At 37.0% G+C, this 121,896-nt stretch overlaps 1 protein-coding gene and 1 pseudogene across 1 annotated transcript; one reads left to right on the top strand and one right to left on the bottom strand.

The window, feature by feature from the left end:
- Window positions 1–1,271: 1,271 nt before the first annotated feature.
- LOC143407311 (small ribosomal subunit protein eS27 pseudogene) lies at window positions 1,272–1,592 on the bottom strand (annotated as a pseudogene).
- Window positions 1,593–41,953: 40,361 nt separating this feature from the next.
- Window positions 41,954–106,975, top strand: Dars1 (aspartyl-tRNA synthetase 1). The gene is made up of 16 exons (XM_076865927.2): window positions 41,954–42,222; window positions 44,124–44,181; window positions 46,674–46,766; window positions 60,812–60,914; window positions 78,796–78,898; window positions 82,501–82,581; window positions 84,286–84,345; window positions 90,106–90,217; window positions 91,318–91,452; window positions 93,932–94,079; window positions 98,347–98,493; window positions 100,186–100,228; window positions 101,456–101,536; window positions 102,102–102,213; window positions 102,368–102,439; window positions 106,313–106,975. The coding sequence occupies exons 1-16, from the start codon at window positions 42,157–42,159 to the stop codon at window positions 106,402–106,404; spliced, it is 1,506 nt and encodes a 501-aa protein (XP_076722042.2). The 5' UTR covers window positions 41,954–42,156; the 3' UTR covers window positions 106,405–106,975.
- Window positions 106,976–121,896: the final 14,921 nt, after the last annotated feature.

Here is a 121,896-nt window from a genome sequence, read left to right on the forward strand (position 1 = left end):
ATCAAAGGGAAACTGATAAAGGAAGGGAACTAGGAGTAGGAGGTGGGAGGGAGGGGGAAATGCTAGGAGTGATACTAAATTAAAAAAAAAAAAAAGATAAAAGCCTACCAAGCACAAAGATTCACACAGTCAAGTTAATTAATATGCCTCACATAGTTACTTGTGTGTGTGTGTGTGTGTGTGTGTGGTGAGAAATTTTAAAATCTATTCTGAGCAAATCTCTAGAATATAATATATCATTATTAACTATAGTTACGATGTTGGACAATAGGTCTACAGACTTATTCATCTTTTAAATGAAAGTTTGTACCTTTTGTCAACATTTCCCCATTTCCCTACTTCTCTCCCCTGTCAACAACTATTCTACTTTCTGTTTCTCTAAATTAAACTTTTTAATATTTCACATATAAGTGATATCATGCAACATTTTCCTTCCTATTCCGAGGCTAGCGTTCAACCACATTGGAGAGACTGGCTTCGTCTGTATGCTGAGCCCCCTGATACTCCAAACTAGAAGCCATCTTTAATTCACCTTTATATCCTCATTCCTGGCCAGGATCTACACAGAGAAAATCCAAGTTCAGTAAAAGTCATTTAAGGGATAAGTCCGGAAACAGTAAGAGAGCAGTAAAAGAAATTAGAAGGCAGGAGTGATGGAAAATCCTTGAAGTCAAATTTCCAGTTGCTTCACAATTTACCAAGAAATTCACAATTTGCTTTCTTCACTTTGGGCATCAGCTCCCTGTACTGAGCTTCCCTCTGCCCACCATTCCTGAGGTTATACCAATTAGCTACTTAGGGGCTTCTCTATCACCTCTATACTGCATACCACACCTTCTAGTGTTGCAGTCAGGAAAAAAAGGTGTGTTTCATGTTAAATATTTCCCTGTACTTTCTCATTGTCCATTCTTTTGTTTTTACTGCTGCTGTTAGTTGTTTTAGCTTTGAGGTGTAATATACAAAAAAAGTATACATACTGCACTTCTTGGTTAGTTTGGACATATGCATATAGCCACCATACCATCACCACAATCATAGTACTAAATATATCCATCTCAAAAAATCTCATCTCCTTCCTTCTTTCCTTCCTTTCTTCCTGAATAATTAACATGTAGCTCAATGGTAATCTGTTTGCCTAGAATATGCAAGAACCTGAGTTCAATGCCCAGTACAACCATCTCACACACACACACACACACACACACAAAAAAAAAAAAAAAAACTTAACATGAGATCCATCCTCAACATATTTTCCTCAATATATATTTTTTTTATATCCAAAATGTGTTTATTGGGATGTTTTCCCACTCATCTTGATTCAGGCTGCTCCTAGTGCTGCTTCCTCCTGAAGGAACATCCTTCTGTAAGCCTTGCTTTTCCTCCCGTAGGCTGGCAGAGGACAGTGGAGCAGGCAACACACAAAACTACTGTTTGTGCATGGCTAAAAACTGTGGTGATTTTATAGCATTCGGGGCATTTCACATCCATGAAATAGGAGTTGGGGCTCTGCACCAGGCGCTTCTTGTGTTTTCGCTTCTCCTCTTCCGGAGAGGAATGAAGGAGATCTTTTGCGAGAGGCATGTTCTCGTGGGGAGGTCGTCACCGCTGGAAAGACTCAACATATTGTAAAGTGCACAATACAGTATTGCTGTTACTATGTTGTATAGTAGATCTCTAGAACTTAATCCTTATCCATTCTTAATAATTAGTAGTGCCCAGCTTGAAATATCCTACTACTTTTACACAAATATAAAGGAAGGTCTGTATTCATACAACTAGTACAATTGGGAAAGGAATACAGATCCTTGTTTTTAAAGCAAAGTCTCAATTATGCTTTCTTTGGTATAGATGTTAGCTGGATTACAAAATAAAGGAGTATGTGTACACACATGTGGGTGTGTGGTTAAATATGAGCTAGCCAAGATTTTTCTAGTTTCCTATTAGAGCAAAATGGGTTTGATTCTTTGTCCTGATCTCTCCCATCCTGGTTCAGTGGGAACTGAGAATATTCTTCCACCCAACCCACAGGTCAAAGAATTCTGTGTTATTGGAAAGCTATTATTTTTCCAGGCTCTGTGATGTTAATGATTTAATTATCAATATAATGATGTAGCAAGTTTGTTTGATTTTGGGAGGTCTTAGTACCATATGTCAACAAATACTAAGAAAAAACATTCCTTCAGATCTCCTACAGACACAGACACACACACACACACCAAACTTGACCTACTTCCCTCCCTACAACAAATCTTTTTCCAAACCATCAGAAAAGATTACCACTTTAAAAAACTTTTTAAAAATAAACTTTCTATTTTGGAATAAGCTTAGATTTTCCAAAGAGTATAGAGAGTTCTCATTATACCTTTCATCATTTTTTCCCAGTGTCTTAATCTTACATAATCTTGGCCCATTTGTCTAAATCAGGGGATGACAAACTGCAGCAGACAGCAGATCAATCCAGTTGTCTGTTTTTGTAAGGCCTGCAAACAAAGTATAGTAGTCCCACATTATCCACAGTTTCAGTTACTTGTGGTCAATCACTGTCCAAAAATATTAAATGGAAAATTCCAGATATAATTTGTAAATATCATATGCAGCTGTTTTGAGTAGCACAATGAAATCTCAGGCTGTCTCATCCCCATCTCAACCAGGATGTGGATCATTCCTTTTTTCCAGGGTATCTATGAAGTATATGCTACCCTCCCATTCATGAGTTTTTAGTTAACATATCAGACTCCGTGTATGGAAGTGCTTGTGTTCAAGTAACCTTTATTTTACTCAATAATGGCTTCAAATGCATAGGTAGTAATGTTGGAAATTTTGCTACTGTATATTGTTAGTATTCTTTTATTTTTATTAGTTATTATTAATCTCTTATTGTGCCTGGTTTATAAATTAAACTTTATCATAAGTATGTATGTATAGAAAAAAATCATATTATACATAGGGTTCGGTTCTGTCCATTGTTTAAGTTTTCGCTGGGTAAGACTAATATGTTCATATTTTAAATAGTGGTGAGGGGGAGGCTGTAATTCAAGACACATGAAAGTTATGTCAAATTCAAAATTCAGTTTCCATAAAGTTTTATTGCAATACAATTATGGCAATTCCTTTACATATTGTCTGGTTACTCAGACACATCAGAGAACATCTGGCCTACAAAACTCAAAATCTTTACCATCAGGTTTGCTGAGTTCTGGTCTGAACTAAGAAACGAACATTATTACATTACTATTAATCAAACTATGAACTTCGAATCACTAGTTTTCCTACTAATGTTTCACAATGCAATCCAGGAACCACGAACCACCACGTTGCATTTAACAATTGCTTTTGTATGGTGAGCAGGTGCATGATCATCCTACTTTGGAAAATATTCCTGCCTAACAAATGAATTTCAGCTGGCCACTTGAACAGGGCTTGTTTTTTGTTGTTTGTTTGGAATTGTTTACGTATTTTACACAATAGGCAGACCGTTGAAAACAACATCTGGGCTAGGCACGCTGTGAACTTGAAGATGGAGGAAGAGCTATATTTGTTCGAGCATTCCACAGCGCCGGGCCAAGGCAAAAGGGACCATTTCAGCCCCTTGAGAAAAGGGGGCTCCCAGTGACCCTCTTGGTTCATACGGTATGAGGCCTTCCTCGGGCCCCACGCAGTCTCTGCCCCAGCGCCCCGGTCCTTTGTTTCCTCTTCCCCCACCCGAGCCTGTGAACGCCGCGGCTCCGGCTTTCACCCTACCGCGGCTGCATTCAGCGGGCTCCGCGGGCGCGGGCGGGCGGCGTCCGGTTGCCAGGCAACGGCCCGAAAGGCAGCTCACGTTGCCGCCAGGGCCGAGACACATCCGCACCAGCCAGTCTGCGCCGGGAGCCTGTGGCCTGATTTCTCCCCCTCCATTGTTGTAGCTAATACAAAAGGCTACACCGCTAGTGTGGTCACCTCGGCTGCGATGAATCACTCGCCAGGGCATTTTTCGGGCCGGAGCCTTTGTGGGCCGAGATGCGCCCCCTCCAGGGCACAGCTCCGGGCCTGTCACTGGCAGGCTTGGCGCCTCGCCACCGTTTGCGAGGGGTCTCCCTCCCTGCCTCCGCCCTACCCACCGCCTACCGCTTTTGTTCCTTTCAGCAGGCAGCCAGGCCCTCGCTTGCCTTTTGGCCGCTCTGAGATCACTCCGGCGGCGGCCCTGGGCAGTCTTCCCTCCCCACCGCGCCTTCGCGCTCAAAGTAAGCGTCGCCTATAAAGTCCCAGGCCTCTTTGGTCATCTTATCTCTTTTTCAGCCATCTTACCCCCGCCCCGCCCCCATCCCTCTCAAAGTTTCTAAGGCTGCGGTTGCCATGGGACTCAAAACAACTTGAGGGCTGAAGGGAAGTTTTCTATGGTAGCTGACAACCCTCCTCCCAAAACTAGAGAATGAAGACAGAGGGATGTCCTTGGGATTCTCCAACGTTCCCCTTATCCAGCAGTCTTTCGAATTACATTTAACCCACCACCCTTTACTCCACGAACCAGTTTTCAACATCGTGTTTGGATTCTGGGAAGTTCAGTGGTGAATTGGGAAAAGAAATTTTTCATGCCTAGGAGCAAGGGTATGTAAAAGCTGGAAGGGTCTCCCTCCAAAGGAAAACTATCCCAAGAATTTTCAACAGTGTAAAATAGACAAAGAGCACCGTTATGTTACCTGTTTGTTATCACATCTTATTTGCTGAGGAAGAAGTGCATGAAGGTAACAGATAATTGGCTTTTTTTTTTTTTTTTTTTGTGAAATGTCTGCTGTTCAGGTTCCAAAGAGTGGGCACTATTCTCCGTGCCTTCAGCAGGCCAGAAGCAAAAGCACAGGCCCTTGCCCCACATCTCAGCACTGGCTCCTGCCAGAGTGGGAATCCAAGTGTACCATGCATCTGACAACATCCTGCCATCTCTCATAATTCCCATTACTGTCCCCATAAGATGCTGTTAAACCCCAGGCACAAAGTAGTAAGTAAGACCATAAGAGGGATTCAAACTGCAGTTGTAACTTAATTTTTATATAGAATTCGTATTATAGGGGTGGCAGGGAGAGACCCAAAAAGTCTGTATGCTTTTCATCTGTTTTACCTCTTTCAGCTGATCTATAGCAAATTGCAGTTACCATAAATCAGTAAATCAGATGATGTGCAAATATTTGTCTACAGATGTGGCACAAACCCTGACCCCACAGAGCAGATGCTTACCATTGAGAAACAACTAAACACTGCTCTCTTGATGACTACTGGGATCATATCCCCATGCTAGGGAATTGGAAGTGGGTTGAAAGGAATCCTCAAAAATAAATTATGGTTTCTTCTCAAGATTATTGTTATTCCACTAAAAAAAAATTCTAAATATAAATTTCATACATGGAATGATCCCAAGTATAACTATTCATAGCTAGAGTTTATCATTAATAATAATACCTAAACTTTCACAACAACCTTATGAAATTTTTTAAATTATTACTATCTCCATTTTATCTATACAAAAACAAAGAATCATTGGAGACTTCTTGCTCCAGCTTTTATACATGTAGGAGAGACAAAAGGAGAAGGAGAAGGCATTTATTAACTGCCTATAGTGTTTCAGGTGTAATTCCAGGCAAGGTAGATCATGCATACAAATGACCATACTTTAGAACTTTAAGCCATGTGTAGGACAAACAGAAGGAAGAAAAGTTGTGCTCAGGAGCACCGATTAGAAGTTTGGACACATCTAGATTAAAGATTAGAGGAAGGAAACTAGGATTATGGTAGTGACTAATTTTAGTTACCTAGGAAGCTCAGGGGAGCAAAAACAAGGTAATTATGTTTTGCAGAAAAAGGAAAAAGAATGTCGGGGTTATGGGGGATTCCTGAGAGATGGGGCCCCAAGTTTCAACCACAGACCTGAGGTAGCAGTTAGGTAATAAGGCCTTCAAGACGCAGATGAAGAAAGAAAAGTGATGTAAGAGGCACTTGGGAAAGAATCTTGGCCACTGATATATGTGGGGGATGTGAAATAGAAGAGTCAAAAGTGGTGGAGTCTTCAAATATGCAGAAGTTTATTATACTAAAAAGCTCTCAAGTAGGTTAAAGGAGTTAACTCAGCATCCCAAAATGCCTAACCCACTCCTGAGTAGTTTCTGACAGAAAATCTGAACCAATAAATAAATATTAAATTACTTTACATTATGTAAAACAGTGCTAGGCTCACAAAAGAAGTTAATTGAGTATTCATTGAACGACTGACTGCTTAAATAAATTGAGGAACAAAGATGTGCAAATCCTAAGCTTTCCTTCAAATCAATATGTTTTCAGTTTCTGCCCTGGTGACTATCTGAATAAAGTGTCCAAGACATGGAGATACATTGGGAAGGAGCAGGAGACTGGGGCTCATGTCCTATTCTGCGTATAACTCGAAGGAAGTTGTTTATACAGGGTGCAATGGCACATACCTATAATCCCAGTGATTCAGGAGGCTGAGGCAGGAGGATCACAAGTTCAAAGTCAATCTCAGCAACTTAGCAAGGCCCTAAGCAAGTTAATGAGACCCTGTCTTAAAAATAAGAAAATGAAAAGGGCAGGGGATGTGGCTCAGTGGTAAAGTGCCCTTGGGTTCAATTCCTGGTACTGGTACAAAAAAAAAAAAAAAAAAAAAATGTTCCCTGTACTTGGACTTTCTTTTCCATTAAGTGTGAAGGGTAGACTGAATCTTAATCATCTAAACTACAAAAAACATTTTACAAAAATATCTCCATCCAAAATACTTGAAGAAAAATCAATGAAGCATTTTTCACTGAGCAGAACTTGGCAATTTTCTCCCACAGTAATAGAAATGTATCATACTAAATGGTGAAGGAGATATGATATTTCTAGGCTCTTTTCCTATAAGAATACTGGCAATGTGCACAATTTTGGTGGGACTTTCCCATCAATTTTGATTCCCATGATTTCACACTCATGGAAATTTCTTCAGAGAAGCAGTTTCTTTGGCAACCCCATGCTTCCGATCATCTTAGTATCAATAGAAGTTATGCAGACATGTCAGCAGGAGAATAGACCTCTTCTGGGCAAAGGGAAAAAGGAGCTGTCTGCTTTTATTTCCAAAATCTAAATACAGAAGACACAAAAGATTTTTACCACACTTGTCACATATGGTAGAATAAGTTGAAGATAAAACTCAAATCTATACCATAAAACAAAAGGCTTTGTGTGTGTTTCAAAGGCATTTTATATTGCATGATATGAAATTAGCTCCAGCTCTTTGAGCATTACATATATATTCTAAAATGAAAGTATATAGAATTCTTTCTTATACTTTCCCTCCCAGGAAAATAGAATATCATTAAAATAAAGAAAAAAAAAAGACTGAAGGGAAACATTGTTTGTGGTGAGCTTATAAATAATGAAGTGTCTTAAATCCCAAACAGTTCCAGCAAACTGTATCAGTGGTAGTGGTCAAATTCACTCTACTTCTCCTTAGTATTGGTTGTATTTCTAAAATCTAAATTTAGCTTTGATTCAGTATTATCTTTACATTGTGAGGTGTGGGTCAGCAGCAACATCACCTGGATGTTGATTGTAAAAATATACAATCTCCAGGCCTATCCAGAATGTGCATTTTAACGAAATCATCAAGTAACTTGAACATTACTATTGGAGAAGGCATGCTCTATTCTACGGCATACATCTAACAGAGATGATGTTTTGAAGCAGCAGTTTTCCTTTCTGGGGAAAATAATTGTAGAAATTATTTGCTATAGTGGTCAAAAGAGGGGCTAATCTTTCCCTAATCACAAAGAACAATAAAATATAACATGCTCTTATTAGTATGAGAAAATGCCATCAGAGGCCTATAATCAAGGATGTTTATATTGGGGGCAGATTTGGAACTCCTCCATCCACATTCTCCTGGGCCAGTCTTCATGTGACCAAGCATTCACTTTTGCAAGATGGCTGAGGTTAAGAGTGCAATCTGGCCACAGAAAGAAGAAAAGCTCGCTGACCCATGCTGACCTCTGACACTGACCTCATTAGCTAACCAAATGAGGTAACCACCCAAGAATATCAGAGCGCATTATATTTTGATTACACCAAAGCATAAGAAGATGCAACAAAAGATCAGTTACATAAATGGTTCTATCTTGATCATCCTTACTTATTAGACATAATATGAAGAACGCACACACAAATTATCTTCCACCTTCCAGTATTTTTTCCCATTATACCAACATATACTGAAGACAACAAAAGGTTCTTTTCTTTTATAACTCACTAGTCTTTCCCTTCAAAGTACTTAAGACAAAGTAGAATTATAAATTTATTTGGGGTTTACTATTTTATGATAACCTCTACCACTAAGTTCCCTAAAGGCAAAGGTCTCCCTCTTATTTGCTGTCTATACCTAGCATTTAGCCAGATGCCTGGCACCTAGTAAGAGTTCAAGAGACAGTTGTTGAGTAATGAACTACATGAATAAATGATTGAATATTGACTCATAGCTCTAAAACCAAACCTATCTAAATTATCTTGTAATATTCAATAAAATTGACTCCTTCGGTTATGCTAGGGATTAGATAGACAAATTCTCCCTGCCTTTTAGAATCTCACATTTGAGTAGAAAAGACAAGATTTAAAATAATATTAATCGGTAACCTCGTAGTCACTACTCCAGGCTCATTAAACATGTTAACTCATTAGGCCAAAAGCAACTCCAGGAGGCAGATATTTTGAGCATCTCCATTCTGCAGATGTGAAAACTGAGACACAGAGAGGTGAAGTAACTTGCCCAAAGCCATATGTTTAGGGTTAGGTGAACCTATATGTGAACCGAGGTCATCTGCTTTCAGAAACCATATTTTTGATAAGGCAGTTTGGTAACTTTTTTTCTAATAAGCCTTCAGGGACCTGATGCCTTGAAGAAGGATGAGAGAAGTACACACAGGATCTAGGGAACAGAAAAGGAATAACTGGTAACAAACCCAGTCTGTGCATTTCAAATGACAAAAGCAAGAGCTTGCTGCTGGTGAATTCCCTGGGAAGATCTTTGTGGGGGATACAGAGAACAACACAGTGTTCCCTGAAGGGTTGCAGTCAGCCGCCTGGAATCAATCTCACCTCCCCTCAGCTTGTTTTTTGTCAGCCTTGGCAACAACAGAGATCCCAGTCCAATAAAAACATATATTAACCTTTACTGTGAGCTTGGTGCAGGAACCAGGCTCCAGCTTCAACAGTTTAATGGATTCAGAGGAAGTTGGAACAGGATATCAATGACATCCAGTTTCAGAATTTAGGACACAACAGGATAATCACTTGCCCAGGCACAATACATATGATTGTTTTCCATCTTGGTCATCCATCTATCTTTATTCTCCCTTTTTAGCCCCTCCAGGGAGGGACCTATGTCCTCCTGCCTTGGTGTACATTAAGGTCTTTCAAGTGGAATTGCTTCCTTTAATTCCTGACAGGTTGAGTGTGGTCACTAGTTCCGCTTCAAGCTTGAGTGTGTGTTTCCAGCTGAGATACCATCACAACTCATATTTCCCTTTCAGGGCTCCACAGATTACTCTAGCATATAGTTATATTTTTTTAAAAAATTACTCTCAGTTCCTCGAAGTAGTTTAACAGAACTTAGATGTTAGGGGAAATTATGCACTCTGGCGCAATTTTTAATTAACTTAATTAGACCAATTAGTTTGAAAGGAGAAGATGCCATCCATGTAATTCATGTCTTCTTGGAGGCAGCAGTCTTTAGATGGCTCTTTGGTCACTGAATCAATAAAGCTGGAATCTTTTTCTAAGGAATAAGTTATAAGAAAAACCTTCCACTAAAAAGTTATTTATGTGGGCTTTACACTTTGCCTCTTTCAACTTTCTGCCTCTTCTTTTGGATAACTGTTCATTCCAATGTTTTCTTATTCCTTTTATACTTAGAAGGTATCTGTGTTTTTTTATTCAAAAGAAAATCACTTGTTTTTTTACTGGACACATTTATTTACATTCATTATCATTTAATAAGACAGATTGAGAATTTTCTGCCCACAGATCTTTAATAAAGAAAATTCTAAAACCAGGGGGAAAAAGTCACCCAAAGAATATATAAAATACCAAACAGAAGATTGGTGTAGATGAGTTTAAAGATTAACACATTAATATGCACTTATTTACTTGTTCACAATTTTTAAAAATTAAGATAATCTAAAGACAAATCATCCAGAGTAGTAAAATGGCATAGTAACAACTTTTGGATACATAATTAACTATACAATTAAAAACAATTATAATTCTTATGCATCTAAGAAAATCACTTCTTATGAGGATTCTATTTATACTTTTGGTTACTCTTCCCTCTTTTTTTCACTGGCCCCGCTCAAATTCTTTGCTTTCCCTTCTCCCTATTTGCTTACTTCCCACCGTGGTTGATCCTGTTTTTCTCCCTCTCATAGTCCTGCATGGTGCAAAATGAATAGTACAAGGGTATTTTTCTATGTGCCATTACATGTATTTGCATTCTTTTCTCTCTGTGGATATGTTATCATAGAACTTGTACACGCCTCAGAAAATAACACTAATGAATTACAACTCAATATTAATAATCTCCTAATCCACATTATTTTCTTGTTCGTTTGTTTTGTTTTGTTTGTACCAGGGAAGAAAACCAGTAGCACTTAACCACCAAGCCACACACCCTGCACTTTTTATATTTTATTTAGAGAGAGGATCTTGCTAAGTTGCTTAAGGCCTCACCAAGTTTCTGAGGCTGGCTTTGAACTTGTGATTCTCCTGCCATTTGCACCTGGCTCCCCATTGTTTTCAACATATACTAATTTGTAACCATATCAAGTAGAAGTAATGGTAAAATGTGACAGCTAGGACGCAGCGCTCTCTCCTTCTTATTCAGCAGCCTTCCCTACTGTGGCTTGGGTGAAGGCATTCACCTAAGTTAAAGCACGCTGAGCAGGAATCAGCTAGGAGTGTTGTGTTTCTCTCTTTTGCTCTGCATGGCCTGTCAACAGAACCTGAGAGCTTTAAACTCGACATGAATTACTAACCACTTATCTGCGATTTCCCAGCCATGCCTACTTTCTGTATAACTGAAATATTTTTCTGTTCCTGATTTCAGACAAGCATTACTTTCAATGTGCCACTGCCTAAGGCACAAAAAAAAATGAATATGCAAACTTAATGAAATTTGGTAGATATACAAATGCAATCATGAAATGTTTCATTATTAACCTCATGCAGTATAGCATGATTCAAATACTTTTAATACTTGGGTAACTGCTTCCTACATTTAACATTTAACTAATCTTTGCTAATGAGAATTATCCTAATCTAACTGAAATTTCCATTACCCTCCTAATTAACAGTGCTGTTATGGTGATTCAACTCTTTAGCCCACCAAAGACATAAACAAGAATATCTGGCAATTTTACTTTCATTGTGAAATATCCATTTCTTTTACATCCAAAGAAAGTATGGATGAAATAAGTGCAATTGAGTGATTGGACTGAAATGGTGTGTAGCACTGCCTAATATATCAAGTTTTCTGGTAATAGTGTTTCTAAATCCATTACCTTATTAATATAAAGTGTAACTGATGATTCGCTTTGCACGCTGTGACAATAGAAATCAAATTAGGAGCTCATTTCTTCCAGAGGATTTCTGCACTGTCACCGTTCAAAACAAAGTCTCTTTCAACAAAATGCCCACATCCGAGGAGAAATGTTGAAATATGAAGTGATTTGTAATTCCTAATAATAACTTTTGTTAAGTCCCTTTCTACCCACTAGCATCTTTCAAATCCTTAATGATCCTTATAATTAAATTACAACTCAGAATGAGAATTTTCTGGAAACATATAATGCTAGAAATATAGATTTTTGTTTAAAATCAAAGCAGTGTAATTTAAAGACAAATAGCTAGACATGATTGAAATTGAGAGTGCCTGGGCCTGAAACAGAAGTTCTTCTGATAAAGAAGCAAGTTGATGTGTGAGAGGGCAGAGAACCACACCCCATGGGACAAGGTCAAGATTAATTCACTTTCTAACTAAGACAGATGAGAATCATTGCACAGGAACCCATGGAGATGAGGTCATGCATCAAGCCCTGATGCCTATGGATCTCAAATGCTACAAATGGCTACTGAACACTCATCAATTCCATTTCATAGGGGCAGTCTTAATGAACAAGGAGCAGGGCTCATGTCATCATATGTTCAGACTTGAGGCAGTTTCTGCCCAAGGAATAAGTAGTGTTGCATTCCTGCTAGAAACAGAGACACAAGGGAAAAGGGAAAAAGTATCCTGGCATTCATATCATAGGAAAACAAGCTGCTGTTTTGTCACCTGAAATGATAACTGTACCGCTGATGGTTTTGAATGAGGTCCTGCTGTCCTCAGAGATAATAGAATGTCTGAGTGCAAAGTTTGGCAATTTCTTCAATCTAGACTCACCACTTCATAATTGGGAAAAAAAAAAAAAAAACGGTTAAGGTATGAAGTGAGTGTGAGCACTTATATGCATTCACATGTGTGCAGTCAGCACACATGCTTAATATATTGTGAGACTTCTTATTGCTAGAATAGCAAATTAGCCATGCTCTTCTAGGTGCTCAAAGGAGAGGAAAGAGCTCATCCTCCTGCTAGCCCAGCCCTCACATAGTCAGTGAGAACTGTTAGAGGGTGATGGACCTGGTCAGGCCCATTCTTGCATAGCATTTTAGTACAGCACATCTGTTAGAATTTCTAGACTAATCCTCAAAGTCTGCTCCCCAGAAACTTAATTTAGCACATCTACCAGAAAGAAATCAGAATCTCTTGATATTACATGTTATCTACAGATCAAAGTAGTTGGTCAGGTAACAACGCTAGATCCATCTAGCAGTTTCCAAAGTAGCTTGCTCTGATCCATTATCTGCAATGTTGAGAATACCATTTTTGAATTGTAAATAAGTAGTTAAAATTCAGATTAGACAGAGACTCCTTTAGGTTTCTCTTCCTGCCCATTAAAGATTTTAACTGCATTTTTCTTACATCTTCTTAATCACACTTATTGAAATGATAACAGTTCGTAGCACTATGGTGCTTTCAAATTATCAGGGACGAGGTTTTCCTGAACACCTTTGATGTATGTGAAGAATCCATATGGAGGGATAAGTACCAGTTCACAAATACCAACTCAATTTTGTTTGGTTTATGCTACCTTTGATTACCTGCATTTAAGTCATAGGAGATCATCTCTGATTCAAAGCCCAGACTAAATTATGTGGGGGTTTTTTATTATTATTTTTATAATGACAGTGCTATTTTCAAACAGTCTTACAGAATGACTTATATATTAAACTTCCTAAGAATTCCTGAAAGCCAGGACACTGATATTTCAGACAAGTCTATTACCCAATTGTTTGGCATCCAAACCTTTTAGTGCCTTTTCCGCATCTCCAGGCTAGTCATCCCTCTCTTCAACAGGGATATTTAAATAGAGTGGGGATGGGGGGGCTGGAAACAACAGGTGGGAAGGACATAAGGAAATCCATACAGATATGCCTAAAAGAGCCTGGAAAGAAAAAATAATAATAATAAGCAGAATGTCCATGAAAATCTTGCCCTGTGTTTGGAATACCAACTGAACAGTGTCCTAAAGAGAAGGGCTTTTTAAATATCATTTTTTGTATATATATAAAACTACCATGTGATACTTGTAGTAGGGAAAGGCAAAATAGAAAGACAAATTTCCATATATTCTACATACTCCAATGAAAGATTCCCACTGTAACTTGTTTGCTCTATATTTTAAACACAGGAATTTAGGACAATATAACTCCTTCCTTTCAAAACAAGCAGTTTTCCCTTCTGGCTAACATAGCATAATACAATTGTAACCCTGGCGTGCCTGATGGGCCCCATTGAGCCCACAGCCTCCCTTCCTCAGCACTCTGGGAGCTTCCTCGACACGCAGTGTGTGCTCTGAGAGTTTGCTTTGACTCTGTCTGTTTATAGCATTGAGGAGGAAGAAACAAAGCAATTGTGAAGCTTGTTAAGTGGCCGTTCATATGATATTAAAGGTGACCTTGCCACTTCCAGTTCTATTTATTCTACTTCCTTCCAAACCGGGGCAAATCCTTCCTTTCAGAGCAAGAGCACCGCTCTGTGGATACAGTCTGTGGGAACAGAGAAAAGTTCAAGCCCTCAGAGGTTATTCATTACCCAAGTCTGGAAATACAGTATTTCCCATCGACTCACATGTCGGGTGTATAAATCACTGCTGCTTGGAAGAAGGGGAGGAACTTCTATGAAAAGCAGTTTTATTTCAGTGAGGTTTAATTTTATCACCACCCTAGGGAATCTTTAAAAAAAAATGTAAAAATTCCCACACCCCCAAAACTCCATGTACATGAAGGGATTTATACCTAAAGCCACAGTAGAATCGATACTATGTAGATTCTCCAAATTTATATAAGAATTTCTCTTGTGAACTTGGCCATAACATACCTGCAAATATTCATCACCCAAATCTCTAACCCTGTCAGAAAGGGACCAAAGATCACAGTTTCATATCAATGGGCTTTCATGGTGTTTTCTGTTGTAGTTTGTTGCATTCTTCAGAAAGTAAAGGCATTTCCTGAAAGACCCCGGAAGCCAGCAGGTGTATAGCTAAGTATAATAGTGGATGTTGGTATGGGTTGTATCTGCTGGAGACAGAAAATGGCTTATCAAGACTTAACCTTGATTATATTGAATAATGGCTCAGCAGTTCAGCTTGGTAATTTTCTCACTGACAGTGTCAAGGCATTTGCACCATCACATACAGAAGTACTGTTTGAATCTGGCAAAGTGTAAATCCACATGCACCATTAAAACTCTTTCAAGGGCTGAGGTTGTAGTTCAGTGGTAGAGTTCTTGCCTAGCATGTGTAGGACACTGAGTTCAATTCTCAGAACTGCATATAAATAAATAAATAAAATAAAGGTCCGTCAATAACTAAAAATGATTTTTTAAAAAACTCTTTCAAATTCTTCTTTTCTCCACCGAAAACATTTTATTTTTATCTTTCCCCTCAGACTAACTGAATAATCCTTACTTCTTCATCTTATGGATAAATATGCTGCCTTTTAGACCTGCTGATTATAACAGATGTTGTTGAGACAGTGAAAGGATTAAAAAGCAATCAGAAGTGCCAACTCCTTTGCAGAGGTCTTCATCAAGTTCCTTCTGAGAAGTTTTGGTGTTCCATAGTACAGTGGGGTGATTATAGCCATGATAATTATTATATGGTTTATGAAGAACTCCAAGAAAGGAACTCAAAAGTCTCTTAAGATAAAAAAAAATGCTAATCACCCTTATTGGTTCATGCTATATACATATGTTGGAATATCACACTGTACCTTATAAATATGTACGATTATTACATTATTTTAAAATTCCAACCTACCCAATTCCACTGAAACTGGGATTGGGGGAGTTGAAGTTGGGGCAGACTGTGGTTTGGCTTACCTTTCAATCCTGGTCTCCCCTTTCAGACCCCTCCCTCTCAGTCCTGGTTTTCCCTGGGTTCATCTCCATGAATGGCTCAGATGTGAAGTTTCAACTGAGTCCTCATGCCACACAAAAATTCAAGAGCAGCTTTAATACTTGTCAAGTTCATTCCATGTCTGCAGAGAACATCTGCATTTGGCTCCAAATTTCTGCATTCACTCGGTTATTCATTTAGTCAGTAACCACATAACCAGCATGCTTTATAACTACAAGGAGATATTAATCTGAACAAGATTGTTCCCTACCTTTATGTTGTTCAAAATCTAATTGGGAAAGTACAATACATATTCACACGATTTTAATATAAGATAAAGGGCAAGAAAAAACATAGAATATAAATTTTTCTGAAGGTACAGAGAAAGGAGTAAACTCATCTGGCTAGGTGATAAAGGAGAACATCATGGTAACATCATATAAAGTGACTTTCTTATAAAACTGGCTCTTGAAGAGCTGAGACCCCAGAGATGAAGGAAAGACATTTCGATTGTGGGAAATGCATGGTAAAAGGCAGAGAAGCAAGAAAGTACATAGGGAGAGATCAGGACACAAATAATAAGTGATCCTATTCAGCAGGGGCACAGATTATCTGAAGAGAAGGAAATGGGTGAAGGATAGGGTTGACCCGGAGTAGAACTGACAAATTTACCTAAAACACCCAGGAAGATTTTTTTTCCAGACCATTGGGAATGGTTTCTAGGTGTAGTGGACAACCAGTGTTCCCTTCCTATTAGAGTATATATTAAATCTTTTCTTGGGCATTTATTTCTTTAATCATTCTTCCAAATAATAAGCACAGCTCTGAGGAACATTTTTGTTCAAGCATTTTTGCACATATCCATACTATTTCCCTGTAAAATATTCCTAGGAGACTTCATGTACTATAGAAGATAGACAGTCCTCCAGCCCTAGCGAACCAAGGAACACTCCCCAGGCAGAGTCCTGTTCCTCCTAACCCCCTGACACTTGGTAGTCATTTTAAATCTTTATTGATTTGATAGTCCAAAAACAATGATTGAATTGTCATTCTTACTTACTTGATTGCTAATAAGTCTAAACATTTTTATCAAATATTGATGGCCATCTAGTCAATATATAAAATTCTCTAAATTGGATTTTATCCGAAGTGAACTAAAAAGAATGCATCAGATTCATTTTCATTTTGTTTCCTGAAATTAAATTGTAAAACTATTGATCCTGAAACTGCATCTCCAGGAAAATAGGGAAGGGTGGCCTGATTTTCCTATTGATTGCCCCTACCTTCATCTTCAGCCTTCGTTTGACTGGGAACAGCTGGCCTTTGAAAATTGGCCATGCAGTAATGCATTGTACCATAACTCCAGCTCTGCACCTTATCTTGGGCTCTTTGAACCTTGACCTACTCTTCTTTCAGCTGTTTGAAGCCTCATTAAAATTTATTCCTCTCTAAAGGCATGTATAATATTTTGCTTCAAATAGATATTTATCTTTCCCTTCAAAGATCTAAGTTTCTTTGAGAGCAACTTTGTTTTATCAAGTTATCTCCTGCAATGACTAACACAATTCCTCCAGTATTTTTTAATGGAAATAAATATAACAGTCTAAAAAGTATTTATTTCCTTTTCTTATTTTCTTTATTTTCCTTTGTTGTCATTGGGATTTTTTACTCTTGGAAAAATTTGAAAAACATGAAAATAAAAATCTCAAAAACAGATATAACCCAATTCCCAATCAAGTAACAATGAATTAAAAAATGACATTAATACATAAACAATCCTCAAAGAAGATATTTCTTCCTTTCTAGAAATGCTCCCTTTCATGGGCCAGGTGTTGCTGAATCATTAAATTACTTTGAATTCTAGTGGAGGTAAATAAGAACATATTTTTAAGTAGATTAAATATGTCTATTTTTTGTTTTGATTCGCAAATAAATTTGGATTTTTTTTACATATACAGAAATGTGTATTTGAAACCTCAGATTAAAGCATTTTCTAAATCATGTTGTATTTCTTCACTGAAAAGGTTCACCTCCACTGAGCACAGGCTCTCTGATACAAAACCTTAATAGCATACTTAGCAAAGGAGTAGTCACCAGCTGACTAGCTATTGATTTAATGTTCCATCATTCCATGGTTCAATCATACCTACCATGGTGAATCAGTTGGAGCATCCTCAATGAACCAATAAATGAGCAATTTCCCCCACCGAAGGAACATGTTTCATGTGTGGCAGAGGCATACATAACTTATCACAAACAATGTGAGGACCAAGTGCTGCATTGATTTACCTTGGATCATCTAGCCTTCTGTTATCAGTAATGGTTTATTCCTCTAATTGGCACTTGCCACAGACCAGCCTTTTATTTAAACATGTGGGCATGTGATCTATCTCTGCCTGAAGTCAGGGACCATTTCTTATATATACACTTAATCATTTTCTAGGACATACATTAGGTGGTGAATATGTATTTGTCAAATGAGAATCCTAAGTTAACACAGAATAGGGCCAGTGTTTGCTATATGCCTATGGTTCGAAATCCTGAATGCCGATTAGCATCATCTGAGGATCTTTGTTAAAAAGGCCCAGGCCCCTGGGACTGGGGTTGTGGCTCAGCGGTAGAGCACTTGCATTGTACATGTGAGGGCCTAGGCTCGATCCTCAGCACCTCATAAAAATAAACAAATAAATAAATAAATATAAAGGTATTATGTCCAACTACAACTAAAAAGAAAAAAAGGCTCAGGATGTGGATGTCTCAGAAAAACTAAGTTCAACTATATTAAACTCAAAACATAAAGCAGATTATTCTTCATGAAGCAACTCTCTAGACCCTAGAGCCCCTAGTTATTCTTAGTGCTAACCTTTTGGGCACCTGACAGTAAATTTCAGCATATGTAAAATATAAAAATAAAAACATTCTGCTAAGGCCATGCCTCAAGATGACTGCAGTTGGCATTTGATGCACACAGATACTTGGCCCAGAAGAAGGACCAGCCACAAGTCATCAGCCCCTTCTCTAAATTTTGTGGTGGCCCTTAATGCTTGGGCAAGAGACCTGTTACTCAACTTCACTTTCCACACATTGTAAAATAAAGGTGGCAGGAACTGCAAACCATGGGCCCAACTTTCTAACTAGTTTTGCAGACCTTCTTAAGCAGCTAGGATCAGAAGTAGGTGTTCCTTTGCTCTGAGACTTGGAATTGTAAATGTAGAACTGGGGGACCCTCTCATCCCATCTTCCTAAATGACTTCTTCCTCAAGTGCTCAACACATGATCTGACTCAGCCTTGGAGAGTGAGGAGAAAGAGGGTAGTGACAGTTGGTGGTGGAGAGGGGAAGTGACAAAGGGAAAACTTAAGGGTTGGTGGCAACAGCAGAAGTGGTGACTGGCAGCACATGATGTGGTGAGAGGGTGATGCTGTGACTGTTACACCTCTGCTACTGGTGCCTTCTTTTCCACACCTTTATCCAAGAGCCATTCAAGAGAAAGACAGACTAGAGTCGTTGGCTTAAAAGTGATCAAACACTTAACGTAACATGAGGTTGTTAATGCTTACCTATGAAATGATTCTCCAGGATCTATCCCCATTGCTATCTGGGTCACCAACACCAGAGGCCATAGTAATGCTACAGCCTCCCGGATCCTTACCTTAAACCTACTGAACCTAAAGGTGGGGTCCAGAAAAAGGGAATCTGATACAGGTAGTCCTTAAGATCTTACTATCAGAAATCTGCATAAGCATAGTTTTGTTGATTCGAAATTTGAAGTTGCTTCACATTCAACATTGGCATTTCACAGAAAACTACAGGGCATACAAAAGTAAGTTTTAAGTTAGAGTCCCTCTCAAAGAGGTATCAGCCATAAGTAAGGGTCATAGTAGCAGTAGTAGTGACAAGTAAACAAATACATGTTTAACTACAACAAATTAGATGAGTTTAGAAAAGCAGCAATGAAGGCTTGTGGGTGTTCACATGAGAATGATTAAAACTCTGAGTTTAGGAAAATTTGGAAGGAGGTAGCATTTCAGAGTTTTCTTTTTCTTGGGATTTTACTTCAGCTTTTGTTCTCAGGCGAGAGTTTATTTCTTCTAGGAATCACCCAGTTCATTTTTTTTTTTTTTTTAGTTGTTGATAGACCTTTATTTTATTTATTTATATGAGGTGCTGAGAATCGAACCCAGAGCCTCACACATGCCAAGCAAGTGCACCACCACTAACCTACAGCCCCCAGCTGTGCATTTCAGATTTTTAAAAACCAGAATACATGTATAATATCTGCTTGTGTTTTGTAGATACCTGAGATCATTCTTGAAATAATGGAGAAGATTTCAACAGGTGGAGTGGGAAAGGAAAAAGCAGGATTCCGGGAGGAATGTACAACATAGCAGTAATGTGTATCAACTAGTATTTCTGCCATCTCTGGAATTTGCTCTTGGTAAAAATCCTCAAGAGCCTGGAGGTAGGACCTCAGGAAACTGGTCTTACCAATTGGCATCAGTTAACACAGAATAGACCCAGACATTTATTGGGCCTAGTCATTTCCTTTGTAATTTTTTTTCTGGTTCTATAATATATGTAAAATTGAGGTACCAAATTAATAGAAAAATTGTTTTTAAATTATGCTGCTACACAGGAAAGAAAACAGATGTCAACAGCTCATTTTGAAAGGCTTCCAAAAAATAAGATAGAACTAAATAGGGATGGGTAGATGAGTTTAGTAAAATGTTCACAGTAAAATTCAGGAAGTGAGTACATAGGTGTTCCCTGTTGATATTCTTTCAAGAGCTGTGGGGTTGAATTTTTTCATAATAAAATGGGGAAGAGGGAATATTCTGCTCCCATAGATCTTGTGACCTTGAACAAGTTTCTACTTAGCTTGCCTGGATGTCATTTTGCTCAGATATTAAGGGGATTGAACTAGTTAATCGCCAAGGTCCCCTCTGGTTCTCAGATTCTCTCATTCACTCTTCCTCTCTGACAGGGAGCACCAGGTTGACCACCACAGAGAACAGTCATCTAACTACCATGACTTAGCTCAGCTAATAAAGGTAGTTAATCTTCCTTATAGTTGGCAGGGATGACCTGACTTGGGCCCAGACAAAGTTACACTGCTGTCTGTAGCTCCCGAGCAGGTGCTGGCAAGTCAGACCTTGAAATTTGTTTTGAAACCGACCACCTGTTACTGTGATTGTGTGGTCGTTTTCCTGGCTTATGGGATTTTACTTCAGCTGTTGTTCTCAGGAGAGAGTTTATTTCCTCTAGGAATCACCCAGTTCATTTACCCTAAACTTAGCATGTGTGTGCAGGGATCTTCCGGAGACTGAGTCAGCTATGCAAATGTGAATAGTCTGTCAAAAATCCTGAAGTTGCCTGCAAACTTGAGTAACAGATTTTAAGGGCAACAGTGACAATCCTCTTTCAAAATTTTTGTCGCAGATAATCATTACTTTGAATTTTTTGCTTCAGAGAGAAGGAACTAAAGGTTCAGATTTAAAGTTGTTCCTGACTCCATTTTTAACCTGCCAACCCAGCCTGGGGATGAGTCAGCTCTCAGCATCGTGCTGAGTCAGCACATCCCTGGCATTCAGCGCTTCCCTTGAAATTCTTGTCCCCGTGAAATTTTATTGCAAGATTAAAATATATCAGACTCAATTTTTCCCTGGTAGTCTGAATAGAATGCTTTGATTTTGGAGCTAGAATGGACCTTAGTGATACACTAGTCCAACCCTTCATTTTAGAATTGAAGCAAGTGATACTCACTGACATTATTATAGAGACTTCTTAAAGGTTTGTAAACAAGGTCATAAACCTTGTTAAAAGCTGAGCTAGAAATCTCCTGATGTTGCAGAGTATGCTTCTATAAAAGGGAAAATAGTAAAAGAAGCTTCATGAATATCAGGTTATTTTCTTTAAAAAAAAATTGTGGCATTCTAGTTTACTATTACTGCCTAATAAAAATGAAGTGGCCTCCAACAAACACTTATTATTACCTGTCATGGTAATAATAGAGAATAATACTAGGGCTTCTTTAGGTGGCTCTCATTTGTGCAGTTGCAGTCAGATGACTTCTTAACCCACATGTCTGGTGCCTGAACTAGAGCAGCTGGGACAGCTGGAAGCTGGCCAGATGTCTCTCCACGTGGATAGCTCCAGTTTCCTCACAACATGGTAACTGCAGGAAGACGAATTTCTTACATGGCAGCTGGTTTCCTCCAGAGCAAATATTCCAGGTGGACATTGCAAGGCTTCTTCTGACCCAACCTTGGAAGTGCAGCAGCAGCATTCCTTCTGCTACCCACATACAGGACTAGCCTAGATACAAAGAACTATGTAAAATAGGCATGAATATCAGGAGGCAGGGCACATTGGAGATCATCTTTGGAAATTACCTACTACTTCATAATACCACTACTCTTTAGAGATAAAATGTTTTAGCAATTTGAAAACAAAGTGTGGGCAATCATTCTAAGAGCTATGATTTGTGCTTAGGGTCAGCATGGTATCAGCAAAGAACATAGAGTTTGGAGTTTAAAAAAAAAAAAAAAGGCTTGAATTTAACTCACTACCATGTACTAACTGTGAGACCTCAAGCAAGTAATTTAATTATTTGGAACCTGAGGTGCAATGGGTAGGTAATTGGATTAATATCTACTAACATCTACTTCGAGGTGTTATGTCATTTAAATTACATAAGTAATGGGCATCATGCTCTTTGCTCATATTAGATACTCAATACGTTTTAGCTCCTCTTACCCTCAGCCATCTCTGGACTCTGGACCCCTCAACAGGTATTCTCTACATGCATTTGAATGTCTCTGATGGGCCAGGAGGTCATGATTCAAGCATTAATAAGATAGTTCCCTTCCTTCAAGGAGCTCATGCTATAACGAGAACAAAATATGAACAAAGTATGCAACCTAATGAGCATACTATTATTATGAAGGCAGACACATGGTAGTTTGGGAGCAAAAAAAAAAAGGAGAGTCTACTCTATACAGGAGGCCTTGGGGAAGGCTTCACATGGAAGAGAATTCCTGAGCAGAATCATAAAAAAAGTAGGGAGGGGGGGGCGGCTGGGGTATAACTTGGTGGTAGAGCATTTGCTTAGCACACACAAGGCCCTGGGTTCAATTCCCAGCATGGCAAAAACAAATAAATAGGAATTTGCCATATATATGAAGTGGGGAGAGGAATATCAACAGAACAGAAGTAGCATATGCAAAGGCAAAGGAGCATGCAGCGTCATTAAGAAGTGAAAGCATCTTAGTCATGATGGATGACTGACAGTGAAGGTATGGTGATATCTTTCTCACAAAGAGTCCAGAATGGGGGAAATTGTTTTAAAAGGGGAAAAGAACGTCACTGAATATTTTAGGGGAAAAAAAATGAAGGAAAATAATGCTTCTAAATGGGTACCATCATTGAATGAAGTTCCCCTTCATTATTTGAGGTGTAACAATCTTGTAAAATTTTGTATGACCCGGAGTTTTACAGGAGAGTTTATGAAATAGTTAACTGAAACACATAAAATACAGAGAAGTAGCGATGTAGGAAAATCATCAAGAAGCTGATTTAAACTCTTCACCAACCTTGGAAATGGACTTTATTGTGTTCCAGTGCCTGGGGAATATTTGTGGGTAAGAGAAGCCTGTGTTAATGCCAACCAAGCTCCATTCAACATCCTACCCTCCCCACTGGCACAAAAGGACCCATCACTCAAATAAAAAGACCAACATGCAGGTGTCAGAGAAGCAGGGATTGTTGGTGGTTTTCAATGTTGTGAGAGCCAAAACATTTAGAAACTAAAGCTCTACTAGACAACAACAGTACTCCTTGAAGCTCTCTTCTTCTTTTGATCTGAATTTTCCACTTCTAGGAGAAAAGAGTCCTATAGGCCTTGTGAAAGTAATGGAAACTTTCACAAACCTACCATTGACAAAGATGCGTAGTGTGTCTCAGAAATTTAAATGGAAATTTTTTTTTTAGAAAGTGAAAGCAGTTGACAGTGCTGAAGCATAGGGTGAGAAGCAAGGAAGACGGAAATGAAGTCATGGGGGCACTTTGGAATCCATCATGGCTAAGCAAAAGATGATGAGGGCTTGGGGTAGAGCCAAGAAAAGATGAAGAGTAGGGGAGGAGTAGAATGAGATGTAAGGAGTAAAATGAAAGGTCTGGTTGGCTTTGCAGAGAGAGGATGGAAAGAACCCAGAGACAATACTTAGATTTCTGGCTAAGATGATGTAGAGGATGGTATAGTCATTAGCTAATAGAGTGTATCCAGGAGGAAGAATGAATGGAGTGGGGAAAGAAGGTAATTAATTGGGTTTTGGAAACACCAAGATTAAGATACCCACAGGATATCTAAAAGAAAATTGTTCTAAGTTGAATTTATGGGTCTGGAATTTGGGAGAGTCAGTTGAGTAGAGAGGGAGGACTTGGGAGTTCCCTGCCAATTTGGAGTAGTCTTTTCAAAAATTAATATTTTCCAGTGACCGAGGTAAATTATTGATGTCTGTGGTTGTAATGATTGCTCAAACAGTCATAGGTTATGGATCTTAAACTCTTTTTCTTTTTCTAAATTTTTCTTTTTAGTTAGAAAAAGGCAAGCAAGAACATTGATTGGGAAAGGACTGTAGGAACAAAGCAAATGGGTCAAATACTTATAATTTTCAGCAGAAAAAAAATACATAAAAACTCCTGTATCACACACTGAGACACAAAACCTGTCAAACCTTAGTTGATGCCTGCTATGGTTTGGATCTTGAATATCCCCCAAAGATTCATGGGCTGTAGTCTTGGTCTCCAGCTTGATGCTACTGGGAAATGGTAGAAACCTTAAGATGTAGAGATTAATGGGGGGGGGGGGTCTTCAGGTCTTTGGTGACTATGCCCTTAAGAGGATTGTGGGACCTTGCCAGTCATGAGATCAGCAGTTTCCTCATCCTTTCTTTCATTTGCCAGTCATAAGGTAGCCATTTTTTCCATCTCGTGCTCCTGATATTATGTACGACCTCATCCCAGATCCAAAGCAACAGGAACTACCAATCATGAACTGAAACCTCCAAAACTATAAGCCCAAATAAAGCTTTGCTCTTTTTAAGTTGATTATCTCCATTATAACTATTTGTTATAGTGACAGAAAGCTGACTACACACATTGGCCATTTAATTAATTCCAAATAATCACAACTAAACTTTACAAAAACCAGCCCATTGTCATGGAATTTGATTCTACCTAGCTTACAAAGGTAGGAAATTGGTTTAGGGCCTAATAAAGCTAACAAAATTACTGAAAGTTTGATTTAAGCATTTTCTTTAAAGATCAATATCATTTGTAGTACACCTCTCAAGGCCTTCTACAAGCACATTAGCAATAATGGATGATGAGTCCTAATCCCCATTGCATAATTTTTTTTGTCACAATTGGTTCAATTGGTTTTCAAACTTTTGGAAACTTTACCATTTCCTACAGAGCTGATCATTTGAAGCCCCAGCCCCAGTGGATCTGGATCTGGGAGAAATCTCAGGGATTTGCAAGTTTAAAAAGCATCTCAGGTGACTCTGATAAAACTGTATGACCTTAGACAGACCAAATTATCCCTTAGGATTCAATTGCTTCATCTATAAAATTTCTCAGCACTTTTTTTGAAGTCCAGAACTACAGTGATAAATGAATAAGGGCTTTGGACACAATAGATACTCCATCCACATAAAATGGTATTGTCTGGGGCAAAGTCTCAGCATTACCCAGAAGACTCATTAAAACACAGGCTGCTAACACCTATTACCAGGTTTTCATTCGAGAGGTTGTTGTGTGGCCTGAGAGTTTTCTTTCTATCCTGTTCCCAGGGGATACTAAGGCTACAGATCTGGGGACTGGGCTTTGAGAACCATCAATCTAGAGATTCAAAAACATTGGTCTTATTTAGGTCAATTAGTTGAAAGCTGTTGGGTTGGTCCGGAGGGTGCCAGATGTTGCCTTAGAATTGTCTGAGCCCAGGTTTTCATGGTTCCTGATCCCAAAACTTGGTTCATTCATCCAATAAATATATGCTGAGTATCTTCAATGTGGCAGGCATTTTTCTGGGTACTGAAAATATTACCTGAATAAAACAGACCCCAAAATGAATTAATAAAATTATTTCAGATAATAATAACTGCCATTAAAAAATTTAAAAACCAAGTAATTGGATAAAGAGGCTGAACTGATGTTGATTCTTCACAGACAGTGGTCATAGAAGCCTTCTCTAAGGTTGTAGCCTTTAAGCTGAAACCACAATGAAGTGAAGGAATCAGCCATGCTGAGAGGGAGCAAGAGCATTCCAGGTAGGAGAAACAGTGAGGGCAAAGGCTTGGAGGCTGGAACAAGCAAGGTGAATGGGCTGGAACTAGTGATTGAGAGGTAGAGTGATGTGGGATGAGGATAAAGAGGTGTGCAGGGCCAGAGAAATGCAGGGTTTTGCAGGCCTTGTGGATTATTATGAGTCAGGTCTGTACATAATGCCTGTATAGATCAGCCCTTCCCAAACTCTGGTGTGAATGCATATCACCAAGGATCCTGTTAAAAATTGATTCTGACTAGGTAGTCATACGGTAAATCCTGGGATTTTTGTTTCTCACAAGCAGGAAACTGGGATTTAGGCCACACTTCGAACGGCAAGAGCCATAGAAGAAAATGTTAGGAAGAAATAGGTCCAATCCTCCTTCCATTAGAGAGAAATGTGGATACAATTTAAAAGAAATATGAGAAGATGGGGATTGAGGAAAAATCATAATGTTGGGGAATTACACCCTAAAAATTATTATTCAGGAAGATCAAGGATATTCCCTTTTAGCTTACAGATCAAAGGATCAAAAAGACTGTCACCAAAATGAGAAAGCTAAATAATAATTCTCTTGGTGGTTTATTTAGAAGAAACTGGTATAGATTTCCAAAGAGAATTTGCTCACAGTTTAGTGCTGTCACCCCCCACCAACCTTGCTTGAGAATGTAATGTCTGTTTCTACACCCTCTCTAACCTTCTGTAGCTCCTTATGGCTATTGCCTGCCTTTGCCCCTTTAAATGTTCTCTCCAGCCCTGATTACCAATGTTGCTGGCCCTTCTTGTGTCTTTAAATAATGGCCCAGAATTTAGATGGAGTGAAAGGGAAACAGAGGGAGGAAGAAGAAAGCATTTCAGAGACCTCCTCTATAGCACTGCTTGAAGTGCAACCATGAAAATGCAGTGGGATCTGCTTCCCCTCCTCCATGCTTTTCTGCAGGTGGGAATGGGAACAGAGTAGTTTTATGTTAGAAACCCACATGTGTTTTCTTTTAAGGAATGATCTTCCTAGAATGCATCCCAGCACAGTCAAAAACAAAACAAAAATATTTAAAATCGGATGCCTCTTTGCGTAAACCTCTATACCACATGATGGATCCCTTGTTTGTTATCATAAGCATGTGTTTCCCCAAAATTTCCTGTTTTTTAGATGATTTTTGAATTGAAAATTTTGTCAGTGGAAGGAAAGTCACATTATTGAAGCTGTAAACAATAGAATGACTATGGCTTTAATCCTTTGAATAAGGCTTTGTTTCCCATTGACTGAAAACTTCCTCAAGGAAGGAAAGCTAGGAACACTCAGGAAGGATTTGTATTTTATTTTACAACAGCTTTGTGAGGGAGAAAATCATTTGGAAGCCATAGACTCCCTTTCCTGGTTGATGGGCATCAGAACACGCAGCCAGCGGCTGCAGACAGTGGCTCCTCGCCCACCTAAGACTTCCCTACCCGACTGCCAACTTTGTTTTCTTATTGTTAGACTGACATCCACAGTCATTCATCCGGTACTGGAGTTTCACATATTCCCAGGACATGACTAGGAACAGGTGCACCTACGAGTTAACGCTATTATTCTCATAGATCAAAAATATTTCCCGGGCTGGGATTGTGGCTCAGTGGCAGAGTGCTTGCCTAGCATGTGTGAGGTACTGGGCTCAATTCTCAGTACCACGTATCAATATATAAAATAAAGGTCCATTGACAACTAAAAACCAAATTTTTTTAAATTTCCCGAATATATTGCATGAGGCTTATATTGTGTTCTCCTTAATGCACGAATCATGTTGATTGATGAGATATAATAATTGCAATTGCAAAATAACCATCATCCATTAAGCTCTTAAATTACTTTAATTACACTTTCTTCTCTTACCCTTACTGAATTTTTATTTGCTTTGCACATTAACAGTAATTTTTCTTAAAAATCAAGTAAATCTGGGCTGGGGTTATAGCTCAATGATGGAGTGCTTGCCTAGCACATGTAAGGCACTGGGTGGAAACCTCAGCACCACATAGAAAAATGAAATGGGGATATTGTGTCCACCTACAACTAAAAAGTAAATATTTTTTAAAAAATCAAGTAAATCAATGAACTGAATTATCCTTACAATTTGGGGAAAGGGTCTATGATAAGAGAAGCTAGCTTTAAATCCTAAAATGCTGATGTGGTCACTCTTGTTTTGTGCAGATTCTGTGCTTCAGACATTAATCATAGAGCTCAGTGCACAGGCTGTCAGGCCCCATTGCAGGAGTCAAAATGGCTTCTTGGACACCTGCCACTTCCAAGACTCTGAGTCATATCATCTTCATTTATTAGTCCCCACTGAATGAAGAATATCATATGCACTTCATTATTGCCATCAGCCCTTAGAGTTTTTCTTCAGGTATGTATCTAGGGACATAATTTAGATATTCATTATCCTGAGAATTATGTTTCAGGTAGCCAATCCTAATTATTAGTCTATCCCATAAGTGACTTCCCAGAGACAGAAGGTGCAGCTGAGGTTAGGCTTTGGTCTTTGTTAGCCATGATTACAGCAGGCACTGCCTCTTCATCCCTGTGGTTTGTCTTTCCAGCACTACCTGTGCCAGCAGTAACAGCCTTCCTTACCACTTTGTTAGGGACACACTTGGGAGAAAGAGACTGGTTCTTGGCTGAGAAAGACAGGATCCATTTCCAGTGCTTTACAAAGCAGTGTCTGCTTTGTCTTAAAGTCAGGGAAGTTCTCCAAATTACTTTCAGTAGAAGAAGATTTAAAAGGTTGTTCTTATATTGGGTTTTGTTTGTTCATTTGGTTGGGTTTATTTATTTATTTATTTATTTTTGTCTTTTGTCCAAGCATAAACCCTTTTGAGAATCTGTTGATAATTATGAATCGTCTCCCCTCAAAAATGTATATTCATGTAGAAACAATATCATTATGCAATTTCAAGGGGTTCATGGATCCCTGGAAACTGTAAACCTCAAATTAAGAACATTTGATTTAGACTTAGGTAGTTTTAAAACTTATAGAAGTTCATTTTATGCCATATATCCCCTAAGCATTTAAAGAATGAAACTAAAATAATAAAGTAAAAAGAAAAGAGTTTAAAAGAAAATACTTTTCTAGAATAGATGATAGTGGTTGTCTTTTTCCTGAGAAAACATGGTATAGTTGAGCAGGAAACACCAGCTTTACTCTTTGCAATTTGCATTTTAAAGCCACACTGTATGTTAATGGTCCTATACATAAACAATATGTACTGTATATGTAAATATGGTTGCTTGGTATATATGAAGTCAAGGGCTAGGACTATAGGATTGACTTACTCTCTGCAATAAGCACAAAGGTAAATATCGCTAAGGACATTGAGGCTCAGAGAAAAAAGCAAATTTCCCAAAGCCACACAGCAGCAGAGATGGGGCCCTGACCCAGGGATGCCTATCTCCAAAGGCCTTGCTTTTAATATACTATGAGAACATAGGCCTACTGAGTTTTATAATTAATTCATTTCTGCCCTGTGGAATCCTTGAGGTAGTTTTCAGGCAGACAGAAAGCAGGCTGAGTGGAAGCAAAATCACACCCCCTTGCAGTGCTAACTCCAGAACGTCTACCCAGGAAAGACCCTGAGGGCCAGAGTACAATTGGAAAGTGGCCAGTGGTGAAGCTCATCTTAAGGCTGCAATTGCATAACAAGTACTGAGGCTTTCTGCCACAAAGTCTGACTGGCACAACTTTGGTGGCCCTGTTATAAAAAGAAGCTGTCCTGTCCTTCAATGGGATGGTGGTGAGGGACTTGGAGCTGAGTTCCCTCATGGCACTGGCCTCAGAGAAGCCACTAAAAGAGCTGGCACTCACACCACAGGGGCTGTTCCACCAGCCCCAACTCGGGTTGCTGGCCTTGTCACTCTGCTGCCCTCTGCGGTGGTCAAACAGGGATGAGATGCTGGAAAAACTGGACGTAGGCTCTAGCTTACCCTGAACTATGAACATGGTAATAGCCAAACATTTAAGCTTTTCTAAATATAGCTGGTAACATGGGACACAGCCCAAAATCTAGAATAAATAAATGAGATAATCAAAGCCTTAAAGATTTACTTTCTTAAATAAAGTGACATAAAGAAGTAGTACTCCACTCACCTAAGTCACTTAGGATTAACATGGCAAGCTTGAGGCATCATTTATGGGAAGCAGGATGTTACAGTGGCTGAGCACATGGCTCTGGGGTCTGATGTTTGAGTTTTGATGGTGATTCCACTACTTACTGTTTGATTTCAAACATGTTAATTCTGACTTTTTGTACCTTCATTTTCCCATCTGCACTATTAGTACCTAGCTGAAAAAGTTATTCTAAAAAATTAAATATATTAATAAATATAATGTACTTGCATAGCGTCTGGCACATTGTAAACATTCAGAAAGTGTTAAATAGTATTGTGATTAATGTTTGGCCATATTCATGATCCCTAAAGGGTGAGCCACTTTGTGCATAGAGCCAAAGGTGATTGTGAAGACCAGAAAAGTAGGACTGAGGGTGGTGAGGTGAGCAGGGAAACTTGGTGCAAGTCCTCAACAACAAGATGAGTGGAGCTCCAGTGTTCCAGTCAGACATGGCTGCATTGTGAACCATTTCAAAATGCCATGGCTTCAAATAAGAAGTTATTATTTCTCATGGTTGTACGGATTGATCAAGCACTTCTAATACATAGAGTGTTGGCTAGGACTCATTCTGGAACATCAAAAATGGCCTCATTTACCCTCCAGTCAGCTACTATTGTTGGCCAGGGACCTTGGTTTTCCTCCATGAAGTCTTTTTAAGTTTCTTCACATCATGGCAGCAGGTTCCAAGTGAGAACATTCCAGAAAATTAAGGTAGAAGCTGAAGATTTCTTAAGGCTCAACCTTGGTGATTATAATTGGTCAAAATAGGCCATAGGACAATCTACAGTCAAAAGCAGTGGAAACAGATTAATTCTTGATGAGGTCATGACACAGTCACATTGTAAAAGAACATATGGGATGGGAGATAGTGTTGCAGCCTTCTTTGGAAACATGATCTGCCACAGCTAAGCAGTTAGTGAGGAACTAGATTTTCTTTCTTTCTTTCTTTCTTTTTTTTTTTTTTTTTTTTTAGTTGTCAATGAACCTTTATTTTTATTTATTTGTATGTGGTGCTGAGACTCGAACCCCATGCCTCACACATGCCAGGCAAGCGCTGTACCACTGAGCCACAACCCCAGCCCTATTTGGGTTGAGTGACTCAGGAAGGCAAGTCTGAGTTTAAATCACAGAGTTACCACTAGAATAAAGAAGTCAGTGGAACTAAACATTTTTAAATCAGCATAGCATACCCATGATTTAAATAGGGTTATTCTTCAGAATATAGAAAATAGTCCCTTACAGTCTAAATCATGTTCAGAATCACTAATAAAAACAGATAAAAGACATTTGTTTAGAGAGAATAATTAGAGTGAAGGGCATTTCTGAAAGTAACTTTTTGTTAAAGCAAAGGTAGATGTTAAATCTACATATTCCCTGAACAGTGACAATGGAGAGCTTATAGAGAAAAAATGAAGGGTACTATGTTAAACTCACAAAGAAGCAAACAATGAAAGGGAACCTGAATTATAATAGGAAGAATCCGACAAGAGGCTGAGTCTTGTAATTGCTTTTACTGAGATTTTTATTCCTCCCCCCCCCTTCATCTGTGTATAATTCTTTAAAAATTGTGACATGCTTCACATTTATTTTGTATTTTATATTTCAATTTATTGGTTGGGGGTTCTATGGCCTTTATTGAATTTCTGGATATGGCTGCTGTTATATATGGAATTACAAAATAAGATTGGCAATAACCTGGCAAAATGAACTATTATATACCTTGAGCTCTCTAGTTCCCCACTTGTAGAAGTCTGGTCTTTGAGATAAGTTAGAGATGGATAACACCAAAAAGAAAAAAGCAGAAAGATTCTGGTAGGTTTTTGAATATTAGGGAGAAAAGAAAACAACAAGAAATAATAGCAGGATTTGGGGCCTAATGATAAATGAATAGTTATGTTTCCAAGAGTGATTGAGAAGGTAAGTGAAAGGGTAAAAGAATCTTATGTTGCAGGGGAGGATTACAAAAACAACGAGTGTGTGACTAAAAGAATATTTTAAGAGGAAGTTGCAGCCATTCAGCCTTTTCAGACACCCTGACAGTCCTGGCTTGCTTCTATTTGGGAAAGGGGCCCCCCTCATTCTCATTTTATGAGACTATAACTTTTTATTATTCATTTTACTGTTTGTCATTTATTGAGTTGTTTCTACCCAGTGTGTTTACAACTCACATAAAATACAAAAGACAATCAAATATACAGAAACAAGGCTGGGAAATGCAACTTGCCCAGTGAAAATGTCATTAGTATCTAGTGGCAGCTGCACACTGTAAAACAATTCGAGTCACTGAAGGTAGATAAAAAACAAGGGAAATGAGTATCTAGATGCCTTGATGGAAAACTTTTTAAAATAGAAGGTGGACTTAAATGGGCTATCAGAGAAGAGGACAAGTTGTCCAAGTGAGAAACTAGACAATCCATCAAGAACAAAATGCACAGGGGGAAAAAGGTGAAGTTCTCATGGGAACAGGATATAAAATTGATGACAATAGGCCTTCGTAGAGGATGAAGAGCAACATAACAATGTGTGCTATGTATTATTTGCATAAACTCCAAAGAATTTGGCACCTTCTACATTTGCCTTATCAGAATCATAAATCAGGAAGTAAAGGGGGGAAAAAGATTTCAAGCAGCCAAAATGGAGATTAACATATTCAACTTTACTCAAGGGAATCCTCAAGTCCTCATTTATAAATAATTCCAATAAGCTTGGCTAACTGTTTTTAAAAACACAAACATTTAGAGATTCAGATTCAACATTTACATGTAGTTGACTATAATAACAAATCACACTTTGGGGACATTAATTATGTACCAAACTCCATTCTAAATTGTATCTAGATGGATTGATTTGTACCATACTAATCTAAGAGGTAGGGACTAGGGTTATCCCTTTTTACAGATGAGGGAATTAAAACACAGAGAGGTTCTTAAAAATACCCAAAATCAACACAGCTAGTAAGTGGTAGAGTTGGTATATGATCCAGGTTCCAACAGCCTTAACAATGAGACCAGCTCCTTGCAAACTTTAGAGTGCATGAGAATCACCTAACGGGCTTTTAAAACATGGCATGCTGGGTTGGAGGTGTTGCTTGCTCAGTTGATAGAGTACTTGCCTAACGTGTGAGGCACTGAGCTCAACCCTCAGTGTTGTGGTGGATGGGAGACACAAATTGCTGGGCTTTACCCTCAGAGTTTCTGACTCAGTAGGTCTCAGATGGAGGTAAAGACTTTCCATTTCTAACAAGTTCTCAAGTTTATTTGTTTACTAGAATACCATTACAAAATACCGTGGTTTGGGTGGCTTAAACAACAGAAATTTACTTTCCACAATTCTGGAAGACAGAAATCCAAGTTCAAGTTGTTGATGGGGTTGATTTTTTCAGAGGCCACTCTCATTGTTTTGTAGATGGCTGCCTTCTTCCTGGGTCTTCATATGATTTTTCCCTCTGTGTCTATATCCTAATCTACTTTTTTTATAAAGATACCAGCCATATCAGATTAAGGTCCCCAGCAGTTACCTCATTTTAACTTCATTACCTCTTTTAAGTCATTATTTCCAAATACAGTCACATTCTGAGGTACCAGAGGGTAGATCTTCAACATATGAATGGGATGAGGTAGGGAAGGGGAGGACACAACTCAGCTCACAATACTAAGTCATCCTTATATTGATTTTGTTGGTCCAGGGACCACAATTTGAGAAAACTGAACTAAGCAATACTATGTGCATGAACTATCTTGGGAGTTTTTATGTATATTTTCAAATTTAAATTAGTACATATAAAACAATATTTTTTAATGGAGCTTATGGTCTGTTTTACAACCACTCAGCCCTGCCATATTGGCACAAAGGTAGCCACAGACAATAGTTAAACAAATGAAGACCATGGCTATGTCTCAATAAAACTTTTCATTTATAAACACTGAAATTTGAATTTCATAGAATTTTCACCTGTTACGAAACTGTTCTTTTTTAAAAAAAAAATTTTCCCAAACATCTGTTTAGAAAAATGTGAAAGCATTCTTAGCTGACGGGTTGTACAAAAGCAGACAACAAGCCAGATTTGGTCAATGGGCTGTAGTTAGCCAGTCCTTTGTAAAGACTTGAATTTTGTTTGACATAATGAAAGCCATTGGACAGATTTGAGCAAGGAGATTTTAATTCTCACATGAGAAAATTATCCTCATTTTCTTAAAAAAAAAAAAAGGATTAGAGATGTCAAATGACTTACCTTAAGTCACCGAGCTAAAGTGGTGGATACTGTTGGCTGTCTATTTAGTATTCATTTCCCCTTCCTAACAGAATCTGTTTTTATTTACATGTCCACCCATCTTCTAATGCATCCATGCACTTCAGTGGAGGTAACACCTCTATCCCATCACAAAAATCCTGGGGTAGGCCTGATTGACCCTATTGGTCCCATTTTGCCTACTAGTGACTGGTTCAAGCACAGTCATATGATCCAGTTCTGGCCAATGAGATGTGAAGGAAAGCTTGCCACAAGGATTTTGAGGAAAAGCCTCTTTGTCTAAAAGAGAGGCACAAGAAGGTAGGTCTCTCTCCTTGTCTGATGTTGTCATGACTGGACGTAATACCTGAATTAGTAGCAGGTATCTTGCTACCAAACAGAGGATGAAGCCTACAGAGCTGAGAGAAGAAAAGAACTGCTCCCCAGTTCTTGATGACATTGCCAAATGGCTAAACCTGGACTCTCTTGCTTTCCATACTTCTTACCTCGTGTTCCTTTACTGTTTGGAACTGAGTCAAGGTCCTTCTCCCTCACAACCAAAGGCACTCCACCTGATTCCATTGGTAAATAGGAGTGCTAAGATTTGAATTATATGCAGGAATGAAAGAAGAAATAGCTAAATTCAGCATGACAGCAATGCTGGAGCCAGAATGAATTGTCAATACCAAGACTCAAAAAGCTTAGCAATTTACAACAGGACAAATGTTCTATAATTCCACTTACATGAGCTGTCTAGAGTGGTTAGAATCATGAAAACAGAAAGTAGAATGGTGGTTGTCAGGGGCTGGTTGGGGTGGTACAGAGAAATGAGAAGTTGTTCCATGGTGTTTTATTTTATTTTATTTTTTTAATAATAAAATAACTGAAGCTGAATACTTTATAAAGAAAGGGCATGGTGGCACAAGCCTGTAATCCCAGCAGCTCTGGAAACTGAGGCAGGAGGATTGAGAGTTCAAAGCCAGCCTCAGCAACTTAACGAGGTCCTAAAGCAACTCAGCAAGACCCTGTCTCTAAATAAAATATAAAAAAGGGCTAGAGATGTGGCTCAATGATTAAGTGCCCCTAGTTCAATCCCTGTACCAAACATCAACAATGAAAAAAAAAAAAAAAAAGCAAGTTTATTTGGCTCATAATTCTGGTGACCACTGGAAAATCCAAACAACTTGGTGTTTGGTGTCTGGGTGCATCACAACAAAGCAAAGAAGAGGAAAGGAAATGAACTGCAGGCAGAAGGTATAATAAGTGGGAAATAAGGAAGAAAGAGATTTAGGAGGGACTCGACTCACTCTTTAATAAAAACCTTCTCTCTCAGGAACTAACCCTGTGAGAACTATTGACATCCTTCCAAGGTGGTGCCCTCCTGATCTAATTACCTTCCATTAGGCTCCACCTCTTAAAGATTCCACCACCTCAACATCAGACTTCTAATACATGAACCTTTGGGGACAAGCCATACCCAAACCACAGCTCCTGAGTATAGAGTTTCAGTATTATAAGATTAAAAAGTTCTAGAGATCTGTTATTCAACAATGTGAATATAGTTAATACCACTGAACTATATACTTTAAAAAGATTAAGAAATATTATATTACATGAGTGTTTTGTCATAATTTTTAAAAGGCTTGCAAACTGGAGTCATTTAGTATAGAGACAAGGAACCCTGAACATTTCAGATACTGTAAACATGTTACACTATATGAACATGGGCCTCCTTATTCTTCCCACTTTAAAGACTTTGCACTGGATGTTCCCCTGTCTGGAATGCTCTTCCCCAAGATGTGTACATGGACACATCTTTACTGTCTTCAAATCTTTAAAAATCACTTTCTCAGTGAGGTCCACCCTGAATACCACATTTAAAATGTATACCCCATTTCTCTTGCCTTGCTCTACTTTTCCTCCATTTTTTATTATCACTTTCTAACACATTATATAATTTACTTGTTATGTTTATTATTATCTGCTTCCATCCTCCAAAACATAAGATCCCAAGAACCAGGATCTTTATCTTCTTTGTTCTTGGACATATTCCAAATGCCTAGACTAATGGTTGGCACATAATTAGCGCTCAGTAAATATTCATTGAAAGAATGAATGAGAATGAAGGGAACGGAGGGGGATGAGAATAGGAAAGACAGCAGAATTATTTGGATATAACTTCCCTATGTTCATATATGAATACACCACCAGTAAAACTCCACATCGTGTATAACCATAAGAATATAATCCTAATTAGAATAAGTTATACTCCATGTATGCATAATGTCAAAATATACTCTACTGTCATGTATATCTAAAAAAAGAACAAATAAAAATAAAGAATGAGTGAGCATTGGTATTTATTTTGATAACCACAAATTATCTGCTAGAAACCTGTATACACTGACATTAGAAAATAAAACAAAAAATAAGACTTCTATACTAAGACAGCAGATCTAACTTTGCTTCCACACCTAATCCAACAAAAATTATGATCAAGAGGATGGAAGAACAGGAAAGGAGACAATAGTACCCAAATGTGGGATGCTAGAAAGCAGACAGATCAGTGGTAACCTACTTAGCAGTTATGAAAAGCTAAATCCTAAGACAGCAGCCAGGAAGACTAAGAAACAACCTAATTTATACAAAAGAAACCTCAAAGACTCAGAACAAGCAACACCAAGTACCTCTGAAAATGAGTGGGAGTGGGAGTTAAAATAAGGAATTTTTTTTTAAAATATTTTTTCAGTTGTTTGCAGACCTTTATTTTATTTATTTATTTATTTATTTATTTATTTATTTATATTTATTTTTTAGTATTTGGCAGACACAACATCTTTGTATGTGGTGCTGAGGATCGAACCTGGGCCGCACGCACGCCAGGCGAGCGCGCTACCGCTTAAACCACATCTCCAGCCCCTAAAATAAGGAATTTGAGGGGAAGTCTACTTAAGAGGAATCCCTGATCCCTTCCTACCCTACTCTTTTGGCAAGAGTTCTCTCCCACCCTGACATAATATATTCTCTGGAGAGGGTTAAAGCATGCATTCTTCGACTTCAGGAACTGGGCACTGTTCCAAAACTAGAGGGATTCAGATACCAAATACATATTAAATGCTGAATATTCCCAGAATGCTGACAATCATATCTTTATTCTTCAGGCAGATCAGAAGGGTTTTATCCTGAACAATTTGACCAGCCAAAGGGAAAGATCTAAAGATACTGACACCTGAGTTTCCTGTCAAATGACTGGGCTAGAACATCATACAGCAAAACTCAAAATTGACAAACCCCACGTAAGTACACACAGAGCTTCTAATCAGCTTTTTTTTTTTTTTTTTTTTTTTGGTATCAAGGATTGAACCAGGGAAACTTAACAACTGAGCCACATCCCCAGTCCTTTTATTTTATATTTTGAGGTAGGGTCTCACTAAGTTGCTGAGGGTGGCCTCAAGTTTGTGATCCTCCTGCCTTAGCCTCCCAAGACACTGGAATTATAGGTCTATACCTCCACACCCAGTTCTAATCAGTTTTTTAGTCCCCACTTTAAACATAAAGCAGACAATCAAGGCTTTATCAACTAGCTGAGGCAGGTCTCTAGCACTGAACCAAAAAGAACCAAACCAAAAAAAAAAAAAAAAACCTTATAAAAAATGCACCATGTAGAGAGAACACTTTTTAAATTACCCCCCAAATTGCCTTATTTTTATACTCAGTAAGATGAGAAAATACTGCATGCATGTTAAAAAACTGGGGTTATAACTGGGCATGCTGGCTTTACTCCCAATGACTCGGGAGGCTGAGGCAGGAGAATCACAAGTTTAAGGCCAGCCTCAGCAATATAGTGAGGCCCTAGGAACTTGGTAAAATCCTATCTCAAAATAAAAAACTGAGGGCTGGGGTTGTGGCTCAGTGGTAGAGCGCTTGCCTAACATGTGTGAGGCCCTGGGTTCAATCTTCAGCATCACATAAAAATAAATAAATAAAATAAAGGTTAAAAAAAAAAACAAACAGAAAAGGGCTAGGGATGTAGCTTGGTGGTAAGTCCCCTTGGATTCAACCCCAGGTACCCCCCAAAAAAGATTGGGGTTCTAGTCTGGCGTTCCATTCATTGAACAAAAAAGTGCTTTAGGAAATTATAAACATAATGGCAGAAATGATAAAATATCAACTGAAAGATTAGAAAATAAAGTTGAAGAAATCTCCCAAAAGCACATCAAAAAGCCAATAAGATGGAAAATGGAGAGAAATAATAGGAAAACTAAAAGACCAGTTCAGAAAGGCCACTCCTTGAATAATAAGAATTCAAGAAAAGAAGAAGAGAGTATAATTAAGAACATTTTTCAAGAAAATGTCCCAGAACTAAATGAGTTTCCAGATTGAAAGGCCCATTGAGGTCCAGCACACTGATGACTTTAAACCCATAGGATGGCACACATTATGAGATTTCAGAGCATTAGGAATAAAGAGAAAGACCAATGATAGCTTACTTAGCAGATATACTGACATATGGTTCTTTTTTTCCAGTGGGAAAAAAATCACACATGAAGAATCAAGAATCACAATGGTGCTTCAGATCTCTCAAAAGCAACATGAAATTCAGGGGGTTGTTTTCCTGGTCTCTAAAACATCTATTTTGGAATGGACATACTGGCAGTTGGAAAAACCACGTTGTTCCTATCAAGACAAAAACAAGCAAGGCCAAGGTCAGGGCCTCACTGATTTATTCAACAAGCCATTTGTAGATTAAGACAGTTTATTGCTTACATAAAGAGTGAAAAGAAGAATGAGCCAAAGGTGATCCTTGTCTCACACATCAAAAATGACAACACTGAAACAAAATGGACCAGATGACTGCAACATGAATTGTAGGGCACCCTGTTGCTGATGAGCCACTTTTAGACTACTACTAAGCATGTTTATATCCTGTTTCTCCACAGGGGAGGGAGACAAGAAGTCCCATACATCAGTAGACTCCCTCCTGGAGGAGGAAAGTGAATGGGAGATAGGAAAGTGAATGGGAGATGGTCTCCTATCCCCTCAAGTCCCAGGAGAATCACAAGGTGATCTGAAGACTCACATTTGCTGTAGTTCAAGTCCTTGCCCACTTGGCTTATCTGGATACCTGCAAGGTACCAGGGGAAACAAGGAAGAGCTATTTCTCTACAGTTCCTTGGCCTTTGGGATAGGACTATTATACTGCAGAAGGATAAAAGGAAACCCCTGAAATCACTTCCCCAGTTCCCAACTAGGAGAGTAAATCACATTGTCAGGTTCTCTGGGGGATGGCAAAAATTAGTGCAACCCTTAAAGGCCTAATGGTTAATATTCTTTATCCTATTCCTATTTTTAAGAATGGTTCCTTCAAAGACCAGACATTGACCACACTGTCAATGTCCAAATCATAGCCTCAGTTGCAGTCGTAGTTATTTGTACTAGAGCAGATTCACAAGACCTCAGGCACATAGAATGTGGCCATTGATCTGGTAAATATTTCTTTTGTATTATTATCAGGAAAGAGGACCAGAAGCCTCATTCCAGGCTATGACCTAAATACAAAATACAAATACTTATCAAGGCAAAGGGGCCAAAGTAAGGACAACCTCAAGGACATGAAGAAACCTCATAGACAGATTGAAAAATAAGATCCCTGCCCTAGTAAAGGGACAACTGATGGAATTTATATTGAGATTTTTGACAATCAGTTCATACATTAATACCACCCTAATTGAGAAAAAAATCTTTAAAAATACCAAAACACAGCAATTTCACGACTCCTATTTGGAATTCTAAAGGTATAATGGAATGTGTTCTTTTTTGTTTTTAAGACTTTTTTTTTTAAAAAAAATACATTTGTTTATTTATTTATTTTATTGTGGTGCTGAGGATCGAACCCAGTGCCTCACACATGTGAAGCACGCATTCTACCAATGAGCTACAGCCCCAGCCCCTGGAATGTGTTCTTTTGTTTTGTTTTTGTTTTACCCAGAGGGGCTTAACTGCTAAGTCACATCCCCAACCTTTTCTATTTTTTTATTTTGAGAAGGATCTCATTAAGCTGCTGAGGGCCTCACTAATTTGCTGAAGCTGGGTTTGAATTTGCCATCCTCCTGCCTCAGCCTCCTGAGTTGCGGGGATTGCAGGCTTGTGTCACAATACCCTGCTTGTGTTTTTTAATGGAATGTATTATTGATCACAAATATTCAATGTCACTCCCTAAAGAATCAATGAATTCTCCTGTCCGGTTGAATCAGGAATAGCCAATGAAAACAGGAGCAGAAGGTGAAATATGTTACCTCTAGGCAAAAACTTTAAGAGCTAGGTTGTCTTCCTGCCTCTGAGATCATGGCAGCATGTATCAAAATAGAGGATCTATCAGCCTAGGTCCCTGTATAGTATTAAAAGAGGAAGCATAAGCTGGCCTGTTAGCCCATACCTGTAATCCCAGTGGCTGGGGAGGCTAAGGCAAGAGGATCTCGAGTTCAATGCCAGCCTCAGCAAAAGCAAGGTACTAAGCAACTCATTGAGACCCCGTCTCTAAATAAAATACAAAATAGGGCTGGGGATTCCCATAGGTGGTTCAGTGCCCCTGAGTTCAATCACCAGTAACCAAAAAAAGAAAAAGAAAAAAGAGCAAGAATCCTGACTAATCATGTGATTACTAGTGCCTGATATGATTAGCATAAAGGAGATACCTACAAATAATCATTTATCAAATAAGTAGGAACAAAATTTTACCCCACATGCAATTAGTTAAGCACAGACCATCTCTCTCAAGACCTGAATGAGGGAACCTCCAGAGGCCTTTCATTTGCCCCTAAACCCCTTCACCAGTATTAACTGTCATTTTGTGCTAGGGTAAAACTACGAAGACAGCTGAAACTTAATGGAATGTAAAAAATATCTACAGGGGAAATAGTATTTAACCAACTCTTCAAATTACTTTCAATAAAGACTTATTAACAAGCTGTGTTTTTTAGAAAAAGCCATCCATTAAGCCAGGCACTGGGGCAGTGGTGCATGCCCATAATCCCAGCAGCTCAAGAGGCTGAGGCAGGAAGATCATGAGTTCAAGCCAGTCTCAGCAATTTAGGCAAGGTCCTAAGCAACTCAGATCCTGTCTCTAAATAAAATACAAAAAGGGGCTGAGGATGTGGTTCACTGGTTAAGTGCCCCTGAGTTCAATCCCTGGTACTAAAAAAAAAAAAAAAAAAAAAAGCCATCCATCGGAAATCAACATTACATACTGTATCCAACAATGCAACTGGTCAAGGCAATCAGTGCAATTGTGTGGGTTTTCTTGTCATTGTGTGCCCCCTTCACTTTTCACTTACGTAGTGGCTCTCCACCTGCCTTAGCAACTTAATTGCCTATAACACAGAACCCCTGTGCCCCAATACCGAGTACAACCATTTTGCCAAAAAGCCTCCTCTTCCCCAGGCAGGCAACCTCGCTGGGGATAATGAAGGCGGGGATGTACAAAAGAGGAAAAAGCTGAGGGCTGAACTTTCGTGCGTGTTTTGGTGACTAGTTTGCGTTTAAAGTCCAGAGGAAAGAAAGGGTTGTGAAGAAAATAGAGGAAAAACCACAGTTGAGACGAGCTTAAGGAGAATAAGGACAGCAAGTACCCTAGGACCCCGCCCCTCAGAGCCAATCCCGCGAGACTGTACCAAATTCCCGGGGATTCCTTCCAACCCCGGGACAACCCCGTAGAGGCGGAGCGAGGGGGGAAGAGTACGCGACGGCGCTCTGCTGCTGGCCTTTCGGTGCTTAGGAATCTCGAGAGAGCTGGAAGTCTCGCGATCTTTCCGAAGCCGCACTTCCACGCGGAGTCCCAGCGCGTGTACCAAGGCAGGAGGGCCGGGAGGGCGGAGACTGTGCGGGAGGGAGAAGCCCCTTGGCTTGCCCTTACAGACGCCTGCGAGGAAGAGTGGTGTCCACTCCCCGTTTCAGTGTCTCGATGCCCAGCGCCAGCGCCAGTCGCAAGACTCAGGAGAAGCCGCGGGAGATCATGGACGCGGCGGAAGTGGGTTTCCTCCTTCTCTGGGTTTGGGAGGGCAGAATCTGGGCCGGAACGCGCTGAGGGAGGGAATAGGGTAAGCGGGGCCCTGCTGTCGGGCTCCTTACTTGAGCACTTTGTCTGGATGCTGAGGGCCTAGCGTCCAGGCCTCTGGAACCTCCATGGGGCCGCCAGGGCCTGAGCATCGTGGCCAGACCGCATTTCTCACAGGATCGCCTGGGAGCCCTGGCCTACAAGGAGGGCTCTCCTGGGGTAGGGTGGACGTGAAGCACCCACTGCCATGGAAGGAGGAGCGGCGGTGTCACATTGAGCTAGTGTCTGGGTTAGGCACGTCCTACACGTCATGCACGCCTCACTCCACCCCCGCCTCGGGAATATTTGATGACCTCTAGTAATCGATACGTTCTCAGCCCTCGTATTCCTAATGTTTTGCCAAATAATAACAGTACTAAGTAAAACCATTTGCTATTATGTTAAATGACCATTTTTCCATGTGACAGCATTAAAGAACACACGTTATTTTAATTTACTTTCTGTCAGTGACCCAATGAGGTAGGTAATGAAGTTTGTGGAAGATGCATTTGAGATAAACACTCGGCAGTCATTCAGGCTTTTCAGTATCAAAGTTTTAAACCATCCCAAACATCCAGTTATGTGTGCTGTAGTAATAATGAGCTTTAATCAATGCCTGTCTCTTAGTTTCTCTCTGTTGAGGAATTTTGAGGTTTTGGTAAGGAACATAATAAGGCATATCAGAATAATAAATTGAAGAACGGTTGTTGAAATATGAATAGAACTAATTAGAAGGGGTGACACCTTTATCTTCACTCTCATGTATTTTATGCTGCCTTTAGGCTTCATTGTGTGACAGCATCCTTCCACTGTGGTCCTAGTGATATTTGTCCTTGATGTGTATTTTTTAATATTAGAAAAAAGCAGTTGTTCAATACCTTAACATATCTGTTTTGGTATAGACAGAGAATTCAGGATTCTCCAAATCTAAGAGGATTCCAACAAATAGCTGTTGAGTTACAAAAACGAATTGTTTCTTACAGATCTTAAGTTACCTTGCAAAAATCTAAGAAAATTATTTTTGTATTCTTGATCTGATTTATTATATAAACAAGTAGTGCCCCATTGCAAATAGCATGGATCTAGATGTAAGGTAAATATTTTGGAAGAGTTACAGCTAGAAGGATCTTTGAGATCATTTTAGAGGTAAAGTAAGATTAAGAGGACACTTATCTATTTAATGTTTAGTTTGTTAATCACCTGGACCCTTGGTCTGCTATTTTCTGTTCCTAACTCTACATCTACAAGAAATTTGATAAATTGTCACTGTCTAACCTTGTAACCTGTTGTCCTGAAGCTGAAACCAGGAAGCTGGTGAATTTTTTAATGATATTTCATTAAAAGGAAAGTTGTAGTTAGCTTATGTCTTACATCTCAGATTTCTGAAAACTGAAGACATCTGTTACTTGGAAAGCTTACCAAAGCATTGGTTGTCTTTGAACATCTCTTCCTGTAATAGGAAGTTAATAAAATTGGTACTTCATCTTACTCCCTTCACAGAGGAAGTTTATATTCTACTTTGAAGTAGTTTGATCTTTTTGAAGAAGGTAGTTAAGATGTGTTGTACATGTGTGTAAATTTTATCTGAAGGCTATTATATATGTTATTTCCATCCAGGATTGGTGGTCTCTGAAATAAACTAACCAGAAGCTAGATGCTTTTTTTTTTTTTTCTGTAGATACATGTATAAATAAATAACAGATTTCTATATCTAAAAACTGCTGTACCTGAGTTAATGAAATGATTATGAAAGTTAAGACAAGTTCATTTTTTAATCTGGTTATTTGTGTTTATGTGTTTAAATGAAAAGTCATGATGCAAAACTTTTTTTGTAGGATTATGCTAAAGAAAGATATGGAATATCTTCAATGATACAATCACAGGAAAAACCAGGTTAGTAGCTATGTCAAGTTTTAAGTAGGGTCAGCATAACACTGAAGAAATAATTTTGAAAAACTTTAATGGCATTCATAAACCAAATAGATGTCATGACTGTATGTAAACATTGTTAGTTTAGTGTTTCAAATCTAGATAAGAAAGAAAATATGTCCAATGAGTATTATAATTAGCTTTTATCCAACATGTTGGATTTCTAGAAATTGTGAATGGTGTATTTTATTTTTTTAAATATTTATTTTTTAGTTTTAGGTGGATACAATATCTTTTATTTTTATGAGGTGCTGAGGATCAAACCCAGTGCCTCAGGTGCAAGCAAGCACGCTACCTCTTGAGCCACAACCCAGCCCTGAATGGTGTATTTTAAATGATTTTATTTGATTTTATCAAATTCCTCAGTAATCCAATAAGATTTAACTCTGGACTAGGGGATAGGAGAAGAGTGGTTAATAACTGCTTTTATCACCTGCAGTTTTTGTATGTTTTCATGAAGCTACCTCTATTACTTTCTTCCTAACTTCTCTGTTTTTGTCTACTATTTATTAAATTCCTATTCTGCTTGAGTCTTTCCAAGAATTTATTTTCTTAATCCTTAAAGACTCTAAGGAACTGAAGTTGAAAGATAAGGAACTTATCTCATGCAGCCATTATCTACCAGACCTGAGATTAAAACTGAGACCATCTGACCCTAGAGCTCATGATTCTTTCCATACCTAGATCCCTTGACAGTGTTGTAGTTTGAGCTTTAACACTTGTATAAAAATCCTAATACTTAGCTCAAAATAATTTCCCATCTGCTTCAGTTTCTCCAAACTTCTTCTCTACTGCCAGTGTCTGTTAAACCATATAGAATAGATGGTAATTTTTGAACTGAAACCTTAATACTGTGGATCACTGCCACAGTTAGCCAGTTTTACTGGTGGAGTATAACTTGTGTCTCAAGTATGTTGCAGTATATTAAAAGTTGAAAACCCTCACGCTAATTAATGGGATGCCATAGGACATAGGGCTATTACCCTTTTTTCTTTTCCAAAATACTATTAAAATTATCCTAATTATCACATTCATGTATAAGTCCACTTTTTAAAAATGTATGCTTTCTGTTTTGTTTAGTTTTGAGTTTTGTTGGCTAATTAGTCATGTGCTTTTTCAGTCTTGGCATTTTCACATCTGCCTTTTCAAATCTTACGCTGCTTTGTCTCTTGATTTTCTTTTACATGTTTTTTTGGTCTGAGTTTACACAGCAGACTTGGAAGTTGGCATATTCATAAAGACAGTGTTTTGCAGAAATCCTCTTATGATACCCAATGGCTTTGAAATTCCTCTTCCATTCTCTTTGCTTTTAGTCATGAGAACAATGTAAATCATGTTATATTTACAGCTGCATCTTTGCTTTAAGAGACAAATTATATTTAGATAAAACATAAGTAAAATACATTTGTGATTGGATTTTATTATAATGTCCTATAAGGTATTATCTTTGCTATTGTAGTGTCATCTATTACTGTGTTCTTACTTAATATCTCAGGTTTTTCCCCCTAATCAATTGATTATATATTTAGAACAACGATTTCTGAATGTTGGTTTATATTGCTACCTCTATGTAATAGTTATTTTGTCACCATTTTTCTATTAGGGGGACTCTAGATGACTGTAGTTTTTTGTTTTTTGTTTAATATCAGGGAGGCATAATAGTTGGGCATAATAGTAGCCAAGAGGTTCACATAACTGTAGGAAACAGTGTGAAATGACCATCAAGCATGATTGTATTTCGGGGTTCAAGGATCTTCTCTCTCCATCTCTTGGCTCTCCTTTTTGTAAAATATTGGCTTCATTCTCTCCTCCTGCAAACTCATGCTAGTGAGAAAGCTACTGACTACAGCCTTGGGCCTACACCATCTCAGCTTAGAGAAGAGGGTTATAAGAGCTTTATTCCCAGCATGTGTATTTAAGTTCCAGAGAAATACTATGATTAGTTTGAATGACATATCCTTCCCTGTATCAGTCATTGTTGTAGGCCTGGTAGAGAATCCTCCCTGATGGCTAGCTGACTAACGTACTATGTATGGTGGGCAGGCAAACTGCCATATTCACTTAGGCATAGGCAGATGAGGACAGGCTGTGTTTGACCTTTGAAGTCATAAGTATTCAGCAGATTTGCATTTTGAAATTATCTCTTTGACTGCAATGTAGAATGAATTAGAAGGGGACCAGTATAGAGGCTGCTACTGTAGTTTAAGCAAGAAATAATAACTTGATTTAGGATGGTGGCAGTAATGATGGTAGAAAATTGGATGGATTTTGGAGATTATTTAGAAAATACAATCACAAAACTTGAAGCAAATTTCATATTGAAGGTGATAAAAAAGGAATTGTTACCAAAGATTGAGAATTGTTTAATATGATACAAAATTTTTAGATTACCTGTCATACAAATAATTAAGATCTCTAAATTCTGAATTAAAAAATTGCTTTACCATTTGTTGCAGATCGAATTTTGGTTTTGGTTAGAGACTTGACAGTACAAAGAGCTGATGACGTTGTTTGGGTACGTGCAAGAGTTCATACAAGTAGAGCTAAAGGTAAGATTGATATAATGAAAAGGACATTGAACTTTTTGTCTTTCAAATTCCTCACAGACCAAAATGAATTTATCAAAATAAAATTGAACAAAACAACATAATTAATCAGTTTTAAGTTCCTGTGAGCCATCCTTAAAATTAATTTGACCCTGAAGACTTCAATGAAATCTTAGGACTTTAAGTTTCTTCTCTAGCATCTTTCAGAAGTTTAATAATTTAAGTGAAAAGTGTATTTGAGAAGCTTCTCATTTGTTAGTACCCTTATATTTGTAATTATTTTGATGAGGAAAGAAGTAGAAGAGAGACAAGGCTAAGACAGCTGTCCCATATAGCAGCCACTGGCCACATGTAAATGTTGAAATTTAAATTCAGTAGCTTAGTCACACTAGCTATGTTTTTTAAGTTATATTCCCTTTTGGACAGAAAGCACAAATAGAGTATTTTTATCATTTTAAAAAATTTATTTATTTTGGTGCCAGAGATTAAACCCAGGGTTGTTTAACCACTGAGCCATATCCCCGGCCCTTTTTATATATTTTTTTAAATTTAGAGACAGGGTCTAAAGTTGCTTAGAGCCTCACCAAGTTACTGAGGTTAAAATTGCAACTTTTTTTTTTTCTTTTTCTTTTTTTTGGTACCAGGGATTGAACCCCAAGGTACTTAACCATTGAGCCACATTCCCAGCTCTTTTAGTTGTACACAATACCTTTATTTTGTTTGTTTATTTTTTAATGTGGTGCCGAGGATCAAACCCAGGGCCTTGCACGTGCTAGGTGAGTGCTCTACTGCTGAGCCACAACCATAGCCCCTCTTTTTATTTTGAGACAAGGTCTTACTGAATTGCTGAGGCTGGTTTTGAACTTGCAATCCTCCTGCCTCAGCTTCCTGATTCATAGGGATTACAGCATATACCACCATGCCTGGTGAATTCTAACCTTTTATACATATATCTCACTCTCTAGGATCACTACTGTAGATTGTTTATTCTTTCACTGTATGGCTCCAAAACATATGAATACTTGTGAATTTTAAATAGGTACTAGGAGAATTTTAAGTTTTTTTAATAAGGTTGATTTGCTTTTCTGAAAGTTTGGGCCATTTATTCTATAAGCAGATAATCACACTGTAATTTTTCATTTACATGTCTTTATCCCATTAGATTGAGATCCTTTTTCCTGTCCATATTGGGCACTCTGTTTCCTAAACATAGTTATTTAGCAGTTGAAAAGAATACAGGACACATAATAAGCCTAAATCATGAATACTTTCTTTCTTACCAATATCTGTAATATTTCTCTTCTCCACGAGTTATATTTTCCAGAGATTATAACAGGGATTTTTGAATAAGACAGATCTGTGATTGAATCCTGGATTGGTACTTGTAATCTGTTACCCTAAGCAATTGCCTAATTCTCTATCTCTCTAAAAAAAAAAAAAAAAAATACATATATATATATATATATATATATATATATATATATAGCCTTACAATAATTTGTGAGGACAATGAGTATGATAGTTACTTATTTGTCTTTCATTGTAAGTTTTTAGGTGTCTTATTTCCTCTTGTAAACTGCTGGAAGTTACTATTGCTTATTTTATTTCTTTGGTGCACAACACCTAATAAAACAGTAGTAAATTGGGCTGGGGTTGTAGATCAGTGGTAGAGCGCTTGCCTTGCACGTGTGAGGCACTGAGTTCAATCCTCAGCACCACATAAAAAAATAAAATATATAAAACAAAAAATAAAGGTATTAAAAAACAGTAGTAAATAATAATTGAATAAATAAGTTCTAAGCTAGGTGTCCTATGCACACATAATACAGTGTTGTCTTCTAGGTCTTGTGCTTACTGTCTAGTAATTTACTCTAGTTGAAAAGATCATGGTAGTGGCAGTGGTAGCGCATTCGTCTGGTGTGTGTGAGGCACTGGATTCCATCCTCAGCACCACATAAAAATAAATAAATAGGGGTATTATGTCCATCTACAACTAAAAAAATATTTTAAAAAAAAAGAAGAAAAGATCAAGCATGTATTTTAAGAAACTAAAAGACAATTACAAAGCATCACATAAGTGAAAAAATAGATCATCTGCTAATTTTTTTTCCATTTGCAACAAACTATTTTGGTTTCCTAATTGATAGTCTCTGCCTAAAATCTAAAACAAATTGCAAGAACTTTGTAGTTGCGCTGTAAGATAATACAGGGAATGTAGTCTTGCCTGTGAATATCAGTGTAGGAACAGACCAAAGGATTTAAAACTCCCTTGAAAAAGAATTTTCTTGTAGGAATTACTTGTGCAGTTTTTATTTGTGTATTGTCTATCTATATTATAATATATATCAGTAAATAAATCATGGGTAGTGGGAATTCTCCTTTTAATCGAAAACCACTGTATTTTAAAACTGAAACTATAGAAGCTCAAGAGTAGAACAAGGTGTAATTCTTATTACTCTAAAGAGAATAAAGACACTATAAAGTTCAAAATGATATTTAGAAATCTTTTTAAAGTAAACCTGACATGTTTGTTTCTTTTACAAAAATGGATTTATACTCTATATCAGTTTTCATGTAGTTCTATATCATTCATATTAATTTTAATTCATAAAATAAAAATACTTGTTATTTTGGGTCAAAAAGTAGTAATTGTTATGAAATACTCCAACTATATGGAATTAAATCAGGACTATAGTAGAAAATCACTGTAAACCTTTCAGAAAAATTTTTTTTTGAGAGAGAGAATTTTTTTAATATTTATTTTTTTAGTTTTTCGGCAGACACAACATCTTTGTATGTGGTGCTGAGGATCGAACCTGGGCCGCATACATGCCAGGCGAGCGCGCTACCACTTGAGCCACATCCCCAGCCCTCAGATTTGTTTTCATGAGGTGGTGTGTATATGTGTTTGAGCCAAGAGTTTTATAATATTCAGTTTTATAACCTGCACTTTGTTTTTCATTTTATCTTGGACATCTTTCCATGTCTGTGTGTATATGGTTTTTCTCTGTGTTTTTCTTTGTGGTAGCGCTACCACTACCACAATCTTTTCAATTAAAGTAAATTATTAGACAGTAAGTATAAAACCTAGAAGACAACACTGTATTATATGTGCATAAACTAAACCACTAAAAAAGTGGTTTCACAGATTGTGTTTATTTATTTATTATCCCATTTGTGTAAGCTTTAGTTTTACTCATTGTTGTTCTAATTTGTATTTCACTTCCTGGTTAAATTAGATTTCTTTTCTTGATGTTAGGTGTTTTAATTTTCTTTTGTTTGTTATTTGTTCTTGCCTTGTTTGTATTTTTATTATATAAGAACAAATATTTTTCTGTAAGTCTGATTTGGTTTTTGTTTTTTATTTTAGGTGAGAAAAGCCTTGATAATGCCTACTTTAGAATTTTATACAAATGAATCATTTATTATTCACTCTTTGGTACAAATTATATGTATTGGTAGATTATTCTTTCTTTTTTGCCCAGTACCAGGGATTGAACCCAGGGGCACTTAAACACCAAGCTGCATCCCCATCCCTCATATTTTATTTTGAGATAGGGTCTGGCCAAATTGCTTAGGATCTCACTAAGTTGCTGAGGCTAGCTTTGAACTGGGATTCTCCTGCCTCAGCCTCCCAAGCTACTGGGATTGTAGGTACGCACCACCATGCCCGGCATGATGCGCACTTTAATTATAGAGTGATATCCATCATATGCCTATACTATACTTTATTTATCCAAACATGTATTAATGGACATTCTAGTTAAACATCTCCAAGTTTGGGCTGTTTTGAGTAAAGTTACTGTTATGTAAAATAATCATTGGGCTGGAACTGTAGCTCAGTGGCAGAGCACTTGCCTAGCATAAGTGAGGCACTGGATTCAATCCTTAGCACCACATAGAAAATAAACAAATAAACATTCTGTCCATCTGCAACTACAAAAAAAAATTTTTTTAATATTTATCTACATATATACTTCGATTTCTGTAGGGTGGAATTGTACTCATAGGATGGATAGATATTTGTTTAACTGTTTAAAAAGGTGTCACTTTTTGAAAGCAGTTGCATCATATTGTGATTTTGAAATGCCATCTTCCCCTAAAGGAAACTCAAACTACTTGGAGAAATAGCAGATTTTAGGTTTGAGGCAGGAATTGTACAAGGTAGGCCTGGAATATTTGTCATAATAGGTAGCACAGAAGCTAGAAAAGGTGATTTAGGTTATGTGAAAAGGAGTGGAGACCAACTTTAAGAGGCTACCATGTGCTAAAACTAGTATAGTTTGAGTATCAATAAGGCTAATTTGGAATTGATACACGTTAGATATTAAATCCATAAGTTTATAATAATATTTGTAAGGGTCCGGCGAAGCGTCGGAGGAAGAGACCACCAAGAGACTGACTATGCAATAAGCAAGAGGGAGTTTATCGAGGATCCGATTTCAGCGCGCTGAGGCTCCAGGCAGGCTCGCTCAAAAAGGGAGAGCAGCCCAGAGCCCAGAGCAGAGGTCAGGCAGTGCTTAAGTACACTTTTTGGGGAGGGTGGGGGCTTTGCATACATCAGAACAAATCATCATGAGGCACGGGAAAATTGAACAACAACTCTGAGACCTGATTAGTACATTCATTGGCGGGAACAGATTGGGCAGGGATGATTGGTCACTTCTAAGCGGGGTACACATTCAAACTGATTGGTTTTAGGGCCTAAATGCCTACGTGACATACTACACAGAGTCCCAAGTTATTAGGCAACCCAGGAGTCAGTGGAAATATTTACTGGGCAATTCGGGTATTGTCTTAACAGCTACAGGGATTACAGTTTTTTGGGGTAGCAGGGGAACTTAATAATACTTGGTCTTTTACTCTTTAACCCAAGCCTCGTAGCTTTACAATGCCCGGTCTTTTACACTTTAACTCAGGCTTTGTGGCTTAGAAACAGCTTAGAAATTTTACCCTTACATATTAAGGCACACAAAAAAGTTTGGCACCAATGGAACAAGTTCATTGTTTTCAAAATTAACTAACCAGATAGTAGAATTAAGGAAGTTAAGGAAGTATCTGCTCAGAGAAATACTCCAGCTGATTAATAAAAAAAAGGAGTGTTAAAACATCATCATTTGACCCTATGATCTAAGTATTGGGTCATTAATGATTGCTAACATCACAAAAGAATACAATCAGGCATATTTCATGTCTATTCATGGAAGAATATACCACCAAGTAAATAATCTTGCCCCCTAAAAATATGCCCAAATCTCATTAAGCTTTTAAGTCTAGTTACCAACTTACACGAAAAACATAGAGAAAAAATATATATATGTTAAATGACAGTGAGATAAAATCAGTGAAACTCAGACTTACCGGAACCAACTGGGCAAAACCAACCTGAATTATTCAATAAATTGAAAGGGAGAACCTATGGATTAAAACACATCTGAGCCAATTATTCATTTAGATCTTGCTTTAAGTAGTACAGTAATAAACAAAATAGGGAAAGACAGTATTGGAAATTTGAACATTGAATATTCGATGTTAAAGAACTTTTTTTGGAGGGCGGATACCGAGGATTGGACTCGAGTGCTGTGACATGCGACTAAATCAGGGTCACTCCAGGTGAATTTGGGTTGGCACAAAATAATTACACAGAAATTACCTTTTTATTGGGGTCCAGTGATGGCTCTTGACTTTAGGGGTTTGTTGGAGAGAGAGAGCTTGCATTTGTATTGTGTATTTTTATAGAGGGAGACACAGAGGGACATTTGGTGGAATGTTCCAAATAAGGCAAAGAGTCAGTTTCAGGGGGTTGAGTCTAGCTTCTTGATGTCTTGTGGTCAGTAGATTGATTTACATCTTGGCAAGTCACACCCATCTCAGATGCTGTGTGGGAATACAGGCAGAGCAAGAAGAAAGTACACAGGTGTATTGCATGGCCCAAAGAGCACTCAACATCAGGCCAGTCCTCCCATATGCACAAATGCTCATGGTTCACACACACAGCCCATGGCTGGCCCATGACACTCAGAGGGTACTCCGCCACTGAGCCACATCCCCAGCCCTATTTTGTATTTTATTTAGACACAGGGTCTCACTGAGTTGCTTAGCACCTAGCTTTTGCTGAGGCTGGCTTTGAACTCGAGCCCCTGGGATTACTGGCGTATGCCACCTCACCCAGCAAGAACTAATTTTTTATTTGAGATAGTACTGTGGTATCATTTTTTTCCCCTAAAGATCTTATCTTTGGGGCTGGGGATATGGCTCAGCAGTAGAGTGCTCGCCTCGCATGTGCAAGGCCCTGGGTTCGATCCTGAGCACCACATAAAAATAAATAAATAAATAAAATAAAGTTGTTATGTCTAACTACAACTACAAAAAATGAATGTTTTGGAAAAATTATCTGATCTTTTAGAGATGAATACTAAAATATGTACAGATGGAACAATATAACTTAGACTCTTTCAGAATAGTATAGGAATTGAAAGATGAGTGGGTTGGAATAAAGTTGAAACAAGAATGGCCATAGGGTGATAATTAGTGAAGTACATGGGATTGTAGGTAGAGAGTGGTATCATTTACAAATATTGATTATTTTGTCCTTTTCTTTCAAATGTTTATATCTCATTTCTTGTTTCCTTTTGTAGTAATCAATAGATTCTTTAGTACTGCAGGGATTTACATAGTGAAACATTTTTCAAATAGAAATTTAACATCCTGGGGATTTCAAGACTTTAGGAATTCTACATAGAAAGTTGTTAGAGCTAAATGTGGTAGCACATGCCTGTAATTCCAGCTACTAAAGAGGCTAAGGCAGGAGAACTGCAAATTTCAAGGCCAGCCTGAGCAATTTAAGGAGACCCTGTTTTGAAATGCAGTAAAAATTGCTGGAGATGTAGCTCAGTGGTAAGGTGCTTACTTGCCTAGCATGCTTTAAGCCTGGGTTCAATCCCCCATGTGGCAAATAAAGAAAAGAAAATGTCATTAGAAAACAATTTCAAATTTAAAATACTTCTAAATTTTCTATTTATTGGGAGCAGATGTTTACTTTATCTGTCAGACCTTTGTCCAGAATTTTTTCTTTTCAAAATATGTGTTGACTGATGTATATATACACTCAACCTTCCATGTCTGTGAGTTCTGCATCTGTAGATTCAACCATAGATCAAAACTACTCAGAAAAAAAAAAAAACAAAAATTGCATCTGTATTGAACATGTACATTTGTTTTCTTGTCATCATTCCCTAAACAATACAGATTTAATAACTGTATGGCATGTACATTGTATTAGGTGTTATATTCTAGAGATGATTTAAAGTATATGGGAGGATGTACAAAAGGTTATATGCAAATACTGTATATGCCATTTTATGTAAGGGACTTATGCCTCTGTAGATACTCACTTTCACAAGGGTCCTGAAACCAATCTTTCACAGATAGGGAACAATGACTATGTAGAGGGATGTTTTACTACTCACTCAGTTTTTGTGTTTGAAATTTCCACAAGGTTATTCTATCTTTTTGTTTCAACTCTTATACTATAAAGTGTCCTTTTCAAAATCTATTTAAATAGATTAATGCCACATTTTTCATGTTCTTGTGCTTTTTAAAAGTTGGTGGTTTTGGGGTGTGGATGTGTATAATCTATATATTTATGATGGCTTTAATGGCAAAAATTTAGAAACACTAAAAACCCAGCAATATAAAAAATTAAATGAATATTGATGTCTCCATATAGTTGTTTGCAGGTTCGTTAGGTAAAATAAAATTTTTCAAGAATATTAAGAACCTGTGCATAATTAAAAGAATTGAACATTGTATATCGTATGAATAACACAATTTTGTGGTATATACATACCATGGATTAAGAGGTAACTAACACTGAATAGAAAAATACAGAATTATTTTTATGTTTTTTAATACTTTTCTGTAATTGTGATGATTTTTCTTTTTATAATGGTCCCCAATTATACTGCTGAAGTATTTTGTGTGTGTGTGTGTGTGTCTTTGAGCACAAGAAGGCTATGCTATACCTTCCAAAGAAAATACCTGTTAGAAAACTTTCTTCAGCCACGAGTTAAAGTGTTCTTGGCCCTGAGTTAAATGTTAGTGAACCAACAATACTGCTTGGAAGTCCTTCCATGAGCCAGACATGGTGACAGATGCCTATAATCCCAGGAATTTGGGAGGCTGAGGCAGTAGGATTCAAAGTTAAAGACCAGTCTCAGCAAATTAGCAAGGTCCTAAGCAACTTGGTGAGACCCTGTCTCGAAATAAAAAATTAAAAAGGCTGAGAATATGGCTAAGGAGTTAAGCACCCTGGGTTTAATCCCCAGTACCAGGAAAAAAAAAAAAAGGAAATCCTTCCATGGTTCTAGTTGTAGATCTCCATGGTTAGCATTTCTCCAAGAAAGTTATCGAAAAGTGAAATTTCAAGGTTAAAGGATATGCATATGCTTGATTTTTTTCCCCCCTAATTGTGTGAAGAGTTCATTGGTATTTTGTTAAGAGATTGCACTGAATCTGTAGATCACTTTTGGGAGTATTTTAACGATATTCTTCCAGGCCATGAATATGGAAGGTCTTTCCACCCTTTAGTGTTTTTCAGTTTCTTCCCTATTTTGTAATTTTCATTGAAAAGATCTTTCACTTGCTTAGTGTATTTCCAGGGTTTTATTTGGTTGGTGGGTGGGGTTTGGTTTTTTTTTTTTTTTTTTTTTTTTTTTTGTAGCTGTGCTTTCATGATTTTTGTATGTAGATTTTATATCCTGATAGTTTACTGAATTTATTTTTCAGTTCCACTAGTCTTTTGGTGAAGTCTTTAGGTTTTTCTTTGTATAGAATTAAGGGGTAATTTGACTTCTTCCTTTCCTATTTATATGCCTTTTGTTTCTTACATTGCCTAATTGCTGTGGTTAAAAATCCTTTTAAATGGACCATTAAACACTAAAGCTCTAGTATTTGCAAGTGCTTTAACATAAAAAGCTTGATGACCCTACCACTTGAATCACATGTAAATGTTTCAGTAATGAAGACTACGTATATATGAAGTGAGTAATAACAGAATTTCCATTCTAGTATATTAATAAAAATGTTACAAAATGTGTTAACTATTCCAACTTGGATCTGAGGTGTCTCCCAGAAGAATTGGGTGGTAACTATAGGCAGATTGAGGGTGTGCCCTGGATAGGTAGGTGTATCTTCTCTAAGACCCCATACTCCCTGCCCTTTTCTCTCTGCTTCCTGGCTGCCCTGAGTGGAGCAGTGCTCTTCGACCTGGCCCTTCTGTTTTGATATCCTGCCTCATCTTGGGCCCAGAGAATGGACTTGGCACCTATGGACTTAAACCCTGAGCCCCAAATAAACTTTTCCTCCTTTAGATTCTTGTCAAGGATGTTGGTCACAACAAAAAATGCTAACTAAATAGTAAGACTTTCCATGTTCAGTTACCTTTGTTGGGAAAAGTATAAATGGCAGCCATACCCCAGAGAAAAAAAAAAAACCCAACATGGCGCCTAAGGACCTCTTCTTCCTACCTTCTTCTTCTCTGTAGTGGCGCGAAAAGTTCCCGCCCATGTGAACTCTCCCGCCGGCGCCAATTTCAAACCTTGCTGGCGCCAATTTCAAACCTCGCTGGCGGGGAACCTTAGCTCCAATGAGAACTAATTCCTGAGCTTCAAAGCTGATATCTGGAAGAACTTGCCAATAAACGGGTTGTCTGGCACTTATCTAAGCCCTATTATCTCCCCCTTAGTTCTATATAAGCACACAGCTTTTTGCAATAAAATTGGAATTCTCCCGGCGAAGTGTCTTTGCGTGGGGAATTCTTTCACCTTAACATATATTTATAAATTTGTTATATTGAGTCAAGAGAGCGTTTTTAAGGCTTTTTGTTTTTATTTATTTATTTATAGTTGTAGATGCCTTTATTTTATTGGTCAATGTTTGTGTGGTAAGGATTGAATCCAGTGGTGAGGATCAAACCCAGTGCCTCACGCGTGCCAGGCAAGCGCTTTGACACTAAGCTACAGCGCAGCCCCATTTTTAAGTCTTTTATGCTCATTGCTCAATTGTTCTCTAGAAGTGTTTTTCAAGTTTACCTTGCAATCAGCAAGTTATGATAGAATGTTTTTACTTAATTCTACCAAGTATTTAATATTATATTTTTAAAGAATCTTTGCTCATTTAAAAGGTAATTAATACAAAATAACTGTTTGCTTCAATTTACATTACTTTTATCACCAGTAACATTTTGTTCCTTTACACATTTACTTGCTATGGTTTTCGTCTTTTTCCATCATATTGCCGATTCTGAACTATTGCCCGTTTATTTATTGGGATCTTAATGTTCTTTTGTCATCTTTAAGATCTTCTTATGTAGCTTATATGTCATTTATCAAATGTGTTTTCCAAGTGTTATTTTTCTTTTAACTGTTTTCTGGCTGGGGCCTGGAGATTGAGCCCAGGGCCTCATATATCTAATAGAAACTATTCTCTGCTCTTTCTTATACTGCATTGACCTGGCTATTTTTTGTGTTTGTACATTTCTACATACTACATAGGCTTTTACTATTGTTACCGCTGTTGACCGGTGACGAGTCCTTGCTTCCCCAATGTTGAAGAATAACACCAAAGAAGCACGCCGAGGCAAGGTCAGAGTAGAAATTAGAAGTTTATTAAAGGACAGCAGAAAAGACTTCTCCCGGAGGAAGAAGGGGACCCAAGAGGTGGAATCTGTGGAAGTGCGGTTGTCTCCCCTTTTTATAGTTTTGGTGATGGAATGTAGGTTGGAAGGCCCGAGGGGTGGGACACAGGTGGGCCAAACAAGTAATCTGGGCAGGAAGGACTTCATTATCACTTCTTGGGATGGGCTATCTCCAAATCTGTTGGGGGCTGTTTCCTGGGTTCCATTAACATTTCTTTGGGGTGGACTTTGGCCTAGGGACTTCATTAACATTCCATGAGTTGTCCTGCATTTCCCAGAATCATTATCAGCATGGCCTCCATTTTAGATTTCACTCAATATGATATTAGACCCGATTTACTTAGCTACACTAACTACCTAATTTTAAATCTGGCTTCACTATCATAGTCTCATGGGACTGATCTCAGCTACTTCACTCCCTTTCTCTCCAATACATTACCTTTTTCAAAAATTAATTTTTAGAATTACATGTAATAGACACATAAACATTTAAAGGGAACAGTGATCAGGCTGCACTTCATTCATAATCATTGATTTTATGATTTCTTTTCCCTATCAGGCATGCTGAATTTGGGGACATTCATTTGTTTCTGCATTAAGCTTCCTAGGACTTCCCAGGTTCTACTTGTGTTGAATCCTGAATGTGGCCAAGATTTCTTGTGAACCCTTACTTTTCTTCTATACCTACTTCTCTGATCGAATAAACTACCAAAAAAAAAATAGAATTTTTGTTTTCTGATTAGGAAACTTTATGTTTATTGTGGAAAGACCTCAAAATACAGAAAAAGACACACACATACACACACACAAAAGAAGTTCCTATAACTTCACCATTAAGTAGATCCATTTTGGTGTTTTTTCCCCTAAATAATCAATCTTAATGTATTTTCTACACAGACAAAATTGGAATTTTACTCTACATATGGTTTTGCTGTTGCTGTTGTTTGTTCGGGTACTTGACCGCTGAGCCACACCCCTAGCCCTATTTTGTATTAGAGACAGGGTCTCACTAAGTTACTTAGTGCCTCGCTAAATTGCTAAGGCTGGCTTTGAACTCCTTCCCCCGCCTCCTAAGCCACTGGAATTACAGGTGTGCACCCCTGCGCCCTACATATGGTTTTTATCACTTTTCATATGGTAGCCAGATATTTATTTTACCAGATATTTATTTACTTTTGTGTTCTCAGCATCCAGCATATTTGTGCATTATCCAACTACAAAATAGTGATACTCAATCCTTAAATAACTAACCAGTAGTAGTGATGCTATTAATAATATAACAAGAATTAATTGTTAACATTAATAGGGCTGTGTCTCAGCTTTAAACATACTATATAATCCTCCAAATGTAAAAAGAGACCCTGTGAGTAGTAGACTATTATTTTCTCCATTTTGGAAATGAGGACATTAAATGGTTTGTTCTGTTTGTTTGTTTATTTATTTATTGTGGTTCTGGGGATTGAACCCAGGGCCTTATGCATGCGAGGCAAGCACCATACCAACTGAGCTATATCCCCAGGCCCAAGTGACTCAATTTTTCCCACAGGCCCTTCATAGGATGTGATAGGATATCCCAAGCCTTTTGATTTCAAAAACTTTATTCTCTACCAGACCATTAAACTAAATGTTACCCCCTTGTGCTAACCCAGAGACATTTTACTGTGCTTATGCCTTGTAAGTCCTATAGAGCTTTCCCCTCCATTCTCCAAAAGGAGGTCTTTTGTGCAGCATTAGAGTTTCTCACTGTATGGCTTTGTAGTGCGGCTAGGCCTGTGGTGATTCAGTCTGAACCTGTAGAGCAGCTAAAATATTCTGATTAAATTCTGGCTTTGCTTAATAATGTTGTATAACCCGTTACCTTCCATTTTCACTAACATTCTATGCTAAGTGGAATAGTATCTGACTTTGGATTCTATTCTATTGGTTTTTAGTAAGTGTCACTCTAACCCACCCATAAGAGTCCCTGTGATAGTTTTTACTGTATAGTATCTTAAAATTCCTTTGAGTTTATTTAAACAACTTTCTTCAAGATTTTGCTTTGTTAATTTTAGTTGCCCAGGAGGCTAAGGCAGGAGGATCATAAATTCAATCCCCAGTAGTGCAAGAGTGGGCGAGGGGGTGGTGTGAAGATCTTACTTTGTGACTGGATCATACTCCAGAGGAAAAGGGAAAAATAATGTCTTTTTAGAGATAAAAACCTGTCAGTCATATATGACTCCAGAGTCAGTAGATTGTATCCATGTCGGCACTTTGTTTGCAACTTGTCATTTTTATTCATGATTGCTATCTGATTTGCATTTCAAAATACTGTGCAGTGAAAATAATAACTGTAAGTCTGCTTGCATTTTTGCTTTTTCTTTTTGCAAGGATAATTCTTAATGTGAAAGATAATTCTAAACTTAAAAATCAAAATCTTTTGATGTTTTGCAAGACAGTCTAATGAGAAAAGTGGTTTTGAAGAGATTTAACTCATTTTTATAAGAAAGGAGTTTTCTAGTATTTGATCAGAGACTTAAAAAGGATGTCACAAGGATACATAATGACTGAAACCTATTGTGAATAATATTTTTTTAGGTTCAAGATAAGGAATGACAGCTCTTTATGAAAGGAGGGAAAATCAAGAGTTACAGGATAAAAAAATAAATAAAACTGGTTATAGAGCTGGGCATGATAGTGCATGTCTCATCTCAGCTACTCAGGAGACTGAGGCAGGAGAATCACAAGTTTGAGGCCAGCCTGGGCAACCTAGCAAGACCCTGTCTCAAAAAAAAAAAAAAAAAAAAAAAAATTGGAAAGATAATAAAGGAAATCAGAATATGAAAAATTAACCTATCAATCTAAATGTTCTTTAAAATGCAGATTGATTGGAAGAACTCTTTTAGACAGACCATCCTCATGGAATGTTTGTATTCTTGTTATTACACACTTTATTAGCATTTTGGTGGTTGTGTCACTGAAGCTTCCATGGTAGTTTGTGCAGTGCCTTTGCTTATAGAATATATTAGCTATTGAATGAATGTTGAAAGTGATCTGAAGTTACTTGAAATTTGTGTAATATAACAAAATAATCTTGGAGATTTGTTTATTTTTTTTAATTAGTGATTTGCCTACGTTCTTATAGAAAACATGTTAAAATCATTTTTTGTTACTCATTGGTGAGAACTTTGGTTTCTCTAAAGCTCATTGATTATTTTGACTGTGACCGGAAAACAGGGTGGATATTTATGTGTGTACATGCCTGATGAGTGTAGTAAATTTTGGCCCAATTTTAAAGTAGAGAAGCATTTTCCTTCTTTGTAAAACCTGAAGTAGTATGTCCTTAATGCACTTGTGTTTTTTCTGTCTTATACAGGGAAGCAATGCTTCTTAGTTCTACGTCAGCAGCAGTTTAATGTCCAGGCTCTTGTGGCTGTGGGAGACCATGCAAGCAAGCAGATGGTTAAATTTGCTGCCAAGTAAGTAAGCAATTATATCCTGTTGTCAGAATAAACAATGGTGGGAACCAAGACTCCCAAGGGTTTGGACCATTTTCATACATTAACATCAATGCTTCGTTTGTTTAAAAATGTAGTTATTTAAATTGTCAGTTCAGTGTTGCTGAATACATTAAACTTACAAAAGAGAAAATATGGAGCACAGGCTTGAAATTCATTTGAAACTGCTGAAGCAGCACTCTTTACAGACAAGTCACATTTACTTTCAAGTAGAGTAACAAAAAGCCTGGCAGCCTTTAGCAGAGCAACTTTATTTTGTTGTGTTTGTTGAGCTTCCTTTCCTCCTCCCTCCCTCCCTCAGTTTGAGATGTGCCTACTGAGCAACAAGTTTCCTAACTGAATAATAAAAGTATATAAAATAAAAGAATGTTGTTTGCAAATGATTCCCTCCTGAAGGAAGTAAGCTAATGTCATAATGTGTTACAGCTTTTAACTTTGATACTCAAAGGATTTAGGGCAAAAAAAGGTCTACAGGTCTGGCCTTCTTGCTCAGAGTTCCTGCAGAAGCACATTGTTTTTGTGCAAGAGACAGGATATAGAAAGAGAAAAGAATGGTGGTTGTGCATGCTGTGGCTCTGAGGTAATGAGAGTAGTTTTATTTGTTATTGGTGACATGGTTAGTTTTGTTTGCATGTTTTTCTCAATTTCATTGGAATTTTATTCCCATGATAATGATCAAAGATGACAGAGGAAAATTGATGGTTTTTACTTTTAAATAGAGTACTTAATAGGTGTAAAAATGTTTTTTTAAAGAAAGAAATTAGGTTTAGAATAAATGCTATATTTTTCCTATTGATTTTTTTTTAAGATGGATGTTCTTTAGATGGATACTTTCAAAGGTGTGTTAATAATATAGATGAATTACAAATTCTAGAATTAGAAAGAAATTTAAAAATGATCTAACTTAGTATTCTAATTTTTGTTTGAGCCTTCCCTGATTCCCTACCGTAGTGTTTTACACATAGTGGATGTGAACAACTGGTTGTGGTTTAAAGATTTATTTATCAGATTCAGTTTTATTGTTTCATAGTAATAGTTGCACTTGGGTTTTAAAATTTCAGTGCCATGAATTACATCAACTCACTGATGAATTTAGTAGTTTTAGTGTTACTAGTATGGCAGCTCTACCTGTCCCTTTCCTAGACCTGCTGCCCAGAGACTGCCTCTTCGTGTCTTCTGGTCTTCTGCCTGTATTTTTTTGTGGTTAGGCTGGCTTGTTTTGATTTCTTTGTGTGTGTCCCTTTATTTTATTTATTTATTTTTTATGTGGTGCTGAGGATTGAACCCAGAGCCTCACAAGTGCTAGGCAAGTGCTCTACCACTGAGCCATAACCCCATCCCATTATTTTCATTTCTTAGATAGTAAGTGTGCTTGTGAAATCATTTGTCATTCTGACTTAAGATCAGTGTATTTCCTATGAAATAGGACATAAATGAGTTTGGTCACTAGAAATAAACTTTTATTTATAAAAAGAAAAAAAAAGATGGTCATGGAATTCACAGACATATATGCCAAATTATATTTAATATACTAGAAATTTTTAGGGAAAAGTTAACTTGGAACATATAATTTATTAATTTCAAACAAATAGTGTATGTTGGGGTGTGTATGCATGATAGGTACTACAGATTGAACCCAGGGCCGATGCCTGCTAGACAAGTACTGGATCACTGAGCTATATCCCTAGTTCTTCTTTTTAGTTTTGAGACAGAGTCTTACTAATTTGCACAGGCTGGCTTCAAATTTGTGATTCTCCTGCTCAGCTTCCCAAGTAGCAAGGATTACAGGAATGTGCTACCAGTCCCAGCCAAGCAAATAATTTTTGGTTTTTGTGTTTTATATGTATATACAAGTTTTGAAATATGTGAAACTGGCATTTTACATAGAAGGTATTTTTTAATTGAATTGAATAATAACCTCAATGTTACATTCATAGCATTCTAATTAAAAGTCTTGCCTCATTTATCATTAATGTTCACTAAGAGACAGTCTACCAACAAGTGGTGAGTCTATATGATATCTTTAGAAGTAGACACATTAAGAGCTGGGGTTATAGCACATTGGTAGGGCACTTGCATGGCACTTGGTTTGATCCTCAGTACCACATAAAAATAAATAAATAAAATAAAGGCATTGTGTCCATCTGCAACTGAAAATATATATATATTTTTTAAAAAGTAGATACATTAAAGTAGTCCACAGAAAAGTTATTCTAATTAGTAACAACAGTTGTTCATATCAAACATCAACTACAACTTACTAGCTGAAGAACTAGTTGTAGATGGTCTCCCAAACAGAATCTAGTTAACTGATGTCTTCACATGTAAGTTAAAAGAAAGGCAGGCTTTCATCGATATGTGATGGTATAAGAATGATCTTACTTTTAAACAAAGGAAGAATTTAGATAATTTCTAAAGTGAAAATCAAAATCTAGTTGTAACTTAGGCTTAACAGTTAAGTTGTAACTTGGGGTTTTTTTTTTTTTTAAACAAAAAGCTATTTTTAGTCCCCTAAAAATTGTACCTTATACAGTTGTATGTAACTTTAGCAGTAATATGCTAAGGTATTAAACTAGAGTAATTAAGAATAGTCCTGTTAATGGCTTTTAATAACTTGGGAAAAGGGAAAAGTCTCATAACTAAAACTGTGATAAATGATGAGTTTTTAGTTTTTGGGGTTCATTTATTGGTAAGATAATTTTCCAGCTCCAGATGCATCAGTCACCTTGTCTTTTTTATATTTGGACTACTAAGGTAGCTCAGAAATCCTTATCCTTGGATTGGCTAGCTTCACTTAGCATAATCTGCTCTAATGCCATCCATTTCCCTGCAAATTCTATGATTTTGTCATTTTTTAGTGCTGTGTAATACTCCATGGTGTATAAATGCCACATTTTTTTTATCCATTCATCTATTGAAGGGCATCTGGGTTCATTCCACAGTCTAGCTATTGTGAATTGTGCTGCTATGAACATCGATGTGGCAGTATCCCTGTAGTACGCTCTTTTAAGGTCTTCAGGGAATAGTCCGAGAAGGGCAATAGCTGGGTCAAATGGTGGTTCCATTCCCAGCTTTCCCAGGAATCTCCATACTGCTTTCCAAATTGGCCGAACCAATTTGCAGTCCCATCAGCAATGAACAAGTGTACCCTTTTCCCCACATCCTTGCCAGCATTTGTTGTTGTTTGACTTCAGAATGGCTGCCAATCTTACTGGAGTGAGATGGTATCTTAGGGTGGTTTTGATTTGCATTTCTCTGACTGCTAGAGATGGTGAGCATTTTTTCATGTACTTGTTGATTGTTTGTATGTCCTCCTCTGAGAAGTGTCTGTTCAGGTCCTTGGCCCATTTGTTGATTGGGTTATTTGTTATCTTATTGTCTAATTTTTTGAGTTCTTTGTATACTCTGGATATTAGGGCTCTATCTGAAGTGTGAGGAGTAAAAATTTGTTCCCATGATGTAGGCTCCCTATTTACCTCTCTTATTGTTTCTCTTGCTGAGAAAAAACTTTTTAAGTTTAAGTAAGTCCCATTTGTTGATTCTTGTTATTAACTCTTGTGCTATGGGTGTCCTATTAAGGAATTTGGAGCCCGACCCCACAATATGTAGCCAACTTTTTCTTCTATCAGACACAGAGTCTCCGATTTGATATCAAGCTCCTTGAACCATTTTGAGTTAACTTTTGTGCATGGCGAGAGGAGGGGATTCAGTTTCATTTTGTTGCATATGGATTTCCAGTTTTCCCAACACCGTTTGTTGAAGATGCTATCCTTCCTCCATTGCATGCTTTTAGCCCCTTTATCAAATATAAGATAGTTGTAACTTTGTGGATTAGTCTCTGTGTCCTCTATTCTGTACCATGGGTCCACCCGCCTGCTTTGGTACCAGTGCCATGCTGTTTTTGTTACTATTGCTCTGTAATATAGTTTGAAATCTGGTATCGCTATACCGCCTGATTCACACTTCCTGCTTAGAGTTGCTTTTGCTATTCTGGGTCTTTTATTTTTCCATATTAATTTCATGATTGCTTTATCTATTTCTACAAGAAGTGCCGTTGGGATTTTGATTGGCATTGCATTAAACCTATAGAGAACTTTTGGTAATATCACCATTTTGATGATGTTAGTTCTGCCTGTCCATGAACAGGGTATATTTTTCCATCTTCTAAGATCTTCTTCTATTTCTCTCTTTAGGGTTCTGTAGTTTTCATTATATAAATCTTTCACCTCTTTTGTTAGGTTGATTCCCAAGTATTTTATTTTTTTTGAGGATATTGTGAATGGAGTGTTTTTCAGTTTTGTCGCTGATATGCAGAAATGCCTTTGATTTATGCGTGTTGATTTTATATGCTGCCACTTTGCTGAATTCATTTATTAGTTCTAGTAGTTTTTTTTGTAGACCCTTTTGGGTCTTCTAGGTATAGAATCATGTCGTCCGCAAATAGTGATAATTTAAGTTCTCTTTTTCTATTTTTATGCCTTTAATTTCTTTCGTCTGTTTAATTGCTCTGGCCAGTGTTTCGAGAACCATATTGAATAGAAGTGGTGATAGAGGGCATCCCTGTCTTGTTCCAGATTTTAGAGGGAATGCCTTCAATTTTTCTCCACTCAGAATGATGCTAGCCTGAGGCTTAGCATAGATAGCTTTTACAATGTTGAGGTAAGTTTCTGTTATCCCTAGTTTTTCTAATGTTTTGAACATAAAGGGGTGCTGTACTTTGTCGAATGCTTTTTCTGCGTCTATCGAGATGATCATATGGTTACTATCTTTAAGTCTATTGATGTGGTGATTAACATTTATTGATTTCCGTATATTGAACCATCCTTGCATCCCAGGGATGAATCCTACTTGATCATGGTGCACAATTTTTTTGATGTGTTTTTGTATCTGATTCGCCAGAATTTTATTGAGGATTTTTGCATCTAGGTTCATTAGAGATATTGGTCTGTAGTTTTCTTTCTTTGAGGTGTCTTTGTCTGGTTTCGGAATCAGGGTGATGTTGGCCTCATAGAATGAATTTGGAAGAGCTCCCTCTTTTTCTATTTCCTGAAATAACTTGAAAAGTATTGGTATTAATTCTTCTTTAAAGGTTTTGTAAAACTCCGCTGTATACCCATCCGGTCCTGGGCTTTTCTTGGTTGGTAGTCTTTTGATTGCTTCTTCTATTTCATCCATTGATATTGGTCTGTTCAAATTGTGTGTATCCTCCTGACTCAGTCTGGGCAAATCATATGACTTAAGAAATTTATCGATGTCTTCACTATCTTCTATTTTATTGGAATATAGGTTTTCAAAATAATTTCTAATTGTCTTCTGTATTTCTGTAGCATCTGTTGTGATATTGCCTTTTTCATCCCGTATGTTAGTAATTTGAGTTCTCTCTCTTCTCTTCGTTAGCATGGCTAAGGGTCTGTCGATCTTATTTATTTTTTCGAAGAACCAACTTTTAGTTTTGTTAATTTTTTCAATAGTTTCTTTGGTTTCAATTTCGTTGATTTCCGCTCTGATTTTAATTATTTCTTGCCTTCTGCTACATTTGCTGTTGGTTTGCTCTTCCTTTTCTAGGGCTTTGAGATGAAGTGTGAGCTCATTTATTTGTTGGTTTTTTCTTTTTTTTTTTTTGAGGAATGACCTCCAGGCGATGAATTTCCCTCTTAAAACTGCTTTCATTGTGTCCCATAGATTCCGATATGTTGTGTCTGTATTTTCATTTATCCCTAAGAATTTTTTTATTTCTTCCTTTATGTCTTCTGTAACCCATTGATCATTCAGTAACATATTGTTCATTTTCCATGTGATGTAGGATTTTTCCTTCCTTCTTTTATCATTGATTTCCAGTTTCATTTCATTATTATCAGATAAAATGCATGGTATTATTTCCACCCCTTTATATTTACTGAGGGTTGCCCTATGGCATAATATATGGTCTGTTTTTGAGAAGGATCCATGTGCTGCTGAGAAAAAAGTATATCCACTTGATGATGATTGATATATTCTATATATGTCAGTTAAGTCTAGGTTATTGATTGTGATATTGAGTTCTATAGTTTCTCTATTCAACTTTTGTTTGGAGGATCTGTTCAATGGTGAGAGACGTGTGTTGAAGTCACCCATAATTATTGTGTTGTGGTCTATTTGATTCTTGAACTTGAGGAGAATTTGTTTTATGAACGTTGCAGCACCATTATTTGGTGCATAAATATTGATAATTGATATGTCTTGTTGGTGAATGGTTCCTCTTAACAGTACATAATGTCCTTCCTTATCCCTTTGGATTAACTTAAGTCTTGAAGTTGATTTTATTCGATATGAGGATGGCCACCCCTGCTTGCTTCCGAGGACCGTGTGCGTGGTATATTTTTCCCACCCTTTCACCTACAGCCTGTGTATGTCTTTTCCAATCAGATGTGTCTCTTGGAGGCAGCATATTATTGGATTTGTTTTTTTAATCCATGTTACCAGCCTATGTCGCTTTATTGGAGAGTTTAAGCCATTAACGCTTAGAGTTACTATTGATATATGGTTTGTACTTCCAGCCATGTTTGATTATTTATCTTTTTTTTTTTTTTAATTTAGTTTGTTTCTCCATGATTAGCTCCCCCCCCCCCCCGCCCTCTGTCTTTACCGAGGCACTTCCCACTGATGGTTTTGGTTATTGTTTTTCATTTCTTCCTCGTGTAGTGTTTTGCTCAAGATGCTTTGCAATGCTGGTTTTCTGGCTGCAAATTCTTTTAACTTTTGTTTATCATGAAAGATTTTTATTTTGTTGTCGTACCTGAAGCTTAATTTTGCTGGATACAGAATTCTTGGTTGGCATCCATTGTCTTTCAGTGTTTGAAATATGTTGTTCCAGGATCTTCTCGCTTTCAGCGTCTGTGATAAAAAATCCATTGTTAACCTTATTGGTTTACCCCTGAATGTAAGCTGCCTCCTTTCTCTTGTAGCTTTTAATATTTTCTCTTTGTTCTGTATATTGGATATCTTCATAACAATGTGTCTTGGCGTTGGTCTACTGTGATTTTGTATGCTAGGTGTCCTGTATGCATCTACAATTTGTATATTCATTTCCTTTTTTATTTCTGGAAAGTTTTCTGTAATTATTTCATTCAGCAGGTTACTCATTCCCTTGGTTTGAACCTCTATATCTTCCTGTATCCCGATGACTCTTAAGTTTTTGTTTTTGTTTTTTTGTTATCCCATATCTCTTGGATGTTTTTCTTGTGATTTTTTTACCAGCCTTTCTGAGTTGGCTAGACTCTTTTCAAGATTATATATTTTGTCTTCATTATCTGACGTTCTGGCTTCTACTTGCTCCACTCTGTTAGTGATACTCTCATTTGAGTTTTTAATTTGGTTTATAGTTTCCTTCATTTCTAGAATTATTTTTTTTGTTTTGTTTTTATAATCTCTATCTCCTGATAAAGATGCTTAACTTCTTCTTTTATCTGTTTATGTAATTCATTTTCAATGAGTTCTTTCACTGTTCGAATTTGCTGTCTCATATCCTCTTTAAGGTTCCATTCCATCTGTCTAAGGTATTCCTTGAGTTGTTTATTTGACCATTTTTCTGATGACTCTAGGTCCTCCTGAATATTTAGGCTGTCCTGCATTGTTTGTACTCCTTTTCTTCCTTGCCTTTTCATGCTGCTCATGTTACTTCTTGTTCTGTTTGACTGCTGAGTTACTGTTTACTCCTATAAATTTATTTGATGCTTGGGAAGGAAAGGTATTAGAAGGGAAGGGAAGAAGTCACGAAAGAGAATGAGAGTAAGCAGGTAGAATTCAAGGAAGGGGGAATAAGAAAATTGAAAAGAAATGAAAAGACAATAGAAAACAAAAAAAGAAAAATAATTAAAAAATTAAAATTAAAAAAATTTTAAAAACAACAAAAAGATGAAAATTAAAAAAACAAATTAAAAAAATTAATAAATGCAGTCTTAGAGTTTGATTAACTTCTCTTCCAGTAGGTGGAGCTGTGCCCACCGGGCCAAGCTTCTCCTCTCAATATGTGGGAACCAATCACTGTGTAGCAGCTCCTCCTCCCAGACTGGGCAGGTCTCCAATCCTGAGTGCCTAGGGCCTTCTCTTGTGTCTAGTCCCTTCCCCACTTTTCCTCAAGCCAGGCCCCGCTCACCGGTGACGCTCACTACAATACTGGCTACATGCCATGTCTGCTGCTCCCGGGAGCCCTGTTTTCATGAACGACTGGGCACACTCTCCCTGTTTGCCATTCCCTCAGACCCTAAGTTTGTAGAGCTTGGGGCTGAGAACCCTCAGCGAATTTTGCTAGCCCTCTGGTAGCCACGCTCCCGGTAGCTGGTGCAAGAGACCTCAGTTGTCAGCACTGGTGGGAGCGGTAGCTGGGAGTTCCGCGCGGCGGTCCTGCGCCATTCCTGATTCCCTCTGTCTGGCTATCGCACTCACGGGAGAGCTGGGATGGGCCCTTAAGGTTTCCCCGCTGTGTGAAGAGGGAGGGCTAGGGGGTTACACACCTGTCGCCGCTGGTTTCAATGAAGTTATCTCCTCCGCCGCATTCTGGTGACGTCAGTTCTCTGCCATGGTGGTATCCCATGCAAATGGCGACAGTTTGTTCCCTTTGCCGGGTGACCAATGCAACGGGTAGGTCCTGACTGTCTCTCCCAAACCCCGTTTCAATCCTGTGGCCACTGCCTATGAAAGCTCAGTTGGCATTAACCTCCGTAGGATCAGAAGGGCCGACCAGATGTTTCAGCGGGTTCGTTTAGTGCTGGGTCACAGCAGTTTGTCTGCGAGAAGCAGGCAAACAGGAGCTTGAATTCAGCCGATCCGGGCTCGGTGTGTGTTCTGAGAGGCCCAGACTGTTCGCCCCAGATCCACGTCAGCTCAGCATTACCTAGTGATTCTGAGCAAACAGCATTTAGATAGTTTACGACTCCCTATGCCCGCGCAGCTGAAGAGGTCAGAGACTTGATCTCTCGACGCTGTAAATTCTTAAGAACTTTTTTAAAATATTTTTTTTTAGTTGTAGATGGATACAATATCTTTATTTTAGTTATTCATTTTTATGTAGTGCTGAAGACCAAACCTAGTGCCTCACACATGTGAGGCAAGTGTTCTACCCCTGAGTTACAACCCCAGCCCAGAAGAACTTTTAGAATTTAAGATGTGTCTTTTTTGCCTGCTGCCTGCTGGTTCCTTCTCTACAATGGCTGGTTCCCTCTCTACAATGTTGTTTTCCAGTACACTCTTCAGATTGGGCAGAATCTCCATGCCTAAAATCTCCATCTCTTGTGATTTTCTTTTGGGGAAGGGAGTATGGGGGGCGGGGGGCATTTAACTCAGGGACTCTGGACCACTGAGCCACATCCCCAGCCCTATTTTTGTATTTTATTTAGAGAGAGACAGGGTCTCACTGAGTTGCTTAGCGCCCTGCCATGGCTGAGGCTGGCTTTGAACTCCTGGTCCACCTGTCTCAGCCTTCTGAGTCACTGGGATTATAGGCCTGTGCCACTGCGCCTGGCCCCTTGTGATGGTTATTGATTCCTTGGGGATCCACACAGGATGGTGGAAATTTTTTATATATACTTTTTATATTTTACTATACACTTCAATAGTAGTCTTAAAATTATGGAAGGGTATTTTTCCATGTTAAATGCAGCCAAGAACTTCAGTGTGAACTTAGTTCATCCAATAGAATTTAATTTCACATTCACAATTCAAGGATATCTGTGTTCAGTACAGGTGAAAATTTCAAAGCAATTTGAATACAGACTTTGAACACCGCTGGGTTACCAGGTGGTACTTGATAGTAAAAAGACATTCTGAACTCAAAAAAACCTGTACCATTTAAGCAGTTGGTATTCAATCATATTTTTTGTCTGATAGGGGCAGCAGATCATTAATAGTATAGTAGCAAGGAAAAATATTCTGTTTTCGGTTTCAGTAGTTTATCAGATTAGATATTTGATAATCCATTTAAAATGATACAAATTTCAATAGTGCTGCATTATGAATTTTCACATGAACAACATAGTTTTATAAAATTATCCACTGATACTTTATTTAAGTTGTCATCGTTAGATTGTTCTTTGAAGAATTTTAGTTAATTATGAGGCAAAATTTTTCTGAACCAACCTCAAAGTTTCATGTAATTATGAACAGGCATTCTTCACATTACTAACGTTGAAATCAAATATAGAAACACATTAAATAGAGAACTGACACTAAGGCTAAGGTTTATATAGTAAACCAATGTCAGCAATTTAGTTTTAGTAAAACTTTAAAGTTTGAATTGTTTTTATCTTCTTTAAAAATTAATTTTAAAGGTAAGAGCTATAATAATAATAAGCATTTACACTAGTTTTATACTTGTAGAGTTTGGGAGTTTTTGTTTGTTTGTTTGTTTGTTTTGGGTTTTGGCACCCTGTTGAACTCAGGTTCTCACTAGGCAAGTGCTATACCATCAGCTACATCCCCCACCCTTTTTTTTTTTTTTTCATTTTCATTTTAGTTTGAAACCATCTCACTAAGTTGCCCAAATTGGCTTTATCAGACTTGTAATTCTTTCTTTAGCTTGGGTTACAGGCCTGGGTCCCCAGCTACTTGTAAGTATTTAAGTAAAGTGATAAAAAATTAATTTAAGTGATCACTGAAGATCCCTTATATCTTTTGTTCTACTAAAGAGACCCCATATAGTATTTTCAGAGTCAGTTCTTGGTCTGTGCCATATTGAATAGGGAATATACTTCTCACCTATCTTATTTTAAACTTACTGTTCTTGAGATTTTGGTAAAGAAAAATGAGTTCATAAAATAATTCATCATAGAACCACTAGGATGATCGAAATCTTTCGTTTTTGCCAAGCACCAATGAGAGCTGGTTTAATAGAGGACCAGAGAACCCAGAGACTTGGCTTACCCACTAAATGGTTACAAAAATTCAGGCTTCTTCTGAACTCTGCTCAACCAAACCTCCACTTCTAGACTTTGATGTTTTTATTATATGTGAAACCCTATTAATATTTAAGAAACTAAATAAATCTACAATTAAAATTTAGTAATGACTGCTGTTGATATATCATGCCAAGCTTTCTGGTGTCTAGCATGAATTTTTATACTTATTTGGGTTTTCTTCCTTGTTAGTACCTGTACCAAGCCATAGTACAGTGATCACCAGCATCTTCCCCATCTAATATACCAAGAAATAAGAGGTTTGCTCATAATAGCAATAATAGCTGACTATTCTTATGTACTAAATATAGACCTGTGAAGTGCCATACTTTCATTTTCTCACCCATTCCTCATAGCAACTCTGTAAGGTGTAGAGAGTGTTTTGTTTGGGTTTTTGGTTTTTGGTTTGGTTGGGATTTTGGTTTTTATTCTTTTCTATTTATTTAAAAAGTATCATTGAAGCTAGGAGCAGTGAGATACGCTTGTAATCCAGTGGCTCAGGAGACTGAATCAGGAAGATTGCAAGTTGAGGCCAGCCTCAGAAACTTAGGGAGGCCCTAAGCAACTTAGTGAGACCCTGTCTCTAAGAAATTGTAAGAAAGGGCTAGGGATATGGTTCAATTGTTAAGTGCTGAGTACCCCCCAAATAAATAAAAATATACAACAGATTTTAAATTAGTATAAAATATTTTATGTTTGAATTATAAGTTGATGCTAAAAATAATTTCAAAAGAGAGATTTAAGTTTTCTAAACATTAAGTTATGAAACTCATACTGAGTTTGTCTCTATTCCTATAAACCAGTAGTTGCTTTCCTAAGGAATCACCCCATTGTTTAAAAGCATGCTATAAAAATAATGGGGAACAAAATTGGAACTGAGTTCCATGTTGCAGTGGCAGTTATTTCAGTAATTTAAAATTTTTGGTGTTTATAAGCATAAAATCTAGACATCACTAGGCATATCTACTAATTGATTACATCTAGTTTTATTTAGCGCCCCCCCTTTCCTTATCAGCACTGCCATCAGATATAGACCATCTTACACATTATAAGGCACAAACTCACTCAGCAAAGCATCTGTGTGGTATATTGAAGACAAGTTTCAACTTTTAAGTTAAAATAATTGATGTGGAAAATACAACCACAGACTAGAAATTTAAAATAGGGAGTTATCATTTGCCAAGGTTCTGGAAGATGATGAAAGAGTTTTTCTGGATAAATTGCAAGTTCTTTGTTAAACAGTTGCACAAACTGAAATCCTCCATATAGTTCCATCTTCAGCAAGGGATAAGAGATCTTGAAACATTTGGGTATGGGTATTCTTTCAGATTACTTTTTTGTAGAATAGTGCTAATACACTGTTGATTCTCTGTTGTATGGCATATACATTCCAATTTGTACTGTGCCAATTTGTACAATAAAAATCACAGGATTTATGGAGAAATTACTTAATGGTATGATACTGAGAAACTTAATCGGTGGCACTTTCTTTAAAGGCAAGAACTCAACATTTTAAACGTAGGTTGAATAGTTTTATACATGGTGGATACTTGAAAAATACATAAATACTATAATAAATATAATATTTTGCCTTTAAAAAAAAAGATCTGCAGTTTGCTTGTGGAAATAGAAAAGAAAAGCAGCCTGTGAGCTATTGTGAAATAATAGAAGACTGACTGAAATTGGAGGGAAAGTAGTAACACCAGATGTAGGTGATTGTGGCTTATAACATAGGCCACAGGTAGATGTTTTGAGATAGATGTGTGTATTTTGAATATTCCTGTGTGACTGAGGGCACCCAAGCACTATTGTCTTCCCTGGCCTATTGTTTCTTACTAATGAAATCTGACTTAGGCAAATACAGAATTCTCTGCTTTTGTTGTTCCTAATTTATCAACTGTGCTCACACTTTCAGAACAAGTTTATACCAAAATTGATTTGTCTCTTGAAAGAGATAATGGTGTTTGCCCAATGATTGGGTTAAAAACATGGGTATTATCTGTTTGGTTACTGCTTGTGTGGGGATGAGGAAAATAACAAAGTAGACGATAACTTCAAAGTTTCTAGTTTGAAGAAACTAAGTAAATATGACAATATTAATCTAAAGTAAATTGCCAAGATGGGCTGTACTAAACATGATCCGCTCTCTGGAACTGGGATGAGCTCACCTTTCCTTAGAGCACTGGCCAAATAAAGGAAAGATAAGAACAGGACTGAGACTCTGCTTGGATGGGCAGTCCACAGGATTTCCAAAGCTTTAATTGTGTTGAGTAAATTGAAGACAAGTTTCAACTTTTAAGTTAAAAAAAAGCCAAGACTGAAACAGGTAGTTTTACTGAAAACCATCATTTTTTTTCTTACTGATAATATTCTGTTCCTCTCATCCTGAGTCTTCCCTCCATTCTAAGTATTTCCTCCATTGTCTTCACCATCACTCCATTTTAACACATCACTCCTACGGCCACAGCGTGGATTTTGTCCCTCGGGACTTCACCATTTTTAACTCCAGTGACCACCATTCCTAATGACAGTTTCTACCAATCTCCCTTTCCCAAGCCTACTAATTTTCTAATGGACTTCATCAAGACTTTTAGTCTTTTTATCTGTCTTCTCATTTTCTCCCAGTATATTCAACCTCCTTCTGACCTCATGCAACCCCATGTATCATTCCTGGAACTGCATGATTATCCACCACTGCATGATTATCCACCACTTTTATCCACCTATTTTGTTGTCTTGTCCTGTAAATACTGTTCAAACTACCCTGTCCTATAGACTCCTCTGACTCCATAATCACACTGAGGTTTGAGTATTGTGTAGGATTTGTGGCATAATGATTGATTTCCACTGATCAGCTGTGCCCAGTAATATATATTCTACTTTATAATAAAAATTGAAGATTATAAGCTGCCTGTGTTTGAACTCTTCAGGATCCTTCCTCTTTATCCCTTAGTTTCTAAGTATACTTACAAATGAAAAATTTGGAAAACTGAGTTTTATTGCTTACTATTTCAGCAGCCTTCTTTTATGATTTAAAAGAAATTCTGGTGGATTCTGTTTTTTTAAGTGAAGTGAAAAATCCTTTTTTACAAGTGTTTTTGGCTTATATTAGAAATTTGAGGACCAATGAAGCATGAAGTGAGTCAAAAAAATTTTTAACACATTCTACTTGGAAAATCAGCTGCTTAGTGAGCTAGCTAACCATTCTATCAGAATCTAGTTTGGAAAATAGTATGCACAGAAAATGTCTATGAGGAAAAAGCCATTTCAGTTTCCCACCTATTTATCATTCTGTTTTGGGTCATTTTTTCCCTCTACTGCTAAGATTGAACCTAGGAATGCTTTACCACTGAGCTACATCCCATCCTTTTTTTTTTTTTTTTTTTTTTTTCTTTTTTAATTTTGAGACAGTGTCTCACTAAGTTTCTGAGGCTGACTTTGAACTTGCAATCCTCCTGCCTGCCTCAGCCTCTTTCGAATCAGTCTTTATATATAAAATGCCTGAGATTATCTTTACTACTAGGGAGTGCCTAAGGACTGTTTATTCTCAAGATGTCTCCATTTTTAATGTTACTACCCAAGGACACTAGACATCAAGACATGTGAACTCATATACAACAAAGTGGGAGAAATAATGGTATTTATATGTTAATTGCTTAGGCCCTACATTGAACTCTATTCCCTCTGGCCGCATACCAGGTGGGCAAAAGCTGGGAGTCTACTATTAAAAATATCAAATCAGATAGTTCCAGATGGGGTTTCCTCATCATTTAAAAGGCAAAATATGAGGTCACTTTTAATATCTTAAGTAGATAACGATCTTAGCATTTACTTTTGACATTAAATTTGAGGTGTTTATCTTTTACCTTATTAGACTACATATACTGCTAGCAGTTTTGAGGTTTTTCCTTAAAAAAAAACATTGGGGGCTGAGGTTGTGGCTCAGTGGTAGAGCACTTGCCTAGCATGTTTGAGGCTCTGGTTTCGATTCTCAGCACCACATACAAATAAATAAAAATAAACGTCCGTTGATACCCCCAAAAAAAGAAAGGTGGCTGGAACTGTGGCTCAGTGGTAATACACTTGCCTTGCATGTGTGAGGCACTGGGTTCGATTCTCAGCACTACGTATAAATAAGTAAAATAAAGATCTATCAACAATTAAGGGAAAAATATTTTTAAAAAGAAAAGAAAGAAAGAAACATTGGAGTTTAATACAGAGTAAACTGTTTTCCCCAAATTATCTCTCCTTCCAATGCTAATCTGAAAAGTTGACTCACTAATTGGATTTAAGTACCATAGGACTCTATCACATTATTTTAATCAATTCTTTGAAAAGATCAATTTTGTTGTAACTAAATGAATATAAAAATGAAGCAACTGAGGGGCTTGGGGTTGTGGCTCAGTGGTAGAGCACTCGCCTAGCACGTGCAAAGACGCTGAGTTTGATCCTCAGCACCACATAAAAATAAATAAAGATATTGTGTCCAGCTGCAACTAAAAAATATATTTTTTAAAAAAAATAAAGCAACTGAATGAGTTACATAAAGTTGTTGGCACATCTTGTTCCTTAGAATTTTAAGAACAAATACTTTATTGTATATCTGAAATGATTCAAAGGCTTTAAATGAAATTTGTCTGGAAACAGGAAGATACAATACCTATCCAAATCTGTATTTCTGGACTTTCCTCTAATGTTGACTTTAATAATCTGATTTAGTAGCTAATGCTGGAGTTGAGGCAAGGAATGATCCCCTTTTTTTTTTCTTTCTATTTATTGTTTTCATTCATTGTATCTCTAGCTAGACCTAGGCAGAATGTCTTTGACCACATTTCAGCTTTTTTCTGGAAGGAAACTAGTATGAAATTCAGTCCATAAGAGTAGATAAATTTAGCTTGAGTCAGCTTAAAGAAGACTGTTTGGTAATGGAAGGTCCAGGAGACCGTCAAGGGTCTTTTGCAAAGCCAAAAGGGATAAAGTAAGAGAATCAAGATGTTTGGAACATAATAAAAAGATAGCCAGGTGGGGCAGGACAGGTGACTTGGTAAAGCAGAACTACACTACCAATGAGGAGGAGAAAACTTTGCTCATATAGACATGTGAAACAGCAACAAAATTCTCACAAGGCCTGAATCATATACTCAGACATCAAGTTTACTTGTGTAAACAGATGAGGCAGCTAGTAAGTGGCAGTCACATTAAGACAGATTCAGTGCTAGTATTGGAAAAGGTTTTAAACAGTAAACTGAAACCTCTTTGTTCTTTCAGGTCTTAGAAGAGCCTTATCTTAGTTCACCAACTACTTTTGCCTTAATAAATTGAGCTGCTTCAAAACTCGAAATTTTAGTTAGCTATTATATCATAACTCTAGAACAGGAGAAAATGTAAGAAATATATTTACTCTTGTTTATTTATTTTTTATTTTTTGGTACCAAGGATTAAACCCAGAAGCACTTAGCCACTGAGCCACATCCTCAGCCCCTTTTACTTATTTTTTATTTTGTGACAGGGTCTCACTAAGTTGCTGAGGCTGGCTTTGAACTTGTGATTCTCCTGCCTTATCCTTCTGAGCTGCTGGAATTATAGGTGTGTGCCATCACACCCAGCTAATTTTTTTTTTTTTTTTTTTTGAGAGTTAATGACAGGCATAGAATCCTAGGCAGTATAGCAAAGTAAAATGAAAATTTTTCTTTCTTATTATTCTGAATCTGTTATCCTCATTTTGATCTCTTCCCTAAGCAAATGTTCATGAACTGGATTGGGGTGGTGGTGTATGTAAAATAAGCACTGTTGGGTTTCTGAAATGTTTGATAGCACCACAACTTTACTAAAGACCCAGTTCTTCATCAGAATGAATAGAACTTTTCCATGAACATTAGATCTTATCGTTTTCAACAACTGTATTGTGGTACATTCTACTGGTATAAGAATATGCACAAATAAGGGCTGGGGTTGTGGCTCAGTAATAGAGTGTTTGCCTAGCATGCTTGAGGCACTGAGTTCGATCCTCAGTACCACATAAATGTAAAATAAACATATTGTGTCCACTTAAAACTAAAAAATAAATATTTTAAATAAATTAATTAATTAAATAAAGGCATTGTGTCCACCTACAACTAAAAAAAAATTTCTTTTAAATATACACAATAGTAAAACTAGTACATTTTGTATGGGAATCACTATTTCCTCCTTGGTTATGTAGTAGAGATTTTTAAAATACATCAAGTGTTTTAATAACTTCATAAAGGTTTTATTTCAAAATTTGAGTGTCTCATTCAAGATTAAAGTTTCTTAAAGAATAAACTACCTAGGAGTACATTTATTTTATGGTCATCATATATTAAGGTTTATTCATAAAGACATTCTTTTAGTAGGAATACACAATCCAGTAGGCTGTCTGTCATAAATCCAGTGGCAAAGTTTACTCAGAAACTATAGGCAATGAAGATTTAATTTCAAAGCATCACCCTAATGTCCTCTTGAAATCTTTTCAGTTGACCTTCTTCTATTATTTAATACCATTACATACCAGTAATTGCATTTATTGAAGCCAGTGTTTCTCATTATAGGAAATGCTGATCATACTGAATCTCAAGTATGGGGAGCAAAATGTTCTTTAATAAATAATTGAAAACCTTTTGCTACTTTTCACAATTTACTTGGCCCTATTGCCTTTTATGCCCAGAGTATCTTATAAATGATAACTAAACTATGGCATCTAAAAAATAATCTCTTAATGTCACAAAGTGTGCAACATAATAGCTTATTTTAAGTAGGTTAAATAGACTGGTTTTATCTCAAGTGGCTACTGTTTTAAAGAGAGCTTAACATGTTCAACTTTATTCCTTAAACACCAAATGAATCCTGACACCTCTAATGAGTTGATTAAAGTTGAGAATTTTATCTCTTGACAGCATCAACAAGGAAAGCATCGTAGATGTAGAAGGCGTTGTGAGAAAAGTGAATCAGAAAGTTGGAAGCTGTACACAGCAGGATGTTGAGTTACATGTTCAGAAGGTAACCCTTTTCAAAATACGAAATTGTGAGGGCTGGGGAGCACTTTCTAGCATGTCTGAGACCCTCGGTTTGATCCCCAGCACCTAAACAAACACACACACACACACACACACACAAAATATGTAAAAATATTTATGTATATAAATGGTATCTAGAAATAAATTACAGCTTTTCATGTCACATCTACATTTTTTTAAAGCTATTTTTTTAAAATTTATGTTTTAGAAGTAGCTGGACATAATACCTTTATTTTGTTTATTTATTTTTTATGTGGTGCTGAGGATCAAACCCAGGACCTCGCACATGCTAGACGAGAGCTCTACCACTGAGCCACTATCCCAGCCCCAACATCTACATTTTTTTTAATAGTTTTTTTAGTTACAGATGGACACAATGTCTTTATCTATTTTTATGTGGTGCTGGGGATCAAACCCAGTGCTTCACACGGCCAAGGCAGGTGCTCTACCACTGAGCTACAGCCTCAACAGTTTGTGTTATATAACAGATTATCTCAGGTTTGTTTGTTTTGTTTTTTAATTACCTCAGGATTTAATGACTTAGAACAACAAACATTTGCTCATGATTCTGTGAGCAAATTAGGATAGGCCGGTCTGGAATGGGTCACCTGCTCCACATGGCATTGACTGGTTCACTGATGTATCTGGAGCATCGCTTCTTATGGCCTCTCCTAATCAAGGATCACCTAGATGTGTTGATATGGTACTAGGGTAGTTCCCAGAGGCAAGTAAGGAGAGCCCCTCGCACAAGCACTTTTTTCAAAATTTCAGCTTGTGTCATGTTTATTAAATATCTTTTGTTCAAAGTCATTAGTCAAAACTCAATTCTAAGCAGTAGTGAAATAGATTTCCAATTTTTGGAGGAGGAGCAGCAAGAACATACATACAGGAACAAGAGGAATTATTGCAGCCATTTTTGTACTTAGTCACATAGGAAAAATATAAAACACATCTTAAAAATTTGTTTACAATTATGAATCGGTCTTACTATGAATTTTCTTCTGATGATGCTTTTAAAGTTTGATTAATTATGCCAATCTTTAATCATTTTGTTTCATTGAATTAATATTTTCACAACATAGAAAAGTCAAAAGAGATGACCCCACATTGGTCTCACGTTACAAATAGTAAATTTTTTTTTTTTTTTTTTTTTTTTTTTTTGTGATGCTAGGGATTGAACCCAGGGCCTTGTGCATGGGAAGCAAGCACTCTACCAACTGAGCTATATCCCCAGCCCATTACCTTTTTCTTTCTTTTTTTTTTTTTTTTTTAACATAACTTTATCCTTCATCTATTTTCTTCTCAAGCATAGAAACTGAGAATGCTCATTTTCATTGACTTGGTAACCAGCTACTTAGGAGGATCACAATTTTGAGGCCAGCCTGGGCAATCTAGCAAGATTCTGACTCAGAATTTTTTAAAAGAGGATTGGGAGTGGGGGTGTAACTCCATGGTGGGGCACTTGCCTAACATGCAAAGCCCTGAGTTCAGCCCCTATTTCTACAAAAAAAAAAAAAGTAAATTCACACACATTTAGTACTATTGAAATAACCTTTCAATTTTGAACCTATATCTCTGCAATTGAGGCCTAGATTATGTCTACAATATGCATCATTAAATATCTCTTTAAGAAGGTATCTTCAGGGTTAGGGTTGTGGCTCAGCGGTAGAGTGCTTGCCTAACACATGCAAGGCCCTGGGTTCAATTATCAACACCACATAAAAATAAATAAATAAACATATTGTGTATTGTGTCCAACTACAACTAAAAAAATAATTTTTTTTTAAAGAAGGTGTCTTCAAAACAAGATGGTTTCTTTCACCCTCACCTTATCTCTGTATGTGTATATTTATATGTTCATGAGTATATATTTAAAAAATGAGGCAGACTGATTCAGAAAGACTAATAACACATACATACTCACTAATTTGAGAGTAAGATTGTACTTAACAGAAATAGATTATCATGGAATTCTCTTGAGACATAGAAAATCTTGTATTTTTACTGACCTAACTTGATAGAATTCTATGTGTCTTATTTTGATTCAATCCCATCAGGCAGTCTGTAACCTAGTAAAGAAGTCCGTTGATGCTGACTTCTAAGAAAGATAGCTCTTGTCTTCTAACTAAATCTTTTTCAATTCTTTACTGAAGCTTTTAGTGACTAGAGCAAACAAATGTATTTTTAAGAAATTCTTAACTGAACTAGGCATATAGGTCATTGATAGAGCTCATGTCATACACAGGGCCCTGGGTTCAATCTGTAGCACCAGGAATAAAAGAAGATATTCTTAAAATGTAGCAGGCAACTTAAATAAGGGTTAATAATAAATATAAAGCCTAAAGAACTTAGACAAGTTTTGCCTTAATAAAAATAGTTATAAAGTATTTCACAAAGCATAGTTTTACAGACTAAGTAGAATTTTATCATAAGCAATAACTTTTCCTAATCATGTATATATTTATTCAACCAGCATTCACTGATAATATATACTTTGTACCAAGTATTATGTGAAGGTCTGTAGCTCAAAATACTCAAAAACCTAATAAAGATGATGATGGATTTCTACTAATTATAAAAGTAAAAGAAGGAGCTCTTTAGGTCTACTTTGTATTGGAAATCAAATTTGTTATCAAAGGAAACCCTAAAACTTGGGTATAGGAAATAGTGACAAATAACTCTGCTTTACTGTGAGGAAGACTGAAGTGTCCTTTTGACACTTTTTTTTCTTGAAGTGTCTGAGCTAAATGCTAAATGTGATCTGCCAACTGGAAGAATATAATTCGCTTTCCTGAATTAACTAAATAAAGGCATTTCCCTTTGTGCTTCAGCAAGTTTTCCAGCCACAGTTGGGAATATAATATAGTAATTTTTAAGAGTATTCGTAAAATCTTAACCCAGTCTTTATGATCTAATTGTTTTTTACCACTGAAATGTGAAATTAGTGAGTGGATATTGAAGAATTCTAACAGTGTAAAGGAACATTCTGTATGGCAGCTTCCAACCAGAAAGCATCAGGAAATTACATGTTAATATTTGATGAGAGGAGGCAATTAAGGGATTCTTGGAAAAAAAGAAAAGAAAGGAGAGGTGTAAGCAGAGCTAGACTGAATCAGATCCTAGTAATATCAATGGTCAAATGCTGTTAATAGTAGTAGCAATTCTTATATTAATGGATTGATTCTTACATAAACCTCATTTTAATTAAAGCTCTGAGATTAAATGATTTCCCTAACAACAGCTTTTGTATGACAAATCTAGGCCTTAGTTATTTATTACATTGGTGTTTACCCTAGGGATAACAAAATATTTGTTACACCTTTTCCTATCTGATTATTTTAACAACCCATTGAAGTATGCAAAAATACCTCCATTTTATAGAGCAAAATATATATATACATACATACATATATATATAAAATCTTCTTTGAGTTTAGCAAGCATTTTCCGTTAAGGATGTATGCAAACATTGCTTCATGTTTAAAGCAAATGCAGATTTTTTTTTTTTTTTTTTTTTTTTCGATTTAAGCAAAAGATACCAGGTTTTGTGTGCCTTTGCTATTTTTGGCCATTTCTCACTTTCAGATTTATGTGATCAGTTTGGCTGAACCCCGCCTGCCCCTGCAGCTGGATGATGCCATTCGGCCTGAGGTGGAAGGAGAAGAGGTATTTTATATTTATGAAATACACTTCCTCTGTATATTTAGTTTGTAAAACATTGAAAACCTGATGTCCTAGTTTTGTACTGAGTACCTGTAAATTGATTTGGGCTCACTTTTCATTTAAATTTACGGGGTCTGGGAATGTGCTTGCTTACTATGCACAAGGACCTGGGTCTAATCCCTAGCACCATAAGAATATATAGGTATATAAATAAATTTTACAGTTCTAACATTTTTATCTCAAAATCCCTTTTACACTTTTTTGTTTGTTTTCTTTGAGGTGCCAGGGATTGAGCCCAAGCCTTACACATGCTAGGGCTAGTCCTTTGGGCTGGGTATATAGCTCAGTGGTAAAGTACTAGCCTAGCATGCACAAGATGTACAAGGCCCTGGCCTCCTGGCCTAATTCCCAGTACCACCAAAGAAAAGAGAAAAAAAATTGAAAATTCCTACCCACTCCCAACTTTTATTTTTTGGGTTTACCTATTAATATTTACAGTAGTAGAAGTTAAGACAAATTTGAAAGAATTAATTTGTTTAAAACAATACGAATGTATTTTAAACTTGTGTATGTTTCATATGAATAATAAAATTAGCAGTAAAAAGCATTTTATAGTTTCCAAAACAAAAAGTAATTTAGTGTCAAGTGACATTGTAAAAAATAATAATAAAAATAATTTTTAAAACAGTGATATTGTGTTATGTATGCATAAATCTTTAATGTCTTTTTTTTCCATTTTAAAATGTTGTCTTTTTATTATTGAGTTTTTTTATTTAGTACAGATACAAGTGTTTTATTAAATACATGTTTCACAGATCTTTTTTCCCATTCAGTGGGTTGTCTTCTCACTTTTCTCACCCTTTGGTACCAGGAATTTAACCCAGGGGCACTTAACCACTGAGCCACATCCCAGCCCTTTTTATATTTTTTATTTTAAGGCAAGGTCTCACTAAGTTGCCTAGGGGCTTGATCTGTTGCTGAGGCTGGTTTTAAACTTGTGTTCCTCCTGCCTCAGCCTCCTGAGCCACTGGGATTACAAACAGGCCACCGTGCTTGGCTTCACTTTCTTGATGGTATTATATGCCGCACAAAAGTTTTTCTTTTTTTATTTTTTTTTTTTAATGTCTGTCTTAATATACAACTAGATTCTCATTGCTTCTGAATTTACTCTGCTTTACCTTCATATAATCTTTGGAAAGCTCTTTGGTACACTCATTATGAGTGAGAGTGAAAAAGTATTATTATGCAAAAAAATGGGTTTGACTTCATGAACTCCCTGAAAGAATCTCAAGAACCTTTAGTAGTTCCCAGACCACACTTTTGAGGACTACTATTTTTAACTTTTATCTGTTCCATCAATGTAGGCCTAACAGCTTAAATCCAGGAATCAATAAAGTTGCAGGTGGTTAATTCTTCTAATGTTCCAATAATGAGACAGAGTTGGGGGGTGGAAAAAGGAAAGAAAGCCTCAGCATCTGTTCATGCACATTTCTTTCTCTTTAACACTAACTTCTCTGATCCTGCCTCTTATTTCTACCATGACTTTAGATCCCTGTTTTTTGTACATAATATTATTAATACACAGCCATTCTTACTTAAAAGTGAGCAGCTTTTGAAAGGTTTTTGTGTTCTTCAAAATTTACAGTCTGTTTTTTGGTGTTGTAGGTTTTTTTGTTTTCTGTTTTTGATTTTGTTTTTGTTTTTTAGGAAGGAAGAGCTACTGTTAACCAAGATACAAGATTAGACAACAGAGTCATTGATCTCCGGGTATGCCTCATTTATTTATTAAGGTGATATGATTATGTCAAAATTGAGATGGGCAGGAATACCATAACTATTTTAAGTTTATAAAGCTAATTGGCATTTGCCTATGTATAATAATTCAGGAAACAGTTACCTTTCAGATTGACCCTTCCTCTAACAGGAACTGCTGGCAACAAGAACAGTCAAGTATTGATTCACAAGATGTTGACTCACTTTGTTTTAAAATGATAGTGTTCATAAATCCAATAAATAGAGTCAGTTCCAGGTGATAACTGTTTTGAAAAGTTTAGTCAACAAGAAAATATAACTGCTAATATTACTACAAAATTGTGAAAGAGGTTATATGCACATTTTTAGAACAAAAAAGTGCAGATGAGTAATTAATGCTTCAATCTTGTGAATTTGATCTGGACACAATGAATAATACAGAAGTATTTGGCCCTAGTGGTTTATACAGCAGTTTCGTGGGTCTTTTGTTTCCCTTTTGGTTTGGTTGCAAGTGAAAGATTTCAGGGGTTTCATCATTATAGTAAAACCAGTGTCATCTTTCTTTTTTAATGTTTCACTACATCTTCCTCCTTAAATATTCTACCTAATGTCAGATTCTTTGTCACCTTAAGAGTTATTTCCAACTCTTCTGCAATCATGCCAATTTAATTTGCACTTATAATACATTCAGTGTTGTTCCTAATTATTTGCTTTTTGTTTGCTTTTACCGTTTCCATTTTGATTTATATAGAAAAATCCAGCAGTAATCAAAAGTCCTCTTTTTATTTATTTATTTATTTTTGTAGGGGCACTCCACCATTGAGCTACATCCTCAGTTTCTTTGCTTTTTTGTTTTGTTGTTGTTGTTATTTTGAGGCAGGGTTTAAGTCCCTGAGGCTGGCCTCCAGCTTGTAATCCTCCTGCCCTAGCCTCCAAAGTCAGTAGAACATGCACAACCCCCACCCAACCCACCCTTTGCTAGACCTCTTGATATTGCCTAGAAATCTCAGGTTTTTGCATATTTGTCCCTGCTATTTGTTCACACAGTTTTGATTACTTTGTGCCTCTGGAATTTGGCCCAAAGATTTTATTATTTTTGTTTTGTTTTGTTTTAATTCATTGCCACCATTGAAGCAAAGGAATTTTGTCAGGTGCAGTGGCACATGCACCTGTAGTCAGTTCAGTCACTTGTGAGGACAAAAACAGGAGACTCACTTGAGCACAGAAGTTTGGAATTACCCAGTACCAAAAAGAAAAGAAAGAATAGAGGAGAGACAGTAGTTTTGTATTAAAATTCAAGTGACTTTTCTTAAAAGGTTGGAGAAGAATCTGGCAATACTGGGTCCACATGAGCTTGCATACTATGGGGCATGCTTTGTCCTGTACCACTAAGGATCTTTCTGTTATTTAATTCATGTTATTTGGTCCTCAGAAGCATTCACATTTATTTTTTTAATATTTTTAAAATTGTAGATAGACACAATACCTTTATTTTATTTTATTTATTTTTATGTGGTGTTAAGGATCAAACCCATTTCTTCACACATGCTAGGCAAGTGCTCTACCACTGAGCCATACCCCTAGCCCCAGCATTCTCATTTTTAACCTGTACTTTGACATTTAGGGAGGCATGTGCATTAATAACTTCAAATCTTTAAGCACCTTAGTTTACAAAAGCAGCTGTTTTATTCTTAACTTAGCAAAGGCAGGGGTCAGAAGGCGGGGGTTGTAGCTCAGAGTATTTGCCTAGCATGTGTGAGTCACTGGATTCAATCCTCAATACAATAAATGAATGAATGAATGAATCAATCAATCAATCAATCAATCAGTTGTGTCTATCTACAACTTAAAAAAAAAAAAAAGTCAAGGGTTGGAGAAGCTGCAAGTCAAAGGCAAAATTAACATTCTCCAATAATATAAAACATTCCAGGATATATCTTCATGTTCATTCTACTGTAGCCTAATGTTTCTGTTAGATAATGAATTGTTTTCTCTAGAAACTTTCTAGGCAGGCAGTCTGAATAAAACATATTTCGTCTCCTGGCCCCATACATCTAAATAAAATACAAAATAGGGCTGGGGATGTGGCTCAGTGGCAGAGTGCCCCTGAGTTCCATCCCAAGTACCCCAAAAATGGGGAGGGGGTTTATTAGGTTGACTTACTTGACCAGAAGCTAGATAGTCCAACAATGGCCGACTACAGGCTGGAAAACTGGGAGAACCAGTACCTGAAGGCTGAAGCCCCAGAGCAAAAGGTATCAATGGTGCTACCCTAGTCAGAACTAAGGCTTCTGAAAATTCCTTGGTGGATCACTGGCAGAGTCCACTTTGGAAGAGTGAAAAAGTGAAAATCCAATATCCTCAGAGATTGTAGCAGCAATAAAGAACCCGTTCAATAAGAATAGAGCTTTCATGTGCTGTTGCTTCCTTGTTCTTCCAACTTTTATTCCATCCACACATAGGGAGGGTCTCCACTTGAGTTGGCTATTCCCACATGCCAGTCATTCCTTGGCAAACCCAGAAGTCTCTTAATCATGGGTATCTCTTAATCCAATCAAGTTGACAGTTCAAATTGACCATTACAAATTAACCATACCTAGCCAATTGAAATAAGGTTTAGTTATACTTTCAAATTACACAGTATACTTTACATTAACTTATGTGCCATAATATTTTAGTTGCATTTTATTTGAAATAGGTTTACATGAATACTTTATTAAATATATATTTCTTTTGTTACTCTAAACTTACTGAAGATCATTTTTAATTTTAACCCTAAACCATAAATTTTTTATATAGATGGAAAAGGCAATTATAGTAATCAACATGTAATAAGGTAACAGTTTTTCTTTTTTAAATTATTTTTCTTTTTTAAATTTTTTCTTCATGCTGTTTAATTATATTCTACCCAGAACAACCTGATTTGGCTGAAAGGGGAGAAATTTCCTTTACCATTTTTTAAATTTTAAATTCTCTGAGTTGTCCTCTTATGATAATGATTTTTGAAGGAGGAACAAATATTGAAAGATGAACCAGTAGTGGATACAAAATGATTTGTATCTACTTTGATTTCATCCACTGTGAACAATTTCTCTAGCAGATTAACTGTACAATCCAGGCTTTTGGACAGTGTTTGCCTCTGGACAAATTGCCTTAGAGTGATCTCCTAATACTAAATTTTATTTTTTAGTTTGGGGGCAGGGAGTTTTGTTCGGTTTGGGATTTGTCTCTTCTTTTGATACTAGGGACTGAACCCAGGGGCACTATACCATGAATCTACATCCACAGCCCTTTTTATTTTTCATTTTGAGACAGGGAATTGCTAAATTGCCCAGGCTGGTCTCAAACTTGTGATCCTCCTGCCTCAATCTCCTGAGTACCTGGGATTGCAGATGTGTACCAACATACCCAGCTTCTTGGTAGTAATTCCTGTTAATATGGTAAATAATTTAAAAAGTTCAGGATTTATTTTGGGATACTTTATTTTTCTTGTTTTTTTTCCCCACCCTCATTCTCAATTTAAACTATTAAAAATAGTAAATATTTTCCAGTATGTAAGGGTTAGTAGAAATTAGAACATAGTAGACAAATTAAAATCAGACACAGTGGCACATGCCTATAATTTAGCAACTCTTGAGACAAAGACAGGAGGATAACAAATTCAAGGACAGCCTGGTCAATTTAGCAAGACCTTGTCTCAAAAAATAAAAAGTGGCTCAGTGGTAGGGCATTCCTGAATTTAGTCCCCAGTACCAAAAAAAATAAATAAAGAAAGAAACAAACAAACAAATTAGGACATTGGAATTATTATCTAAATAACTGTTCACTGTCTATTCTAAGTACCCATCTTTCTGATGGTTAGCAAGTGTCTTGAAGAATCTAATGAGGAAAAACACTATATATATATGAATAAATGAGACATAATTCCAGTTTCCTGGATCTGTGTTCTGCACTAACATTCTTGTTTATGTAATCAGGACGTCAAGAATGGTAGCCCTGGTTTCAATCCCCAGTACCAAAAAAAAAAAAATACATTCAACTACATTACCACTAAGAACAGGATTAAGTTTAAATCCCAAATCACAGAAAATGGCCAGATAAATTCAGATACATAAAGTTAAATAACACTGAAAATATACTATCAAATGTACTTCAAAAAGGTTGAAATAATTAATACTTCAACTAGCATTGTAGTACCCAGTTTCCCTAGTCTTCAGCACTATATATTCATTCTTTTTTTTAAGTTGTAGTTGGACACAGTACCTTTATTTCACTTATTTATTTTTATATGGTGCTGAGGATCGAAACCCAGGATCTCATACGTGCGAGGCAAGCACTCTACTGCTGAGCCACAACCCCAGCCCCTACATTTATTCTTTTTTGAGATATTCTACTCCTGGGAATTCGAAAAGGAAATCAATAATCAGAAACATATGTGAAATTAATAATTAAGGATACCTACTTCAAAGTAGCCTATAATTTTGAAATGTTAAATAAGATTTTAATCTTCACACAGGACATGAAGACTGTAGGTTACTATATTTTTGAAAGCAAAAGATTTTGTAATTTGTTGTGATTGAATGAACCCTGTTTCCCTAAACCACATATTGTAAAAGAAAAGCCACAAGTCTTTCTCTAGTTTAAGTGTAGACATCTTACAAATGAGTAAGTAAATAGTCCAAAAAATTATATGAGTCTTTTATATGTTTTCAGTTGTTTTGTGGGAAATTATTGATTTGTATCTTTGACTTTGAATTATAGAATACTATTACTTAAGTATGTCCTGGTTTACATGAATTTTTTCACTCCACCTACAGAAAGTCGAGGTTATTAAGTAGCATTTTTTGTGGTGAAGGAAATGTAGATTGGCCATCTCATCATTAACAGCGTTTTCAAAGGGTGCTACTGTCTACATTCAGAATGAATGCTGTATGCACTGATTCAAGAGTAAAGTCCTTTGACATGGGGTAAATAATTGAAATTCCTGAATACCATCTCAGCTTTCCACAGCTATCAATGTTTTAAGGTCAGGTGTTTTTTGCTAAATATCTATCTAGTCACAGAATAACTTCTTGATGCCTTTTTCCCCTCCTTCTAATGTATTAGGCAAGACTTTCAGATAAGAAACCTTCTTTTGACCAAATGATCAAAAGTTAGTATAGAACAGAGACAATTACTTCTAGAGCTTTCTGGCAACTATTAGATTTGGTTGAGGCTGAAAGTAAATTGGGGGACCAAAGAAACTGAGAAAGAAAGTAGGGGAAGGGAGAAAAAATACAAAAGGTGCCTGGTGGACAGTGCTTTAGATGCCATTTGAGAAGTAAGTGTCATAGGATATCTACCCCTTTTATTTTTTCTTAATTTCTTAATTTAATTGAAACAAACACATGATTGTCTGCAATTCAAGTATTATTGATAATAATTAAAAGTATATGGTTGCTTTATTCATTTATTATTCAGTGCTAAAATCTTCCCTTAGAGGATTTGTATGCTGCACAAACATCGGTAAGCTCACTTAATGGGTTGCCTTTAGAAAAAAAAAAGAATAGAATTTATAAGTAAGGTATTTCATTAGTTAAGAAATATTTTTCTTTTATGGAATTCTTACAAGTAAAGCATCTGCTCATAGCATTTCTATGATCATATATAGTCATTACATTCCAGCGTCCTTATCACCTTCTGTGTTGTTACATTTGTGTGCTTTTAGGTTTCTAGCAGTGCTGAGCACATATGGTGAATGAAATTGATTTTATTACATTTTTTGTTGTCTTATAGACATCAACTAGTCAGGCAATCTTCCGTCTCCAGTCTGGCATCTGCCATCTTTTCCGAGAAACTTTAATTAACAAAGGTTTTGTGGAAATCCAGACTCCTAAAATTATTTCAGGTAAGCTTCAAAATATTTATATTAATTTTTACTTTAATACTGGAGAATCACAACTGTCCCTTAAGATTTATTATCAAGAAGCTTTTTTTCCCCAAAGCTTATGCTATATATTAGCAGACATTTATCACCACTATCAGTAATTTTACATCCCTCATTCCATTTTTGTGATGATGATTTTAAAATGAGACAGTAACACAAAAAGCACAATTCCTGTTTCTAAAATTAAACCAGGAGCTATTCATTGTTTAAGTATCTTTTGAAATTGGTATAATAATTTTGTTTTGTACAAACTGTATTGTAAAATCTCTGAATATCCATTAATGGGAAAATTACATTAATTCTTATTCTTTTTGTTTAATATTTATTTTTCGGTTTAGGTGGACACGATATCTTTATTTTACATTTATGTGGTGCTGAGGATTGAACCCAGGGCCTTGCACGTTCTAGGCAAGCAATCTACCACAGAGCCACAACCCCAGCCCTAATTCTTATTCTTACATGAAAACCTTGTCTTAATTATTTTGCCTTTTTGAGAATTGCTAAAAAAGAGTGTTATGAATGTTATTTAGTTAAAATTTTAAAATGAAGTTTTGATTTTTATGTTGTGTTTTGGGCTTGCAGGGGGTACTTTACCATTGAGCTACATGCCCAATCATTTTATTTTTCCATTTGAGACAGGGTTTCACTTAGTTGCTGAGGTTAGCTTTGTACTTAGAATCCTCCTGCTTCAGCCACCCAATTTACTGGAATTACCAGTGTATGTCAGTGCCTGGCCTTGCATTCTTGATAATTAGAAAATGGTTATCTTTTTCCTTTCTGTGTTTTGTTTTTACAGTTACAAAGGAGCTTTAATAGATTTGAAATTGGTACAGAAAAGAGGCATTTGTAGCCAAAGAAGTCAATGTGGTTTAAATATAAACTATGTAGAATCACATATATATAAGAATACTATATAGACTGTGATTTATCTGTAGCTCTTGATTTTCCAGTTTTTCTTTTTTGAACTACATTATTCAAATTTAAAGGATAAATTGTTTTTACTAAAGGATTACATTGATAAACTTATAACTGATTATAATATATAAATGTTTACATTTCAGCTGCCAGTGAAGGAGGAGCCAATGTATTTACTGTATCATATTTTAAAAATAATGCATACCTAGCTCAGTCTCCACAGCTGTATAAGCAAATGTGCATTTGTGCTGATTTTGAGAAGGTGTTCTGTATTGGACCAGGTAAGATTTTTGTCAGTTATGATTTTTTTTTCCAAGTTCATTAATGATATAATAATAATAGTGTTAGAAACACATTTTGTGTGTGTGTTTGATGTACAGGCGCTTTTAAAAATTTAAATTTATTTTATCTGCTCACTATTAGACTTTGAGGTAGAAATCAGAATGTGTTTGAGTAGACATTTTAGGGGGGAAACTAGACTATTTAGAATACATATATACTCACTAGTTCATTAAACATTTGAACATCATTCATGTCAATAGGATCATAAGCATTATATATTCTTACTAAAGAATGCTGAAGAAATTTTTATTATCAGAATATTTCATTTTACAGATGCATGCTTTGAAAATATTCAGTCTGAAATATACCTAAGTATATTAATTATTTTACCTACATGCAACTAAAGCAAATCATAATTCACGTTTGAACTATTCTTTCAAGCCCCCCCAGTACTAAAACCCAGCTAGGTGCAATCTGTCAGATATTATAGTTTGTTGTCTTTAATAACCTCTTCTTTTATAAGTTTCCAGTGTTGTTCTTTTTATTCCAGATGGGTATGGTGGTACACGTCTATAATCGCAACAATTTAGCAAGATGTAAGCAATTTAGCAAGACCCTGTCTCAATATTTTTAAAAATAAATAGAAGGGCTGGGCATACAGCTCAGTGGTAAAGTACCCCTAGGTTTGTCCCCAGTGCCCCTAAAAAACAAAAATTATTTTATTCCAGAGCCATTCTGTTTATTATTATTTATATGCTTAATTTTGGTGTTATGCTGAAGTCTGTTAGAAATTACTGAGAAATGTCTATATCTAATATCATTTTTAAAATACTTTTGCTATAAGTACAGGCATGTAATCATATGGCATATTTTTATGAAGCTAATTATAAGAAAAACATCAGCTTTCCTTCATTCTTTTAAAACTTAACAAGTTATATATAATTTTTGATAGCTTAATAAAAATTAGGTGCTTGATAATAGAGAAACTGGCAAGATCATTAAGTGTCTTTAATTTTCTGAATTTATTAACCAGTTATTTGTTTTAACACATGCTGCATATATAGTCTTATGTTAGGTACTGTGTACATAAAAGAAGAATCAACCAGCATTTCTCAAATGTTAATGCATATGAATCACCTGGAGATGTTGTTAAAATGCAGATTCTAGTCAGTTAGATCTGGCATAAGACCTGATATTCTGCAGTTCTTAAAAGCACATAGGTACTAGATGCTTGATGCTGCCGATTTGCAATCATGCTCTGAATGACAAGGGAATAAACATTGTACCTGCTTCCAAGACTTAATAAGATGTGCATACAGGGCTGGGGTTGTGGCTCAGTGGTAGAGCGCTTTCCTAGCACGCATGAGGCACTGGGTTCGATCCTTAGCACCACATACAAATAAAATAAAGGTAGTATGTTCACCCACAACTAAAAAAATATTTAAAAAAAAAAAAAAAAGGATGTGCAGTCACAGGGAATAATCAAATGATTTTTAAAATGAATAATCAGACTCTGCTGTACTGTCAGCAGATTGGTGTTAATTGTGTACCAAGGAAAAACTAAGGGAAAAGGTTGGAATTTGCTAGTCACCATAAAAGAAAATTCACACCGAAATGGGCTTTAAGGACAAACTAGGATATATAAACAACAGAGATGACATTTTAGAGGAAACAGGGTAAGTAAAGAGCATGGAGAAAACAAAAGAATAGTTAATATTAAGAAGAAATGGGGGCTGGGGATGTGGCTCAGTGGTAGAGCACTTGCCTCGCACATGTGAAGCACTGGGCTCGATCCTCAGCACCACATGAAAATAAGTAAATAAAATAAAGGTACTTTAAAAAAGAAGAAGAAATGGAATATACAAGGTAAGATTAAGTTGTGAAAGAATAAAGGTTTTAGACTTTTGTCATTTTATGTCTTATTACATTAGTCCTTTGGGAACCACTGCAAAGTACTGAGCAAGGATGTGTTTATAGGAATATTAATCTGGCAGCGATGTGAAAGAAGAGCTAAGCTAGACTTAGAAAGCCTGGGAAGGAAGAAAATGCAGTGAGGCTAGTGAGCACTGAACTGAAGTAATAACTAGAATATGTATAATGTTACCTCATTTGTACAGGTTTCATTTTGCCTGAGTCATGTTTTAATAAAATTGAGAAGCACTTACTGTATTGGTCATAATTGAATCTGTTTGTTATTATTGAGAAGGCACCTTAGGATCTTGCGTTCCCTTGGGGTTCTCAATGAGCCTGATTTATTAATTCACATTTGGTATAGCTTTTACTATAGGACCGTAGGAGTTTGTAATGAACTTGGTATCCAAGAGAATGCTGAAACAGATGATTTATCAAATTTCATTCCAGCCCTGTATGATATGAAAATAGTATAGCTCGAGCACTACTGAATGAAGTTTTATATTTAAATCCAATTTATCTAAAACTTAAAATACTATTTGCTGTTCATTACTTTTCTTAATTCAGTTTTCAGAGCTGAAGACTCCAATACCCACAGACATCTGACTGAATTTGTTGGTCTGGACATTGAAATGGCTTTTAATTATCATTATCATGAAGTTTTAGAAGAAATTGCTGACACCTTGGTACAAATATTCAAAGGACTTCAAGAAAGGTAAAAAATATTTTATATCCTTAACTGGCCTTAATTTCAAATCAATATGGGTTCTTCTTTAAAAAATAATATCAATTCTTGGGCTAGGGATGTGACTTAGTGGTAGAACACTTGCCTGGCATATATGAGACCCTGGGTTCAATCTCAGCACTATGGAAATGATAACAATGATAATAATAATTCTTGAAAATATGTAGACTAAATTTCCCTTAATCTATTAAATATAGTTATATGCTACATGAAGATGGTTTAATCAACAAAGGACTACATATATCACAGTGGTCCCATAAGATTATATCACCTAATGACATCATAATCATCTTTGTATAAGTACACTTTGAGATGTTCACAGTGACAGAAGCACAGGAAGTGGCCCTGTCCTTAACTAGTGACAGAAATTAGAAGAATGCACACTCAGTATCTATGGATCCAAGTCAGTTGGGACCTCAACTAGTTAACATCTTTTTAGTGGTGAAGTTTACCAGATTGTGAACAATTTGGCTGAATTTTTTTGTTGTTGTTTGATTTTTACTAACATCCTGAATGTCTGAAGAAATTAGAGTGTCTATTACCTTTAGAGCAGTTTATTATTTGAGAAGTTGAATGGAATAACTTGACACTGAGCGTGGTGGTGCATGCCCATACTCCCAGTGACTAAGGGGGCTGAGCAGGAGAATCGCAAGTTCGTGGAATAAAAAATGAAAAGGACTGAGAGTACAGTTCAGTGTTAAAGCATTTCTGGGTTCACTCCCCACTACCACCCAAAAAAATTTGTATTGAGCTACATCTAGGTAGCCCAAGTTCAAATCCCACCTTTGCTACTTTTCTATGTAGGCCTTGTACATCTCTGTGCCTCAGTTTCCTCAGCTATTAGATCAAAATAATATTACATCAGACCTTAAGTTGCAGTTGCATATGCCTGTCTTAATGTAAATTAAGCCTATATCAAGTCACTTTAAATTTTGTGCTCAGTAAAGACTAGAAAAGGGCTGAGGTTGTGGCTTGATGGTACAGTGCTTGCCTAGCATGTGTGAGGCATGGGGTTCAATTCTCAGCACTGCATATAAATAAATAAAATGAAGGTCCATCAAAACCTAAAAACTAAAAAAGAAAAAAATAATAAAATTTTTTTTAAAAAAATTAGAAACTAGTAGACTGAAGGAAGTTTTTACCCGATTAGGTCTGGGTGAATTGGCATTTATAGAAAAATAGGTGTGTTCTAGATGTTCTCAAAATTTAATTTTATAAAATGTCCACTTTAGGTATACATGCTAAACTGACAAATAAGATCATTGAAAGACCATTGAAATTTGTTTACTTGTGATGATGTTTAACATGGAGAAAACAGGAAAAGAAAATCAGAAACAAGTTGATCAAGAGAATCTCTTTTGGGGATTGGGAATATGATGATGTTTAAAATGGAGAAAACAGGAAAAAAAAATCAGAACAAGTTGGTCAAGAGAATTTCTTTTGGGGGTTTGGGAATATCTATCACTTGCCAGACCCTGCCCCAAAGAGAAAAGAAACCAAGAAAGTCTCTTTTTCCTTTCTCCATCCTGGTGACTATACTTCAATTATTAGGTGGGTAATAACAGACTTAATCTAGCATTTTAAAGCTGATGAAGGACCATATTTGAGATTTTTTTTTTAGGAGAGTTCAAAAATATTAATTTTACTTAAACATTGCAGGGATAATGAATAAATTCAAGAATGCAGAAATTAATCTCTTATATTAAAATACTGTAGCATATGCACTAGTGTTTTCTAGGCAGTCTCTGCATTGCTTTGTGAAGTTAGTATGTTTAACTTTTGTCCTCTGAAATATTTTGATACTGTTTATTTTAAGCAACTTCAATTCAGATAGCCATGGAACAACTAATAATATTGTCTTATAAAATAATAGCCTTTGAAACCCTGATGCAGGAATGCAGTTTTTCTCATTTTCTTTTCACATATATAATTCAAGAAAGTTTCTGAAATCAATTTTAGATAGTTATAGCATCTCCATTTAATATTAGTGAAATTTTTACTTTAATTCTAAATAACAGAGCAAGCATGAATCAGGCCCTTTGGATTAATCCAATCTCCACTTATTACACACTGAGACGCCATTATTACTGAACTTATTCAGTACTCTTAAGGTGGCAATTTGAAAATAAGTCTTCTTTATATATTATATGACTCATGTAGAAATTTTAAGATTCTGTGTCACTTGTAAATTGGGTTATTGGGGAATATCTTGTTCCTTTCAGATTAGTTTTTACCTAATAGAAGAATAATATACAAATGAATTTTTAAGCATTGATAGTCATATTTTTGTACTACCATTGTTAGACATGAGTGAGGATTACTATTCAAAGCAAGCTGGTCTTGGTGGCTCATGCCTGTAATCCCAGCAGCTCTGGAGGCTGAGGCAGAGGAGGATCCTGAGTTCAAAGCAAGTCTCAGCAACAGCAAGGCACTAAGCAACTAATTGAGACCCTATCTCTAAATAAAATACAAAATAGGGCTGAGGACATGGCTTGGTGGTTAAGTGCCCCTGCGTTAATCCTGGTACCAAAAAGAAATTATTAGGGTCTTCCTAATCCTTCTTCTTCGTTAGAGTCTGTGGACTGCGGCACTTCTTCTATTAAGATTTGAATAAATCTGTGACCAAATTTTTTTGTTCCTATGAAAGTCTCTAAGACAATAAAAAGAAAGTGTTTTAAACCGAGCGCAGTCGGGCATGCCTATAATCCCAATAGCTCCAGAAGCTGAGACAGGAGGATCAAGAGTTCAAAGCCAGCCTCAGCAAAAATGAAGCACTAAACAACTCAGTGAGACCCTGACTCTAAATAAAATACAAAATAGGGCTGGGGATGTGGCTTAGTGGGTGAGTGCCCCTGAGTTCAATCCCTGGTACCCGCCAAGAAAGGAAGTATTTTTTAAGGTACAAATGCTATATAAAGAATACTAGAATGTAATATGCTAAGCAAAGTAAGCCAATCCCAAAAAACCAAGGCCAAATATTCTCTCTGATAAGTGGATGCTGATCCATAATGGAAGGGGGCATAGGGAGAATGGAGGAACTTTGGGCAAAGGGGAGGGGAGGGTTCAAGTCTATTAATTAAGAAAGTTTTCAAAATAAATACTGACGTATGGCTATTAGCCTAATGAACAACCCTGTACGCATCACCTGATTTCAACTGTTGTCAACCCATGACCAATTTTATTTTACCTATTTCCTTTATCCCATATTTTATTTTGAAGCAAAACAAATTCCCACTTATCATTTCATCCATAAATACTTTAGCAAAAGTTTGTTTATTTGTTTGTTTGTATTTTGGTATTGAAGGTTAAACCCTGGGGCACATTACCACTGAGCTATATCCCCAACTGTTTTAATTGTTTAATTTGAGACAGGTCTTGCTAAATTGCTGAGACTGATCTCCAACTGCAATCTTCCTGCCTCAGCCTCCTGAGTTGCTGGGATTACAGGCAAGCACCATCACACCTGGCTTGCTTTTTTAATCTTTTTTTGAACCAGGAATTGAACTCAGGGTACTCTACCACTGAACATCACATCCCCATCCCTGTTTTGTATTTTATTTAGAGAGAGTCTCACTGAGTTAGTTGGTTAGCACCTCACTGTTGCTGAGGTTGGCTTTGAACTCATGATCCTCCCGATCCTCCTGCCTCAGCCTCCTGAGCTGCTAGGATTACAGGTGTGTGCTATTGTGCCTGGCGCTTTTTAAATCTTAATGAAATATCATCTTGCACATCAGAAATTCAGTTTAGTTAACATTTGTCTTGGGCCTATGGTATATAGGGTAGGCATATACTATGGGAATTATCAAAATAGAAAAGAAATTAGCACTGTCCTAAATGAATTTGCAATATTATAATGGGAATTGTGGCAGGGTATAGGAAGGACAAGTATGCATTAATTTGGTCTTCCTTGAAGATAAAGGTCTTGTTAAAGGGTTTTAAAAGTCAGTTTTTTAAATGGTTCATAAAAATAGATATTTTATGTTCTAACAATACTTAATATTATTGAGTCACAGAAGAAAATTTGAATCCTTTAATGCTTCTCTGCTTACAAAAATATGAGACCAAGAAGTGTTACTAAGTATTTTAAGTATTAATTTATTATTTAATAATTTGATAATGATTTTCCTGGTGTGTATACTGATACAAATAATGATTTTTTTTTATATTGCCACAGTGACCTCTTGTGGGGAAAACATTTATCTCACAAGCTTTATTAACTAAATCATTGTACATACAGGTTTCAGACTGAAATTCAAACCGTGAATAAACAGTTCCCTTGTGAACCCTTCAAATTTTTGGAACCAACTTTAAGACTAGAGTATTGTGAAGCTTTGGCTATGCTTAGAGAAGCTGGAGTTGAAATGGGAGGTGAAGAAGATCTGAGGTTTGTTTTTATGAATTTTCAAAACCTTTAATAATTAGTTTTAATATATAAGAGAATGAACATATTAACAAATTATTTTTCTCACCTGATAAATTTTATTAACTTTGGTATTATAGTATGATACTATTTTATGAATGTATGATCTGAAATAAAATATTATGTTTAAACTATAATATAGAAAGCATAAGCTTCTAAAATTTTGTTCATAAACATCATTTCCCCCCACTCATATTTATATCCCTTTCAAGAGATAGGGAGTTTTGCTTTTGATCTTATCACCTAATATGTTAGTTTTCTTTCCCAATCTACCCTCATACAAAATCAGGGCATAAAAATGTTAACATCTCCCAAAGTTATAGAAATTATTATTTTTATCTGGGCTTGGTGGTGCACATCTGTAATCCCAGCTGCTCAAGAGAATGAGACAGGAGAATTGCAATTTGAAGCCAGCCTGGGCAATTTAGTAATCCCCTGTCTCAAAGTCAAAAATAAAATAGGCAGAGATGTAGTTCATCTCTGTGGTAGAGAACTCCTGGATCAATACCTAGTATTGGAATGGGGGAGGGAGATACTGTTTTTTATTTGATTGCATGATATTATGTAATCTAAATCCAGATCATACAACTTGTAATTTAGAAACAAATTATGTAGTTTAGTAAAAATTAAAAATTACTATCAGCTTATCACAACCAATATCACATGTGGGAGGGAAAGGATACTATTGGCATTTTTTTTTTTTTTAAAGTAAATTGTACTTAAAACCCATTATTTATTTTTGTTCCTTTACAAGAAATATGCATTTAATTATAGACAATGTATTTGTATATTATGTGTGTATCTATAATTATTATATGTATTGTGTGTGTGTGTGTGTGTGTTTGGGCATCCCCTATACTGCTTGATGACATTTAAAGGCAAACCATATGTTTTATAATTATTCTAAATTGGCAATATTAAGGATTTTGGAAATTGCCCTTAAATTAGACACGAAAGAAACTGCTTCTTGACTTTAGAAATTTAATGTATCTGTGTAGATACTATTACATTTTAAATACTTTTAAATATTGAGTTTTATTTTACAGACCTTTGATAAAGAATACCAAAAAGTGGAGACACGGGTCCTCAACATGTCTGAGGTCCTGGGTTCAATTTCCCACCACCAGGGGGGGAAAAGGCAGAGGGGACCATTTAAGGGCAAGATTAGTTTACGTTGGTCTAGTGAAGTTTTATTATATGTAATTGTAGAAAATTATTCCATGATGCTTCTTAATTAATTAATTTCTAAAATCTCTTTGGTTCTAATTATTGGAGCAGCACCTATAAATGCTAAGTTTCATTCATAAATGGTTTTCTGTAGTACTTGTCTTTTGAAAAGCAACATGATAAACAACTGTTTGGGCCATATTTTTTGTCCTTTAAGGACTTACAGGAAGGAGTGCCATATTAATTTTAAATTGAACCAAAGGATGCTGAACCTCTGAGCCACATCCCCAGCCTATTTTATTTTTAATTTTGAGAGAGGCTTTTGCTGAGTTGCTTAGGGCCTCTCTGGCATTGAACTTGATCTCCTCCTACCTCTGCCTCTGGAGCCACTGCGTTTAAAGACATGTGCACTCCTATGCCTGGCTAGTTTAAAATCTTTTTAAGTTGCTGTTTAATCTTCAAATACCTGACTTCATCTTTCATTTTCAGTACACCAAATGAAAAACTATTGGGTCGTTTGGTAAAGGAAAAGGTAAGACTCTCTTATGCATGCTGCACTTTTTTTCTATGTCTGAAATATCTTTGTACAAGAGGATAGTTGCAGAAGGTTCTAAAACTCTTCTACAGTGGTAACCTTCCAGAATAAATAAAAGGGGAATGGTACTTTTTAAAAAAATTCTTCTAAGTCATTGTTAGATTAGTTAGAAAGGACTTCAAAATTATTTGCATTTGTTTTTTTAAAGCCTTCCTGAGTATCCCTACTCTCTTATGAGATTTGAAGATAAATGAGCTTTCTTCTGCTACTTTACTATCTCATCTTCTAAAACTAAAAGCACCAAATGGAATAAAAGTTAAAACTTACTATGGTCTTTCTAAAAGAATTAAGACAATGATTTAATGAAATGAAACAGTCCTTGAGCTCCTCTTGATAATAGCACTTAACATGGTTAACCTGACTAAAGAACTCAGATATTTCTGAAACCATACAATATTGAATTTATACCTTTAAAATGCTTTTTCAGCAGGGCAAATTCTTCTAGCTTGTTAACTCTGTTGACATTTTCTCTATTCTTCAGTTTTAGCAAAAATGTTTAAAGTCAAAAATAATTGATTTTTAATGGGTTCCTTTAAAATTAAATCTAAGTCACATAGTAAATATTCTAACAAAAATGTCATCATTTTATGTTAATAATTATTTATTCCTTTCTATTGTAGTTTTCATGTGAAGAAAACTACTAAACTTTACTTAAATATCTTTTAAAAATTGAGAAGGTAACCAAAGTTTATAAAAAAAGATTAATACTGTAAGAGATGTCAGTTTTTTTCCCAAAATAATCCATAGATTTAACTTGTTTTCTGTAAAACCTAACAATTTATATAATGTATCTGAAATGTTGAGATAAGCTAGAATAACAAAGGGAAAGTACTGAAAATCAAAGATGTTTATTCAAATATATTTTATGATGGGGGAGCAATTAGAGATTACATGTTCAAAAAAGCAATAAATTGGACTTTGATTCAAATTTTGAACCATGGCTCAAATTTTGGCTGGTAAATAGCTTCCAAAGATTAGGTACTGCAGTTATTTATAACACATGACAAAATGCTGTAGGATGTAAATGTTACTTCAAAAAAGCAGGATATTTATAATGTAAATATAGTAATTTTGAAGAGCAAAAATATACATGTTTAAAAATATTAATTTAACAAAAAAGTTTATTTTAAAAACGTATTTTAATTGCCTTTATTCTTTTTATAGTATGATACAGATTTTTATATTCTTGATAAATATCCATTGGCTGTAAGACCTTTCTATACCATGCCTGACCCAAGAAATCCTGTAAGTAATTTAGTTTTAAATGGCCTGTTTGGGGGAAGAAAATAACTTTATTATCACCATGTCAAATTGCTGGTCACAGTGGCACACGCCTGTTCTTCCAGCAGCTCAGGAGGCTGAGGCAGGAGGATTGTGAGTTGAAAGCCAGCCTCAGCAACTTATCAAAGCCCTAAGCAACTCAGTAAGACCCTGTCTCTAAATAAAATACAAAAAAATGGTTGGGAATGTGGCTCGGTAGTTGAGTGCCCCTGAGTTCAAATCCCAGTACCCACCCTACCCCACCCCCAAAAAAATATCTGTACCATTTCTTAATTTTAGATGTGGAACTCCGATTTGTTGCTGGGGGATGTGGAAGGAGAGGGCTAAGTCTGATACAAGTAAGAAAGAAATTACTTAGCCTTCAGCACCTCTACGTTAAAAGAAGCTCATTATATTTTATTTATTAAAGAAAGTTGCATCATTAATTGTAGAAAATGATGGACTTTTCATGCAGTGTAGTTTTTTTTCTACATACTTATAATGGAAAAAGGATGATAATATTTTTAAGAGTGGTTTGCTTTTCCTACAGAAACAGTCCAACTCTTATGATATGTTCATGAGAGGAGAAGAAATATTGTCAGGAGCTCAAAGAATACATGATCCTCAGCTGCTAACAGAGAGAGCCTTACATCATGGAATTGGTAAATAATTTAAAATGTATTTAGCAGAATATTTATTCTGAAACAAATCCTTGTAAAAGACTTTTCAAAGTTTTTTTTTAAGTCTTCCTTGAACAGCATTTTTAATTTTTCAAGATAAATAAGATGATAAATTTTGTTTTATTTATTTTTATAGATTTGGAGAAAATCAAGGCTTACATTGATTCCTTCCGTTTTGGAGCCCCTCCTCATGCTGGTGGAGGCATTGGTAATACTGTTATTGCTTACAAATAAGTCTATAAATACTAAGTGTAATATAAATTTGAACCATAAGAATATTTTAAAGTGAGTTATGACTGAGTAAAAATTTGATTTCCAAAGTAGGAAATGAACAGCTAACGTTTATATTTCTAAAACATTATAGGGATGGGGATAGAGTAAAAAGGTACAACTCACATAATAGGTACACATATTTGCAGATTCTTTGCTAAGAGATGACCATCCTGAAGAAATATAAAATTACTAAAACTCAATATTTTTAAAAAAACTCAATCAGAAAATTTTGGGGTGCTGCAGGATTCTCAAAGTCTCAGAATTTTGAGAATTTTGGACTTTCAGAATAGGGATGCTCTGTGTGTGTGTGTGTATGTGTGTATGAGAGAGAGGTATTTTTTTTTAGCTTTAATCATTTCCCAATGTTTTCATATCTCAAAATATTACATTGTATTCTAAAAATACAGAAAATTTTTGGTCATTTATAACCCAGTAAAGCTAGAAAAAATTTTTAAAATAAAAATAATTAAATAGCATTAATAAAGATCATAAGAATTTTTTTAAAAAAGAGAAAATCCTGGAGCAGTGGCACTCACCTTTAATCCCAGTGACTTGGGAAACAGGCAGGAAAATCAAGAGTTCAAAGCTAAGCTCCACAACTTGGTGAGACCTTCTCTCAAAATAAAAGGACTAATGATATAGTTCAGTGGTAGAGCACACTTGGATTCAATCCCCAGTACCACCAAAAAAAAAAAAAAAAATTGTTATAGAGATGATGGTGGTTATACAATGTGATAAATGTATTTATTTAACCCATTAAATCTCAGATTTTCAGTTCTGTGAATATTTGAATGAAATTAACAGATAAATTCAGACATGTTCAAAATCATAAGCTAGAGATTATATATATTATTAATAAATATTATAATTATACTATAATTGTATATTATTGTTATGTGATTATATTGTATAATTAGGTTACACATTACACACTAAATATTTAAGTTTTTATGTTGTTTCACATCTAGGTGATGGAACAACAGCGTTAATACCACTGAACTGTATACTTAAAAATTATTAAGATGGTAAATTTCAAAGTGAAGGCCGGGCTCAGTGGCACAAGCCTATGATCCCAGCAGCTTGGGAGGCTGAGGCAGGAGGATCACAAGTTCAAAGCCAGCCTCAGCATAAGTGAGATGCTAAGCAAATCAGTGAGACCCTGTCTCTGAATAAAATACAAAGTAGGGGTGGGGATGGGTTTCAGTAGTCAAGTGCCTCTGAGTTCAATCTCCACTACCCCCAACCCCAAAAAAATTTTTTTGGAAGGAAGAAAGACACAAAATAGTGTACATTCACCTCCCTACGGGAAACCATTGTTTCTAGTTTTCAGCTGACCTTTGCAAAGATATTCTTTGCATATGCAAACAAACACATACACTTTTTTCATAACATACTGCATACACCATTCAGTAATTTGCATCTTTTACATAATAATATTTTATAGCTGTTCCTTATCAATTAAGAGATTTTCATTGTTTTAAAATCTCTATATAGAATGTATTGAAAGGTTATACCACAATCTTGTTAACCAGCTTTGTATTGACAAACTTGTAGGTTTGTTACCAGACTTTTCTTATTATAAACAATGCTACGTTGAATATATAGTCTAAATTTTAATGGGAAAATTATGGCTATTTTCTCTCATTCAGTAATGTGCATTTTGAATGAATTTTTTCAGACTTCTACAATGATAAGCAATGTAAATTTTAACCTAAATTATGTAAAAGGATGCTTGATGGGGCTGGGGTTGTAGCTCAGTGGTAGAGCGCTTGCCTAGTATGTGTGAAGCACTTGAGTTCGAATCTCAGCACCCCATATAAATAAACAAAATAAAGATCCATTGACAACTAAAAGTATTTTTTAAAAAGAAGATGCTTGATGATTATCAAAATATCACCTGTTTTTTAGCCAGGCATGTGGCACACATGCCTGTAATCCCAAAGTCTCAGACGGCTGAGACAGGAGGTTTACAAGTTCAAGAGCACCCTCAGCAACTTTAGTGTGACCCTAATGATGTTAGAGAGACCCTGTCTCAGCTTAAAACGTAGGTCTGGGGATATAGCTCAGTGGTAGAACACCCCTAAGTTCTATCTCCAGTACCCTCCTCCTGCCAAAAAAAAAAAAAAAAAAAAAATTTGAGAAAGAAAAGGAATATGTTGTTTTATGTTTGAGGTTATTCTGTATCACTATAATAGAAGGCTCAAATTTTTGTCTACAGGTGTTTTTTGGTAAAGAATATGACTAGAAACATTAGTTCTCTCATTTATGTTTATAATTTTTGGGGTGTACCTAGTCCTGGGAATTGAACCCGGGGGTGCCCTGTCACCTTTTTTGTTGTTGTTGTTCTTTTTTTTTGTAGTTGTAAACAGAATGCCTTTATTTGTTGATTGAACCCAGTTCCTTGCACATGCTAGGCAATGCTCTGCCACTGAGCTACAGTCCCAACCCCCTTTGTTATTTTTTATTTTGAGACAGAGTCTTCCTGCTGACCTGGAACTTGATCCTCCTGCCTCAGCTTCCCAGGTTGTTGGGATTACATACATGTGCATCACATCCAGCTATATTTATGATATTTATTTAAAATCTTTGAAAAGTCATTGCCACATAAAAATAATTTTTGACTTTTGCTTTGTGTGTGTGCTATGTTAATCTTCTATAGTAATAGTTAAATAATGAATCAAAATGCACTCAAGAAGTTGTTTTTGTTTTTTTAAAGAGAGAGAGAGAATTTTAATATTTATTTTTAGTTTTCGACGGACACAACATCTTCATTTGTATGTGGTGCTGAGGATCAAACCCAGGCCGCCCGCATGCCAGGCGAGCACGCTACCACTTGAGCCACATCCCCAGCCCTCAGAAGTTTTATGTGCTGGTTTTTCTCTGCTTCAGAGTTTGTACTTGATCTTAACTTGTGTCAGTAATATTTAAGCCAATGTCTGTTAACTACAGTAGCACATGCCCATAATTACAACTAGACAACTTAAGCAAGACCCTGTCTCAAAATAAATTAAAAATGGCTCAGGAAATAAAGCATACCTGGATTCAATCCCCAGTATCAAATTTTAAAAATTAAGTCATAGACCAAAAATCAGTATCTTTTCTACACTCAGTTGTGTACTCTGTTCCCTTCTATGCTAAGTACCACCATGTTAAATGACTATAAAATCACAATAAATATTTTAGTACTTCCGTTGATATGCTTCTTTGAACAGGTTTATGACTCTTATACTCATTGCCTAAACTGCAGAATCAGAATCTGATATCATTGAAACATATTGGCTTATTAAGTGGTTTGCTTTAGTGTTTATATTATTAAATCATAGATTCTGTTCATTTATGTATGAACTTGTTAAACTTCATGCCACTTAAGGATATCTCATTTAGTCTTTCACCCATATTACAGCATCTTTATTTCTTTTTTTTCTTTCCCATGTTTTTTCTTGGTACATTGTATTCAACATAATAGTGGAATTCACTACATAGTCACACATAGAGATTATATAACAATATAATTTGGTCCATATTGTTCCCCAGTTATTTCCCCTTTCCTCTCTCTCCCCCTGGTCTCTTTCCTCTCCTCTATTGGTCTCCTTTTCATTTCCATGAGACTATCACCCCAAGCAACATTTCTGTTCCTGAATTAATACCCAAAACATTCAGTTTTGGATAAACTCAAATTAACATATTATTTTCTTTCCTTATAAGAAAAAGCACTTAGTTGAACAGTGATATTATATTTATAGTTAAGTAAGTAAGACCCTGAGAGGTCTTTCAGGAAAGAAATTAACCATAATTTTGTTTTTCTCAGGATTGGAACGCGTGACTATGCTGTTTTTGGGACTGCATAATGTGCGTCAGACCTCAATGTTCCCTCGTGACCCTAAACGACTCACTCCTTAAAGCCACCATGCTCCTTACTCTTTTCAGGAAGTTACTATTGATCAGGTTGTACCTTAGGTACTTAAAATATGCAATAGAATAATTGTCTTATCTAAAGTGCCACAGTTGTTTTTTAATTAATTCAGTATAGGTTACTTTAGAACAGAAGATTTTTATAACTTCAGACATACTTCAGTAGGAAATGCTTGAATGTTTTAAAAAGAAATTCATATAGTTTATTAAAAATCATATTCCATTACTACAATAAATGTTAACAAGAGTTTTAAACAGTTATGATTGTGAACATTTTTTTCTGTTCTATATTACGGTGGCCCCAGTATTAACATCTTAAATTTTCAGTATTTGAACTTACTTTTTTAACTTTTGACATTAAGAACAATTGGAAAAATACCCAAGATTTTAACAAGTATATAATTGGCATCTCATGAAAAATTAGTATCAATTCTTAAAAGGTATATCCAGAAATCATGTAAAGTGGGTAAAAATACTAGCTAGAAAATAATTAAAATAATGCTATATTAAATTGTTAAATGCTAAGCCTGAATTTCAATAAATTTTAAAGCTAATTAAAGTTTGTATTTGTGTAACTTTGTGGCATTCTGATTTATAACTTGTTCCTGGCATTTTTACTTCGGTGAAAGAAAAAAATACTCCATAAGTTTAAGTGAATGCTTAGAAACCAATGAGAACTGATTTTTTTGTTTGCAATATATAAAATGCACTTCCATCTTGCCCACCAAAAAGAAATCGCTGTGTAAATATTACAATTAGGAACAGTTTTCTTCTAGGTTATTATATGTATCAGTGCTAATGTTAATTTTACCATAAACAAAAGTAAAACAATGTAATACAAGTATTTCTTATAAAGAAAAAAAATAATATGCAAGTAAAAAAGAAGGCCAAAAAGATGGGAAGTTGCCACTAGCCCATAAACAACTGCCCATTATTTTCAGAAATTAAAAGAAACATTGTTTTTCACCATCTAGATCAAGAACTCTTTGAAAATTAAAAGAAACATTGTTTTTCACCATCTAGATCAAGAACTCTTTGAAAAATAGAAACTCAATTTTTTTTTTTTTGAGAGAGAGAATTTTAATATTTATTTTTTTTTTAGTTTTTGGTGGACACAACATCTTTGTTTGTATGTGGTGCTGAGGATCGAACCTGGGCTGCACGCATGCCAGGCGTGCTACTGCTTGAACCACATCCCCAGCCCAAAACTCAATTTTTATATCTTTTTTTCATATCATATCAGGGTGTCCTGAGTATAGTAAACACCTCACAGTGTTTCATAAATTAATTGGCACCAAAAATAAAATGTACTGCTACCCGCCAATTTTTATATTTTTCAGACCCTAAAATAATACAATAATAATAGCCCTAACGCCAGTGTTTTCAATTTCATATAATTACAGCTTCTTTCAAAATAAATTATTTGTGAAGTATTAAAATAATAACTTTTTATCTATTTATATTATGAAGTATTTCAAACTTGCCAGCCAGGTTATACCATGATAAAATACCCTATTCTCAACATCCAGCCTCGTTGAATATTAACACTGTCTTATTTGCCTCAAATATTTTCAGTTTTTTAAAAAAGGAAAAGAAATTATGTATACAGTTAAGGCTTCTTATGTTTCCTCCTACCATATAGGTTACTAAAAGAATTCAATGGCTTCACCAAGTTTTTAGATTTTTAACAAAATGTGTTTCTGTAAGCGTCTAGTATTGTTTTGCAGGTTTGTTTTATATGTTGATTCTGGGATTTTTATTCGAATTATCAAGAGGAAAGATTATTGTAAGTATGGTGAAATCAGGTAATTATAAGAAAGGTGACAAGACTTGAAATTTTCTTCTTTTTAGTCTCCCAGAATGTGGTATATACCTCTTCATTTTTTGGTTTTCTTTCCTTTTCTTAATTGTAGTCCCAGTTGTGTCCAAATTGAAGAATCTTTATTTAGCCGGCTAGCTGGCAACTGCTCCCCACAGGATTCATAACTGTCTCTGCAAGGAACAGCCCAAGCTTGAGCATTTTAGGATATTTAAAGACAAAAACCACATCAGGGTTGACATAGCTGCAAGCAAGCAGGTAGGGAAGCTGAATTGGTTGTAGCGGGACAATGCAATGGTTACATTGGTATTTCCCACGGAACTTTCCAGATTGGCATAGCAGCAAGCAAGCAGAAGGGAAGTGGGTCAAAATGACCCTAGTTCAGCACAAGTTAGAGAATGGTTACTAACCTCTAGACAGTCAATCTCTGACAAGGTACATTGCCCAAGAAAAATGGAAACCAAAAAGAACAATTTAACATTGTATAAAAGAATTGCTATTTTGTGTTGCCAAGTATGCTATGCTAAGTAACTATTAATGGGTACAGAGGCAGGACTTTCCCATGGGAAAAGCATTTCTTACATGATATGGAGTCTCAGAGTAAAATGGAGTCTGTTGGTCATTGCCCGTATAGCCTGGTCCATAACAGTAGTAAAACATTTTGGTATTTTATATCCCTCAAAATTGTTTATTTTTTTCTGTTTATTTGCTTATTGTTTGTTATTTACTCCCTTATGGATTTCATTGGCATTTTATTTTCAAGATTATGAAAGAATTCCGTGTTGCTGGGCATAGTGGCACACACCTTTAATACCAGCAAACTGAAGAAAAAAAAATTAGTTCTGTTAATGCTAAAGTCAAGCATCCAACTGAAGCATATTTAAGTAATTATTCAAATGAGGGACATAGCATGAATTATGAACTTGTTAGAAATTTCACCGTTATTGGAAAAGGATAAAGAAATTGGGTTTTGGTCCAATCTGGCTGCTTCCAACTGAGAATAGGAGAAATGGGGGCAACCCTCCTTACAGAGTTCTGTAATAGAGCATGGAGACCTTGGTGGAGAGAGGTGTGGGGGAGGGGACCTTGAGGTCATCTAAAGCCAAGTTCTTTAGATGGTCTCAGTGAGTCAGAAGGTGAGTAGGGGAATAGCATCTGTCCATGTGTTTGGGAAGCAGCTGGAGCTGGGCATATTGTTCCTATGTGAAATCAATAATAGGCAGAGGAAAGGTTATTGTAAGTTTGGTGAAATCAGGTAATTATAAGAAAGGTGACAATTAATTGATTTGACATTACTAAGAAAATAATTCCAGCAGGTAATACAATTGGGACCCTATTGTCCTTAGTTAGGGACATGAACCCTACTCAGATTTATGATTCCAGAAGTGTAGGTTATTCGGAGCATAGCAAGCATGAATAACTGTGGAATCCTAGTTTCTGGTGCTTTAATCTCCATTCTGCTTGACAAATTATGCAAAATAAGAACAGAAACAAAATTTAACAGTATAGTTATAGGTAATAATTGTTACATGTATAGAAAAGTATTTAAAAGGGTTCAAAGAAAAAAATTACTTAAGTTAAATTGCCCCAAACTTCATTCAGCCATCTTTGCTTCCACTGTTTCTGGTCCGGGATCACTGTTTGTGAAATTAAAGATGATATGCAGAAAACACTGAAGAAAGAGATGTGGGTGGGGGTTAAGTCAATGAATATCCCTTGAAGCCAAAGATCCCAAATGAGGTCTAATGCTTGAGGAGGACAGAAATGAAGGAGGAGTGAATATAATAAATTTAATTAGTCTCTGAGGGCTATTAAGAAAAGTCAAAAGGAGGCCTGATAAAGTATTGTTAGGAACTTCAGGTGTAAGGCTCAGCAGCTTCCTTGGGAATGGCTGGAAGTTGGGTGGGGCCTGTTAGAACTTAGGGGGGACGTGGGGACAGGTCTGGGCCAGAATGTACTAGCAGGAATGAGTTTTAAATTGCTTAGGTGGACCCAGGAGGAGTGGCCTTCTAATTTTGCTGCTGTGGGAGTGCTTAAAATGACCTTGAAGTGGGTGGGGAGAGCTGTCCACTTTTCTTATGAGGGGGCTACAGGTTGGGAAAGGGAGAGGTAAACTAAATCTGCAGTAAAAGGAGGGGGGGGGCCTGAAGATTAGGGCTGGGGAAGATGGATGTGGGCATACTTCCAGAGGGTAGTCCTGAGGTGAGCTATGAGGGGTTTCTGGACATCAGGAGGAATGCTAGGTGACTGTAGTTGAATGGTGGGTGGGAGGAGGGGTCATCCATAGAGAAGGGGCTGATCATAAGGGGCTTCTTGGGCAATGCTCAGATCCAGAAAGCAAAAGGGAGGAGCTTAATCCAATACAAGTGATTGTCTATAGATAATTTGGTTAAGGTTGCCTTCAGGGTCCTACTTGTCTTTTCAGCTTTTCCTGAGGGCTATGGATGATAGAGAATGGGGGAGTTATGAGGCAATTGAGTTGGTATGAGGAGTTTGGCCTGTAATAAACAATGGGCTTTAAATCTTTGAGGGTTAAAGGATATTGGGGGAGGATTACATAATGAGTGGAGTCTTTCAGTTGGATATGAACTTGAGAATGGTGACTTGCTATTTTGGGTTGAGAAGAATTCCAGACTGTGGGGTTAGTCACAGCAAGTAAGAGGCATTTTAGGAGGCTTAGGGGGACGCCAGGACAGGTCTGGGCCAGAATGTACTAAAAAGATGGTAGTGGACTTTAAAGGAGGATTGATAATGGAGGCTTTTAATTTGTGAAGGAGATCTCCATCCAATAGGGGGACAGGGCAACTTGGTAAAACTATAAAGGAATGGGATTATTAAAGGCATCCAAATATACAAAAAGGAGGGGGGTCTGCAGTGGGTATGTCAGGGTCCCTGAGACTCCCATAATTGGGATTTTTTTGAATTTTTAGTTATATGTGGACACAATACCTGTATTTTATTTTTTATGTGGTGCTGAGGATCAAACCCAGTGCCTCACATGCTACACGAGCGCCCTACCTCTGAACCACAACCCCAGCCCCCATAATTGGGATATTTGATTTAAAAGTAAATCCATGCCATTTATTCAGGAGCAAAAGACTTGCCCCACTATCAACCACAAATGAGACTGCATGGCCATTCACCATCTATGTGACCCTGGGCTCCTCAAATGTGCCATCTGAGGTGGCAGGGGCAATAGAGCCTGGCCCCTCCATTCCAACAACTCAGTGAAAGGGACTTGGGGATTAGGTGGCTGTACTGGGGGGAGGTGTTAGAGTCTGTAAACAAGTCTGGATGGCACCTGGCAAAATGCCAGAGGGAGTGGTTTGTGAAGTAACAAAAGTGAGCCATTAAGTGTGGAGATTCCTTATTGGTTGACTGCTGTATCTAGTTTATGCTAATTAAGATAGGCTGTGTGGAATGTATATATACTGCTCCTGTCCTACAATAAACGGCTTCCACCCCTGCTGTATCAACGAACACAAGTTATTCGTCACCACCCCCACCCCCACCACCCACCACCCCTGTGGAAACATACAAAGAGACCCCCGACTCCAGACAATCACTAAGTCAGGACCTTAGTTAATCTCTGTGGAATCCAAATTGGCTACTGTTCTCCCTGTGGAAACACCCAAACAGACCCCCGACTCCAGACAATTACTGGGTCAGGACCTTTACATTTTCCTGTTAGAATATCCTTCCAAAGTACCTTGGGCTTATGTACATTTTTTGGACACATATGCCTTTCCGCAGCACTAAGTCCTGATGAATCCAAATTTAAAAAGTTTAGAGTAAAAAGGGTTATTTTAAGTTTATCTTTGGGGAATATATACCCCTTCCCAGTTCCCTCTTTTTGCTTTAATAAGTACATTTTAATAGTTTGATGAGCTCTTTCAACTATGCCTTGTCCCTGTGGATTGTATGGGATTCCTGTTATATGAGTAATGCCAAATGATGAGCAAAATTGTTTAAAAGAGGTAGAAGTATAACCAGGGGCATTGTCTGTTTTTAACTGTTTTGGAACGCCCACAGTGGCAAAATTTTGTAAGCAATGAGCTATAATATCTTTAGTTTTTTCTCCAGCATGAAGGGAGCCCATCAAAAATCCAGAAGAAGTATCAACTGTCAACTGTAACATGCAAATATTTTAATTTTCCAAATTCTGGCAAGTGTGTGACATCCATCTGCCAAATATGGTTAGGTATCAGTCCTCTAGGATTGACTCCAAGATTAACGTGTGGTAAAAAGGTCACACAATTTTGACATTGTTTTATTATTTGTCTAGCTTGTTCCTTGTTATTTTAAAACGCTTTTGTAAAGTATTAACATTGACATGGAACTTTTTATGAAAATTTGTAGCTTCTTCTAGTGTAGAGAAAATATGTATGTCATGTGTAGTTTTATCTGCTAAATCATTGCCCAAACTAAGGGCTCCAGGCAATCCTGTATGTACCCTGATATGTCCTATAGTGGAAAGCAAAGAGAAAATAGTAGAGGAAGGGGAAATCCTACCAGCATCTCCAAGGGATACTATAGCATTAACTATATACTGACTATCGGAAAATAAATTAAATACAGAATCTTTAAACATCACAAAAGCTTGTAATACTGCATTAAGCTCTACCTTTTGAGCTGATTGTTTGGGTACTAAAAATGTAAAAGTTTGATCAGGTGTAACTATTGCTGCTGTACCATTATTTGAACCATCAGTGAATATATTTGGAGCATTCATGATAGGTGTTTTTCCTGTCATTTTTGGAAAAATTACAGGATGTGATGACCAAAAAGACAATAAAGGATTAGATGGTAAGTGGTTATCAAATGAAACATTAGATTTGCACGTGATTATTGCTCAAGTATTTAACTCATTAGCTAACTCATCAATTTGATTCATAGTATATGGAGTAATAATTTTATTGGGAGAAATTCCAAACACTCCCTTTGCTGCTTTTATTCCTTTGAGTATTAATTGTCCTACAGCCTCAGGATACCTAGTAAGAATAGTGTTAGGAGAATAAGATAAATGTATCCATAATAATGGACCTTCTTGCCAAAATACTCCTGTAGGAATATTTTTTGTTGGTAGTACAATAAATAATAAAGGCAAACTTATATCAATTCTTTCTAAATGCATATTTTCCATATATGTTTCAATGATTTTTAGTGCCTTTCTTGCTTCAGGCGTTAACATTCAGGGTGAATTTGGATCTGATGGACCTTTTAGGATATCAAATAAAGGTCCCAACTCTCCTGTTGGTATACCTAGGTAAGGCCTTATCCAATTTATGTCTCCTAATAACTTTTGAAAGTCATTAAGTGATTTGAGTTGATCTACTCGATCTTTGTGTGCTGATAATACATCATCCATATAGTGAAATGTTTATAGTTAAGGATTTTGATTTCTAAGTGGCTGGATTACTTTGTTAACATAAATTTGACACATAGTTGGGCTGTTAGCCATCCCTTGAGGGAGTACTTTCCATTCATATCTCTGATCAGGACCTTCATGATTCAGTGCAGGGATAGTAAATGCAAAATGTGGACTATCCTCAGGATGAATTGGAATTGAAAAAAAAACAATCTTTAATATCTATAACTAAAACATACCAAGTTTTTGGCAAAGCAGACAATTGAGGAATCCCCGATTGAGCAGGTCCCATAATAAACACCTCATTATTAATGGCTCTTAAATCTTGCAATAATATCCATTTACCAGATTTCTTTTTGATGACAAAAATGGGAGTATTATGGGGAGATACAGAAGGTTGTATATGTTCTTCCACTAATTGTTGTTTGACCAGGTCATGGGCTGCTTGTATCTTTTCTTTAGTCAGGGGCCACTGAGGAACCCATACTGGTCTTTCTGATTTACAAGTAATTTTTATTGTCTCAGTGGCCCTTTCTGAAAATCCAACCCATGTCTGTCCATTCCTTGATCTATTTGTATTGGTGCTGCTATACCTTGTTCTTGTTTTTCTAATCTTTTTCCTTTCCTAAAACCTTGTCTAGTCATAATAGTGGGTGCATTTTGGTTGATGTTATTTGTTAATGTCAAACCTAATTGATCTAGGACATCTCGTCCCCATAAATTTATGGGAAGACGATCCAATACATATGGCTGTATAGTTCCTTCATATCCTTCAGGATCCTTCCAATCTAATACCATTGCACTTCTATGGGGACTAGTCGCCACTCCTAGGCCTCGAAGCTTTTGAGTGGCTTGTTGTAATGGCCAATGTTTTGGCCATTCTTGACGAGAGATGATGCTAAGGTCTGCACCTGTATCCAGTAGCCCATTAAATTCATGTCCTTGAATATTTAGTTTTAGCATGGGGTGAGAATCTAAATTTAAAGACAGCATAGCCCAATCTACACCTGTGGAGCCTAATCCCTTGGAACCTCTTTCTACAGTAACTGTGCTATTCTATCTCCTGGTGAAATTACTGATATACCCTTTGGAGAACTGGCTATAATTTTTATTTCACCTTCATAATCGGGATCAATTACCCCAGGACTTATCATAAGTCCTTTTAGAGTAGAAGAACTGCGTCCCAATAATAAGCCTACTGTTCCTTTGGGAAGAGGTCTTTTTACCCCTGTGGGAATGATTTGAACTCCCATCTCTGGAGTTAGTACTGCTCTGGCAGAGGCGCAGATGTCCAACCCTGCACTCCCTCTGGTTTGTCTGATGAGGGATCTAATGGACAATGTGTCCTGGGCACTACCCTGATGGGGTTGCTGGGTTCCTCCAGTGCTCCGTATATTTGTGGTATTGGGCCCCCCTGTCCATTTTTTGGCAACGGAGCCTGATGCCTCGTGGATAAACACCTGGTCCTTGTTCATTTTTTGATAATGGAGTACCCTCTATGGTGGTTTGAGAACAGCATTCATTAGCCCAATGTCTCCCTCTACTACATCGTGGGCAAATACCCGGTATTCTACTCCTTTGATACCTAGTTTTGTTAAACCCTCCTCCTATGGGGCAATTCCTTTTAAAATGTCCTGTTTGTTCACAATTGTAGCATGTTCTTGGCCTGGCATCTAAAGCCTGTTGTACTGCAGCTGCCACAACTTGCCCTTGTTCATTAATGTCTCTACATAATTTAATATATGTGTTTAAATCTTCATGTTTCCATGGTCTAATGATTTCTCTGCACCAACAATTCGCTTGCTCATAAGCCATTTGTTTTATTAATGGCATTGCTTGTTCTGTATTCCCAAAAACTCTGGTAGCTATTTGAATAAGCCTATCTACAAATTCAGCATAAGATTCATTAGCTCCTTGTATTACCTTAGATAATTGACTTTGTAAACCTCCATGTCCTTGTAAAGTCTTCCATGCCCTAACTGCATCTGCAGCAATTTGTGCGTATACGCCAGGATCATATGCAATTTGTTGCTGCTGATCCTCATAAGGTCCCTTTCCTAACAACATATCTAGATTTCTCTGAGGATAACCAGCTGCTGCATTTCGCCTAGCTGTCTCCTTGCAAAATTCCTCATTGGCAACCTTCCATAACAGGTATTGCCCTCCATTTAGCACAGCTTTACACATATTAGCCCAATCTGCTGGCGTCATGTTCAAGTTGTTAATGGATTCGACCGTGCTTACAGTGAAGGGTGCTTGAGGACCATAGGTTGTTACAGCCTCTTTTAGCTGCTTCACTGTTTTGAAATTTAAAGCATTGTGAATTCGCTGCCCTCCTGCCTCAAATACAGGGCATGTTAATGTTTGAGATCCTGTCTCAGGATCCCATCTATCAACTGCGGGGGTTGGGGGCCTCCCACCATATGGAGGTGGCCTTGTTGATTGGGCACTTACGTCCTCTGGTGATAGAAAGGTGTTAGTAGCAGTCCTCTGTAGAGGTGGCGCTGTTGGTTGGACACTTAAGCCCTCTGGTGATAGAAAGGTGTTAGTAGCAGTCTCCTGTTGTAACTTTCCCCCTGATGGCTTTTTCTGCTCTAAACTTTCTTCCTCTGTCTGACTAGCTCGAGAGACCTTCTCTTTTACTTGAATTTTTTCCTCTGTCTGACTAGCTCAAGAGACCTTCTCTTTTACTTGAATTTTTCTACTATAACTATAATACAACCCAACAAGATAATGCCTAACAAAACTGAAACAGAGTGAAACAAAATTGGAACAACAAAAAGTCATTATAATAGCCTCCTGAAATGTCCATCCATCCTTTCTCCCTATCTGTTCCTCAGATGTGAGCGGTTTTTCTTCCATCTTAAACATCTCCAGGGACAGGCAACTTCAAACAAAAGTGAAGCAAAACAAAAGAAGAATCTTAAAATGGCTACCATTCTCTCACCCTGCCCTCAGGGGCGAGCAGTTTACCTTATCACTTACCCTCAGTCGCTCCCTGTGTGAGCCACCAAATGCCGCAGTGTGGCTGGGCACAGTTCAGAAGCCACTTGTCAAAAGAAACGAACTTTATTTATTTATTTATTTTTTTTTTTAGATTCAAACAGCAATTCTTTATTCCCGAACTCACACCGGCACTCTACACATGTTCTGGGGAAATCCACGTTCTGGGCAAAATCCACACTCTCCCCTGGGCTCTGAATCCCAAAATACTCTCTGAATCCCGGGATAACTCAATGGGAACTCGAGGAGCGGGCCCACCTGAGGCAGCAGGATATGCCCTATTCCCAGCAGGGTACATCTTAAACCTGGAACCGCCCTAAACCCAAGGAGCGGGACACTCCCTAATCCCAGCAGGATACACCCTAAACCTGGGTCTGCCCTGGTCCTTGAGCAAGGTCACCTTTCATGCAATGTCATTGCAAATGACCTGGGTCATGCCATGCTTCATACCTACTTGGCAATGGCTCTCAGCATCTCCCCCCTTCTGATTTAAACGACAAGCAATGTGGCTTAAGAACCATGCCTGGTAGGTTGTCCAATTCAACATATGGTTCTTACCCGTCATGGGAAAAACTGACCTCTAGGCGTCAGCCTCCTGTCTTAGGTTGATACCACTGCAATTGGATCATACCCGTCACTGACTACCGGTTCAGCATACAGCCAAACTTGTGGATAGGCCTATGCACCAGTGGGTGGGTGAGGTTCTTGCCTCACATCTGTTGGCCCCCAAATTTGGCCTTGGTGCCAGTGGGGGGGTGAGGTTCTTTGCCTCACCTCTGTTGGCCCCCAAATTTTAGACCATCACTAGCAGAAGGGAGGAGGATACAGAAATGCCACGACACCAAGCCAATTGATGGCTCTTTTGGAAAAATTGCATCACTGGTGACACCATCAGCAAAGATATGCCAGCACTACCACAATTCGCTGCACCAAACGATAGCTCACAATGTATACAAGTGATACATAGTCTGGGCAAGTTTTGCAAGCAGTTCAAAGTGGAGGAGTCTATCAATATGTCCATTTCCTCCCAAAGTAAATCGAGTTCTTGATTGAGCATTACTTGTTGAGTTATATTCATTGATGCATCAGTTTGTACAGTTTACTGTGATAGCTATCATAGAAGCTGTAGTTTGGTTTTATCTTTGTCTTCACCGGCACTGGGATGAAGATAGGAATTCTGGCAATGATGCTAAAGAGACATTATCCTTTACTCTTTTTTTTCCTTGGGCCTCAGATCTATCTCCTACTGAGCTGCAGGCTTCTTCCATTTGCATATCAACTTAAGTGCTGGCTGAGGTCTGGAAGGAACTCGGTGTAGAATCTCGGTATGGGACCTCCAATATGATACTGCTGTTGACCGGTGACGAGTCCTTGCTTCCCCGATGTTGAAGAATAAAACCAAAGAAGCACGCTGAGGCAAGGTCAGAGTAGAAATTAAAAGTTTATTAAACGACAGCAGAAAAGACTTCTCCTGGAGGAAGAAGGGGACCCAAGAGGTGGAATCCATGAACTTTGTTTTTAGAACACACACACCACACCTCACAGCTCCTCAGGAAAAACCCTCAGAGCCCAACTGCCACCACCAGCTTCCCACAAGCCTCTCAACCTCCCCCACTCCTGCTCTTGAGGCCGATTGGCTGAGTCGCGTGGGCGGAGCCAAAAAAAGTCCCCCAATGAGCAGCTCCATGGTCTGAAAGGGTGGGGAAACAGCCCAATGAGCATCACCGCAGAGGAGCCAATCAGTTGGCAGCTGGAAGTTTGCTGGCAGCCGGAAGTTTGCTGGGGCCCCTTCGGCTGTGGCTCTCAACACCCCATCCCTAAATAAACTACAAAAAAGGACTGGGGATGGGCTGGGGATATAGCTCAGTTGGTGGAGTGCTTGCCTCATATGCGCAAGGCCCTGGGTTCAATCCCCAGCACCACAAAAAAGAAAAAAAAGTGGGGATGTGACTTAGAGGTCAAGTGCCCCTGAATTCAATCCCCAGTAGCCCCCTACCCCCCAAAAAAGAAAAAAAAAAAAACATATGGAATTGTCTCCACTGAGGTGGTAGAAATAGTTGACAAGAATGTATGGTCACTATCTTATGCCCAGCTGTCTCTCCATTTCTTCTTGACTTATGTACTGAAATCAAGGACTGTGGGTTGTTAACCCTTTTTTGTGTTGCTCTCTGAGCTGCCATTTGGAATGACCTAAGTCTGAAACTGGTTGAAATAATTCTCAGCTTCCCTTCTCACCAATATGAAGTAGGACAGAGTGGAATATACTGTCAGTTGGAGTTCTGTTTGATCTGACCAGGTGGGTGCACTCCCTGGATGGGGTTGCTGCAGAGTTCTATGAGAGAGATCCTGCCAGTGGGGCTTAGGTCTAATCAGGCCTTGGGGGCTTTGTTGGATAGTGTCCGCTCTGGAGAGATTAGATCAACACTCCCCTAGGGCCTGGCAGTTTCCCATCTCTGAGAGGGGTTAGATCTCAGGAGCCTCCCAAAAATTCCACTTGTGGGACAAGGGGGCCAATTCTTTACACACTCTGCTACCCAAGAACTCAAGCCTTCCCATTCTTTGCTTCTGTGAGTATTCACACCCTCCTTCCTGTTCAGATTCCCAACCTGCTCTAGCTGATCATGTGAGCCACCAGTCTCAAAGAAGTGAGTTGGGCTCTCCTTCTCTTTTCTGATTTTAATCCCCCTAGGTACAGTCTTCTCTGTGCCTGTTTCATTCCCATTCTTTCACACAGAATGCACTTGCCAGGACAGTGTGGCAATGTTTACTATGATCTCCCAGCTCCTGCAGCAATAGCTGCAGTTCTTTCACTTCAAGATGACACCCTCCTCAGCTTTCCATGCCAGTTGGCAAACAGCATATTTCAAGTGTACAGTGCAGCCTCTGGATCAGCTAAGTTCAGGCCTTTTTTTTTGGTTTCAGGTTTTTCTGTACCAAATCTGTTTTTCCCTCTGTTCTCCCTCTGTGATGATCCAGTGCTACTGTAGCTGCTGCTTCCATAACTGGCTTGACTCCAGTATACTTCCTTCTTTGCTTAATGTACCCAAATTTCTGAGTCTGTAAAACACTCTGACTGTCCAATATGAAATTTGTTGTTACATGTGTTATGAGTGGGGGTTTTTAATTGATGAGCAGTATTCCATGGACTGGATATGTCATTATTTGTTCACCAGTTGACGCATATCTAGGTAAGCTTCTAGTTTTTTAATCTATAATGAATACTGCTGCTATGACTACTCACTTATAAGTCTTTGTATAGACATTTTCATTTTTTTTTTAAATATTTTCACTTCTTTGGAATAGATACCCAGGTTCTTATGGTTTAAATCTTAAATGTCTCTCCGCAGCTCATGTGTTGGTCTTAGTCTCCAATGCAGCAGTGTTCTTAGTGGGGCTTTTGGGAGGTGATTGGATCATGGGGATCCTGACCTCATGGATAGATTAATCCATCTTAATCTATATGGTTTTGCTTTTGGGTTTTGTTTTGTTTTTGTTTGTTTGTTTGTTTGTTTGGGGGGGGTGGTTTGCTACCAGGCATTTGCCGCAGTCTGGCTGGGCACAAAATAACCCAGCTGCCACACAACCTTGTAGGTTCAAAACAGGAACTCCTTTATTCTCACTCCCAGGAACGCCAGGCACTGGACTTCTCCCTGGACACACCACACCCCAACCGGAAATCCCTCCTCTGGAAATCCCGCCTCCAGCACTTCCCCAACCAACAGGAACTCCCCAGGAATCCCCAGAACTCCAAAGTAGCAGGCCTAGGCAGACAGCAGGGGTCTAATATACAATTGAATACACAGCTTAATATAACCATCATCAACTCAATGGCTTGCTGGCATCACCTCTCAAGCACTCCGTTTGGCCCTCAACAGGCATTGAAGCCAGGGGTACTTAACCACTGAGCCACATCCCCAGCCCATTTTTGTATTTTATTTATAGATAGGGTCTCCCTAAGTTACTGAGGGCCTCACTAAATTGGTGAGGTTGGATTTGAACTAATGATTCTCCTGTCTCAGCCTCCTGAGCTGCTGGGATTATAGGCATGTACCTTCAGTGCCACCTATGTATTCATTATTTAATGGATTTTAGAGAAAAATGAGTTTCATTATAAAGCTCTCTCTCTCTTTGCTTCCCAGCTGCCATGAGGTAAGCAGCTGTGTTCTACCACATGAACCCCACCATAGTGTTCTGTCTTGCCACAGGCCTAAAATATGAAAGTAGCCAACTGTGGACTGAAATCCCTGAAGCCATAAGCCAAAATAAATCACTCCTCCTTTAAATTGACTTTCTCAGGTATTTTGTCACAGAGACAAAGTTGACTAACACAGTAGGAATGAAATTTGTGAGTCATAAGATTCCTGTTCTTGGGGCTGGAGTTGTAGCTCAGTGGTAAACACTTGCCTTGTACACATGAGGCACTGCATTAGATTCCCAGCGCCACATATAAATAAGCAAAATAAAATAAAGGACTATCAACAACTAAAAATATTTTTTTTGATTCTTAAAAAAATAGATTGCTGTTCTTAGTCCATTTGTGCTGTTGTAATAAAATCCTATAGACAGAGTAATTAATAAAGAACAAAAATTTGACTCAGTAGTAGAGTGGTCTTCTAGCATGTGATTCTATCCAGTACTGAAACAAAAGAAAGTTATTTCTCACAGGTGGCTGATGAAGGATTATGTGTCTCCTTCCAAGATAGCACTTTGTTGCTGTGTTCTCCAGAGGGGATAAATACTGCCTTCACATGGCAGAAGAGACAGAAGGGCAAAACAAAGGGGGGGGGGGTGACCTAAGCCAGCTTCCTTCAGCCTTTTCATTAGGTGCTAATGGACTCATGAGGGCAGAACCCTCTTTATCATTTCCCTACTTTTTAATGTCACCACATTGGGAATTAAGTTTCAACATGAATTTTGTAGGAGACATACATTCAAATGATATCATGTATACTTAACTTTTTAGATATTGTTTTCCAAACTAGCTGAACCATTTTGTATTTCCACCAACAGCAAATGAGAATTTGAGTTGTTCCACACCATCACCAGCAGTATGTATCATTCATTTTAACTGTAGCTAGTCTAGTGGTTATAATGGTATTTCATGGTGGCTTTAATTTTCATTCCAAGTGATTAATGATTTTGAGCATCTTTTCACATGTTTATTTGCCATTTGTAAAACTTTTTAGTGAATGTCTTCATATGTTTTACCCCTTGTTCTGTTTTGTTTTTGTGGTACAGAGAATCGAACCCAGAAGCACTCTACCACTGAACTGCATCCTCAGCCCTTTGG

Source organism: Callospermophilus lateralis, chromosome 9 (genome assembly GCF_048772815.1).
Source record: "Callospermophilus lateralis isolate mCalLat2 chromosome 9, mCalLat2.hap1, whole genome shotgun sequence".
NCBI lineage: Eukaryota > Metazoa > Chordata > Mammalia > Rodentia > Sciuridae > Callospermophilus > Callospermophilus lateralis.

What these genes read in the sequence shown, in the direction of transcription:
- Dars1 (XM_076865927.2), top strand. Translation starts at nt 42,157, where the DNA reads ATGCCCAGCGCCAGCGCCAGTCGCAAGACTCAGGAGAAGCCGCGGGAG. An exon ending in TTCAAAGGACTTCAAGAAAG is followed by an intron (nt 94,080 to 98,346) that starts GTAAAAAATATT and finishes TTGTACATACAG; the next exon opens with GTTTCAGACTGAAATTCAAA. An exon ending in TGCCTGACCCAAGAAATCCT is followed by an intron (nt 101,537 to 102,101) that starts GTAAGTAATTTA and finishes CTTTTCCTACAG; the next exon opens with AAACAGTCCAACTCTTATGA.